General features: G+C 45.1%; 1 protein-coding gene across 6 annotated transcripts; it reads right to left on the bottom strand.

The window, feature by feature from the left end:
• Positions 1-31,395: 31,395 nt before the first annotated feature.
• BCL11A (BCL11 transcription factor A) lies at positions 31,396-129,895 on the bottom strand. Of its 6 annotated transcripts, XM_047782020.1 has the most exons (6): positions 129,676-129,895; positions 129,031-129,205; positions 121,724-122,053; positions 46,953-47,054; positions 39,673-41,695; positions 31,826-31,907 (listed from the first exon to the last, which is right to left on the bottom strand). In XM_047782020.1, exons 2-5 carry the CDS (start codon positions 129,083-129,085, stop codon positions 39,675-39,677), a joined length of 2,508 nt encoding a protein of 835 aa, XP_047637976.1. In that variant the 5' UTR covers positions 129,086-129,205; positions 129,676-129,895; the 3' UTR covers positions 31,826-31,907; positions 39,673-39,674. The 6 variants fall into 6 exon arrangements, with proteins under 6 accessions (XP_047637978.1, XP_047637981.1, XP_047637980.1 ...); XM_047782022.1 differs by lacking the exon at positions 129,676-129,895 and having other exon boundaries at positions 31,396-31,907; positions 39,953-41,695; positions 129,031-129,550; XM_047782025.1 differs by lacking the exon at positions 129,676-129,895 and having other exon boundaries at positions 31,396-31,907; positions 41,553-41,695; positions 129,031-129,511.
• Positions 129,896-144,179: the final 14,284 nt, after the last annotated feature.

Here is a 144,179-nt window from a genome sequence, read left to right as displayed (position 1 = left end):
CACATCCCCAAAATACAAGCCCTCCCATAAATCATTCAGGGCAGCGTGTTTCGTTTTCCTGTTCTGATGAAAGTGACCCATGTGTGGGGCTCAAGGCCAAAAGTGCTGCCACACTCGAGCACCTCCACACTTCCCCACAGCTTACTGTAAAGGGGCTGGCCACAACCACGGAACCGCTTCCCCGCCTGCCCTTTAGAAGCTGGCATTCCCCGGGCTTCTGTCCTTCCCCTCCTCCTGCGCCAACCCGACCGAGCTCTCAGGGCCTGTCTGTGAAAGTCTCCTTCTCCGCACCTTCCCAGGATCATCTCACAAACAGCTGGAGCTGGTGTTCCTTCTGCCCTAACTCTTTGGGCATTCTCTTCTACTCTGCCTGCCCTTGTTTGCTTCAAGCCAATGTGTTTCCTCTCTCCTGACCGTATTTGCTTTAATCAACTTTATGGAGGTGTGATTTTACATAAACAAAACATTCACCAATTTTCAATGTACAATTCAATGAGTTCCGACATATACAGTCATGCAACTGCCACCACCATCGTGTACAGCATTGACATTCTCTCTCACCCCTTTGCAATCAACCTCCTTTCCAGGTCCTCTGACTCTTGGCATCCTATGCTCTATATTCCACTGCAATTATTTTGTCCCTTCTAGAATTTCATTTAAATATAATCATTCTGAGTGTACTCTTTTGTCTGACTTCTTTCACATAGGAAATGTCTTTGAGGAGTTCCCGTCATGGCTCAGTGGAAATGAATCTAATATCCATGAGGACGCAGGTTTGATCCCTGGCCTCTGTTCAGTGGGTTAAGGAACTGGCATTGCTATGAGCTGTGGTATAGGCTGCAGATGTGGCTTGGATCTGGCGTTTGTGTGGCTGTGGCATAGGCTCGTGGTTGCAGCTCTGATTCGACATTTAGCTTGGGAACTTCCATGTGCCGTGGGTGTGGCCCTAAAAAGATCAAAAAAAAAAGGAAATGTCTTTGAGATTCATCCACATTGTTGCAGGCATCAGTGCTTCTGTTTTTATTACTGAGTAGTAATCCCCTGTGCAGCTACATCATAATTTGTTTGCCTACTCATTAGTTGATGGCTATTCCAGTTGTTTCTGGTTTTTCACCATTACAAATAATGCTGCTATGAATACCAGAGTATAAGACTTTTTATGGATGTATGCTCTCATTTCTCTTGTTAGCAGAAAAATTGCTGGGTCACAGGATTCTGTGTATTTTAACTTTATAAGAAGCTGCCAAAATCTTCCAAAGTGACTCTACCATCTTGCATTCCTATGAATGAGAATTCCAGTTGTTACACATCTCTGCCAAATCTTGCTATTTTCTATCTTTTTAATTTTAGTCATTTGAGTGTGTGTGCAGCGTACCTCCTTATAGTTTTAATTTGCATTCCCCTAATGACTAATGATGTTAAATATATTTCCATGTATTTATTTGTCATATGCAAATCTCCTTTGGTGAACTGTCTGTTCAAATCTTTTGCCCATTTTTTGGGGTTGTTCGTTTTCTCATTAAGCTGTAAGAGTTCTTTATTCCAGATACAAGTTCTTCATCAGATGTAAAGTACGCATTATTTTTTGCAAATATTTTCTTCCAGTCTCTGTCTTGTCTTTTCATTTTATTAACAGTGTCATTGGAAGAGCAAAAGTTTTCAATTTTCGTGATGCTCTATTTATCAGTATTTTATAGTTCCCCCCACCCCCATGTGTGTGTGTATCCTATGCAAAAATTATTTGTAAACCTATGGTTGCACAGATTTTCTCCCATGTTTTCTTTTATAATGTTAGCTCCTACATTTAGGTCCACCATCCATTTTGAGTTAGTTTTTGTCTGTGGTATGAGATGGAGATTATAAAGTTCTCTTTTTTTAATATGGATTCCAATTACTCCAGTTCATTTGATGAAAAGATTATCTTTTTCTCATAATTGTGTTTACATCTTTGTAAAAATTCAGCTAGATCTACTTCTATTCTATTCTATTATCCACATATGTATCTGTACATCAACACTGCAATGTCTCAATTATTCTAACTTTACGATGAGTCTTAAAAATCAGTTTGTACAAGTCCTCCAACTTGGTCTTTCTCTTTCAAAATTGTTTCTAGGTATTTGCATTTTTACATAAATTATAGAATCAGTTGTCAATTTCAACACAAAAGCCTGCTGGGATTTTAATTGCATATGCATTGGATCTATTAATCGACTTCTCTCCCCCAATATGTGTTAAACTCCTAGAGGACAAGGAACCTACCTTACACTTCCCCAAGATTCCTGACTAGTGATCATTTATCTGTCTCTTTGTGGAAATGTGGCCTTGATCAGGGGCAGGGAAGGCTGAGGGCAGAATGGAGAAGGCAGAAGTAAAGGAACACAGGCAAGGAATGGTGTAAAGTCAAATGCAGATGTTGGGACAATGAATGGATACTCCTGGGTGGTGTCAAGAGCACCTATAGTAATTCTTAGTGTGTCACTCTAGAAACGGCACTGGAAAGTGGTGAGGAGAAAGAAGGGAAAGTTTCTCTCATAACCTTGGTCACTGTGTTACATAGTCCAGGAAATTTCCAAGATGCTTAGAACCTGGAAATTCTAGACAGAGAAACTGGGGTTCCTGGAAGCTGGGATCTGGTGATCAATCACTAAGAAACAGAATAGAGGTGGACTACGTTTCTGTCTGACTTCCCCTCAGAAGAGCTGGAAAGGTCTTGGAGATTGTCTAGTTCATGTTTTATAAGTTGAACAAAACAAAAGCTAGAGAAATTGAGGTTGTGGAGTTAAAGAGTGAATTAGCCCACCTAGAAAACAATACAGGTCTTCTGTCCCCCAAGTCAGCGACCTTTCCACTAAATCCCAGCCTTTATTTTATTTATTTATTTTATTTATTTATTTATTTATTTTTTTGCAATATATATCCTCTCCTGTCTGGCAACTAATAGATCCATTTGCTTCCACAACTGGAGCTCTATGAAGCTCTAAGCTATTCTAGAAATTCAGAGGCTGTCCTACCATTCTCCCCTGATGCTTCTTCCCTTCCTGTCCACCCATGAGCAGAAGCCATTTTCAAGAAACTCTAGGATCTTCTCCTAAAGATCCCCACTGGAACAAAGCTCCTTTTCTCTGCCATTCACTTCAGATCAGCTTTGGCTTTCCCAGGTACTTTGGGGAAATGAGAAGGGCTCTGAACTACCTGCTCCAAACCTATCAATCACTTAATTTCTCCAAGTCATGGTTCTCTCCTCTGCCAAATGATAACACCCACCCTATCTGCTTGAAGGCATTACGAGGATACAATGAAAATACAGAAGTACCCTCAAAGGTCTGTAAGGTGCTATACAGTCAAGCTTTAGGGATGGCAATGACACACTCCAAAACATGCTTTTTCTGAAAACTCATGGCTAGAAGCAGGAATAACAAAGGAGGTTTAGGGCGTATCCAGCATGCACACTCTCTTCCCTCACTTGAACTCCCTCCCCACTGTAGGAAAGCCTGATCTGGTCCTTTTGGTCCCAATGTGTGTACAGGTTTGGGGGTAGGAGAGTGGACATCCCAACTCTATGCCGATCTCTCCATCTCCCTCTCTTCCTCTGGAAATAGGCTTTCCCAGGGGCTATGTGAGCTCCCCTTCGTCCTGGTCTTGGGAGCCGCATTCCACTTTCAAGTAATTGTGTTTTTCAAGTCCTCAACTTGCAGCACCCCTACTCCACCGCCCAAGTCAGGCCAGGACCCTAATCCATCTCTCAAGAGGCCTCCAACTATACCTCTAATTTGCCTCCTTAGCAGCCACCTCAGACAACCTAGGGCTAAATTCCCCATAAGCTTGTCAGACCTAAATTGAGGCTGTTCATTTGTTGAACAGTTTTGACACTTCTCCCCACCCCACCCCCCCAAAAATATTATTTAATGGAAAAGAGCCATAACGCCATTAGTGATCACCTCCTTGATGCCAAGCACTGACCATTCTAAAAAATCCCAGATAAAACTGCATCTGGTCCGCAAAGACATGTTCCTTTTGTTTGCCTTTCTCTCCCCAAAAAGGAGATCCCCATCTCTTCTGAGATTGAACACTGGTCTTATGGAATAGCTTTCTTCCCGGTGATGCAAGATTCAACTCCCATTCCTGGAAGGCCCCAAATTCAGTAGTCTGAAACTGACCCTAGGCTTTGCTTATCTCTCCTGCTTGGAGTAATTTAATTACTAAATTAAGGTAATATCATTGTTGTTCTAACCACAAATGGCATTAAAATGATCAATGTCACTAATGGATAGTGGGATTTCCCTCCAGCCACCTCCTCTCCCAAACCTCCTCACCACCCCCTCTGCACCAAGGAGAACCAAGCTGGCTCCTCTCCTAGGGAGAGTGCCACATTTCCATGCAAATTGAGTGTCCTGAGTGAATGGGGTGGGGGTGGTGCCCAGACCTTCTCCTCGGTTGAGTTGCTGGAGTATTTGCATAATAAAATGCGTTAACAGCTTGGAATTAATCATTGCTGCTACCCTGGATGGCCTAAAGAACTATTTTCCAGACCCTGTGAAAACTCTGGATGGCATTTGTAGGTAATGGAGCCTCTGTTTATTTTTCTAATTATCATTACATTTTTCTATCTGTCTCCAAAATGTGCCCCCAACCAAGAATATCATAAAATATTGTAGATTGCTTAGGATATTTTTAGAATATGAGACTCCTTAAGCACTCAATAAATTACCCCACTCATGCCTTTATGCATAAGGATTATGCTGGGACAGGAGAAGCAGAGGTTGGCACAAGTAGAGAGAGTGGACAGAGTACAGGCTTTGGAAACCAAAGGACCCTGGTTTGAGTCTTCCTTCATGGATGATTCAGGGAAAGTCACACATCATGGCTGAGCCTTGGTTTCCTCTGCTGCAAAAAGGGGATGTGGTAGGCTCCCTTCTAAAATGGCCCCAAGGCCCCAGCCTTCTGGTACCCACGCCCTTGTGTAATCCCCACTCCTTGAGTGTGGGCTGGACCAAGTGGCTTGCTTCTAACAAAAAGAATACAGCAAAAGTAATAGGATGTCAATTCTAAAATTAGATTACAAAAGACTGTGACCTTTCTCTTTCTCGGCTTGCTCAGATAGAGCTTGCTGCCATGCTGTCAGTTGCCCTGTAGATGCCCACATAGATAGCAAGTAACTTAAGACAGACTCCAGCCAACAGCCAGTGAGGAACCAAAGACCTTAGTCCAGCAACCCATGAGGAACTGAATCCTGCCAACAGCCACTGAGTGAGCTTGCCCAGTTGAACCTCAAAAAGACTGCAGGTCTGACCTTACCTTGACTGCAGCTGGTAACAGGCCCTCAGCCCAGCCAAGCTGCACATGGATCCCTGACCCACAGGAATCATGAGACAATACATGTGTTGATGTAAGTGCTAAGTTTGGGGGAAATCTATTCCATAGCAATAGATGACTAATACAGGAGATCAAACCACATAAGCTACTTCACAGGTATGCATCCTCCTGTGAAATAATAGGATTTTACATAGTGAGGTATCACACAGATAGATATTATCATTTATTTTTGACCCAATAAATAAGTCATTTCCCTAAATGCTTAACTTGCTTTATCAGAATAGCCAGAGGAAGTTCTGCTCTCCTCCAAATGTCCCCATCAATATATTTTCCAGGAGGTTTTATACCTGTGGCAATTTTCACTTCAGCGCTTGGGACTTGTTTGGTCTGGACTGCGGGCAGTACCACCTCACAGAAGATAGTGGGTAGACCACAAGGGAAGTGAGTTGAGATGAACAAGAAGCCTGTCCCCCCAAAACTGTTCTTACCTGAATTTGTCATGGAGACAAACTCCTACTACTAATAAATGATAGCAATAAGAATCATAATGATAACAGTTACTACCATTTACTGAGCAACCACTATGTGCACGGAACTTTGCAAACATCTTTTCATATCCTCACCACAACCCTGAAAAAAAAAAAATTCAGAGGGTTTAAATCATTTGCTCCACGCTAAGCAGTTAGAACATGTCAGAGTTGAGGTTAGAAGCAAACTCTTCTTATTTACATTTATTCCTTGTCTTTTATGTACGTGTTCCTAAATAAACTATTTTTTTAATAAAGTGAGATTTTGTTTTGTATCATTTTTCCTCCACTTAATTGATCATGAACATGTTCCTGTGTCCTTAATTTTGGGGAGGGAAACATTTTTAAAGGCAGCATAGTATTCCATCATCGAGCAGACTTACCCTGCACTTATTATTCAGCATTTAAGCTGCTTCCAGATGTTTTGCCAACAAAACTTATGCTGTGATAAGCATTCTTGTACATACATCTGTGATCACATCTCCAATCATTTCCTTAGGATAAGGGCCTAGAAGTGGGACTACAGGGTCAAATAGGCAAACGTTTTTAAGGCTCCTGACACATGTTGCCAAATTGTTTTCCCGAAAGGTTGTACCAATTCATATTCCCAAGGAGATAAACACTTACCTTTGAAAGCAAAGGGAGTTTTAAAATGTGAGATAAACTGGCACCTTGTTTAAAGGAACAACTCCTTAAGTTCGCTGGAAGGGCCCTCTGAAAACCCACTGGCTGAGGAAACACAGTTCTGCCTTCCTGACTGGCTGGTTAAATTCCCAACGTCCCAGATGTCATTTTATTCACAGTTATAGGAGGGGATTGGGTGGGGTAAGAGGGAAATGGAAGCATTTGCATGATAATAAATGTGAAACTTAATAATCATGCTTTTACAAAATGTGTATGTGGTCCTTTCTTGAGGCAGCTTTTCCAGAATTGGATGACCTTCTCCAAGGGGATAAGGATATTTTTCTCTGCCAGATCTTAAGTGAGGGCATTGAAATTATTTCTATACACATACACAAAAAGGAGGGAGCTGAGGTACAAATATTTAGTCACCCAAAGAAAGGAGAAAAGATACCACAGCTGCATTAATTATCTAGATAGTACTTAAGGCCAAAAGAAGATTCAGAATTGTTTTAATTGTTAAAATTCTCCACCCCAATTTGTTATGCACTGACATAGCCAAGGAATCACTGGCCTATTTTAACCTTTAGACATTTTGATTTTGCTTTTGTAAATTGGGAGAGAGAAAGGAAAAGACTATTCACAAAGACAGTGGAGGAAGGATGGCTATGAGAGAAAGAAACAGAGGAGAGAGGAAAAGTTATTTCAACTCTGTGGTTATTTGGGTTTTCAAACCATAGGCGAGATCTTAAGAAATGAAAGTCAGCTTCACATATAGGCCAGGTAAGGCAGAGCCTGGCTGGTGTGGTTTTAAGAGGCCAAGACGATTTTGATATTCTGCCATTATTTGAAACATCTTGCATTGGTCGGAGCTGGCCCACTGCTGTAGCAAACAGCCCTTGTATCAGTGGCCTGATACAATAAAATAGTATTTCTTGCAGATCAAATTACAATGAGGCACCACCTCACACCAGTCAGAATGGCCATTAGTAAGTCTACAAATAACAAATGCTGGAGAGGGTGTGGAGAAGAGGGAACTCTCCTACACTGTTGGTCGAAATGTAAATTGGTACAACCACTACAGAAAACAGTATGGAGCTACCTCAGAAAACTAAATAGACAACTACCCTGTGATCAAGTAACCCCACTCTCAGGAATATATCTGGACAAAACTTTCCTGAAAATGATACATGCACCTGTGTGTTCATTGCAACACTATTCACAATGGCCAAGACATGGAAACAACCTAAATGTCCATTGACAGATGAATGGATTAAGAAGATGTGGTATATACACAATGGAATACTACTCAGCTATAAAAAAGAAGAAAATAATGCAATTTGCAGCAACATGGATGGAACTAGAGACTCTCATACTAAGTGAAGTAAATCAGAAAGAGAAAGACAAATACCATATGATATCACTTATATCTGGAGTCTAATATATGGCACAGATGAAACTTTCCACAGAAAAGAAACTCATGGGCATGGAAAACAGACTTGTGGTGCCAAGGGGGGAGGGAATCAAGTGGGATGGCTGGGGAGTTTGGGGTTAGTAGATGCAAACTATTGCCTTTACAATGGATAAGCAATGAGATCCTGTTGTATAGCACAGGGATCTACATATAATCACTTGTGACAGAATATGATGGAGGATAATGTGAAAAAAAGAATGTATATAAATGTATAACTGGGTCACTTTGCTGTACTGCAGAAATTGACAGAACATTGTAAATCAACTATAATAAAATTTAAAAAAAAACAATAAAACAGTATTTCTCACTTATATCATAGTCTGATACAAGCTATCCGGAGGCTGGTGGGTGAAGGAGTCTACTCATGCTGTCATTTAGGGACCCAGGAAAACATGAATTAAACAAAGACCACACCATTCTCATCCATCCAATTGGCAATTTTGTTGAATTTTTACAACAACAAAAAATAAAAACTGTTTAGAAATTGTGTACTTCAAATTGATTTTAGAAAGTTTAAAATGGCTGCTCAGATTTCTGTGCCCCCAGAGCATATACTGAAGTAAGGCCCTACCCCACCGTTCATTGTAGTAGTCAAGACGTGGAAGCAACCTAAATGTCCATCAACAGAGGATTAAATAAAGAAGACATGGTACATATACACAATGGAATATTACTCAGCCATTAAAAAGCATGAAAAATGCCATTTGCAGCAACATGGATGCACTCAGAAATTATCATACGAAGTGAAGTACATCAGAGAAAGACAAATATCATATGAGATCACTAATATGTGGAATCTAATAAAAATGATAAAATAGCACTTACAAAATAGAAACAGACTCAAAGATTTCAAAACCAAATTTATGTTTACCAAAGGGGAAATTTGGTGCAAGACTAATTAGACCAGGGCCAAACAAGCCTCTGGGATAGGAAGTGTCTTAATTACACAGGCCTAGGGCATGGGGTTTGGAGGGAGAAGATATTTCATCACTTAAACTTCAATATTTATCTAACAGAGCCTGAAGAGACTTCTAGGGAATACAGTAATCACCATGAGAAAGTGGAACTTTCTAGAATGTTTCTATATGAATGATGCATTCACTGGCCCTGATGGAGCAACACCTTCACACTAAGTCAGTGGACACTACCCTTCTCAGGTTGACCACCTCGTCCTGGTTTGTTCAGGACTTTGCCATTTTTAAAACTGTCTCAGTCTCAGGCAAGCCAACCTAGCTAGGTCATCCTAGTTCTACACAGTTTTGTCAGTAGCATCAATCAGGAGCTGTTTTACCTAAAATAGCAAAGGTTTTGGGCTGAATCACTGAGGTCTTCGCCTACAGGAGTCCAAATAAGAGCAAGAGGAGTTCCCATCATGGCTCAGTGGTTAAAGAATCTAACTAGGAACCATTAGGTTGTGGGTTTGATCCCTGGTCTAGCTCATTGGGTTAGGGATCCAGCATTGCCGTGAGCTGTGGTGTAGGTCGCAGACTCTGCTCGGATCCTGCATTGCTGTGGCTCTGGTGTAGGCTGGTGGCTGCAGTTCCAATTAGACCCCTAGCCTGGAAACCTCCATATGCCTCGGGTGCAGCCATAGAAAAGACCAAAAAAAAAAAAAAAAAGACAGATAAGGGCAGGAGAGGTCTGCTGTCTGTGACTCTGGCACAAAGCACTACTAACTATCCCCTGAGGATGGGGAGACTGGATTTTCAAATTTGGTCCCTAGTCATAGGCTTGGGAGGGAGCTGGGAAATTATCTAGTGCAACTGTCTTAAATGGTAAATAAGGAAATGGAACGATCTTAAGAAACTCACTTAAGCCTACACAACAGAATTGTCCAGGGCCAAGGCAACTTTTGCAGTCTGGCGTTCTTTCCACCACACCACACAAGCCCATCACTAGAACACCCAAGCAACCAAGTTAATGGGCCCCATGAGACGAACCTGGACATCCCTCCCAAATCCTATGAGAAATGTTCCCAATAGCCACCACCAGTGACAAAGGAGAGGATGGTGGCGGCAGCCTTCCCCTGGGGAGAAGTGTGATGGCCAAGAGGCGACACCACACAACCTGGAGCCTCCTTATCCTTCTAGGGCTCCTCCCCAGCCTCCAACCTCACCTGACCAAGGTCAGAGCCCTATATCTCCCTGTGCTCTCCTCCCTACCTAGCTCCTCTGGGTTACACAGGGCTGGTAAAGGCGCAAGAGGGGGATGGGGTGGGCCTGCAGAATAATAAGTCAGTCACCACAACCACCTTCCTGGGAATCTCTTTAAAGTTTATTGGCAACTTTTGAGAAGCTGAATAAAATACCTTGCTCAGGTTGATGTCACAGAAACGCCATTTCTGTTTTCAAACATCAAGCTAGCAGCTAAGCAACTACCTCTTCAACCAATATAGCACCTTCTCACAAGTGTCTTGTTTTTAAAGGGAACAAAAAAGGTTTTGATCACACACAGAAAGGAGTCTGTGCAGCTGGTAACATATGCCCCTTGGGATCACAGGGCTTTTAAAATCATTACACTTATGGCTTTTCCCATTATTATTTCAGATTTATTAAGCCACCTGTAGAAAGGTAATTTGGGTTGGGTATCATATGAGGAAGCATGTGGAAATTGCCATCAAAGAGTAATTATTTTATATTCTCACTCCTTCCAGGTCTCTTTTTAAGAGACAGGCACTAGAAAGGCAGATGGGAGTAAGAGAGGGCAGGTTACCTCCACCCGCTCCAATACAGGGGGATTGAAAGGCCACTCAGGTAGATATGTTTTATCCCAGAAGACTGTGACTTGGCAAACTTAAATATGTATTCCTGTTTACCTGTGCACCTCACTGTCCCCCAAGACACACCTTGTTCTAACTCTCCTGTTTTCTGTCCCCACAAATCTTTGCTCTGCTCTGAGACCCAGCCCAAGATCCCCTGAAGACATCTTGCCAAGCCTCTCCAATCCGCTTCATTCTCCCTTCTCTGAATTCACATAGCTCTTTAAGAAGCACTTAATTACAAAACATGTTATACTGTGCTTTGTTTCATAAGTTGAGTATATAGAATGCCCTATGGGAAGACATCACGTTCATGGGAAAAGCTCGATATTTGTGGAATTAATGAGTAAATAGCATCTTAGCTTTGGAGTCAGAAAGACCTGACTTTATCTCTTACTAGCTAGATGACCTCTAACAAGCCACTTAAATTCGAATCTCAATTTCTTTATCTGGAAAATGGCAATACTACTACATGGCTCAGAGAAGCAAATGAAATACACAGAGGTGTTCAAGAACTGAGCATGCCTCTACCTTCGCCAAGTCTCAGCTGAGTCGGCATTCATTTATTAATTGTCTAAACCAGTTCCAGACTCTTCATTTTTTAAACAGTGTTCATGCTGAGGCATGTCTACCATATTTTGATTAGGATGAAGTGTGGCCAATCAATTGTGAAAAAAGGGGAGTTCCCGTCAGGTGTCAGCAGAAACAAATCCAACTAGTATCCATGAGAATGTGGGTTCAATCCCTGGCCTTGCTCAGTGGGTTAGGGATCTGGCATTGCCACGAGCTGTGGTGTAGGTCACAGAGGCGGCTCGGATCCAGCATGGCTGTAGTATAGCCCAGCAGCTGTAGCTCCGATTCAACCCCTAGCCTGGGAATTTCCATAGGTCTTGGGTGCAGCACTAAAAAAAGCAAAAAAAAAAAAATTGTGGAAAAGTGTCTGGAAACCAAGACTAAGTCCCATAGCAAAAGACACATGGAGGTCATAGCTTAGGTGGGTGCTTATGCGATGTACCTTCTTATATGAGAAGGGAAATTTTCAAAACATACTACAATTTGGAAAATGTTTGGGCCACCTGCCATAGCCCTACTGGAGCTCATTGTTGTTTCCCTCAAAATTCCTCACACTGTAAGCAGGCACTCCATGTATGTTTGTAAACTGAATTATAGCCATGGTTGCAAAGTGTTGGGAGTTTCATTCTTTGTCTTCTCAACTATGTTTCAGCAAAACAGAACTCCAAAAGATCACCAAAGCTGTAGCCAAAACAGCCCTGGGCCAAGAATTGTTGAATGGTGTCCTTTAAACCCTGGCTCATAAATACTCCCAGCCAGATGAACTCATGCCCCTCAACAGCCCCTGAACTGGTCTACTAACCCCAATACATGTTAAATTTATGATTTCTAAACAAGATAAAAGACCCGATTGGATTTATTTCTTTAAAAAAAAAAAAAAAGCATTCCATTCCTGACCAAGTTGAGATCCTGGGCTGGTTTATTTGCTACTAGCGCCTACTTGCCTGTCATTTAGTTAAAACCTCCTTCTATAACGTCCCTGGCATTTTTAAGAATCACCTTCCTTCCCTGACTGGCCTAAGCCTACTCCTCTCACCATGGATTGCTCATGGCCATGACTCAGCCATCCATGGATTCTTCCTATGACTGTGCCAGGTGACTTCCTACCTGGCCACCACTGAGCAACATTCTCCCAGGTTACCCTCCCAGGTTCTCCCTTCCAGGGAGAGTCACATAGAATCTTGAGTCAGAAATGACTTTTGACTTCATCTATTCATTTTACAGATGAGAAAACTAAGGCCCAGAGAAGAAAATGAACTGAAAAAGCAGAACCAGAGCCCAGGTGTCTGGGTTCTGAACCCAGTGCCTTGCCCCCAGGCACCTGGCCTGAAGATGCCCTCAACACCCCCTCCCCCAGCACACATTCTAGCCCTATCACTTGTGAGGTCCAGAGGGTTGCCTAGTGCTGCCATCCTGGCCTCTAAGCTGTCTGCAGATTGGCTCCCTGTGGCTGCCAGCCTCCCACCCATCACCCTGCAGCCTCCAGTCTCATCTTAGCTGACTTCCTGCACTTTGTCTTATCAAGATCAGACTCCGTGCTCTGGAATAAAGTGAGATGTACAAAATCTGACAAACTAATCCATCTGGGGAAAGGAGACCAACAACTCCTCCTAGATAATGAGAATATTAAAACAAAGGCCTTCTAAGGGAAATGTCTTTGCTGTCTTGACCACCACAGTAACCATAGTAATTTTAAAACAAGGCATTTGGGAGTTCCCGTCGTGGCGCAGTGGTTAACGAATCTGACTAGGAACCATGAGGTTGCGGGTTCAGTCCCTGCCCTTGCTCAGTGGGTTAACGATCCGGCGTTGCCGTGAGCTGCGGTGTAGGTTGCAGACGCGGCTTGGATCGCGCGTTGCTGTGGCTCTGGCGTAGGCCGGTGGCTATGGCTCCGACTGGACCCCTAGCCTGGGAACCTCCATATGCCGCAGGAGCGGCCCAAGAAATAGAAAAAAGACAAAAAAAAAAAGATAAAAAAACAAGGCATTTGAACTCCAGGGATGAAGGAGGAGCTGCCCTCTTAGGGATAAGGAGTGGGAGCTGGCCAGGCCCAGAGGTGGTCCAGAGGATGCAGGTGGATATATATAAATCCACCTGCTCTCTCAGCCTGAATGTGTCACATCAAAGCCCATTAACAACTTCCTGAAAACAAAAGTAGAATCTGGGTAATGAAATGAAGTCTACCTTTTTTCCTTTGCACTGAGTCTAGTGTCACTTGCTTCTAAGGGGACACGTACAGAGGTATTGCACCCACCACTTCAGACGAGAGCTCCTGTTGCAAAAAGACTGCACAGTACACCTCAGCTCCAGGGCCGTGTGCAGAAGCACTGCGCCCGACACTCAGTTCAAGATGGCGGCAGCATGCCGAGGGCTGTGTGCAGAGATGCTAGGCCAGGACTGAGAACTGCAGCCAGGGTAGCACCACTGCGAGAACTCCTCACCCCACTCCTGGCAGCTGAGATTCTTATAAGGTAGCCCCGCCCAGGCCCTTATGGTGAGAGCACATACTCTACAGCAGGAGCTTATACCTCTCCATTCTCCGATCAAAGAATAAAGCTTTCCTTGGCCTCTGAACCAAATTCAGTCTCATCCTATTGGCTAGAATGACTCTGGGCAGGAGGACCCTTGCTGGGACCCAACTCAAAAGACTTGGTAACAACTGAAATCACTGAGAACCATACATCAGTATCATGAACCCAATGCTCACACTCCTTGCTTTCGGGAAAGGGTCTCTCCTCAAATCCCATCACCTCACCAGGGCAGGGCTGGGACCAGCTCCAGCCTGAGCACATTAGCCCTTTCAAGAGTCAGGCCCTACCCCACACCTATCCCACTGCACCCAATACCCTCCCACCTAGCACGAGTCTAAACCCAGGAGTGGGCATGTCCAGAAAGGACAAAAGTTAAAAACCCCAAGGAAAGTCTGCAGGAAGGGTCCTAATCCCTGCTCACCCTCCTAATCAGTGCTATGGCCCCTGACAAACCACTGGACTTCTCTGTGCCTCACTTTACACATTGGAGAAATGAGCCAGTGGAAATACCTGGGTAGCATAGGGACACAGGGGGAAAAACTCTTCAACAAAAGTAAAAATATTTTTCAAAGGTATAATTATCTCATTATGTTATTAGTAATAATACAATCGCTTCCTTGCTCTCCTCCCAGACAAATACTCACATTTATCTGGAATCCTTTCAGAGAACGCCCAGATTTACCAGGTGGCTTGTATGAATTAGCCTCTTCTCCTGCATAAATTCTTTTGCAATTAAGCCCAGTCTCTCCCAATTGATGTTTTTGTAAATAAGATAAAAACAGAAGATTTGACCAGGACTTAGGACTCAAAGCAAAATCATTTGGCAAAAAACAAATCCCAATCATCTGCCTCCATACTGAATGCCACCTAAGAGCAGGTCACAGCAAGATGCCAAGGTGTGGGGTCCTTTGCCCTGGTCTCAGAATGTAACTTCCAGTGCCTTAAGTTCCTTTTTTCTTTTCTTTTTCTATTTTTATTTATTTATTTTTTGGTGCCTCTAAAAATGTGAGAAGGAATATTTTATGCATTTAAATATATTTTAAAGCATATATTAATTGGCTTTGTCTCATTTTTTTTTCTATCTTCCAGACGCAAAGCAGTGATTCAATATTTTTATATATTATGAAATGATCATTACCTGTTTGCTCTTGAGGCCAATTCTTGGCCTTTACGTTCTTAAAGCCCAGTGGTGACCAGACAAAACTCTTAACTGTTTTAGATCAGTACTCACACCTCTTTTGTCCACAGACTTGAACCTTCAGTCTCTGACAGGCAAGGAGTCCTACAGGCAAGGGCTGTGATTATACCATCTGTGGCTTCAAGGCAAAAAAAGAAAAAAAAAAGGAATTCTCAACAAACAAGGAATGACCATACAAATTAACAGGCTGGGCACGATTTAGAATGTCATCCCTGATCCAGCCTGAGCACATGTTTGAAAGTCAGATCTTCCACTTGTCCTATCGGGCAGTTGGGGCAACATGAAAATTATAGAACCATAAAAGAAAATTTCACAAACAGTATAGAGCCTGGCCCCAGTAGGGCACAATTTACCTATCTTTGCCCCATGACATGACAAGGCCCCACTTCTTGCACTTCCTTCATTCTCAGAAATTATTCAAAATGAGAATATAATCAGAGGGAGCGGCAACCAAGAAGTGTCTCCTCTCCAACAGAAATCTCCCACCAAAGCAAATGGTTCTGAGGGCGCAGTTCATCCAGAAAGCACTCATATCAACCACCAGCCTTAAAATGGACATAAATATCAGGGTCAGTTTCACAGCCGTTTATCCCACTCTCGGGATAAAACACATAAATAAACTGGCAATGGACACTTCCCTCACCCCAGGGAGGTGATCCCGCCCTGGGGCTCCAGTCACATGTCTTGTTGTAAAAGAAAGCCAGCCCTTCTCTGGCTGAAAGTGGCTGGGACAGTTCCCTGCCAGAGCCTCAGGCCCCAGAGAGAACCCTTCTGCCCCCACAGGCTGCAGACCCTGGTCAGAGCGCTGGCTCCAGGGTCTTTTCCTATCCCTGGGCCCTCTTCCATTTCTCAGCCACCCCCTCCCACCAGCTCTGCCCTTTACCCTGTGCTTTCTCTGCTTGCCTTGCCCCATTTTTATCTCCATTTATTTTGTTGTTTTTCTCAGTAGTTCTTGTTTTATATTTGGGTATTGCTTGCTTGCTTCTGTTAGTTTTCTTCCTGAGGGAAAGTATATATATGTATACATAAAACCGTATTTAATATTTATCATTTTAACCATGTATGTGTGTGCAATTCAGCAGCATTAAGTACACTAACAACTCTGTGTGCCCATCGCCACCATCTATCTCTAGAATTTGTTTATCTTCTCTGATCTAAACTCTGTGCCCGGACTTTGAAGAACTTATGGTTTCCAAATGAGACATGTTGGGGGGGTGGAGGGATGCACTGAGGGTTTGAGATGGAAATGCTGTAAAATTTGGTTGTGATGATTGTTGTACACCTATAAATGTAATACAAAATAAAATAGTTTGTCCTTAAAAATAAATAAATACATAAATATATTCTGTGGTTGTCTCTAAATCATACTAACTTCAAAACTGCTGAAAAGAAAGCTGATAACTTGATAGCCCAACCTCAAAAAAAATAAATAATTAATTAAAATAAAATAAACTCTGTGCCCGGGGTTCCTGTCATGGCTCAGCAGAAATGTATCTGACTAGCATCCATGAGGAGGCAAGTTCGATCCCTGGTCTTGCTCAGTGGGTTGAGGATCTGGCATTGCCATGAGCTATGGTGTAGGTTGCAGACACGGTTCAATCTGGCAGTGCTGTGGCTGTGTCATAGGCCAGCAGCTACAGCTCCAACTGGACTGCTAGCCTGGGAAGCTCCATATGCTGTAGGTGCAGCCCTAAAAAAATAAACTCTGTGCCCATTAAACAACTTCCCCTACTCCATCCTTTCCCCCAGCCCCTGGTAACTTCTATTCTGCCTCTGTCTCTATGATTTTACCTGTCATAGGTATCTCATATAAGGGGAATCATACAACATTTGTCCTTACGTAACTGTCTTTTTTCACTAAGCATAATGTTTTCAAGGTCCATCCACATCATAACATGTCTCAAAATTCCCTTTCTTTCAGAGTTCTCCGGTGGCGCAGTGGGTTAAGGATCTGGTGTTGTCACTGCAGTGGCTCAGGTCGCTGCTTGGGCAAGGGTTCGATCTCTGGCCTGGGAACTTCCACATGCCACAGGCACAGCCAAAAAAATTCTTCTCATTTCTTTCTATGGCTGAATGGTATTCCATTGTATGTATATACCACATATTGTTTATCAATTCATGTGTTGACAGAGACTTGGGTTTTTTCCACTTTTTAGTTACTGTGAGTAATGCTGCTGTGAACATGGGTGTACAGATACCTGTTTGAGTCCCTGCTTTCAATTCTTTTGGATATGTACATAGGAGTAGACTTGCGGGACCAAATGCTAGCTACCTAACAATGAGGAGATGCTTCCAAATTTGCCCCAGGAGTGGGCACTAAACCAACTTACCATCTAGGAGGGAGGAAGAAGCAAAGCAGAGAATTTGAACTTATCAGTAGAGCTGTGGGCTTACAATTCCCACTATATGCCATCCTCACACAGTACTGAAAGAACTACCCTGGGACCTGACTTGACTTCTACCTAGCTGTGTGATCTCAGGAGAGCCCCCTAAACTGCTCCAGTCCTCAGTTTTCCAGTCAGGTCCTGCTCTTGTCATACTACAGTGCTGCTGCAAGCATCACGTGAGAGAATGCTTACAAACAGTTTTGTAGGCCAATAACCACACAAATGCAGAAAATAGCAGTAACAAGAAAACGACCGGGAATCTAAACAGAATGAAAGCCCCCCGTGAATTACTCATGCCGCCTCCAAAAACCTGGGGCTGCTTCCCCAGCAACGCAGTGTTACCATTTAAGTATTTCTCTCAGGTGCTCAGAAATTGCTTTTTCTGAGCTCACATGGCAGAGTCAAGCACCTAAGTGTCTCCCTTCCAAAGGAAGCACCTGGAGAGATGGAGTCTCAAGGCCAAAACTGAGGCTAGAGCCTGGATCTGAACTGTTGGGAAAACACGAGCATTTTAATCCACACATGTGAATACATTAATGAACAATCCCATCCCTGCCCCTTCCTCAATCCCCTGCCCGTCTGAAAGCACTTAGACCAATCTGCTGGTAGAATCGGAACTTTGAGAGCCTCAAGAAAAATACCTTCTTTGCTTTTAAAAATTAAAAGAAAAAAAATAAGTAAGGTACTCACTCCAGAGATCTGGATGCATGTGGGCTGTCCTGGTGATAAGACAATAAGTAAAATCCATCCTGGGAGAGGAAATTATCCCACCGAATATCTTGTCAACGTTTCCAAAGGGCCACCCACATCTGGGCATCTCTTCAGAGAACTGTGTGCAGGCACTACGCTTGCTCCCAAGGAAAGCCACAAAATGCAAGACTGGAACAGGTGGAGAGGTAAGATATTTAAATGTAATGCTCCAATTAATAAAGCCCTATGAGACAAACTCCTGTCTATGAAATAAGCTGAGTTTAAAAACCAAACCAAACAAAAAAAAAAACCCTTCATTGAATAATGCAGAGTTGAGTTGTGGCCTTTGCAGCAGCATGACTGAAATGCTTCCCTAGATGCTCCCACTCCTCCTGCTCAGTGCAAAGCAAACTGGGCCCACCCTTAGTTAAGAGTGGAGTCTTCAAACTTCATGTACTGCACCCGGCCGTTTTCTCTGCTTTAGTGAATTGAGTCTGTCAAGCCAGCCAAACCAGGCCCATCTCTTCACCTGTCCAGACTTGAGGATTGATTGGCTGGTTATTTTTTAACTCATTCACACTCAAGCATTAACCTCAACCCAGCCTTTGCGGTGTAAGCATTTTCTCTCCTAATTATGTTACGAAAGGGTTCTCATCTTATTAAAGGAATTTCAGGTGTTGGCAGTTTAGTGGGAGCAGAGTTAGTCCAAGAAGCCCCTGAAATCACTGAAGGCTTACCCAGCCAGCCTTAGGGTCGGCAAGTGTAAACACCTCATGGTGGGTGACCTGCCCTCCACCGCTTTCCTCTCCTCCCTGTCCCCCCAACTTCTGCTCCCAAGGAGGATGCTGGCAGCCTATCTCTGAAGACAGGACTAGGCAGAAATAGACCACCCTCATGTTCAAAGCTTCTTCTAGGGCTTTGGCCAACTCTCTCAGAGCAAATGTATCCCCTCAACAGACTCTCTGTGCCCCCACGGGCTGGACGCCCCTTCCCTCCTCAGCCAACTTCAAAGTGACCTCCACAGTATCTAAGGTAGTATGTGTCATGCTTCTGCCTCGAAAACCACCAGTGTATCCCTATGCTTCCTAAGCTGTTTTCCCCTCTAATCACAAAGGTTTGACTCTTCCCACCCACATCAAAAAAAAAAAAAAAAAAAAACAGATGTTTGGAGGTCTCTTTCTTCAAAATACAAACTCTAAACAGTAGATGAGAAATAAGGGATTCAGACAATAGGTCACAGTGTAGGGGTGGCCATACTTCTGAAAAGTTAACACCAATTTGACCCAATAGCTCAGGGGAGGGGCTGCAGGTTGTGCAATCCTGAAGGGTTCCCAAGTGATGGCACTTTGATCCATGATAACACCTTGAGTTTTGAGGAGAGAGATCTCTTCCTGCAGACCCCCCAGGTGAGGAGGGGAGAGCTGAGGACCAGCCTTCTGCTGAGCCCTGCAGGAATGGGCCAGCTGGAGAGATGTGGGGTACAACCTCGGCATATCAGCCTGAGAAGGAAGCATAATTCACCTACTCAGGGGTGGAAGCGGTGGCAGGAAGTCCAAGTACACCCTGCAGGCTGTTTGTGCCACCCGGGGAAAGAGGAACTGACCTTTCTTCTCATGGGGAAGTGCATCTTCTCTGCTCCAAACCACAGGCTCACAACCCTACTAGCTCAAGTGAAGTTCCTGAGATGACCACTGGGTGTGGACCCACCTCTTGTGGCCCCACCCACAGGAGCTCCCTCCCCACTGGCCTGGCTAGCCCTCTAGACTGCCCCGATGCTGGACCAGGCTCCCCACCCCACGCAGGAGCACAGCTCCACTTGCCTTCCCATGCCAGTGTTGTGCCTCCAAGCCAGGAAAGAAAGCCGTATATGCTGACACTTAAATTAGATCCTTGCAATTCACTCTCAATCCTGGCTTTCCCTGTGCTGCTTTATCACTTTTTTTGTAATAGCTAAAGTTACTCGCCCTCCTTTTAAGTACATTGTGTAAAAGGCATAGGCCAACTTCTGATATATTCCCACAAGCAAAATTAAATACCAGTAACATGTGTTTTAGTGAATTGGGTCCCTCAATTTGCATCTTATAATAAGGATGTTATCATACTGGTTTATGGTTCAGCTCTTCAGTTTTTATCTCTCTGGGGCTAGATTCCCCCTCATGAGTTCAATATAAGTCTACGAACTAATGCAATTTTTAAAACGCTTTTCTTCTGTGTTAACATCAACACCCTCATGAGTGAAAAGATTTTACTCCCCAAAGTATACAGAATGTTTGCATTCACTGGAGGATGGGGCGGGATATTAGCCTTAGTGATATCTGCTCTTAAGTGGAAGGAGTCAAGTCAGTAATCCGGCCCGCCGCTGCGAAAAAAGCCTTCTTCACCTCTTTGCACTGAGACATAATCGCTGGTGTGTTCATTCCCTTACATTTAGATTAATTATAAAACATTGTCACCAGAATATTAAAGTAATGTTTAATACACAGAAGGGAATAAGGTATTCTGGAAAATGCATAATTTCTCTATGATGATTTTGCCAGTTGCATGCAATATGATCTTTTGATTGCCAGCTATAGAAATATTGTGACTAAGCTTTCACTAGCTTTTTATTTTTGCAACCATCCTGTCATAGCACTTTGAAAACTGTAAGCTTGGCCCATCAAAAAAAAAAAAAAAAGAAAGAAAGAAAAGAAAAAAACCTAAGGGTGCCCATGCTAGAGAGTTCTCTTAGCTTGGTTCCGAAAGTGGGTGGTGGAAGCAGAGAGTGTGCAGTGTACAGAGGCAGTTTCTGCTTCAGCAGTGCTAACACAGCTGGGGAGAGTGAGGGACTGACCCCCGACCCTCTGTTCAAGACGCACACGTGCACACATGCATGCACGCACACTCTCTGTGTCCCTTGAAGGTGTCAACATTCCAAAATGGAAATCTGAAGTCCTCTCACTTGCTTCAGATTTTCCAGGCTTTACTGCAGCCACACACCCAGGAGGAATGGTCTGAATCAACACAGAGTAGCAGCAAGTGAAACGTTCCTTGCCGGCAGTGGCTGAAATGGGACCAACACTCCTTGGGGGGACCACTCCTGGGGATTGGTTACCTCAGCCATCTCCCTCTAGGTCACTGGGCTCGGTCCTTGGTTAACAACCAAGTGTTGTTACCAGTGGAGGGCTCCTGTCCTTCGAGGTCTCACTTCTGGTCTCTGCAGGTGAAACTTTTCCACTTTGATAATAATTTCTTAAAATAATGATAGCAGGAAGAGCACTCCAGCCACACACCTTGCTATGAGCACTCACCACGCAAGCTGGTGTCCCATTCTTCTGTCACACCCCCAGGAACACTGGTAGAATACTTTGAGCCTTTTAAACCTGGAATGAATTTTTAAACATGTGTTCTATTTATCCATGCCACCTAACGGCAATACGCCCAACACCTGTCATCGTGTTTCCGTTCTCTTCAAGTCTTCCTAAGTCTTTCTGACCCCCACCCTCTGCTCTTCAAAAATATCCTAGATGTATATACGAAAATCTAAGCCCTATCACCCCAAAAGGCTCAGAGTCTGGAGGCTTAATTACCTCTCCATTTGCAACACAGAGGCCCCTCGGGTCAGAATTAAATGTGATTTCCAGTAGGAGAGGGGATAGGTTTACTCTGCTCCTGCCCATCCCACATCTGTTCTGTAGACACAGTGACTCCTTCGGCCAGGAAAGGATAAACCAAGCTCCTCTAGCCTAGCTTTGTCGCCTTGACCTTTAACTCCTGGAGGAGAAAGGTAGGAGCCCAGAGCGAATACAGTTTCTGAAGATAAGACTCTAGAAACCAGGGGGTGATGAAGCTCAAAGATGAAAACCCAATAACATCCTTGAAGTCATCATAGTTGTTACAGACAAGGCGTGTTTTCCTGACTAGGGGTGTGTGTGTGTGTGTACAGGCAGTGCACACAGGACATGAATATGCATAGGTTGCATAAACAGGTGTATACATAAGGAATTAGAGGTGAAAAGTACATATCTACATACTTGCTATACAGACAGTGTGACTCCGATCTGCAGGGAAAATGGAAAGGATGATTGTTTGCAAACATGGAGCAGTTATATGGACACTTGCATTTCCTAACCAAGTATAATGATTTTCGGTGATTATCATTTTGCTGAGGTGCACTTGAGCCCTGGTGCTGACATGAAAGAGGGAGTGCCTAGGTAGAGAAAAGGGCTTTGGACCCTGTTCTACAGGCTGCATCTCACAGAGGCCTTACTTTCCTCCCTGTCCCCCATCAGGTCTGTAGGGGACACTTGACTTTTTCAGTTATATTCAACTCTCTTTCAGTGGGAGGGGAGATACGGGCCATCCTGGTAATATCAAAATGTTTTCATACCTCAGGGGAATGTTTCCACATGTGTTGAATCCCTTGGGAAGCTCCCAGCCATTCGCTTATGACTGATACCCAGCATGTGTTTACATGCTGGACAATCCTCCTGAGGGGTGGGGCCAGTGCTGGGGTTTCTGGCTGCAAACAGGTCACACGGATATGGCGGAGACTCTGTGAGAGACTGAGTGGGAAAAGGGAGAATTTGAAACCCAGTGTCAAAAATTATTCTTTGTGTGCCTTAAATGTCCTGATCATGACACTGGACATTTCATAGACCAGACATGCTTCCAGGAGGAACAGAATGATAAACAGGGGACGTGAGGCATGGAAGAACACTAGATGACATGACGGCAAGACAAAAACACAAAGGTCTCTGTTTCTGAAATGTAAACTCCAAGAAAGTGAAGCTCCAGCCTGCTCAGCCTTACTTTATGCAAAGAACATTTCTCTTGTGTAAACATGCTTGCTTACTTTCAAATCATGCCTTCATTATGAAATTCATCTACTTTGGTGGCCAAATGACAATCAAATCATATTATTACAGGACATAGCGAGTATCAACCAGTATATTGCAAAGAAAAAAAGCAACATAATATGACTTTTCCAAGGAGCCAAGAGAATAAAACAGTGTGTAACTCCTCCCCCTTGAAATGGAAAGTCCTTGGAGTTCACTGACCTACAAAACACTTGTAGATGTCTGTTCTTCTTCCAGTTGAGTTTGTCATTGTGCTTGAGATGATGGTAAAGCCTTAAACGTTTCATGAGACATGTTTTCCCTTTGTATTATAAACATAGTCCCTCTCTAGGAACTAACTGACCTGTTTGTGCCCGAGGTCTTTATCGTTAAGCTCTTCATTGGGTGGGTTTCTTGCAAGGGTCAGCATGTTAGAAAGACCTTTCGTGGGCTTCCTCAGACAATCTGGAATGGCTCTAGACTAGGGCAAATGGGGACTTTAGATATACCATTGAACAATGGGGTAATTGTGTGCTCGAATGTGATGAGGATGACTACATAATTTGACTGTATTCTATATTCTATATTCTATATTCAAAGAAGAGCCCTTCCTCTACAAAACTGCCAGCATCTTCAAGGATCACTTTCTACTGGTCTCTTGGTCTCCTTTGAATTCCCCTTCAATCCATTCCATACCCTGCCTTACTCTTCCTAAAACTTTTCTATGGACACGATTTTGAAAAATTATTTATTGACTATAATACAAGCCCCTTAAGCCTGTCATTAAAAGCCCTCCATAAAATGGCTCCAAATTAATTTCCAACCTTACTTTCCATGGTTTTCATAGACAATCCCTCTCTTCCCACTTTACCAGTCCAGCCATTGCGTTCCAAACACCACAGTACCGCCTTACATGGATTTGCCCTCATCCTTTCTCATTACCATCTAAATCCCAGTCTGCCTTTGATGACCAACTAAAAGCCCAACATCATTTTGGGTCCCAGAGAAATTATCTTCCTTCAATTTCCTATGGTCCGTGTCTCTCACTTCTGAAGTCATCATATTGTGCCTTTCAATTGTTAATTATCTGCTTGCATGTTTATAGTTTGATCCCTCACATTAGGGCTAACCATGACTCTTTTGAAGACAGACTTATTTGTAGTTGGCCATGGTGCCTAGAACACCTCCTTGCACACTGTAGGTGAAGAAAACAAACTTAGCTTCTGCCTGAGAGAGATCATAGGACTGCACATAGGAGAGGTAAAGATTTCTTTATCATGTTCCATTTCAATGGAATTAGAAGCAGGTAATCAGTTACAGATCAGCTCAGAATGTGGAAATAATGGATATATCCCCTCTACAGGTCACTTATCTTTGATCACAGGACAAGAACTGCGTTTCCATTACTGCCCTTCTTCTAAATTTTCTGCCATTACTTGTTCCCAATAAGACTGGGCCAGATGAAGAAACATCTATGTGTACTCATCCTCACCCTTTGAAAACAACTTTTAAGTGTGCTTTCTACAGATAAGAATAACATTGCCATTCATTCAGGAGCTCTGAAGCCCCTTGCCTGAGGCTGCAGTCTACATTGGCAAAGTGAATTACACGTTAGCATTTTAAAAGGCCCACTGTTCTCACCACATCAGTTTGACTAAGACTAGTTATTTAGTAGAATTCTAATTAATTTAATTCTCCACTGGTGGCCATTTCTGATGGGCAATGACTGTGTCTTTTACCTCTTTGCCTCCCTTCCCCAGCACTTAGCTCTGTAGGTTGTATGTAGCAGGGACCTAATAAATATTTGTTGATTAAACAAAGGAATGAGGCTTCCTGCAGATGCACGAGTGAATTCCTCAGATACGCCTCACAAAACTGAACTGGTCCTCCCAGTGCAAAGGACAGACAGAAACGCAAGCATCTTGCTCAATAGCTAACAGAACCAGAACCCCTTAAGCAAAGCCACTTTGAAGTATGCCTCCTAACCAGTTTAATTAGCACCATTGTCATTTTTTTTCTTATGATACCCCCAACCTTGACATTACCTATACTGACAAAATCACAGAATGAGATATTTCCTGGAGGACAGTATGTAGAGGTTAAAAGGGAAGATTGTTGAGTTATAGCCTAGTGGCAATACCAATTGTATAACCTTGGGTAGGTGCCTTTAGTCTCACTAAGCTTCAGTAAAATGAGAATGGTGATGATATCCACAAGATGGTTATGAAGAAGATATAAGATGCATGGAGAACTTGTCGTGCCTAGGACATAGTAAATTCTTAAAAAACATTAGCTGTTATTATTATTTCTACTTTCACCTATATTTTGCTCTTTACCAAGCTGAGGCACTCTGCCGGCCGAGGATGACAAGAGTTAGGTGTTCAATCAGAAGTCACGTTTCAGGAGTTCCCATTGTAGCTCAGTGGTAATGAGTCTGACTAGTATCCATGAGGACTCAGGTTCAATCCCTGGCCTCCCTCAGTGGGTTAAGGATCCGGCGTCGCCATGAGCTATGGTGTAGGTTGCAGAGGTGGCTCGGATCTGGCATTGCTGTGGCTGTGGCAAAGGCCGGCAGCTACAGCTCCAATTCAACCCCTCCTGTGGGAACTTCCATGTGCCCCAGGTCTGGCCCTAAAAAGACAAAAAAAAAAGTCACATTTCGGCTATGACTTTGCCCTCAGTCTCCAGGCAGCAGCAGATGTGCGGTGGTTTACAACCGTTGGTGAGAAGCACAAGGCCCTGTGGGAGAGGTTGTCCTCCAGTGCTCTCCTCCAGCACGGTGAGGGGTAGAGCAGGACCCCCAACCTTATGGTGCACCAAAGTGATTTGAGCCCTGCAAATGCAACCGCTTCCAATATGTGAGCATTTTTAAAACATGATGACAACGTTAGATTCCAAACAAAAATCACTACATCTTTTCTTTTCCTGTGACATAAACTTAGAAAGAAAATGGGTCTACTAACCAAAAGCCAAGGAAAATCCATTCTTAAGATGGAACAGAATCCCCCCTTCCCCTTGGTCTGCAAGACTGAATATCAATACCCCTCCCCGATCCTACGTCACATCCAGAGCATTTGGATATCTCATACAGCTGTGACTGTAGTGTGCTTCTGGGTAATAAGAGGCAGGAAGCAGGGTGTGTCCATCTCTTTTTTTTTGGAGGGAGAAATGGGCCTTGAACGGCAGCAAGTACAGAGAGGGAGAGCGCCTAGGTGGGTGGGCAAGGCAAGCTGGTCAGAGGGAAAAGAAAAGCTGCTCTCAAAGAGCTGAAAATAAGAATTCCACAAAGAAGGCAGAGTGGCTACAAGCAAATCCACACAAAGGGTACTCTTTTAAAAGGAAATTTCTCTCTCACGTTCGTTCCTGAGTTCTGAGCGCTGGATGAGTTTCTGAAGAGCAGTATTTGCATTTTCACTTTTCCCCTTAGAGTGGAGAAGCCAGCAACAGGTAGTCAGCCACTCTGAAAGAGGATGGGAGGAACACTTGGCGAATCTTAGCATCATAGGGAGATAATTTCCACGCACCTCTCCATAGGCTTTGCTTTCTGTGCGTCTGAGAAGAGAGGATAGATGAGCAGGGAGGGCGAGAGGAGCAGAAGGGACAGCAGAAGTTGCCTGCCTTACTGTTTCAGGAAATTCAGGCAACTATCACGGGGGGGGGGGGGGGGGGGGCAAAGGGGAGGGGGAAATCAGGCGAATGACTTCCTATCAGACCATCCTCAACAGGGATATTTGATTTGCTGTTGCTCTGGGAGGCTTCATGCCGTCCTGCTCCTATTTCAAGGAAGGCTTTGCCCAAAACAGGCTTGAAGCAGCTGCTGCACACAGCAACTGCAGCCTGATCAGCCCTGAGTCATTCAAAGTCAACCCGTGTCCATTCAAAGAAATAAATATGAATCAAAGGATGGTGGCAAGCAAGGAAATGGCAGGAGAAGAGCTGAACGCAGCAGATCTAATAAAGGGCAAGGCAGAATTTGTACATCTCTAAACAGAGCCAGGAACCCCTGATCAAAGGGGGAAATGACTAAGATCTCATCTTGCCCAGAAAAAAAGACTGTGCAGTCTAAATAGCATCATAAGTGGAATAATCCTGACAACCCAGCGTTGTATACTACTTCAATCAATCCCTCCTTTAGTTCATTGCTATTTCACCATCTCTGAACTCAAAATTAAATACCCGCAGTAACAGGATTCAGGTCGTGCTATTGGCTGTTTGGATTCTCTAACAGGATGGGATGAGGCCTCGCAAGGCAAATTAAGTGGGCGTTTTCTCTTAAATCCTGCCTAGAGAAAGGAACAGATTGTGATATCTATTTAAGACATTTGAGATGAATTTGGTTTGGTGAGTAGCTCTTTTTTATGCCCTTTTAACTTTAAAAGCTGTCTCCCAGGAATTCTTGGTTCCTAAGTTCATTTCTATCATCAGAGGGGTGGATTAAAGGAGGAATCCTTTCAGGTAGTGACCTAAATGTCCCCTATTCTCAGGATGCCACTTAGGAAACCTTGAAATATGGGACACACTTGCATATTCCCGGCCCTGGGACTGGCACCAAAACAAACTTTTGATTTCATTCTTAAATCCCTCTGTAATGCACACTTTTTCAGCCATTCCTGCGTCTGAACTTAATAGGTCACAAGGGAGAAATTTGCAGCTTAAATTCCTTTGTATAGGAAGGCTGAAGACTTGGGTTCCAATTCTGGCTCAGCCACTAACTGTGTGGTTTCAAGCCTGGCTCTCACTTTTTGACAAGCTGTGTGATCTTGGGTTCTCCGCTTAATCTTTGGGACTCTGTTGCCCTGATCTGTAAAATAAATGATTGCTGTGGTTCCTTTCAAGCGTTAGTCTATCCTTGTCCCACCTAGATAGGAAAATTGAATTTATCATGTCTATAACAGTACTTTATAAACCTTAAGTATTTCCTGGGAACATTTTTTTTTTAAATATAAATGAAGGGAAAAGGTAATGTGATTTAACAATAGGTATCTTAATTTACACTGAGATAGAAAGGAAAAGAATGACTGCTTCTGGATCTTGGTGGAATTGAGTTGTTCTTTGGCTTAATGTAACCCTGAGAGAAGGCAAATTGAAAAGGGCTGTCTCTGCTGGGCAGTCTGAGAAAAGGAACATTACATTATTGTTTCTATGTTGGTTAAGAACTCAGGATGGATCCCTGAGTGAGGAAGTTGTGTTTGCAACACTCCCTGTTTCTAAATTTCCAACTGAATGCCATATTGACTTTACAACCAATATGTAAATGCCTCAAATCTCTTCCCTCACACCCCACCAAAAACGGAGCCAAAGCTATATGTAAGCAGCAAAACAAGAGCCTACAAAATACTTCAGTTCTGAACTTCTCTAACCACTGCTTTCTGGAGACACTGATGCATAAAATCACAGGAATAAACATTAACACCAAGAAAAAATTGTTACTATGAAGACTCATCTTCAACGTTAACCTCACTATCTAGCCCTCAAAAAAGGAAAATCATGTCCCACACACAAAACTCCAAAGGTATTTCTTACCACTTGAAAGGCTTGGCTCTAAAGTCTGGTCAAATATCCTTGACGACTCCAAGGAAAAGTGCTCAGGAAATATTCTGCCAAGGTTCAGGGCACACTGTTAGACCTCAGTAGGGGCCAAGTTTGCTCTCCTTATCTAAGATTTCCCTTTACCGCTGGGTTTGAGCACACCATTTATTTCCCCAGCACCACCAGTATTCAAAAGGCCAGGCGCTGGGTGCTGTAGGAGGTACTGAGTCTCTGCCATCATGGACCCAGACCACTAACAGAGCTTTTTGTTCAGTGTGACAATCTGGACAGACCACAAAATTAATGTTCCTAGACCAGGCTTGGGAGGGTAAGAACAATGTCCCGTATTTGGTCCCTACTCTCCCAAGTACCCGGGACTGTGTCCTTTAATCCATGCTTGGTGCATGCTGGGCAACCAATTAATCTCTCTGCAATTTGAAGTTTCACTCTCCGGAGAGGGCACCGTGAGGACCCCAGTCAGATTTGTCAGTCCCTTCTGCTGCTTCCTCCATTCACAGATAGCCATGACCTTGACACATCGCACAGGGAGATATTTTCCCAAATCATCAATCTTGCATGGGTTTTCAAAAGTTCTAGCCCTGGCATTAACACCATCATTTCATAATGAATTTCATAAATGAATTTTTATTTTCTTTCAACTAAAAAAGGTATGGGGAGGATATGGGGGAGCTTGGGGAGTTTTGTTGTGGTGGTTGTTGTTGTTTGGCCTCAGCCGTGGGATATAGAAGTTCCCAGGCCAGGAACTGAACCTGTACCACGGCAGCAGCCCAAGCCACTGCAGTGACAATGCCAGGTCCTTACCCTGCTGTTCCACAAGGGAATTCCTGTTGTTGTTGTTTTGTTTGTTTTAATGAGGGAATCTTTCTTCTCCAAAAAGGGGAGGGAAAAAAAGATCCTTTACCCATGCCCTTTCTCCTCCCCCCACTCCCTCCTCAAAATCCCACTTCAAGAGATATCCATTTATTTATAAATGGACTCCTGGAAGAAATAAAGGGTGGACATGGGAACACAGACCAGAAATGAAAGTGTAGTGAAGGTTGAAGTTGTTCTCAAACCCAGGATTGTTTGTTCTGTTTCAGTCAAACGAACTTTTTTTTTCCTTTTTTTTTTTTTTGGTCTTTTTAGGGCTACACTCTCAGTTAGGGGTTGAATTGAAGCTGAATGTGCCAGCCTACACCACAGCCACAGCCACAACGCCAGATCCAAGCCAAGTCTTTGAACTAGACTACAGCCTGCGGCAACACGGGATCCCACTGAACAAGGCCAGGGATCGAACCTGAGTCCTCATGGATGCTAGTGTGGTTTGTTACTGTAGAGCCACAGCAGGAACTCCCCAGGCATCCCTTTTGAAGCAGAGTCACTCTTTCTAGGTATTGGCAAGGCGCTTAGCACATTCAGGGAGGATGCTGTCAGAGAATCCCTAGTGATCTTAGGTTTTAGCAAGAGAGAGGCAGAGCATAGGGTAGGGAGTGTCCCTGCAAGAAATAACCCTTTCTGGAGTCCCGTCTCACCTAGATGAAAGGAACTCTCAAAAATTCATCCAGGCCATTTAGTGATCAGGGTTATTTGTCAGGGAAAAGCCACTGGATAAAGGAGATGGCAAGAAAGAATGCTTGCTCCAAGCTTCCTCCTACAGCATGCACAGCTGTTGGATAGCAAGAGACAACTCTGTGTGACCTTGATCTGTGTGTATGAGCCACACACATGTGTTCATGAACACTTAGGGCTTGTGTGCTAACACGGGGAAAGACAATACCTTCGACCAGTCACAGGGTTCAGTGGAATTAACTGGACAAGACACTAGAACGCCTGGCTTCTCTGCTCTCCTTCCCTTTGATGTGGCCTTAACCTTAACCCTTCATTCTCCTCATCTACCAAGTGGAAGTCATGAGATCTGTCCCAGTGAGGATCAGAGGAAATAATGCACATGAAACATCAAATAAAGTATAAGGCAGCTCACGACAGTGAGGAGTCATTATTTACAATGAATAAGCAGGAAAGACTCTAGATGCCAATTATTCCGCTGTCTTCTCACTAGCCAGGTAATCTAGCCAGAGGGTGAATGGGTAAGATTTTCCCCACTTAGGTTCACAGTCAATATTTAAATCTACAGTACACAGGTATCTGAGTTCTATTACTTATAAGCCTATTTTAATATGCTGTATTGTTTCTAATTCTCTTCTGGATCTCCAGGCAATAGAAAACACTAAACTGAGAAAAGTTCCTTGCAAATTAACGGGGCCCTGAAGGGATTTTTATCACTGTTTGTAGACCTAACTTATTGGTGTCACTAATTTCTAAGGAATGGGGGCCCTATTATAGTTACAATAGTGTGTTCTGAGGTGAGCCTCTCTCCTCCTATAATTTTTCTGCTTATGAAATCTGCCCTGAATTTCCTGATGTGAGTAGTATTTATGTTTGTTTGTTTGTCTGCATTAAGATATATTTGCTGAAGTTTTGGGTACCTAAAATTAGAATATTTAATAAGCAACTACTGACATTCATCACCTTCTTTGGGATTTACCACTAGCCCAGTGACGTTATCTTTCTTGAGCTAAATTAAAAGAAAACTTCCAATCCTGCATGGTAGCCACCAAAAGCATATATTTGAAAAACAGAATCCAGCGTGCCATATTATGCATTATTTAATGGTATGCAAATTATAAGTCAGACAGTTAGGAAAACCACACTTCAGCATTAATAAACAGCAACACTACTACTACATTAATTATGATATTGCTATGATTTATTCCCAAGTTTTGCATTTTGATTCTCCTTGAAAATTTATGCCATCTGATAAGCAGTAACCTATTTCCTTCTTCACCCTCCTACCCGTTCCTCAACTCTGTCTCTCCTTCCCGCCAGACGGGTGTCTGCAGGAAACCGGTACAGAAATACAGTCCTCAGCAGCTGCACTGTCTTATAAGCATCAATAATTAAAGAACAAGCAAACACCACCTAAAGCTCCAACATTTATTGTGTCAATGTTAAGCACACTTTTTAAAAGACAACATAGAATGTATAGAAACAAGGGGTCTGGGGGACTCATGCTCATTTCCACAATACGGGGAATTAGGTTGGCTGGTCTCGGAAGGGCCAGGACGGCACTCAGGACAGCGATGGTCCATGGGCCCTCTATATGGGACTGATTCACTGTTTCAATGTGGGTCTGTTTTTTTGTTTTTACTTTTTATTAAAAAATATAAATAAAATGGCACTGCGGGCCCGGGCAGGAAGGACTCTGCAGGACTCTGTCTTCGCACAACGGCTTCTTGGAGGCTACTGTCAGAAAACATCACAAACTAGCAGGATGACAGACCACGCAGGTGTCCGCTGGGCGGCACGCGTCCACCCCCGCCCCCAGGGGCTTCAAATTTTCTCAGAACTTAAGGGCTCTCGAGCTTCCATCCGAAAACTGCCACACATCTTGAGCTCTCTGGGTACTACGCCGAATGGGGGTGTGTGAAGAACCTAGAAAGAGGTTGGAGACAGAGGAGGGGGGAAAAAAAAAGTACAGGTGTGACTTGGCCCAGTGATTTTCTGTTCTCTAGCTAACTTTTTAAAATTGTAACTTAAATCAAGCACAGGTTGAGCCACCGGCATCTTAAGCGTGATTTCAAACTCAACCTCCCTCCTCCCCCAAATGTCTGACCTCTGAGTGCCCTTCCCACGCCTCCCTCCCTGCCTTCCCCCAAAGGACCCGGACCCCCTCCCCCCATCATAGGATAGTCCTAAGAAGCTTGGGGACACACCTGGAAGGAAACACTTTCCCTTATGACTGAGAAAACTGAGTAGGAAACAGTCCTTTGGTTGAGGAGAACAGGGGAGGGAGGAGGGAAGGGGGATATTTCCTTAAAATCATAATAAAATTATAAAGAAACAAAAAAATCAAAATTGATGTAAAAGCAGCACAACGAAAACATGAAATGTCATCAAGTTCAACGTCAAAGCAGCCAACGATTTACAAGAGGCGAACAAATCTCTGAAGAGGAAACCAGAACTCAAAATAGTTGCTCCCAAATGGCACCAAAAACTGCCTGTAGTTTCTTTCAAACATGCAGTTTTCTTTTCTTTTTTTCTTTTTTTTTTTTCTTTTTTTGTAAGGGGGCAAGGCAGTGGTGAAGGGAAGAAGGGAGTGGTTATTTTCCTCCGGGGTTCCTCCCTTGCTGTGCACATTGACTTGAAGCAGCAGAACTGGGAGTCCGGATGTGCCGAGGAAGAGGGCTACCACTGTGGCATTCCAGGCCTCGTTGCCATGGTGACCTGAAGAAGGGGCCTGGGGCCTCCTCTCCCCTGACTTGGCGCCGCAGGAGGCCCAGGGTCTGGAGCTCAGCTGCTGTCTCGCATCCCCCCCTGAGCAGTGGAGACCTGGGCTGAGGGGCCTGCCGTGTCCAGGTTGGCTCTGGGGAGTCTCATTCCTGGCCCAGCCCTATGTCACTGTGTCACTGTCGTTGAGGCCCTTTGAGCTGATACCCGCATCAAGTCCCTTTGTCAGACCTGCTACCAATATTTAAAGTCCTAAACAAAGTATAGCTAGCATGGGCATATACCACGTCCACTGTTACTTAAAAGCACAGCCCCCCTGTGGGTTTGCAGGGGTTGAGGCGGGGGGGGGGGGGGGGGGCCTGTTTCCTGCTTTAGAGGATAGACTTTGGGGAAATGACTTAATTTGCCTTTTCTGACATCTTGTCAAGACCTGATAAATGCTCCCTTGATCACTTTACAGAAAGGAAAAACAGTATTTGGATAAACCATTGAGTTGTGTTCAGCCAAGTTTAGGTTCTTGAGTACAATGAGCCACATGAACTGTATTGGTCTCCTTTCCCATTCGAAAGGGAGGAATTCACGGCATCCCATGACCATGGATGACACTGGGAAATAGAGAGAGAGAGAGAAATAGGCCTATCCCCCTAAAGGCTGATTCACTGGCCATGTGTTTTACTAATGAAACAGCGGGCTAATGGGATAACAAGATGACAGCAAGCAAAAGTGCAGACCCAACAACCCAACCCATGTCTACCATTTGTAGCTCTAACAGCCCTGGAATAAATGTACATAATCCCACTTCCATCTATGTGTTCTGATGGCCATGTCTCTAAAAATGGGTTCACGTATTCTTAATCGGGAAAGCTGCAAGGCCTTAGGAGACATCTAGGAAAATTCGCTAGGTGGCTAATGCCTTTTAAAAGTTAACAGTCTTTTAAGAAATATTTTTCCAAGCCGGCTTAAAGGAACACTGCCAATCCCATCCTCATACCAGCAAAATTCCCACTTTTTTTTTTTTTTTTTTGTAAATGGGAAGTCTGAAAAAAAGAGCATAGGCTGTGTACATTTTTGAACACACCAGGCTCAGGGACAATGAAGTAACAGAATCATAATGAAGAACACACGATTACAACACAGTCATATGAACTCATGTTTGAGTGTGTATGGAGCAGAGGAGGTTTTTAAAAAACAAAAACACTGTATCTCCTCCCTCACTCTCTGAGAGTAAAGTGTTTGATGCAGACAGGATGGGGCCTGAGGCTTCTCGACTCCTTTTCAGTTAAGCCTGAAATATCCCAGTCCCTTTTAACAAACGTTTTGTACCTGTGCGTAAACCATCTTGTTTCCTTATTTCTCCAAATGAAATGACATCTAACCCCCATCACCACTTCCTTTCAAGTTCTCACTTCCAGCATTACGAATATATACAGTATGTACTTATTGCATATACAAAAATAGCATTAAAGAAAAAGTTCTATCACAGAACGCCCTGGGAAAAACTCAACTACTTCACACTTCCTGCCTTTGCTGGTACAAATGAAGAACCAGGCGCACCTCACTTCTTAGCAAGCTTTAAAATGTGTTCGTCTCAGTCGTTTTGCAGTCCTAAACAGACAGAGGATAGTAAGTGGTTTCAGGCAAAGGTAGTGCACATACTGGAGAGTTTCTGGGTTAAAATCTGAGAGGGTATTTACCATATTCCTGTTCATTAAATTGTTCTCAAAAATGAAAATAAAAAGGAACATTTTAAGCACCAGGAGTTCAAGTATGCAGAGAACACTGCATTAAACACGTCAAGTAAACTTAACTTGAGAATTTTGAAATGTGTTGATATCCTTAGTATTTACTTATTTTAAAACTTTATCATGACTTCATCTTACTGTTTCGAGATATTTTTAGTTATTTTCTATTAAGGTTTTTACTTTTCATGAGATGTCATTTCTAAGTTATATTCTGGTTGCCTCGGTTTCCAGGCTTCTATTGTTCATGCAGCTTAAGAAATAATATTTTATAAGAGGGTTTCAATAAGTCAGGAGACTAAGAACCCTGACGAACCTGTCTCCCAATAAATTTATTTAACTTTGAGACCATGTAAATCAAACATAATCTGTGATTTATTACCAGATGTTTGCACCCCCTCCCCGTTTCCCATTTGATTTAAGAAATTTGAGAATACGAGCATACAGTATCCACCATTAATTCTGTCTGTCAGGATGCAAAACCTAATTACACTAAGAGCATCATATATGGAGAAATTAAAATGAATACTGTATATAAAACCTGCACAGCTGTACTCATAGCTCCTAATAAAAGAGTAATAGGAACACACAGCGGTTTCATGGACATTTAACACAGCGGAACAGGAGTCACCGTGTCTGAAACCAGCATGGCACTGAAGAATATTTCTACCTGTCTCAAACAGCATTCTGGTTCACTCTTGAAGTAACCTCATCTACAACACATAGATCTCCTCTCACTTCACTGCTGGTTACCAAGTTCTGCAAGTATCCCCTCACTCCATTCCAGACCCTGTACAAGGTTCTCCCCAGTCCTCCCTTAGCGGAATCCTGTCTGCCTCCATTCTGCTTCCCATCCAAATGGCCTTTTGAAAAATACACCTACTCTCTGTATGTCAAGAAGATTAAACTATTCTTGCCTCGACTAAAAGGCCACTTCACAAGGCACCAGGGCATAAGAACTGAGCAACAGAAATGCTACCACAAGACAACAGAACAGCTTTTGTTTGGGTTTTTTACAAAAATAGGAACAATGTCATATCCATTCATCTACAGTGGGAACAGGGAGACAGTATAACAGAGGGATATGTTTTAATAAAGCAAATAGATGCTGCAACATGCAGTATTTGTAAAACTGACAACACAGATTTCTAAGGAGAGGTTTTTTGGGGTTTTTTGTTTGTTTGTTTGTTTTTTGGATAGACCTAACTTGCTTTTCAAAGACGTTGCTTCAATCTGTGAGTTGGCCAAAAGATAACTGAAGGGTATTCCAGGAAGAACCTATAAAAACATACTATCCCATCTAGGGTCCCTAGGATCTCAGAATCACAAAGCAAACCACCATACATCTCAGGAAATCAGTGGCTGATTCCACAGATTTGGCCACAGCTGACTAAACTCCTGGTTACCGCTTTCTTTCTTCTCTCCTTCTCTCTCTTTCTCCCCCTCCCTCCCTCCTTTTTACCGGATGTTTTTGTTTCTGGATTTTTAGATTTGGGGAGTGGGGTTATTTTGGGTATGAGGAAAGACTCTCAGGGAGAAACAAAAGAGCTGATTAAAAAAAAAACAACAAACCAAAACACCTTTTTTACATTATGTTCTAAGAGTGGGCAGGGATGAGAGAATAGAAAAGAACTTGAAGACAACAAGAACAGCAAAAAAATCCAGAGGGAATAAAAGTTTAAGATGCTATTACCAGTAAATTTTTCATTTATATCTGAATGGATTACTGCTAAGAGATGGCGGGAAAGTTTTAACATCAGAATGAAAACACTTTCCATTTCTTGAAAATTATTCTAGAACTATAAAGTCTAAAAACTATTTCCATGGTTTGAGGTATGTCTATTTTAATATAGTAAGTACTTCATGTTCCTTTAGGGTATAATACACGCATCAAAATGCCCATAGAAATAATCCTGAAAAAGACTGACTGGCCTTCTCTTAAAACCTGTTACTTTTCTTGAGAGTAATTTACAGAGTGTGTCAAATGAGGACACAAGAAGCTTACATTGTGTACTTTAATTTTTTTTTATTTTTTTCAATAAAGGGACAAAATGGGTGTATGAACAGGTTAATGCAGACAACTGCCAAAAAAAACACAGACAGTGGTTTTTCCAATAGAACTTAACAAAGACCAGAAACAAATACAATAAAAAGCCAGGTTGTAATGACCTTTGGTCATCCAAATAAAAAAAAAATAAAAACAAAGAAAAATAAAAGATCAAATTAAGTGCCTCTGTTTTGAACAGGGCACATAAGCAATAATAAATAGTGACTCCCATAGTAAAAGATAAAATTTCAAGTTACGACAACAGCTTTCATTACAGGAATAGAAAAGGCCAATAACAAAATATTCTGCATTGCCATTTACAAAAAAGTATTGACTAAAGCGGGCTTTCTCTTTAATATGCTTTGCATATGAAATTCTTTCCAATCTAAATATAAAGCACCATTTAGTTTTTGGCAATGAAAAAAACTGCAAAACATTGGTTTTTTTTTCCTTTTTTTTTTCTTTCTTTCTTTTACTGCATATGAAGGTAAGATGCTGGAATGTAGGGTGATAGAAGGAAAGGGACAAAAAGCACACTACATAACAAACCAACGTTATTAGCTTGCAGTACTGCATACAGTATGGCAGCAGGAAAAAGGAACAAAAAAGGATATGTACAACCCCTAAGACAGCCATCCGTGTGACATTCTAGCAGGCTCCCCCAAACTGCCATTATATGGCTTCTCATCTGTACAATGTCACACTTTTTTGTTTCTCTCTTTTTTTTTTTTTGAAGCATACAAATAATTTGCACTATATTATCCTGCCAAATTAAAAAAATATACTGTGGCAGCCTGTCTTTTTTTTTCCACTACCAAAAAAGGTACATTGATACCTTTTAAGAGAACAAGCAACAGTTAAAAATACAAGCTTCAATATAAATACTATAGTGCCTAACACTAGATGAACATTTAATTCAAATACCATTCTAGAAATACAGAAAAAAGACCATAAATGTGTTTTAGCATAGGAATCAACATGAGTGTGCATTTTCCTATATTTAAGTACTATATAATCTTAAACCTTTCCCCAATGTATGTTTTTTGTACAACCTGAAGAGCGGTGTGTATCCAAGGCATAGAATTTCCACTACCATTTTTAAATGGATAACAAGTCTTGTAACACCACCAAGACAATGGAACCCTAAAATGCAGTTCCCCCCTAAACATAATGAAGTGTTTTTTTAAAAAATTTTTTTCTTAACATTTATATTTAAAAAAGTTTTGTACAAAAAAATCCTTGCACTGTAGAAGCGAAAGCAATCATTCATTTCTATGTTAAGTGTATTCTGTTTTCCATTCACAGCGCTTGCAATGTTGAGTCCGAGTAAGTAAGCTCATTAGTCAAGTAAATGGCTGGCAAAGTTTTTTTTTTTTAAGTTTTTTTTTTTTTTAAATGCTCATCAATGAGATTGTGTTCAAATTATTTTTTTCAGCATTCTTGCAACTTTTCCCTTAAGTATAGACCTGTAAACTGGGAAAATTGTACAGTGCACTTAATTGTCCTATCTGAGCAGGTTTATTTTATACTCAACCTCTGTATCTCTGATTAGAGAAAAGATACAGATATTACAGGCAGAGTCAAGTGCTATTTGAACACCAACTGGGGCAGATGCTAGCTTAATAAAAAAGAAAAAATTAAAAAAATAAAATAAAAACAATGAATCCTCTTCCATGTTAACACAAATAGCACACAGTGTATGGAAAAGAAATGAAGTACAACTTTTAGGGAGCACAGACATATATCCTACTACTCTTAAAATTCTTTCTCTTCTTTTTTAAGAATGTCACATTTAAATGCAAGTCTTAAGAATTCATAGTTAATCATCATTGTATCATTATTAGCTTATACACCTGTTCTAGTTTAAAATGGCAAATAAGTACCACATTGTGCTAATAAATCGCCTATTTTTTCCCTCTGTTACCCTCTGTCAAACCTTATTGTCAGTCTCTTCTTTTTAATATGCTAGACGAGGTCTTAGAGTTTATCATTTGATTGTCCATTTGACAACCAAGTCGATCTGGATCTATTTTTTCTGGTGCCAGAATCTTTCTCAAAAGACATTATTTAAAACAAGTTATCTTCATAAAATGAATCCCTTACTAATGTATTTAATCGTGTTCCAGGGCTTTTGCACGTTCCACATTCAATTTAATCATCATTTAAAAAAAATAAAACTTTGGGCAAAACAGCCCATTTCTTTTAAGCTCTCACCAGGAGCAAAATAGCTTTTATACTGGTATAATCAGTTTTGCTTACAAGATTAAACGAAAGGAAAAATGATGATTAACTAGGACATTATGGGTCATATTTTTAGGTAGCCATTGTTGTGAGAAAAACAATATAGAATTATACGCTAGGTCCTAAGGTTTATTACCTCACCCAATGCTGAATTAAGCTACAAGTTTACAACAAGTAGAAAGAACCATCAACGTGGTTTTAAATAGATCCAAGGCACTCATATTTTAAAACCAAATGATAGAATAAACTTGTTTTGTTCTTCTGTTAATTTGTCAATTCAAGGCCTTTTCTTCCTCTCCAATTGATACATTTAACCCTTTAGAGACAGACATTTAGCTTGGAGAGATTTTTCTTTCAGTGCCATCTATTCTGTCTATAGAGGGTTAATACAAAGACTGTTTTTCCTCCTCACGTTATAAAGAAAACTGTACATGATATGTATTACAGAATGTATGCAGCATGGTCTTTTTCTCTCTCTCTCTCTTTTTCTCTCAGAACGGAACTGGAAACAGCAACATGTTTTCTCAGCAACGAATCGGGGACAATTTAAAATAGCCATAACATACCATACATGCTGTCTAAATTTAAAAAAAAAAAAACAACAAAAAAAAACATACACAACATGTAAATTATTGCACAAGAGAAAGGCTCAAAGTTTGCGTAAAATGCAATAGTATTGCCCCATACAGATCATGCATTCAAACGGTGAGAACATAAAGGAAAAAAAGAAAAAAAAAAAACCAAAAAAACAAAACAGGTGTGCTGGTGACAAGCACTCTCATATTCTTAGCTTCGTTATTTGTTTGTTTGTTTGTTGTTTGTTTAAATCACATGGGACTAGAAAAAAATCCTACAGGGTGTGGGGCTGGAGGGCACTAGGGAAAGGGGCGGGTGGTGGAAAAAAAGAGGTGTCAGGTGGGGGTGAGGGAGGGTATTAATATACCTCTATTCAGTTTTTATATCATTATTCAACACTCGATCACTGTGCCATTTTTTCATGTGTTTCTCCAGGGTACTGTACACGCTAAAAGGCATCTTACAAATTTCACATTTGTAAACGTCCTTCCCCACCTGGCCATGCGTTTTCATGTGCCTGGTGAGCTTGCTACTCTGGGCACAGGCATAGTTGCACAGCTCGCATTTATAAGGCCTTTCGCCCGTGTGGCTTCTCCTGTGGACAGTGAGATTGCTACAGTTCTTGAAGACTTTCCCACAGTACTCACAAGTGTCGCTGCGTCTGCCCTCTTTTGAGCTGGGCCTGCCCGGGCCCGGACCACTAATATGGGGCGTGCTCCCTCCACTTCCCGTGCCGCTGCGCCCCGAGATCCCTCCGTCCAGCTCCCCGGGCGGCGTGGAGAAGCGCAAGCTCCCATTCTCCGAGGAGTGCTCCGACGAGGAGGCGAAAGGCGATTGTCTGGAGTCTCCGAAGCTAAGGAAGGGATCTTTGAGCTGCCTGGAGGCCGCGTAGCCGGCGAGCCACTGAGAGTACACGTTCTCCGTGTTGGGCATCGCGGCCGGGGGTAGATCGAACTCCTTCTCGAGCTTGATGCGCTTAGAGAAGGGGCTCAGCGAGCTGGGGCTGCCCAGCAGCAGCTTTTTGGACAGGCCCCCCGAGGCAGACTCGCCTGGGGAGCAGCCGCGGCCGTTAACAGTGCCATCGTCTATGCGGTCCGACTCGCCGGCCACCGAGTCTTCGTCGCAAGTGTCCCTGTGGCCCTCGGCCTCGGCCAGGTGGCCGCGCTTATGCTTCTCGCCCAGGACCTGGTGGAAGGCCTCGCTGAAGTGCTGCATGGAGCTGAGCACCATGCCCTGCATGACGTCTGGCAGGGCGCGGCCCTCGTCGCCCACGCCCACCACCGCGCCCCGCGAGCTGTTCTCATGGTGGCGCGCCGCCTCCAGGCTCAGCCCGAAGCCGTAGTCCACCCTCTCGCTCTCTGTCAGCTCCTCCTCCTCCTCTTCCTCCTCTTCTTCTTCTTCCTCGTCGTCTTCCTCTTCCTCCTCGTCCCCGTTCTCCGGGATCAGGTTGGGGTCGTTCTCGCTCTTGAACTTGGCCACCACGGACTTGAGCGCGCTGCTGGCGCTGCCCACCAAGTCGCTGGTGCCGGGTTCCGGGGAGCTGGCGGTGGAGAGGCCGTCGTCAGACTTGACCGTCATCGGGGACGACTTGTGCATATGCGTCTTCATGTGGCGCTTCAGCTTGCTGGCCTGCGTGCACGCATGATCGCACAGGTTGCACTTGTAGGGCTTCTCGCCCGTGTGGCTGCGCCGGTGCACCACCAGGTTGCTCTGAAATTTGAACGTCTTGCCGCAGAACTCGCATGACTTGGACTTGACCGGGGGCTGGGAGGGAGGAGGGGCGGATTGCAGAGGAGGGAGGGGGGGCGTCGCCAGGAAGGGCGGCTTGCTACCTGGCTGGAATGGTTGCAGTAACCTTTGCATAGGGCTGGGCCGGCCTGGGGACAGCGGTGGGCTAGACGTGTTCCCTGCCAGCTCTCTAAGTCTCCTAGAGAAATCCATGGCAGGAGGCTCCATAGCCATTGGATTCAACCGCAGCACCCTGTCAAAGGCACTCGGGTGATGGGTGGCCAGGGCCATCTCTTCTGCCCCCAGGCGCTCTATGCGGTGGGGGTCCAAGTGATGTCTCGGTGGTGGACTAAACAGGGGGGGAGTGGGTGGAAAGCGCCCTTCTGCCAGGCCGGAAGCCTCTCTCGATACTGATCCTGGTATTCTTAGCAGGTTAAAGGGGTTATTGTCTGCAATATGAATCCCATGGAGAGGTGGCTGGGAAGGACATTCTGCACCTAGTCCTGAAGGGATACCAACCCGCGGGGTCAGGGGACTTCCGTGTTCGCTTTCTAAGTAGATTCTTAATCCATGAGTGTTCTGTGCGTGTTGCAAGAGAAACCATGCACTGGTGAATGGCTGTTTGCAAGTTGTACATGTGTAGCTGCTGGGCTCATCTTTACCTGCAAAATAATACAACACCAACATCAATGTTTAATCACTGAGGAGGGCATCAACAATTGCTTATTTATGTTCCACCTCCAGCCTTCCCTGTCCCCAGCCCTCAACCCCAAGGCCTAAGTGCTCACTGACCTTATGCCCTGCGCTTAGATGGTGCTGGCACATCTGGTGGTTGATGCCCAGGAAATGTTTGTCAAATCAGTCTTCCTGCCATTTGACTCAGTTCTAAGAATTTTAAATCTCATCTTTAAAGCAGAAAAACCTAGACCATTTCAAGCTTGAGGCTGAGGATCCCAAGATTCTAAGGGTGTTCAGCAAACACCTGAACTTTCCAGTCTTTCACCAGCTGTGGTTTGGGACAGGCCACATTTCATTTCTATGCCTCTGTTTCCTCATCTGTTACATGAGGGACTTGGACAAGGTGGCCTAAGGGAAACTTTCCTGCTTCCTAAATCCCCCCGGGTGGCAGGTGAACTTTCTAAATAGGCAATCATTTCATGGAGATATCAGAAAAGAGAAGGTCAACTCATTACAATTCTCCGTGGCCCCAGAGATGCTTTTAATCTTAGCCTGAAATGCACTAATTGTTGATACTGTTAAAAAATGAGAAGGTACTCATGAAATGATCACATGGAAGAGAGACCAACAACATTCTCACATTCCAGCCTATGTGAGGGTCAAAGGGTCCCGACTTTGGTTCTGCAACACCCCACAAGGACTCCCATTTTTATCTCAAGGGGTGCTGCAAAAAAGTCTCAAAAGAGAAATTTAATTTGGATTTAACCTACAGGCCGTATCAAATCTTTAGTTGTCATCCCCCCAGTCCAACAAGTTAGGTGGAGCGTCCGGTGCCAACTTAAGCAGACACGGCATCCTAGTTTAAGAACAGTTAACGCAGCCAGCACATGACGGGCAGCAGGCTGAGAAATGCTACACTAGCCTCCTCCTCATTATTTTGAGAGGCTAACAACGTGAACCAAATTATACAACATCCTGCGCCCTCGGCTGAGCCTCAGCTCCAGTTGAGAAAGAAACAGAAAGATACAGTTCAGCTAGTCAACTCATTGGCCAGTAGCCAAGCCGTCTGGAGAGGGGCCCTGCTTAAGTCACATTATTTCTCTCTCGCTGAAAAGAACCCGAGAGTGGGAAATGCCGCTGTGGCAAAGAGGGGCCAGCTTGACTTCCCAATCATTCCTTTCTGGAGATAGCTAAATTAAAAACACATAGACACCAGGGGAGTAACTAACAGTTTACCAGACAACTCAGTATTAAAAGGGGGCACAGACGCTGGTGGCCAAAGGACTAGGATGAGAAAAATGGAAAACGTCCCAGGAATTCCAAAAAAGACACTGGATAAAACACCAATGGGAACTACACATTAGCCCCCTCCCCGCCCCCGCCTTTTAAAAGAGGAGTTCCTTAAGGCTACAGATAGTATTTGTCTGAAACTTTTGAAAAGGAAAAAAAAAATTTACCGTGGAGTTAAAGAGTGGGAACTAGGAATTCATCAGTGATGATCCCTCCTTTTAGCAAGTCAGAAAGAAAAGCTGGCAGCCTCTTCTCAGGAGCCCCAAATACTCGTGTTCCAAAACAAGCTAGCCTCACTTAAACACTTGTCTGAATAATGGACTCCTCGACCTGACCTTGTAATTTACTTTACAATGCATTTATAATCTCACTCAATATATCCCACTCCTGGGTAAATCTCTTTTAACAAGATGAGATGATAAGATACCAAAATTAGGTTTCAAACATTTGCCTAATGTGGAAGGGGGGGAAAAAAAGGCAGAAAGATTTTGAAAGAAAATGCTGACATTAGTATCACATTATCTGCCTATTTTTGTTTGCCTCTTCTCTTCAAAGGGAAATAAAAAGCATCGTTGAGAGTATTTTCATAAATTTTTTGTTGGTGGTGAACAATGACTTGGGTCCTAAATGGGGACGAAAAAACTATCTGGTTCCAACTACCATGACCCTCTGTGGCTTTCTCCTTTGTGTTATTATCATACATTTAGCCTGACAATCTGAATCGGGTAAGTAAAAAGGCGATTTGTCAGCTGAAGCTACTCCTTAACACTTTCATCACTACAAATGCCTCTAAATCATATTTTACCTTATAAGATTCTATTGCATCCCAGGACTGGACCCATAATTAGCGATGTTCATTTTGCATACGCCTGGAATGTGACCGTTGACAAATGCTGAAATGCACAGCACTACATCAAGGATCTCACCTGTATCCTTTCAAAAAGGCTTAAATGAGAAAAGTCCATTTCATTTTGCCACCCTGAACTTCCTAAAATTTTGTTTGCAGAGCCAGTTATGTGATCATGCTATAATATGTTAACACTGTGCTATTACCCTCCCCTCTCTCTCATACATCAGGTCAGAGAAAATGGCATTTTATCTTATAATGAGCATACAACATACAGTTTTCACTACCACATTTTAGTATTCCCATCAACTAGATATTCTAGATCATGAGGGCAGCCAGTGTAATCACAATGTCAATGAGAAGGGCTGTTACGATTGAGACTAAAGATTACATGGAAAGAGCTGCTTTGAAACTGGTAATTATTACCAGTCCACTAATAGCAAATGATGCATTACAGTTTCACCATATAATCTGTATTTCACTCAGCTCATGCCAGTGCACCATATTACATTACAGTGCTCGCAGATTCTAAATTCCTAAACTGCAGTCATCAATAAACGTGTTACTTGCCATAATTTGTGAAATTACTTTGTTCATAACATCTTTGATGGTTTAGAAAGACCAGAATTGATTTCCTGCGTGGCAAAATTAGGGCTACATTGATTTATTGATGTGTAAAATATAATAATATTCTTCATTTACTCTGATGAAAATCAACTTCTCAATTTGAGAGCCTCATTGGGCATTCACGGGGATTGTTTTGATTTAGAGCAATAAACGGAGACCTGGCCCCGAGTATAGAACTCCAGGCATGGAAACAGTTAAATCTAGTGATCAGCTCACCTATAGCTTTTACTTGATTTCATTTTATTGTATGGGAAGGAATGACCCCATTTCTAGTATGTCACCAATGCTCAAGAGTCATGTGGCCTAAGCCTCAGGATTTAGAAGAGCAAGGTCTCATGAGTGACCCCTGGCTCCTGTTTACTAGCTGGTGGCTCTGGGACAGTCATTTAATTTTTCTGAGACTTAAGTTTCCCATCTGTAAATGAGCATAAAAACAGTGCCTCAAAGAATCATGAGGCTCAAATGACAAACGTATACAAAAGCTCTCTGTAAACTATCAAGTCCAATACGTTTGTGAGTTTTCATTACTACCTGGCTTGATTAGTTACCTAGCAAGATGACTAACCACACCTCACACGTTCACAAGGGCTTTCAGGGGAAAAACTGGCATACAGAAAATCCAGGCCTTCCCAGGCCAAGAGGAGGCCCTGGCTAGAGGAAGGTTGGGGGCGGGAGGCGGGGGGGGGGGGGGGGGGGGGGGTATTTTAAGGCCACCAGCAAGGGAAGCTATGAGGTAAGTGCTATATGCCCTGAAAGCCAGGGGCAGCTTGTTAAAGGAGCTGCGTGGGGTGCGGGTCAGCTTTGCTCAAGAACTTTCTGGAACCCTACAACCCGTTTCCACATACCTTGTTCTGGTCACTCCTAAACTGGTCCTGCCAGCCTGGGTACCAGCAAACTAGGCTCCCTCCTAGTGCCGGAAGCACGGTGGGTGGGGAGGGGGGCTCCTTATCAGGTTCCTAGTTCCCCACTCTCTCAGATCAAACTCCCTGCGTTCAGGAGGATCAAGCTGGAGAGCTGAACTAAACTGTTTCCCAGGCAGCAGCCTTTGGCCACCCAGCTCCACCCTCTCTTCCCTCCAAGGGTGGCTCTGTTCCCACAGCAAAGCATGGGCCCCAGGCACCCCCAGCGAACAAGGAGAGCTCTCCCCACCCAGTCAGCATGTAGGGACTCGAAATCATGAGTCCAATCCCCTAAACTGTATGCAATAGGTGACCTAAGCCAGGCTGCAGCCCAGCTCGGTCACTGGGGGGGCAGGTTAGGGGAAGAGGATGTGCTTTTAACCCTTGCACCGCCCAGCCCTCAGGACCCGAGGGCTTGTGTAATTCGCACAATAACTCATTGTTACCTAGGATTACCTAGGAGTTAATCAAAATAAACAACTAGCTTTGAGTTTGGTCTCAGGGTGCAGGCTCTGCCCTGCAGATACATTCATGAGACTGGGTCAAGTGTACCTCCCAGTCCCTTTTAAGGCCCCAGCTCCAACATCCTGCTCTTTTTGTTATTCCCTTTCCATGACAGGTTCCCCTTTTTTTTTCTTTCCACAACAGGTTATTATTATTTTTTTTAATTTCAAAATGAAACTATTTTCCTTAAATGCAAATAAGATGTCACACTTCTTTTCCTCTTGAACCCGCTTTTTTGTGTTTGGGGTGGAATCAACCCCCCGCCCCCACCCCCACCCTCCACCCCATCTGATTTTTTAGCTATGCATGACTCATACCATTTATTCCTACAGAGAAAAGCAAGCTGTATTACCTTATAAAACAACATCTTTCAAAAACATTTTTATAAACATACAAATCTAAATTTCATAACAAGATCCCCACTATAAAAGTTGGCTTGAACAAGTAACTGGAAGGTGGCAGTGGTGGTGGGGGTGGTATCACTGAATTTTAGCAACAATGCTGTGCATTTTTCTCTAAATCTAGGAGAAAAACAAGTAGAAATTATATATGTATGTACATATATAATATACCATGCATATATAAAAATATACCATGTTTAAATACACATACAAATGCATATATAACATGCATGAGGATAACTCTAGAGTAGCTCTAAAATGGACTCCTTTTGGTTCTGGCCTCTGCAGAAGATGTATGCCATGGGATCAATTCAAAGTCCTAAAAGAGGCCATGGGAATGAATGTCCAGCAATAAAATGGGCCCTGAACACACAGAGGTATGCAGTCAGCAGCTACTGTGGAGCCACACAAGACCCTGGGAGGAGACCCACAGGGATGAGCAGCTATGAGCCCCACACCTTCAGTCAGGAGAGAAAGAAAAAGGCGGGGGGAGCCACTGGGGGCTGAGTGGACTGGAGAAGCGGGTGCCAAGTGAGTAATGGAACAATACATAGGCAGGTGCCAATGTATTTTGGAAGCAACTCCTTTCCATACTTAAAAAGTAAGGGTAATTTCTAGAAACTCTCATCTCTACACACATGGACATTTGTAGAAGAAATAATGCTCAACTTACAAATACCCTGCGGGGCATATTCTGCACTCATCCCGGGCGTGGGGATTAGAGCTCCATGTGCAGAACGAGGGGAGGAGAGGCCCCTCCAGTGCAGAAGTTTATCTGTGAAAGAAACCCACAATCAAGCACTAAAGCTATAAACAATGAGCATCATAAACCACAGGATATCACATTTCAATTCCATTAAAATAGATTAACATCATTACAACAGCCTTGCAGATAGTTCACAGGCCCAAGGCCTGCATCAAAAGAACAGTGGTGAGTTATTTCCCACAGTTCTGTTTTGTTTTTATTTTTAGGCTCTATCCGAGGCATGTGGAAGCTCCCAGACCAGGGATTGAACCCACACCACAGCTACAGGAGTGACAATGCTGGACCTTCACTCACGAAGCCACCAGAGAACTCTTTTAACTTTGGTCTGTTTTTTTGTTTGTTTGTTTTTAAATGGCTGCTCCCACAACATATGGAAGTTCCCAGGCCAGGGACTGAAACGAAGCCTCAGCTGTGACCTATGCCACAGCTGCAGCAATGCAGGATCCTTTAACTCCCTGCACCAAGCTGGGGATTGAACCCACACCTCCACAGCAAGTCGAGCCACTGCAGTTGGATTCTTAACCCGCTGCACCACTACAGAAACTCCTTAATTTTGGTCTTTTTTTGACAAAAGAGAAGATTTTTGTTTTAGGTATGGGGTGGGTTCTTTGGTTCATTTGTTTGTCTTGTCTGATTATTGTCTGATAATAAGAGATGTGTAAATAGCAAGGGGAAAACTTGGTAACATGATTGGCAGGTTGGCAAAATGGGGGGATTTATCTGCAAGGCTGGTTTAACATGCATACATTTACTCTAGAGACAAGCTCAAGCAGAAACAATAAGCTCACAGGAAATGAGTGATTTATGAATCATTTCTTCCAGAACCGTGTCCCACTGCCCCCCATGCTGTATTTATGACAGCACCTTCAATGACAAGGAAACTTTGGGCATCTCAAGGTTGGACCACGCTCTAGAATTTACTCGTGGAGTACCCACTATAGACATGGCTTCTTACAACACGAAGCAGTGGACAATAAAGATTAGATTTCTGGGGTCAAAGTAACTTTGGCCAAGTCTTCATCTTCAGGGTAAGGAATCCTATCATTCAAAGACAAGGAGATAACCAGCATTCCAAAAATAGCAGCACCCGAAAAAAGTGGCCCTCCTCCTCTATTCTACAGCACTGGGTTGCACTCTGGTGAGGAAAAATGACTTCTCCCACTAATAAACATAAATCTAGCAGTAAATCAAGCATTTCTAACATTGAGATTTTTGTGAAAAAGGAAATATTTGGTTTGTGCAACCTGGGGATTATATGGTTTATGTGGTGAGTGCCTAGCTCTTCCAAGTCCACCTTGAGCTAACCAAGCATGCAGAGGTCAACCTGGAGACAGAGTGGAGGATAGATGGAGTGCGGACACTCCACGTATCCTAGAGGCTTGGAGTTTGTAATGACTGGGGGAGGCAGGAGAGAAGAAAAACAGACTTTGATGGTGAGTAAACAGAGTGTGTTTTCCATTAGCTTAATATTAAGAGCACTTAGAAGAGCTGTTGTTATGCTCTAGGATAGCAGGTCTCAAGTGTAAAATACATCCTGTTCCCCTTCTATAGATCACACTGCCAAGAACAGCCAGGGCAGCCGGCACAAAGTTTCCTTTCATGAGGAGCCTGGTGGGTAACAATGGCGTTGCTCGTGGAAGCTCTCACACGGAGGCATAAATCTGTTGTTCTGGGCCTGCCCAGGAGGCCGCCTCGACCGAGACCATCTACAGAGGCATGTCCTCCTCCCTGACCCCAAACACAACAAATACCACAAAATGACCCAGCAAAAGTGGCAAGGCTGGACTTAAAAAACATTTGACTGCTTACATTCTATGAATTGAGAGGAGAGGGTAAAATTAACTACAGATTTAGTCATAGCGCTTTTCAACGAGAAATCTGAGAATCCATTTTCGCACTTGTTCTCGCCTCAGCTATTTAAGAAGTGTGTCGCCAAGACTGAAATCCTTTTCTTAGGAGACCTCCACAACTGGGTACTGTGACCTCAGCATCAAAGCCCAAGGTACTCTGCCTCTCCCACGGGGAGAGTCTCATTTCAAATTCCCTGCCACTTACTCCAGGAAGAGAACCTGAGGTGCCTGGAGTAGGCCTCCAGCAAGAAACGGGAGAACAGTTAACCTAGCCCAGGCCTGACCATTTGCATGTATCTCCCACTGGCAAACCCCTCAACTAAACCAATGGCCTGGAGCAAGCTAAGCTTCTGGGGGCAGCAGCCTGGCCCAGCACAGCCCTAGGCCACCAGGCAAAGCAAAGGCTCTTGAAGAAGAGTGAGTATCTGAGTATCCGGTCATGATTTGATTTCGGTTTTGGTTTTTGAGTCATAAAAAACCTTAGAGATCATCAAGTCTAATGTCTTCGTTTCACAGATGAGGAAACTGAGGCCTTGAGAAATTAAGTGACTGGCCCACGATTACATTGACAGTTAGCCACTGACTCCCCAAGCAGAGCTCTTTCCTGGGCTATCCATCTCTCTCCTCTGCCACTCCTGTCCTGGTCTTCAGCGCTCAAGACATACCAGCGAGGAGGGGTCTTTCTCTTGACCCACTCGGGAGGAACCTCTCTTGGGGGAGGGGCCCGCCCGGAGGTGTTGAGTGGACCTTTCAAAAGGTCCAAATGACCTGACTTGGTTTCAGAATTGGAAAACAACACCTGATCTGTTTCCTGCGCCTCTTGGCTCACCCCCACTGTTTTCATCCTCTACCTCTGCTTCCCCTGCAGAATCAGCCAGCGGAAGAGAAACAAACCACTCCTATCAGCCTAACAAGCTACTGACACTGTCTTCGGGAGGGAGACTCAGACGTGCATTTCTCTTCCTCCAGGAAGAGTGTCAAAGCAAAGGCAATGGGGACCCCAGCTGATTCTGCTGCCTCTCCCCCTGAAAACATCTCCAAACATGTTCTTATTGGTAAATAGACTCAGCATTCCCACAGGAACTGGAAATGCTAAATTGTTAATAGTGTCCCTAGAGTTTAACTTCTTGCTATGATGCTTTCAATTATTTCATCACGGTTTAGGCAGAGTTGAGTCTCACAATTAATGCTTCTAAGCATCACCCTCAACCAGCAGCTCTGCCTTCCCAGGCTGCCTCTGACTGAGGGCCTCTTTCCTCCCACTCGCATTTTCATTCTCCCCAGGGAGAGGTGGGCTCCTGCAGCTGGCAGGGAAGTGGGCAGTCTAGCTCTGCTCTCGATTTCCCTGGGGGAACTCTTGGGGCAATGACTCCCAACGTGCAGACCCGGGCCCAGCATCAGAACCACCTGGGAGCTTGGAAATGCAAAGTTTCAGGCCCCTCGACTTAGAGAATCAAAAACTGGGTTGGTGGGGAGGGGCGTGGAAGGCAAGAATCTGTGTTTAGCAAGCCCTCCAGGTGATTCGTATGCACAGGCCAGTTTCCTAAGTGCCATCTCAGGTTAAGGGGAGGCACAGACACTAGAAGCTCTGAGGTCCTCCCGGCAGAGATCCACCAGCTAGGAGGCTGTCTAGCTGGGACTTACTGCCTTTAGGACCAATGCAAGCTTGGGAAATTCCTAAGGATCCCTCCATGTGGAATCCAAGGTTTCACCCTCCCTCACTGACCAGGACAGGGATCAGGCCCAGGCTCTCTGTCAGAGAGGGAACACTCTTTGCACAACATCCAAACCAGCAGATGTCAGGCAGATGGTGTCCTCACAGACTCCATCAAAGTGGAAATGTTTGTGAGTGCAGCTGTGGCCCTCGGCACAGATGCAGCAAGGACTGGACTCCTATTTCCCTTTCTGGACTCTCAAAATGTGTTGCCCTCTTCTGAATCAATCTTTTCAAATACCCTGAACTCCTCTGGTGAAAGACTGAAGTTTTAACCTGTTCTGATTCATAAAGTTCTCTCCAGACCCAGCATTTCCACTTAGGAAATGCCTTGTGCATTATTAGGTTGCAATGTTTCTTTGTGATTGAGTAACAAATAATGAATCTTATTTTTCGAGGTCTCATTAACAATCTACAGCAAATTGGGAATGGCTTTGATTGAATGTTATGTACTGGTCATTTCATATTTCTGTAGACAGTGGGACCAACTTTTGACACAGGGCACCGTAAGCCAGGTAGGATGTTCTTGGAAGTGAAGATCAGGAAATCAAGTTTTAGGTTTCCTCAAGAACATCTCAAAGATCCCTTTATTACTGACCTGCTATTGGTTTCTGAAACAAATCACCACGGGTATCATACGGCCACTTTACTGTCTGTCTACTGTCCACTAGACCACTGATCTACAAATACGCCAAAACAGCTGAGCACAAAGCATCATTTCCAAAAGATTGAATGGCCGCTCTGGGTGCTAACTTGTATCAAGAATTAAAAACTCAGGCCAGGAGTTCCCTTCATGGCGCAGCGGTTAACTCTTGGGGTTCCCGTCGTGGCTTCAGTGGTTAACGAATCCGACTAGGAACCATGAGGTTGCGTGTTCGATCCCTGGCCTCACTCAGTGGGTTAAGGATCCAGGGTTGCTGTGAACTGTGGTGTAGGTCGTACACGCTGCTCGGATCCCACATTGCTGTGGCTCTAGTGCAGGCTGGTGGCTACAGCTCTGATTTGACCCCTAGCCTGGGAACCTCCATATGCCTCGGGAGCGGCCCTAGAAAAGACAAAAAAAAAAAAAAAAACTCAGGCATCTCTAGAGGACTACCTACGTGTACAGATGTTTGCTGTTCACTAAAATGTATATGTGCATTTACGTATTTCTTTTCTTTACTAGATAACTTGCCAGTTTTCCCAGCAAGATGGGGCACAAAAGAGGTAGAGCCATCCCCAAAAGGAAGGGTTACCCTGTGAAGCATGAGCTCCCACTCACTTGGAGTCTTCAAGAAAAGAATGGATGACAACCCACTGTGATGGGGAGAGATCCCTAGATTGGTGACAGGCCACAATAAAGGATTCTTACAATCCCTTCCAGAATCCCTACAACATTCTCAAGTCCCCACTCCCCGCCCCCACCCCAGCCAGTAGCCAACTTATAGACTGCATGTCAAAAGTGTGTAAAGTTTCCTGAATGAACCAATTCCAGTGCTATCCATATTACTGGATCCAAGTCACACACACACAGAAATAAAAACAAAACAAAACAAAACAAAAAAACAGTGCAGCTAGTCTAGGATAGAGGCTTGTTTACCTAACTGGAAGGCAAATCCACTGCACATCCTTCTAGCTCCTGCCCTCCGTTTAGGACAGATACTAGCCCCCGTCTCTCAGATTCTGGGACTTATATTATAGAGCCAACATTAGCAATGCCAGTGTCTTGAGTTGTGCCCATGTGAATTGAAAATGTGCCAGCTTTCTCACTGCTCACAGACTTCTTAATTAATTTTCTGATATTGTCAAAACTGCATTCCCTTTTGTTCTAGAAATGTGCATTTACATGAACTTTTTCCAATCACTATGCTTTTTGCAAAGATTTTACTGAATCGTGATGCTCTGTACAAACGAAAGCAAGAATTCTACAGACATCACACTACAGAATTTCTTTGCTGAAACTTGTTCATGATCCTTCTACTCCTAGGTACTTTACCAGTGACTTTAATCTCTCACTCATTTAAGAACTCTTTTTTTTTTTTCCCTTTTGACCAATTCCATCATCTCAGAGCCATGATTATCTAAACAACATGGTACTAATTTCACTTTTTAAGAGTTCTCACCCTAGGCATCTACTCTTTGAGTAGGGAGGAGATATGACATCTTTCATGCCCCTTTATCTATAAAAATGCAAAAAATGCAAGCCACCAATCTGTCAGGCCTAAACAAAATTTTCTGCAATCTGTGTCTTTAACATAAGCAAAGCATATAATTCAAAAAAAAAAAAAAAAAGGGAGCTTGCTTTTCTGAAGAATAAGTAAGCCAAAGACATTGTGTTCCATCTTTGTGTTGAAATGCAGATTTCTCACTAAAAGGCAAATCCTTCATTTCTAAAGGTTGAATAGGATGGTACTTAAAAAAAGAATTCCAGCTGGTTAAATTTAGGGTGTTGAAAAAAGTTCACTCCAATAATATTCTTTGGCTCTGGGCCCAAAGTATTTTCACTTGATCGTGAATTAGATAAATTTTTATTACATTTTAAGCTCTTGCCTTAGAATGGTGGAACTTCCCTAGGAGACTGGAAGGGCAGCTGCATAAAAAGACAAATTGTCCTAGGACAGTTTTTTTTTTCTTTTTTACCTTTATTTAACTGTATAGCTCACTATGAAAAATGTGTGTACCCAAGATAAATTCCATTCATTCATTCTTTCACATATTCATTCAGGATCTATTTACCTGGTGCCTATAATGCCCAAAGCCACGGCTACCTCTGTGGGCAACACAAAGAAAATTCAGACACAGACATCCCTACAAGAGCCTTCATCTCATAGATAAGATAGACCTGGAAAGAATCGCTCTGCTCCAAAGTAGAATGTCATCAGAGAGGTACAGATAAACTGCAATGGAAATTCAAAGGAGACAAATCACTGCCATTTGGAAGGGAGGAGAGTGGACTTTAAGGAAGAGGTAACTTAGGAACTGGACTTGGAGAGCCAAGACTCAGGACTTTCTAGACAAAAGGAGAAGCAGGTATGGCTGCCCAGAGAGAAGCAAAGCTGCAAGTGTCCACAGAGCAAATGGGGCCCAACAGGTAGTTAAATATTTAAATCTAAATATTATGTACCAACCCATTCCAATGACAAGAGACAGAGCTGGTCATCTAAATAAACCGAGGACTTTTGTGAAGTATCCTGCTTTCCCAATGCCATATTTTCAAGCATTGCATTTTCTTACAAGAGTGGATGCTGACAAAACTATGCCAGTTCATCTGCCCTGTTTTGCTCTCCCCACCCCCCCAACCTTGACTGTTCACCCCACCCCTCAGCCCCCAGGAATGGTGGGTGGTCTGCCAAGGCGGAATTCACTGTGTTTTATTCCTTTGAGTCAGACAAACAAGTGTTGATAGCCATGTTCTTCCTTGCAATACTGCCTCCCCAGCTTAAATAATCTATTTCAGATGTATCATTGCCAGTTTCAGAAGGGCTTGTACTTGCTGACACATTTTCAACAAATGACTGTGCAAGAAACATGGAGATTTTCCTATCCTGCTACGTCTCTTCAATCATCAACTTGACCTTCCCTCCAAATTTCCCCTCTTTCTTCTCTTCAAAGCCATGAGGTGCAGGGGGTGGGGTAACCTTCCTCCCACTCTTGGGTCCTTGCTGGGGATTCTGTCTGTATGTGGTGGTGAGTGAGGGGGATGTAAGTGCGTGTACAAGGCCCACCTCTACGTGAGGTACTTTTCAGGTTATTGGGGGGAATTTGGAAACTACTTTTAAAGAGGCCTTGCCCCATCCACCCCCTTCCCCGGTCCCCCTGAACCTCTCTCCAAGTTCCGTTCTTCCTTTAGGGACTCATCCCTCTGGAGAGACTGTGAGAACAAAGTCAGGAATTTCCAGTTCTTCATTCCCAGCTCTGCCATTCACCAGCTATGCATGACCTTGAGTAAATCCCTTTCCCCCTTCTAGCCCTAAATTTTTCTGTCTTTAAAAAGAGAAGACCGGATTAGATGAATGACTTTTTTTTTCCCCAGGCCAGTCTAAGTCTCCTTGACACCAGATCAAGGGCAGGAGTCTTGGGTACAGTTAAGAGACTTACTATGGGCCATCCTAGAAGCCGGCCAGGATGGGCCTAGGCCCCTTAGGACCTTGCAGGGATGAGGTGAAGCCCACAGGCCAGTGTGGGCTGGTTTCTTCGACTTAGAGAGAGTAGGCCTGGGGGTGGATTTCAACCTCCTGGAACACAGTCTTGCAAAGCTCACCTGTCTCAACTTCAAGGAGGAAACCTAGGTGGGTCCTGAGCCAAAGAGACTGAAGGTCAGAGAGAACCAGGAAGAAACTTCCTACAAACTCAGGCTAAATGTCAAGGGGAAAGGTCTCGGCTGCCAGAGCCAGAAGGCCAGTGGCAAAGCTCAACCTCTTGCCAGAGCCTGGCATCCGGGCACATGAGGGCCCACACGGGATTCTAAGAAAAGCCAGAGTCCTCTCCCCACCACCCCAAACCAGGGAGGCAAAGCCCCAGCGCCCTCTGGTCCCCGGCTCAGCCAACCTGAAGGGTTCCTGGAAAGCCATGTGTAACCTGAATTTCTGTAAACTGAATCACATTTGCTAACGGACGTAATTTCAGGGATGTTTCATCACCCTTCCAGGCTCATCGAAAATTGGCAGGGCTTCTAACACTTTTACCTATTAAGTGCTTCTTCCCCCACCCCCTCCCCAATCTCTCTGTCAAGTAGTTAATGATCTGTAAACAAACACTTTAAATTCAGTGGGGGAGCTCACTATTTAAAGGAACCCTGTGGCGAAACCTTTTGAAAAGTTAACAATCTTTCTGTAATGTGAAAAATCACCCTCTAATTTATCAGTTTCCATTGATGAGATTTGGTGTGTCCTGGGCTCTCTTAAAGTGGGGCTCAACCCACAGTACCTCTGGAGTTAGAGGGGTGAGGAATGAAAGAAGCTGAAGTCCTGAACGCATTGCTTTGGTCCAAATTGTCCAGCCTCACGCAAATGTATTCGCAGACCCCACTCATGCCTCCCAACCCCACAGAGAAAAGAAGAGGATGGAAAAAAATCATAGCCCCCACACCTGGAAAGCCTTGAAAACCACACTTGTGTTCCCCTGATTTAAGGAAAGTGGAAAGAGCATTTTCAACTGAAGGGAGGAAGGCATCGTGGCTGCATCAGACCCAATGAGACTGACCATTTGCTCAACAAACGTTTAATTCTGATAACCAGCCAGGGCCCGAGAGGGACTTCTCTATCAAAGCAAGCAGACCACACAACTCCCAAATTACTCTGAAGAGGCCACTCCAGGCCTTTTTTATCTATGCCAACTCACGACAAATGTTAATTTATGCCTCCATATCACCATTTTCATCAGTCTCAAGAAAATACAAGAATAAGCTTAAGAAATCCAAGCTTGGTACTTATAAGAAGACCCCTGATATTTTCAGGTGTTCCTGGGCCTTGTGGAGGAGGAAACTGGAGGGGAGGGGGGCAGTGATGCTCCTGGAGGAGAGAGACGTGGTTAGTAGATGTAAGTAGCCCAGAGAGCTGGAGAGTATTCTGGTTTTATCATCCAGTGCTGATATGCACAACCCTTCAAAGGAAAAGGGCCCAGAAGCCTGGCCCTTCTTCTTCTTCTTTCTTTTTTTTTTTGCTTTTTTTTTTTTTTTTTGCTTTTTAGGGCCACACCTGCAACACATGGAAGTTCCCAGGCTAGGGGTCTCATTGGAGCTATAGCTGCCAGCCTACACCACAGCCACAGCAATGCCAGATCTTCAACCCACTGAGTGAGGGCAGGGATGGAACCCATATCCTCATGGATACTAGTCAGGTTCGCAGCCCACTGAGCCACATCGGAAACTCCAAGACTGGCCCTTCTTAAGAAAGTATGCCATGGCCTCTGTATAGGGCTTTATCGTCTCAAAGCCTTCTCACATTGTGACTCCACAGCAATCCGGTGCTATGAGGGAAGGGGTTAGCCTCACCTCCCCAGGTGACGGAAGATCTCAGGGGCATCCCACTGCAGGTAGTGAGGGCAGGGCTGGAACCCAGACCCCTGCCCCCCTTCTTGGGGGCCAAGCTTCACCCCTCATCACCACTCACCTCAGGAGCTCTCCAGGTGGGCTGAGGCAGTTTCTGGGCATGAATCTGACAGCCGCTTACAGGTAATCCCTCGCCTTCCTGGGACTATAAAATGGGGTGTGAGCACCTGGGGAAGTGGGGAAGCCACGCTCCAAGGGCCTAATGCTCTACGACAAACTTGGCCAAAAGGTTCTTAGAACCAGAACTGGCTATTGTCCAGAATTAAAACCTATTACGTCCCATGGTTAATACAGAACTGCTCGGAAATTATGAGAACTAATTTAAGGCTTCAGAGCTCTACAAACTGAAAGAAAAAAAAAAAAATGGTCTAGCAGGTCAGGCTCTGACATTTCTTCAGGAGCAAAACTAGGCTGCCCTCTCGCCTGAGGTGAGGTTGAATCAAGGAGGGTTCTGGGGCACCGAGTCCTTCTTTCAGAAACAGGCCTCTGCCACCCACAGGCTCCTCTGTCTGCTCAGTCCCCCAGCCCCTTCCTCCTCCGAGCTCTGGCCCCGGCCCTAACCCTGTGGACACAGCCGCACAGAACAAAGGAGAGGCACACATAGCCTCTTCACCAGAGGCCTATTTTCTTGGCTTCAGAGGTTTTTTTTTCCTGGCTTTTTACCCAATTTTGAAGCCTTCATTTATGCCCCTGACCAACCTGGAAAGAATTTCCTGAATAAAATAAAAGAGATGCCCACATGGATAATATGCAGTCATTCAACGGGACGCCCCACTACGGCCACGGGGAGGGTGCTGCTGGCTGTTCTCGGGTTTATGAATTCTGTGGATTCAATGGAGGCAACACCTGAAATTATCAGACACCTGCAGGCTCCTCAGACCAAGAGCCACCATCCCTTCCAACCACTGGACAGAACCACTTGGGAACTCGGTGTGTGGAGACTGGCCTCTCTGGGCACTGGGGCCACATAAAAAGGGGACCCAGTCCCCAGAATGATTTCCTGTTTGGAATCTCTCAGAGATCCCCTGGGAAGCGAGGTCTCAGCTATACTCCATTTCCACGCATTCCCAGCAGTGAGACCGACCCAGAGCCATTCATATCAAGGTCTTTCAGGTCCACTAGGAACGGAGGCACTCCCCTCTCCCTAACAAGCCCCTCAGGCTGAAATCCTTTTGCTCCCAGAGCCTCAACATTCAGCTGCTGGGTAGAAAGCCCCCCTCTGTCACCGGCCCACAGATCTCCGCCACCATCACGCGCCAACCCTGTCAGGCGGTGGGGAGTGTGGACAGCACGGCTGACGCGCTTTCAAAGAGGCCGACCAGGCAAGAACCATCCTGTACTCCTGCCCCGGCTCTAACGCAATAAAATGTCTTTTATCAGTGTAATTCAAGGCAAAGAGTCAAGGGTCTGTCACCATTTTAAAGAGGCTTATTACATGGCCACAAAAATTTGCCTCAGGCTCAAACCTGGCATGTAAGGTATCAGCGTGGGACAGGTTCTTTTGATTTGATTTTATTTTCTTACAAAATCTGAAAATGAAACGCTTCTGTCCCTCCCTTCCACCAACCGTTTTTTGATTTATGGGGAGGAGGAAAGAAATCTGAAGTTGACAGGTTGGGACAACTCCACTCAGCTTTCTCACTCAAAAGCTGCTTTTGTTAAACCATACTTTGCATTTATGGCCTGCGGCTCTTGGCTGACAGGGCAGCTCCTCCAGTGTGGAGCAGACTGCGGACTTCCCCCAGAGGAGGCCCCACTGAGATCAAGGCCCCCCCCCAGCACCCAGAGGGGGGCAGCACGGCTCCGGGGGCTGGGGTCACTGAGGCCCCTGGCTATACAAAGGCAGGGACGGTGAAGGATATATAAATACACACACACACACACACACATATATATACATACGTATATATGTGTATGTGTGTGTGTGTGTGTGTGTGTTACATGGTTCTGTCCCCAAGCCTTACGTGATCCATGTGATCACCATTTACCCACCACCACTGGTCCCAAGCAAAGTCCAAGTCTTCTGAGAATCAACAGTGTGTTCCGTCCACCTCTCATCACCTGGCATCATTCTAGGCAAAGAAGAGCCCCTCAACCCAACACTCCTAAATCAAGTGCTGTCCAGTGGACTTGTCTTCCTGGAGGGAGATTCTAAATGACCTGGCTGGAAGGAGCTGCCAAGGACCTGGCAGTGACCAGGGGAACCTTCCCTTCCCGGAGTCGCTGAGGTCTCTCTGTCAATGATTCACTCACCAAGGAGCCTCCAGGTCAGCCTTGACCCAGGCAATGATTATAGCCCCTTGAAAGTGGCTGCTGGCCCATAGGTTCACTGTACAATTTTGACAACCTGCGACTGTATGTTTACTCAATGGTCGTTATGGACAATCAGGTTAATAATTCACCTCCCAAACACTGTGTAATTACTGTTAGAAGAGTTACAATGGATGTCAAATTTCCTTCTGATGACTTGGTCCCAATTACCTAGTCTGTGTCCCTTTCCTCTCCCTCTCAATTTTTGTTTTAAGTAATCTCCCACACTTTCCCCTATTCTCATCCCCCACCTATACCCCCATCTTTCTGCCCCAAGCAAAAGAACAGTGTGAACTCCTTCAGCTCAAATAATCATACCTAGAACACACAGTTTTTGCTTCACTAAAAGGGCTTAAGAATAAGGCTAGGATGCTAGGCCTGGAAAGTGCATGGAAGGCTGGCTGACCCCATCTGTCTCCTTGCCTCTAAAGCAGGAGAAAGTCTGCAGCAGCTCAGACCTCATCCCCAAAGCTGCACCAGGCTCAGCCCGTGAGGCCCAGAGAAGAGAGTGCATAAACTTGAAGTGCTCAGGGGTGCCGAGGCTTCCCAGCCAAACAACTGGCATGTCCCTCCCCAGCCAGAGCCCCAGGCCCACGCTCAGCCTCCGCCTCTGCTTGGGACATGCTGGAGGACATGAGGAAACACGTAAGCCCTGAAAACAAAAATGAGGCCGGGATCCCAGGAAAAGCCAAACGGTTCAGAACCCACCTCTCTCTGTTCCGAGGTCTTCACACACTACACCTCACCCACCCCCCACAAGCATACAACCTGCTTTCAAGACTCAAAGCAATTTCTGCCCTACCTCCCCACCCCCAATAGGGCAGTGTGGTCAGCTGACCTTAGTCACGGCAAGCTTCAGGGCCTGGGAGGCAAGACCAGGGTCCTTGATCACAGCAGGTGACAGAGAAGAGGGACAAAGGTGACGGGGTGATTGCAGCAGAGACAATGTCTCTTTTCATTTCAGTGAGCTGTGAGTTAGTCATTTTTTGATGCTCCACCCCCTACATCCTTCTCTCTCCCACATGCGCCAGCACATACAACCCAAGGCTCTTGTGTTTGAAAAGCCCTCCCCCACCACCAGCACACAGAGGGGGTTAATTTTCTATTAGATTCCCCTCCTTCCCCCCCCCCCACCCAATTCTGTTATGGTGGGAGAGGCTTTTGACCACCACGGTGTTCTGGAATCACAGGAGCTCAGCATGTTCTCTGGGAAGTGAACTGGGAAAGTTCTCAAACTCATGAAACCCACCTAGATACAGAAAATATCTCCAGAGCTTCTAGTCGGTTCTAATTTCAGTGTCAAAAGAATGGGGATGGACTAATGTTTCCTGGCTGAGGGCTTGGTGTTCAGATCTAAGACCTACGACTCCGTTCATCCATCAGGGGCACACCTGACACCCAGAGAGGGGGACAGACCTGTTAAGGGTGGGGTGGGGGGCTTCCTATAAGTTTAGAATTTTGGGATCCTTCTACGTAGAGGGTTTAGTTTGGTTGGAGGGTTTCTTTTCTTTTTTTTTTTTTTTTACTTGTTCAGGTTGTGGTATCTTTTCTCCCATTTAAAAAAAAGAAATTGGAGCTGTATTTGTTTCCTGTTGGTGGTGCGGACAGAAGGAGGGTGTGTGGTGGAGGAGGTGTGTGGGGAGAAGGCTGATGGATGGAGCAGGGCCGAGAATATCCGGAATTGGAAAAAAGTGAGAAATGGAGCTTTTTCTTGGCTTCCAAACAGTTGTAATTTCTACTGCCACTGCTTAGATCCTGGGCACCAGGCAGAGAGAGTGGGAAAAGGGGCATGTGACAACTTCACCACAAATCAGGATTTGGCATTTAAATCCACAGGAAGCAAGAAGAATAGAGGGACTTCTTATTTATAGATTTGCAGATGAGTTGAATGAGATAACCAAAATGCACTTCTCATGTATCTGAAGGAGCAATTCCATTTTCAGACTTGGAAAGTTTCCCATACTTGAGTATCACCCGACCCCAGCAGCACGCTGCATCCCAAGGTTAAGATCAGCTTCCTGCAAACCGGGCAGAAGGCTGCCGCTTCAGTGGTAGCTCGAGAATTCTACTTTGAAGGACAGGTTGGTACCACACTACATTTAACTGGATTCAGTTCATCTGATTATACAGTTCCTTGCTTTCTGGAATATGTAATCATCTCTTTCTGATGACATTTTAAATATCCAACTAGACAAATAATTGCAGCAATAATTGATAGCAGAGTCAAGCTGGAGGATCGCTGATTGGCAGAGTCCCCACCGAAACAAATCTTCTTTCTTTCAAACATTACAGGAAGGATGCTTAAATCTAACTTTTGCTGATAAATGCTCAGAATTTGATTTACCGATAAAGGCACGGCAAGAAAACCTGCACTTCAGCCTGTGATTACTTTGTGAGCTATTTGAGAAGAATCAGCAGTGTGATTTATATTATTTTATTTCCCATGAATAACTGCAAAGATAGCGTTGGTAGTTTGGGGAGAACGAACGGGAATGAGAGAAGTGCCGCTCTCAATGCCTCACTTCCTGAACGATGTCAGCCAACCCTCAAGGTTTACAGTCCTTTCCCCCTCTGATGTGCGCTCCGTGCAGAGAAACGCTTTGGACAGGGGCAACACCCAAAAGGAAGGCAAATGATTGGCTCCACTCAGCCCTTTGAAAGCTGGTTTAAAGCAATACCCCAAACCACGACTTAAATTCCCCTGCCCTGTGCAGAGAACCCCAGACGGGATCAGGAGACCTGAGCTCAGACAGACCCCAAGGGATTCCAGGCAAGTGCCTGGGCACAGATGACATCCCTTTGAGCCTCTGGTCTGTTTTTTCATCCAAGGTAGAGCCCTACATCAACTGTTGTCTATATCACGTTTTGTTTGTAATATGGAAGTTGTTACGGTTTGCGTCGCTGCTTTCAACAATTCAGACCCTGTGGAATGCTGCAATGGTCAGAAATAACTCACGGAGGAGGCTTGTCTCCGGGAAACATCAAGTGAACAAGCTGGCCTATTAGCAGACATAGATTACAGTAAGGAAAATCTAAAACAGAAGATGTATCTGAATGTTCCAGCCAACGACAAAAGGCAAGAATTCAGGGATGGGGTCTGAGCACTTGCCCACAGCACTAGCATGAGAATCTCTTTTCATTTTTTCCCCTGTCTCCAACCCCCCATTTTCTTTTCTTCTGGTTGTTCTTTATTCCCTTCCCTCTTTCTTCTTTTTGGGGTGGGGGGGTACTTTTATTTTTCCCTTGAAACTGAACCATTATAAGCGAGTTCACCTCAGAGCTTCTGTTAAAAATCAGGAGCTTGTTAGATGTAATGATTATCTGCACCGTGACACTTAGCGCATGAGAGGGGGCTTGTCGAACAGCTTTACTCTAATTTGGATCTCCTCCGTTAATTAGAAAGCCCTCAGAGTTTCTGCAAATGCAGGTCACTATCGACAGCGTGTGCTTTTGAATGCTTCCTTCGCCTGTGACAGTTGTGGGGCTCTCCTTCCAGGAGCTGGCAGGGTTGTCCAAACTCTGACAGTGTCAGAAAATTCAGTCACCATGGCCGCTTCGCAGGCAAGTTACAGGCAAGGTGACGGTCGCGCAGCCAGTTTCCCGCAGCCAAGCCTGATGAAATCTGCATTCGCATCCAGCTAAAAATAGCCTGAATGTCACTCCTCTTCCCCTGGCTCCCTCTTTCCTTCTCTCTTCTCCTTTTTCTTCTGCTTTCCACCTCCGTGTCTCTTCTTTCCATCCACTTTCTACATCTTGCTTCTCCCACCTTCCCTCCCTTTACTCTTCCAACAGAGTTCTCTGCCGTTCAAAGGTTGCACTCCCCAGAAAGAGAAGCAGGTTTTATAGATAAACCAGGTTGCTTTTTATTGAAACAACAGTGATTGTGGAACAGAAACTACCCCCTGCCCCATCTTAAAAAAAAAAAAAAAGATTTCCTATTTTGTGTGTATGTGGTGGTCAGCAGCCACACCTGGGGAGGTGGAGGTTAAGTCTAAACTTCCAGCATGGCTCACATGTTTTCTCCTAAGGGAGAAAACATATTGCTTGCACACCCCCACCACCACAAAGAGAGCCTTGGAAGAACAGCTATCCGGGCTGCCATAGTTCCCAAATGGACTGGTCTTGAGGCCAAGCCCAATTTCCTAAGCAGACCCAATCCTCCCTTGAGATCCCTGCCACAAATGCAGGAGGCTGAAGGCAATGGAAGCCTGGCCTTGCAGTCGCTGGCTTATGAAATGCAATGGGAGGGAATGGGGTGGGATATCATGAGCCAGACTGATGAATGCACACAAACTCAGAAGGAGTTGAAGTCACAGCAAACAAGCATGATGGGGCAAGGGAACCCCAGCAAGAATCTCAAGGCCAGCATCCTCAACAGCCACAGTAGGCCACTAACAGTGGGGGCCAGGCCTCCACCAACAGCCTGCTGCTGAAAGCTTGGCCACTGGCCTCCAGACACCAGTCCCAGGAAAGCCCTCAGTATCTTTAAGCTAACTGGAAAAAAACAAAAAACAAAAAACAAAACAAAACAAAAACAAAAAAACCAAGAATCGTCAATCAAGTCATTTGAAAAGAAAAACTCTCCATCCAATGTCACAAGGCTGTCGAACATTAGGTTCTTAGGAAGCTGTCCCAGCAACCTAGATATGAGAAGCCATGCTTGCTATTCTGAGGTGAGAAGTGAAGTTGTCTTTCACTCAGGGCAGTCAAACAAGGTCTGCCAGCTGCCCCTTGAGAACAAAGGGCTGAGCTCAGCCCAGAGAAGGCAAGTGTTTCCCTAAGGTAACACAGCAATTCCAGGTGTCCCCACGCAAACCCCTTCACTCAATAGGTGGCTTGGTCTTCTCTCGGAAATATATACTGCTACATTGGATCCACATTTTCAAGCAGGGGGCTAGGCAATGAAACTGCACATTCTAAGGTTTCTTTCCCTACTTTCTTTCTCCCCGACCCTACTCCCCTGTCACATACAAAAGATCCATTTCTATATCTACCTCAAGTTTCTAACTCCACTGTCCTGTCTGCAGGTCAAGAGTAGAGGACTGTGGCAAGCTGCTCTCTATTCTGAAATGGATATGACCGAAAGGCTGCTGCAGGTCAAGGCATCCTGGGGAGGTGGGTCCTGGGGCTTTTGGGGTCACTGCTCTTTGGATGGACCATGGTTCATCTGCAGAGAATGCCTTGTGGACTCGTTCTCTCTCCCATACATCAAATGGAGGCACCAACCACAGACCTACCAACCCACCATGCCCCTCCTTCCATTGGGCCCCTTGTGCCTTCTTCCCACACAATAAGAGAGAACACAGTGGCCAAATGCTGAGAGTCTACTTTATGAACATTCATATGATTAAGTACTAAAGCAAATGGGAAATTCAGAAAAGCTATGCTTAGGACTACACACACAAAACTCGCATGCACGTTCTCATGCACATACACACACTTTGCACAGAAATTGGGCAGCATAATGGGTCAGCTGGTAGATTATTATCAGACACATGGAAACCCCAACTCAACATCAGGACTGGGTCTGGAATTTCTTTCAGGAAGAACTTCACAGCATTGGATGGTTGACCAAGGAATCAGGGTAGGGCAGAGAAGCAGCCTGTAGTCCCCAAATGACCACAACCCTTCACAGGGCGGCATTTCTGCTCAATGCCCTGTGAACGCCACTCATGGGCAGCCTGAGATGGTCACTTGCCTCTCAAACCTGGCCACTGCTCTCACCCCACTCTCCCCTTTCAGGTTTTCACACTTTTCCCTGCTAACAGAAACAGAATCAGAACAAACTAATATTCAATTTTAAGATTACTGTTCTATCAGAATCAAAAAGACTCAGGAAATTCAAAGCTAAGGCAAACACCCCTCACATAACTCTGCCTTAACTATGGGGCATTTCAAAGTCCGAAGAAGAGGGCATCTGCCCACCTTGAATCCGTTACTTTCCACAGGCCTCTGCCACAGGCAGGAGGGAGAAAGCCAGACCACACCTCTAAGGATGTAAAGGTCTAACCTTTTACTCATGTAATGATCTACTTAATACATTATTTTGTATTTAATCAGAGAAAGAGTAAGATAATTTGTTATCCCATAAAACCCCCTAACCTATATTTTGCAAGTCAATTAGGCAGCCCTTCTGCGTTAATGTCAGCACATCCCATGCTGCACCTCCAGCCAGGCTTTCGGGTGTCTGTGTCGGGGGAGGGGGGTAGCGGGCAGTGACTTTTTCTGTCATCTGTATGGAAATTGGGAAATCATCTTCTCAAATGGAGATTATCTTCCCTTGGGATCTTTCTGGAAGGCTATAAATAATAGAATATACTAATCAACATTATATATTAAAAAATGAATACAGAATCAGATTAAGGAAAACCCAAATTATTCCCCCGTTATAAAATCCAAAGTTTTTAAAAAAAGAAGAAGAAGAGGCATGAAAAAGATGTCTTAGCCCATCCCCTTCAGTTTAGCCCTATTCTCTGGCAGCCAAACCTGCCTTAATAAAGGCGCTCAAAGTAACCATTTCTCACTCCTTTATTTATGAGCAATGGAATGCAAAAAGCAAGGGGCTTAATTTCAATGCAGCCATTTCCCCATCAACTATTCTACACAAGCTGCAGGGAAAAGTGAAGACTGGAAATTTACGAACCCTTTACAAGAAACCTGGATAAGAATGTGGTCTAAAATGTACGAGAGGAACATGGACACATGGCATCAACGTAAGACAAGAATGTTCCTGACTCCAGCTGTCCAATGAGGTCTACCTTGAAAGTCTTGTGACTCAGTTTTCTCATCTCTAGAATGGAGTCCCCTAACCAAATCTCGGGAAACATTATAAAGAAAATGGAGTTAAACTCTTACATAGAGCCCTCTCTTTGCTATCACTTTTCACCTGGTTTTTACAGCACCATAATAATACTTATAACACATTCTCATGATGCAGAAACATTGATATTATCCTGGAAGAGTCTGTCTCATCGGCTGCTGAAAGAGAATCTTTCTTTCTTTCCTTCTAGGAACACAAGAAGTGAACCTGGCTGTTTCATCAAAGTCTGCAAAAGACACCTGAGTCATCATTCTAACTGAACAATTTCTCCACGAATGCAACCTGCAAGGTGGGAGGGGAGAAGCCTGTCTCTGGTGTGTTGGGAAACGCCACTGACTTCTCCCTGATTCTTCTCCTCTGTCCTTGGCAATCCAGTTACAATTTGACAGCATTTAAAGCTGACAGTACTTGAGGTAATAGGACAATGCCATAACAGGATTACAGCAAATGTGAAAGAAAGGACACACGTAGGTACTGTCATTTAGGTAATGTCATCTATGATCAGTTTTTGTTTCGTTTTTTGCTGACACTAAAGTCAGTATCACTTATACGATTCAGTGTAAACCCTGTTACAGTTGGAAATAGTTGGCTACCCCCATGAAAGGAATCACTCACACCACAGGAGGATTCAGTGAAACCTAACTTTGGTTGATGCAAAAATAGTAACAAAAAAATTCAAACATTCAAAACTAGCCTGAAATCACTAATACTCAGAATTAATTTACCTTCAAAATAAGAAAAAAAAAAAACCTGCATTGATCGTAAACAACAGGGGACCACAAGGTTTCTGAAAAATGTCATGGACCCCAATGAAACTGATGCTTGAGAGAGTTTGGGGAAGATAAAGTAGAAACACCTAACTACACTCACTTTGGGGAGCTGGTCAACAGTAGCCCACTCACCGACCAATAGGATCCTTAGCAGTCACTTATACCATTTCTCATGCCATTTCCTTTTTGTCTTCTGACCCACAGCACATCCAGATCCAGGTAATATCAGCTTTTGGAAGTTGGTTCTGCTCTACTTTCTAATTAATTTCTGCCACTGTGAGTTTTTCCCTCTAAGCCACTAAGTCTCCTAAAAGCCATTATTCCTTTGCAAGGAACACACAGCTGCCCTGCCTGCTACTAAAATGACCTGCCCGTTGCCCAGGACAAGAAGCCATGCTCTACGCCAAGTGACCACAAACCAAAAAAAAAAAAAAAAAAAAGACTTATTTGACCAACATTTGTCTCAAAAGAAATTCTGGCTAGAGGAAGAAGTACTACAAAGGAGGCTGAAGAGATGTTCTGACCATTCCAAGTCTTAACAGAGGCTAGTTCTCCTCTAGAACATTCTGGGTTCACCAGGGTCTCTGCTTTTCCGTTTTTTGTTGGGTTTTTTTTTTCACTTTTTAGGGCTGCACCTGCAGCATACGGAAGTTCCCAGGCCAGGGATCAAATCAGAGCTGCAGCTGCCGGCCACAGCCACAACCACAGCCACAGCCACGCCAGATCTGAGCCACATCTGCAGTGACGCTGGATCCTTAACCCACTGAGGGAGGCCAGGGATTGAATCCATATCCTCATGGACACCATGTCAGGTCTCTAACCTGCTGAGCCACAACAGGAACTCGTCTGCTTTCCTTTTGACTTTCTGTGTGCCCCTGGATAATCTCCAGAGCCCCAAGGCCTCCTTTTTTCCCCCAAAGGACTATCTATTACACTTCTTATCTTCCCTCCCCTTTCACCATCTAGAAGAGTTTATTCAAATTCTGGCTACCTTTAAAAATCACCAATGTAGCAGGGTGCTATTAAAGAGAGCTCATAAGGATACGAATTTTGGCACCTGCCTTGTTTCATCACACACCCTCTGCATGACAAACGCCATCATGGAAAACTAGCCATGCCCTGAACAATTGCCCACATGGGTGGTCTAGAGGGTCTTGATTCCAAACTTCACTCCTGTCCACACCCCATTCACAATATGGGTGACATAAAAACTTTCCAAGACTCTACATTAGTAACAGACAGATCTGCTCATCTCCCACAATGTTTGGTTCCACTCTGCTTGTGAAAACCCTACAGTCAACCACCCCATCCTCCAGAACATACCTGTGAAAGGAGAGAAAAGTCAGCAGGAAGGACACTGCAGAGAGGATCAACAATCTGCTCCATCCCTCCCGGGGACAGAGTCCTCAATTAACATTGTCCTAGAAGGCTGCCTCCATCCTTTGCTGGGAACACCAACAGCCTCACAGGGTCTGTAGGATATGGCCCGAGGTCTTAAGCCTTGGTTGCAGACAAGAGCTCCAGAATCCTTCCCTAAATTTCTCTTCCAGGCTTAGCTCCCTCTATGCACCAAGGAAAATAACTCTGCTCAAGTAAAAATCCCCTCCACTCTCATTTCCTTTCACACATGTCTTCTCCTTCCCTGACTTCGTGGATCCAGTTCATACTTCAAGGCCCAGCTAAAGGTCTACCAGTCACCTTGGCATAAAGAATCAATCTCTCCCTCCCCCAGACCTAAGGAACACTCATTCCCTGCACCACCCTGGCCGCATAACCAGTCCTCCCATCACTGGTTACCTTTCTAAGCCCCTACTTAATTCTACATCTTCCCAATGTGCTTCTGAAGTGCTGGGACTCTGTCTTATACTTAATTTTTATTTCCAAGTATCCAGCATAGCAGGTGAAATATACATATATCTTGGGGACTCACTAAGTAGTGGTTAAATGACTAATCTGCCTTCCCCAAAGAAAACCTGTTTTTCCGAGTATCATTTCTGTTCGTAATGGCAATTTTAGCCATCTCTGTAGCCACAAACAGTTCCCTTCTGATATCTGTTTGAACATCCAGATAAAAACAGGCAAGTGCCAGTAACCTGTTATGCTACACAAAGATTAGCATTAATATCCACCCTCTTTAAACAGCCACCCCACACCCTAGAGAGGAGCAGAAGTGACGTATATATGCCAGCCAGAGAGTGTGCCAGGTCAATTGAGTGGCTGTCAGTTACCAAAAAATAACAACTTCTCTATGGGAACCCCATCTTTGAGGTTGTACAACCCTCTAGCTCTGTTTCAACCTCGGTCAGCTGCAAAGAAGTTAGGCTCCACAGAGGCACATGCTGAATGCAAAAGGCTAAGCTCTAAAAACATAGCTGTAATATTCCTTTGAATCCAGCACCACCAAAAGGACTTCCCTTTGATGCCAGAGAGCAGGAAACATGGAGTTTCTTGGCCACCTTACCTACTGGGTGTGGTAAAGGGAAGGCCCTGCAAAAATGATGGCAACAGCTAATGTAACTATTATTTGAAATGCTGATTGCGATTCTCCAGGCTGGGCTTACCCCTCATATCAAAGCACCCAGGGCAGCCTCCCTCCATCCTGACAGCCAAGACCTGGAGTCAGGCCATGTGACCAGGTGCAGCCCAACACTGCACACACACACACACACAGAGGTTTTCCACGTAAGGACTCACATCTACATGGCTTAGCACAGAGCTGGGCTCAGAAAAGGTACCCCCCGCCCCCAAATCTGCCACATGAATGAGGGTCGTCCAGATACCACGTGTATGCTGACTATGGGCAACTGCATGAGAAACAATGTGGAGAAGATGGGTGTTAAAAACACATAAAACCCCTCACTTTACAGGAATTCACCAGACCGTCACCCAGTTGGGACCTCCACCGGAGGAGAAGATATATCAACGGGGAAGACTGACTCGGGCATGTTCTCCCTTTTATCTTTCAGAGCCCTCTGGAATGCTATGAAATAAATCCTCTCCCCTTCCTGTTCTCGCCTCACACGCTCACAAATGCTCACGAATTCTCACACAAGTACAGGGGCCCTGCTCGTGGAGGAAAACATTTCAGTCTGCTTCCGCCTCTCACCCAGGCATTACCAGCATCTAGGAAACCCTCCACATCCAGAAGCATCCCGAGTTCCCTGAAATGTACTCCAGTGCCCCCCTCAGAGACCGCTGGAGTCTTGAGAAGACGCAGTTAAAGGTTAGACATAGACAACCTTTCAAGATGGTCCAACTCAGGGGGGTGGTTTTTATTTCTCAGCTTTATTGAGGCATAATTTACATACAATAAAAGTCACTCATTTTAAGTGTACAGTTTGACGAATTTTGCTAATCGTAAACAGTTGTATAACCTCCACCAAAATCAAACATAGGGCATTTCCATCACTCTAAGAAGTTTTCTCATGCCCCTTTGGAGTCAATCCCCTCCCCTAATCCTCTGACCCCTTTTAGTCACTGATCTACTTCCCATCACTATAGGTTGGGTTTTTCTAGAATCTTATGTCAATGGGATCATTAGCATTAACCCTTTTCTTAACTTCATTCACTGAGCAGAATGATTTTGAGATGCATCCATGTTGTTGGGTGTACTGCTATTTCATTCTTATACAACTAGTCCATCGTACGGCTGTGCTACGATCTGTTTATCCATTCACCTATTGACATTTAGGCAGTTACCATTTTTTGACTATTACAAACAATGCTACAATGAACATTTGTGTATATGTGTTTGCTATGAATGCAGGTCTTCATTTCTCCTAGGTAAATATCTAAGACAACTCAAAGTTTTCAGAACTTTGATGTTGAGAGTCCAGGGAACCCCATTTTGTCACCTTACTCCCTGCCCCATTTCCACCCCATTTCCCTGGGAGTTCAACTCCAAAGCCTATATCCCAGCCATCTATTTGGCTCAATGACTAAATGTCACTCTATTCCAAAGAGACATTTCTCCACTACTCTAACAGAGTGATGAGAGGTGACCCCAAAATGTCTTTATAATGGGCATTCATTTGGACTGAAACCCCTTCTGAATCAGAAGTAACTGTGGAGGGTGTTGCGAGCCCTAGGACCTTCCCCCTAGCTCAAAGGAGGGTGGCTGACCTCCCCCATTAGCTGTGTCACTGAACAGCAGCCAAGGGTCCTGCAGATAACCTCTACCCTGCCAGAAGGCCTTGGGAAGTAAGACAACACCAAGGCCTCCCTCAGAAGGGCCTCCAGTGCTGCCCAGTGGTATGGACAGCAGAGAACCAGAGGCAGACATGCAGATCCCCTGCTGCCCCTCCCCCACCCTCCCTGGCTCTGACAGGGCAGGGCTGGGGGCAAATGGGCCACCAGGAAGCAGAAAGATCTGTGAAGAAGCTGGAGCCTTGAGACTGGAGTTGCAGTAGCCCCGGGGCGGAGGGAAAGGCAGGATGAGGGAAGACACAGGGAGTGGAGGGAAAGCAGACGAAAGAGGGGGCAGCCACCTTAAACAGAAAGACAACAGCTCAGCAGGGGAAGAAGCTAAGGCAAAGGGAACAGAGACTTCGACTGGCAAGAAACTGAGGAAGAGAAATGACGCCCATGAGTGAGGCACACCTACTAAAGACTGAGGCAGATCCGAATGCCTGGGGCAGCAGATCTCTTAGCTAAACAGACTGAGAAAGCATGAGGTGGGGGAGAGTATGGTGCCGACAGGGGTCCAGGAATGCGGCAAGACCTGGCTTCTCATCTATGCGTTGCCACCACCTGGCCAGGTGACCATGCCAGGTCTCGTCACCTCTGTGGACCTCAGTTGCCCCATGGTAACCAAGGAAGTTAGAATAAATTCTAATTCCCTACTGTCTTATAAATTTTGTGCCATCTTGGCAGAGATGGGGGTATGAGAAGAGGAGAGTGGAAATGGCCCAGAGCTGGCTGAGACAAAATATCCAAGGAAAGGAAGAGTGTTCATTCCAACTCCCTAATCTCCAGTTGGCAAAGCCAGAGCGGGGGAGATACAGACTGGCTCTGTGATGACAAATACTCCTGGCTCACTCCTAGTGTTTCACCACCAGACCTTATTTCTTCAGCTGGAATTAAGAAATTGACTCATCTGTAAAATGGGAATAATCACAGTATCTGCTTCACAGGGTTGTTAGGAAAGTAAAATGAGTTAATATTTGTAAAGTACTTAGAACCGGGTAAGTGCGTACGTTTTATTGTGAAATAAAACACATGCCTCCTGGTATGTATTAGTTGTACATCAGCAGAAATGAGGTCATCAGCCCCTTTCCCAAGAGTAGGTTGAGATCAGCAGAAAAGGAAAGAGGGAGGGGAACAGATGAAAGAATGTGAGGCCGGGGGAGCGAAGTCAACAGGAATGCAGAGTCCAGGCTACTGTGCTAAGAGGCGCCTGTATATGACCGATGGATGGACAGAAGGACAGATGAAAAAGCATGGATAGTGATGAGAGGGGAGCCCTCACTTCCTGTACAATTTTGGGAGGGATGATCTGGTCTACTTGCTATGGCAACAAATCATTTATTCATTCCCACTGAGTAATAAAATCTAATTCTCCACCGACAAGAGAGCTTTCTGTAACAGGCCACCTGAGCAAAAGGCCACAGACCCCGAGATCTGCCGCTCCTCTTCAACCCCGCCCTCACCCCCACCCCAATCAGAGGCCAAACCCTTCCATGGGGCCTTTGATAAAAGCAACTGTTGGCCTGCTCCAGACCAACTTTGACAGTTGTGTTGATCCTGGTGGGTCACGGCTAAGAGAAGATGCCAGAGCTCCTTTCTGGCCAGTTTGGGATTCTGCACTGGCATCAGCTACCTGCTCGTCCTTCTGCCTACCTGCGGCACAGACCCAGCCTTGCATGCCACTCTGGATAACTCCCAAGTCCTGCCTTGTTTCCTTTCTTACCCCACAGGGATGGTATGCAGGGTCCATCAGTCAATCAGGGAACCCCCTAGAAATGAGCCCAGTTTGGCCAGTGTAGACAGTCAGGTTGTATTCCAGGTTGGAATGCAGAAATTTTTATGGTCCCTGTGGTTTGAGAGCTTGAGGCTTCCTGAAAGGTAGATATGCATAAAAGACAGCTGGCAAACCTCAATTCCCTTCTTGCTCAGAAACAATTCAGCACTCCTCCCCAAAGCCCCGCCACCACGGGAGCCTGGGGCAGAAACGGCACACGTCAGGCAAACTGCAACTCTGGGTTCTTAATGGCTCTGCTGTTTTTCTGTGAGTCTCCATATTTCAAGGGTATTTTCTTTCTTCTTAGAGTATTTTTTCAAATACCAAGAACACAATCTACAAATCTGGGGAAAATGGCCAGAAAAGGGAGACACAAATGAAAGAGATGGGGCCCAGGGCCACTTTCATATGGGCAAGCTCAATTCATGATGAAGGCTTTTAGGATAACAAGGGGTGGGGGGTGGCTGAAAGATATCTATGGAGGAAATGGATTAGGGGATCATGGACTTGCTCAGGAAGACCCAGAATGCTAGGGAGGTACATCAGGAAGCTGGAAAAACACATTAGAATCTATACAATGGAAGTCCAATAAGCCCATTTACAGGAGTTCCTGTCATGGCTCAGCAGTAGTGAACCCGACTAGCATCCATGAGGATGTGGGTTCAACCCCTGGCCTCGTTCAGTGGGTTAAGGATCCAGCATTGCCATGAGCTGTGGTATATATAGGTCACAGACGCGGCTCAGACCTCAAGTTGCTGTGGCTGTGGCTATGCCGTAGGCTGTTGGCTGCAGCTCTGATTTGACCCCTAGCCTGGAAACTTCCACATGCTGCAGGTGTGGCCCTAAAAAGCAAAAAAAAAAAAAAAACAAAAAAAAAACAAACCACTTATAAATGGGAGTTTCCGTCGTGGCTCAGCAGAAACAAATCTGACTAGCATCCATGAAGAGGTATGTTCAATCCCTGGCCTCGCTCAGTGGGTTAAGGATCCAGCATTGCCATGAGCTGTGGTGTAGGTCATAGATGTGACTGGGATCTGATACTGCTGTGGCTGTGGTGTAGGTCAGCGGCTATACCTCTAATTCAACCCCCAACCTGGGGACCTCCATACGCCTTGGGTGCAGCCCTAAAACGCAAAAAAAAAAAAAATTTATGAAACACCTTGCCCAGCAAGGTGAGCCATGCTGCCCCAGAGAGGGGAGAGGATGGGACCATCCCAAAGGTGTTACTAAAGGGGTGAGAGGCTAGTCTTCCGAGGCAGGTGTCCAGGCCAGAACCAGGAGCTTTTGAAACTATTTCCCCACAGAGATACAGCTGGGGCTGACCACCTGATAATAGGCTGCTGTTGTCCTCTGGTCAACACAGCCAAAGTGAGACCAGAGCAGCAGCCGCAAGGAGTGTGGGAAGAGATAAGAATGATATCCATCTTCCACTTTGCCACAAATATTACACATAGATTCGAGCCAGTTACCCCTCTCAGAAGTCTGATGAGTCTATCTCTCCCTCTTGGACAAACCTCTCGCCTTAAAGACGTCCCTCTCCCGCATCCATCAAGGGATGGGGCATTTTTCTGAGAGGCAAACTCTGTTCACACAGAATTAAATTCAAGGACAGCCAACCCTCTGCATTCCATCATCAGCCCTCTCTGCGTTCCCAAGAGGAGTCTCAGACTAACTCCTTTCTCAAAATTCCCTCACTGTGCACCACAGCAGTATTTCTGAAAAAGTGCACATAAACTGAGTTTTTGTAAAGCACAGTCCATATTCCCATCAATAAATCATGAGATGAGTGAACACAACTTAGCACTTAATTTCTGTCTTCACTACACTGTCTTCCCAATTATTTCATAAGAAATCTTGCTCCCAAAGAGACTAGCAGTTCTCAGAGGAAGGAGGCAAGCACCCCACTTCCCCCTCACGGATAGACACATAAAGTGCTTAGTAGACACCTGTTGGCCAACAGATTCTAATTCTCTTTCACTAGCATCCTCTAGCCTAGAGCTGTGAGTCTGCTTTCTTGCAAGCTTCCTTTTCTCTATCCAAGTCCTTCGGTGGAATAGTTAATGACCTGCAAACACTGAGCGAGGCAAACATCCCATCAAAAAGGAATACAACTTGGAGTTCCCTTCATGGAGCAGCGGAAAGGAATCCGAATAGGAACCATGAGGTTGTGGGTTCAATCCCTGGCCTCGCTCATTGGGTTAAGGAACCGGCGTTGCCGTGAGCTATGGTGGAGGTAGCAGATGTGGCTCGGATCTGTCGTTGCTGTGGCTCTGGCATAGGCCAGCAGCAATAGCACCAATTCAATCCCTAGCTTAGAAACCTCCGTATGCCACATGTGTGGCCCTAAAATGACAAAAGACATTAAAAAAAAAAAAAAAAAAGGAATACCACTGAGGATCCTCTGTAAAGTGAAAAAAAAAAATCTTTTGTAAAATGAGGCATCACCTTTTTATAGCTCTGTTTAAGAAATTCAGATTTTTCACAGTATGGACCACAAGTATACACGGATATATAAGCGATGTTCAAGTCAAACCCTAGAAGCTGGCCCTCAATTTAGTAAGCCAGGGAAATATCAGAGAGCTCTGAAGTCTGACTCCAACCTCAGCTCTTGAACTGAATTGGAATGTGCCAGGTGGACAAATTCATGGCCTCTAAAATCAGGAAATCAGCTGGAAACTCCATCAGTGCTTAGAGTTACCACCTACCTCATTGCCATATCCTATAATGGTGATGATAATGGCCATGATGATGATAATAATAACAATAGCTGCCACTGAATAGCACTTTGCAGCTTACAGAGCAATTTAACTAAGCATCCTTCCTTTGAAGGCCTTCCAGACCACTGTTCTACTCCCTGCTTCTTTGTGCTACCACCTTATCTTCAGCACGCACTTCCCCCAGGGCCTCTTTCGTCCCTTTTTCTCTCTTTGCCAATGACAGGACAATGGTCTAGTGCAGAAATGCCCAAAAGGGTCCTGTGCACAGGCCTAAATGAAACCACTTCATCAGTCAAGGGTCACCACAAGGACCCACAAAGTCCTGGGCATTGCCGAGATCACGGGGACCCCAAGGCGGCCATGGAGAGCCAGGAACTGGTCCTCTGGGGAAGGACATTGCTTTGTGCAAGGCCGGGGTGAATCCAAAGTCCCTGCAAGTGGGAGCAGGGGTGGAGACTGGGTCAGACTCTGAGCAAGAAGGGCCTCTGGATAGATGGGTGTGTGGTTCTTCAAGGGGACACCACAGCCCTGGGCATAGAAGTGGTGAGTGGAGATAATGCCCGTGGTGATAACCAGCAGGGTCCTGGCAGAAGAGGCCCTGGACACTGCAGGCTGGGCACAGCCTCAGAGACCTCACATGGGACATGTGGCAGCGTGCTCCGAGAACTCCTCCCCACCGGTGACCCCTATCAGTGCCGACCAAGCACAGAAGATGCACACCCAGGCTGGGCTGGCCGCGGGGGTCCCCACAGGGTTGCAGGGCGTGCACTGAGGAGGTGGGGAGGTGACCGCCTGCAAGCACTGTATCATGCCAGTACCAGGAAGGTACCACGAAGCACGGGCTGCCCCATACCCACTTTCTTTCCTAGAAGTGGCCTGGGACATTCATAACATAGCCACCTCTGGCACTTGGGTTTATTGCACAAACTTTAATGACAAAGAGGTTCGATGTGCTAGAGAGAAGTGAGCAGAGGTGAGCCGATCCTCCCATCTACTCACCAACATGTACAATCAGGAAAGAGAGCAAAACAGGCTGATGAAGGCAAAGGAAGCCAGAAGCCAGCAGGGTCTAAGGTCCAAGGTCCATCCAGATTCACCCAATACTTGCCAGGTGGCCCGAGGAGCCTGGAGACCTTGTTGCTAAGGGAAGCTTCTTGGACATACGCACCTTATGCATCTCTCTGAATCACCCATAAACCTTGATCAACCTCAGATGATTGTCCAACTCACAGAGAAATGACATTTCTCTGATGGAACAGGAAACAAGTGGGGTGAGGGGAGGCGAGACAGGGGCAGCAGCTCCTCCCCATTTTCGCTTCCTCTGACTCTCTCTGCACACGGGCACCGAAAAGGAAGAACGCTACAGTGGCAACCCAGCTGGGAGATGACCCCATGGCATGTCCCCTGGAACTCAGGTTCTTAGGGCTGCCGTGACCTTTTCCCATCTTTGGACCGAAGCCAACAAGCTTGTAGGACAATGTCTGGCCACAGAGCCCAAGGAGGCCAGGGAGAGCTCTGGCCAGCCACACGTGCTGAGCAAGGTCAGCAGCCAGTGCCCTCCAGCAGACCACCAGGGGTCCCGCTCTACCTCTGCCACACTCTCAGCCCACAGTGCTGGGGCTCATGGCCCAAGACAACCCCACCTTTTGCCCTCCAGAGCACTACCTCCGGGAAAAGACACACATTCTGTAACACGTCTGAGCAAGTGAGAGTCGAGCGGAACATCTCTTCCCTGTGGACAGAAAGGTAATTAGACCCATTTTACAGGTAAGGAGCCTGAGGCTCAGTGGAGTTGGTCAACTTGTTTCAGGCCACCCAGTCAACAAAGGAACTCAGATGCACCTGGCTTTACAGGCTTTCAAAGGGCTGCCTTCTTAAGACAATGTTCGCCAACTGCCCTGCACCTACCCTCCAGCCCCAGGATCATGAGACCCCCCTGCCCCGGACCAAAGTGTGTGGACGTCGTGAAGAAAACTGTTCAGCCTTGAAGGGAGCAGCTGCCATGAAACAGCTGAGGGTCAGGGGGCAACACCTGGTCCACAGTGTGTGTGGGGAAGGGGGCAGGGGCCAAGGCTGCCAGTACTCCACCATCTCAGCCTTCCTCCACCACTTCCCTGCCCATAACCATCAAGACTCCAAGACCCTGTGTTCACTGCCCCCCACGCAGCCTCAGCAGCTGGCTAGCCTCCAGCGGATCAGAGACTCTGAGGGAGCAGGCACCAACCTGACTCCTCCCCGCCCGCAGGCTTTGGGGCCAGCCCCTCTGCAGGGGCACCCATCCCACCGCCAGCGGCGGGGCGCCTCACTCTCCAGCTGGCTTTTGTCTCTCGTCTGGTCTGCCACAGCTCCCCTCGCTCCTCTCGCTCCTCTGCCCAGGCCTGCCTAAGGCTGCTTGCCAGAGCGATTGCATGTCAGGGCTCTGCCCAGGGCACTGAGGGTTGGGACTCCCACAGTCCTGCACCTCCGGCCGAGCTGGAAAACCCAGAGGCCCCGAAAGGTCTGGGGGTAGCACCTGGGCAGCAGCGGGGCTGTGTTTAGAGAAGTGGTCCTGAGAGTGAAACTCCCCAAGGCCAGCCCAGGTGGAGAGGAGACAGCAGACAGGTGAGGTTCCCCGGGACCAGTCCCCTCAGGCTGAGCCACCTCTGACTTCTCTGCCTATGAGCCACACCCCTGCAGGCTGACAGACATGTCTGCAGAGGACCAGGTGGGGAGCGGCCGTGGCCTGGCCAGAGCAATAATCCTGGCAGGAATGTACATCAGCAGGAATGCACATCGGAACAGGCAGCCTACCCAGGAGCCAGGCAGACAGTGTCTCTGGTAGGAAGAGGGTGAGGCCCTGTGAAAGATGGGCGAGAGTAGAAAGCACTAGGTATAAACTACGGGCACGCCACCCCTCCAACCCCCTAGGGACCAAGCCCAGAGCCAGACTAATGCTGCTACCCCCAGAGACAGCACCTGCCAGTGGGCCAGGTATAAGGCTGACGGGCCTGGAACCACAAACCCAGAGCTCAGAGTGGGGCACCTGAATTCAGGCACAGCAGGGTGGGCACTCGAGCTCCCTCATTAGATTCTGGAATCTTCATCTACCATGACCTTACGGCCATATAACTCAGCACAGCTCCTTAACCACTCTGAGCTTCAGTTTCTTCATCAGTAAAATGCACATACCAATATTGCACTGCCAGCCTCCTGGGGTTGCTGTGGAAACTGATTAAAATAGTGTCTGTGAAATACTCAGCCCAGAGCAGGAACACAGGACCATCTAGAACCCAGTAACTTTGCCCCATGGGCTCACAAGCACTTCGGGGTCTTCAACTGTAACATGGGAAAGGCTTCACCTGCTTGTCCCAACCATGGTCGACTAAATCAATAGAGGTCTCTGACCACTACATGAGCCTCTCCCAAACAAGACACCCTTGGGTGCATCTTCCAAAACAAGACCCATTTCTGGCAAGGTGTCATTGAATATCCAATTTTGCACTTATTTACATCATCATTCCAGAAATGCTATCTTCAGTCTACTGGATAAGTAACAGCAGCCAATTTCATTCATTCATTGCCTCGTTCCTTGGCCTCAAGGAGTTCATAGTCTAGTAGCTCTAATCCTTAATGATCTGTAAACTGACACGTAACTGTCCAGGAAGCCATGGGTCCTTCACGGAAAAGAAGGACACTTTTGTAATAGCATTAGTCACTTCCAAACGGTTTACAGGTTCTCTTTCAGGTGTTCGCCTGAGTGGCAGAGAAAAAGGTCTTTCCGAAGTACTATACTACTTCCTTGTTAACAGCAATGTGCTTCATTTCATGTGAAAATTTAAGAAGGGGCATCAGGAAGATGCATTCTGAGAAGTTACACCAGTCTCTCTACATTCCAGCATGGCCTCTTCTTCTAGTTATTTTACAAGTGAATGATGGGAACAGAGTAATATTACGTTTCTTTCTCCACGACTTGTGTTGCACTGGGTAAAATCACAGGCTAACAAGGTTTCAAAGAGGAAAGGTCAGATCGAAAATAAGCCTCACTCCATGGAGAAGCTTTACTACCAGAAGTCCTAGAAACCTGACAGCTTTGCACGTTGCAACAATGCAACTCAAGACTATCAGAAACATATAAATATTTGTACAGATAGTTATCAAAGCAACAATCAGCTATTAGGTCCCTCCAAGTGAGCTGATGTGCTTACAATGTATGGTCCTGATTTGTAAAACTCGGCAAAACAAAGCCACACACAGCAGATTTGCTAAGTTCCAAAGTCAGAGAGTAGGTAAATAGTGCAAACGTGTTGGCTTCCCTCCCAGGCTCACTCCTATGGGCTGTGAGCAAACGGAAAAATAAACCATCGGAAAAAGTCTCGGCCTAATAAAATTACACAGGCAGAATGACTTCTTCTTGAAACTCAGAAGGGTAGTGCAGGGGGTCCTTGCTATAGCACATATTTGTGTTCTGTTGTGATCACAACTCCAGGCTCTCAGGTATTGCTACACAATTGTCCCCAGTTGGCTTCGTCCCTTCATCCTGCTCCTACATCAAAAAGTATTATTCACACCCAATCCCATGCTTCCTTATAGTAAAATATGCATTTAGATAATCAAAGAAAACAACTTAGCTCTGATCATGGTAATACAGAAGAGCAGAAAAGGCGCTCAACTGGTAATCAAAAGACATAAATTCTAGTCCTGTCACTAAGAAGCCATGCAACCAGGAGGCACTTCATTTCTAGGAGACTCAAGTTTCTTATGGGTAAAATGAAAACAGGAGAAGGGGTGAGTGAGATGGAGAGAAACCCGGCCCATCCGGGGCTCTCAGAAGAAACAGCAAGGCTTGTGGCTTACTCTCTTCCAAACTTCTACCTGTCCTTAGGGCCCAGGGCCCCTCTAAGGTGGATGGCTACTTGCTTGGAGCAAAACCAATGTGTCTGTCATCTTAATACTCATGGAATGTGTTTAAATAAGGATCAAAGCCAGTCAGCGAGGTATCTGTGGGGATGGGAGCAGACCCAGATCCACTCACTGCATTTGCCTTAGGGCTGGGAGCCGGGGAGGAAGCCACCTCCCACAAACCGGGTCACCCACAGTCCCAGGAGGGAGGGGCCACATCACCCCTAATCGTGCCACCCCCACTCTGAAGCCCCAGCTGTCTCCAAGCAGACAGGAGGATAGATGGAGGTCCAACCCAGAGACCCAAGATAGAAAAGGGGGGCAGCTCCAAAGGAACATCATTTCTTACTAAAACCCCTCACCAATGCCACCCATTGCTGACTGGGCAGGTGTTCCAGGACCCAGACTTCTCCCTGTGAGACAGCCAGCTCTTGCTTCCTTTGTGCAACATCACAATTTTCTCTCTACCTTCTCCCAACCTTTGCCAGGGACAGGGGCAAGCCTCCTGCCTACCAGCCAAACTCCCTGCACGCTACCCAAGGCCAGGAAGCAATCTGTAGCGCTCAGGTCTGATCACTGTCCTAGCTCTAACACCAGTGGCTGTCTCACGGCTCACAACTGGTGGCTTCCACAGCTCACAGTTCCTGCCCAGCACTGCAAAGCCCTCATCAAATACCCAGATGGCTGTGCCAGGAAAATGTGACATTTTGTGAGGGCTAATTTAACCCACACTGAAGACTGGGGAGACAAGCTATAGACACAGTGCCCATTGAAAGGGATGGTATTCTGGCTCTTTTGTCAGAAGGTAACTCTTTTTATAAACTTTTAAAACTTAAACAATAATTTGCATTCATCTAAACCTTATAAAAATTGATTGCCTTATTGATTTCTTAAAGAGAAGGAAAGGAGAGAAGGAATGAAAGATGAAAGACACTGAGAGCCTAGGCTCAACCAAACGAAAAAGGAAGGAAGGAAAAAAGGAAAGGAAAAGAAAGAAAAGGAAAGAAGGAAGGAAGGAAGGAAAGAAACGAAAGACACCAAGTGTCAAGGCCTAACCAGACCAAAACCCTGAGTTTTCCCACTGCCTGCTGAGAGCATCTGCAGTTTTGAGTGGCACATTCTGAGAATTCCGAAAATATCATGCAGCCCATGCAGCCCATCCCGCCCCTGCACCACTAGGGCCCTGGTCTCCGTTTGGACTCACACTTGCCTGGCAGGACTCCCCCCAACAAAACAGAGGGGCTGCTGAGCCTTTGCACAAAGGGAACAGGGACCCAGGGCTCGCACAGCACAGCCACCTGCTAATATAATATGCAAGCAGGGGAGATGAAGAAGCCGCCTGGTCTTCCTGAGGCCTGTCGGGTCCACCCTTCCCTTTCTAAGCCGCCTCGGGGCTTCGCCCAGCCCAGCCACCCACTGCAAAGGCGCGGGCAGCCACCCCTCTGAAAGCCAGCATGTCACATGCTTGCACCTTCCACCCCGCCAGCCCTGTCTCCTGGAGAGGAAGGTCGACTACAACAAAGACGTCACCTCCGACTACCTGTGTTTTATACTGACATGAAGGTTTTCCTTGAAATGGAAGCTCGGCATCTTGGAACCCAGGAGAAGCAGAGTCCGAAGCAAAAGGCAAACCGAAAGGTGAGGGTGCTCCATGTCTGTCTCCCCCAAACCCTCCTCTCAGAGCAGTCGCTCAGCATTGCAGCAGGTCAACGATAAGCTCAAGAAACAGGTGCTGCTGCTCCCCGGGAAAGGCACCTGAGGTATTTACTGAGCAGCTCCTCCAAGGTAACACTGCCCCTGGTGCTTTGGGTCTATGGCAATAAATGCTTGAAATCATATGGAAAAGCTGAATGTCAGGCACATTTCGATCCCTGCAAGCCCTCAAAGGACAGACTGATTCTTGTCACCTGCCTCCCCCACCCACACACAGATTCTCTGTCCCAAAGCCTCCCAACCCCGCTGTCGGCCCTGTGGATGGGAGGAGGGCCAGGCCTGAGGAGGCCTGGGTCCAAATCCTAAGTTTACCCTGGGAGCTGCGTGAGACCAGATGTGCCCTTTAACCTTTTTGGGCTTCAGATACCACCTCCATGTCTCTTCACAAGGTTACTCACGAGGGGAGACCCGTCCAAGGGCTTACTCCAGAACCATAAACACACACCGTGATTTTATTTCCAGCGCCATTATTAAGAGCATAATGGCTGTTTGAGAGGATGAGCCCCATTTCTCATAAACCAAAGCACCTAGAGGCTTGGCAAGAAGAGAAGGAGCCGATGCTGAGAGGCTGCATCAAGGTCGTCCTCTGCAGCCCCATTCTTCCAGATTCTTCCAAAAGCCCGCTGCAGCCGCAACAGCCCCATAAGAACACACCACTTTGTCAGGACTTGTAGGTGAAATGTGTTGGAGCAGCTGTCAGCTTGGGGGAAATCACTCATCAGGTAGTCAACTGAGTGGGGCTGCCTTCAGCTGGACAAACACTGCATCCACAGCGGCCACGAGAGCCTTCCTGTCCTTCCCTTGGGGGACAGATGCACCCTCCTTTCCCTTCTTGTCCCCACCAGCAGGCCTCCTTTCCTCAAAGGCGAACCTCCTACCCTCCCTTCCAGCCCCCTCAGCCCTCCTTCAAGGGACAGAAACCTTGGGGCCACCAAGGCAAAAGCGTTATGCCATCAGAACCCCTCCCCACCCGCCCACCCCCACCTCCTGGAGGTGGAGGACACAAGGTAATCCTCCATCTGGGTCTTTAACTTCAGACCAAGTCATTTGTGGCGGACTCCCAAGGGGAAGAGATACCACCAGGACCAACTCTACCTGAGGGGAACAGTTTCCCCCAAACAACAATGGGCAGAAGAACAACGGGCACCCAGCAAACACCTGGAGTCGTAGCGGACCTACCAGATTCACCTGCCAGCCGCGTGCAGGAGGCGTGGGGACATGTGGTGAATAACTGGCAAAGAGGGTAGCAGGGCAGCACACCAGGCATCACAGAAGACAATAAATGACTTGCAGGCAAAGGATCTGTTTATGCACACCTAAAATCCTTTTGATTGGCCCTCATTTGACCACCCCCCCAACAAACTGCAGGGAGGTAGGGAAGAACCCCTGGGCCCCTAGCAGACAAATGCCAGCCCTCCCATTTTGCAAGGGCAGATGACCAGGACTGGGCTCTCATCCCCCATTTAAGTCCCTCTGCAGCCGAGGAAGTCACCTTCACGGGCAAGAGCTGGGGGGGGGCAAACTTGCCATATCATCTGCCCCAGGGCTCCAGCAACAGCTTCTTCAAAGCGCAGGACAGCCTGGCCTAGAGAGAGACCCAGTCTGCCAAGCCTCAGCCCTCTGAGGTGACAAGGACCTCTCAAGGGTGTGTCTCAACTTCTCAGGCTGGCTGGCTGCCTCCTGGGAAGCCCTGGCTGAAAAGACGCATGCAGGTGCCTCTGTGCATCTCTGCTCGGAGGACTGATGATGGAGGCAGCTCAAGAAGGAAATGGCCACGCCCAGGAGCCTCCTAAATTGCAAAAAGGCAGCATCCACCACTGCACAGAGGACAGAGCTCCCTCACATTTCCTTCTGAACGCCTGAAACATCTCCATTTTCCTGTCAGCCACCTCGAATAATGTCTATAATGCTGGGATTTATACATGGGTACTCATAATGTTATTTCATTATAGCGTCTGCAAAACTACCTTTCCACCGAAACATTCAATTAATGTAATTAAATTGTTACCTGATGGCATTATCTAATTTAACTTGGGATCCAAACTATTGAAAAGCATGTGCCTTTTAACACCCTGACTGGTAAGGCATGTGATGAACGGAGCTATAAACATGTTGGCATAACTGAGCTGTTTAAAAATAAATTAGCAAACTATAAAAATAAACAGTTACATACATATGTACTCAATTATGAACTAACTCTAATTTTTTTGTTCTGAAATACTGTCTTTGACCTTAGTCATAAACAAGCACTATTAAAAAAACATAATATCTCAACAGACAGGAGGCCAAGGATTAAGTGCTCTTCCAGTGCGCAGAATGCAAGCCAAGGCCAAGGAAGGAAGGAAGGAAGAGGGAGGGAGGGAAGGAGCGGGGAGAGGAAGCAGGGACGGAAAAGGATAGGATAGGGAAGGGAGGAGAGGAAGGAAGAGAGAGAGGGAGAGAAAGAGAGAGAGAGAGAGAAAGGAAGGAAAAGGAGAGAGAGAAAGAAAAAAACAAAAAGCCTTGCCCTTCTTGAAATGCTGGAAAAATGTGTACAAAACATACAAAGACCGCTATGCTCATGCCGATTTGAAGCTGCTTCTGTCTGAGCCAGAAAAGTTAAAACCTGGTGAAGTGCTTTTGCATTTTCAGATGTTTTGGAGTCTCTCAAGAAAAGAGGGCAGGCAAGGGGGAAACACTATTTCCAAATGCAGCTGTTTCAACAGCTCACTGTCTGCATAATAGTCTCTGATACACAGGGCCGCCTCCCCACCTGAACTACGCTCGCTCGCTGTCCTAAGTCTGCTACTGCCTCTAAGTCGTGAGCTTTTCTAAGACATATGGCAGAAATGTGGAAATTGTCTTCCAAATAGCACAAGACAGAAGAGGGGGGTGGAGGGGGAAGGAAGAAGCAAAATCAAGCTGTTGAAACTGTATACAGGACACGTTTTCACACTAATCCAGTGCTCCTGTAACAAAGGACAGCATACTATGGGATAATTACTATGGATTATTATTATAGTTTCTAAAGCAAAAGAACAAAAAAAAAAATTTCACAAAAGACATATTACACACACAGATTTCTAAAGCTTTAAAATCATATGGTCTTTGGTGTGGGTTCCTATGGGCTTCTGGGTAATGCCCTAAAGAGCAGGACAGATGCAAACACACATAAAAAATCACAATAAACCTGAAATTCTCTCATGTCATGGTGCTCACTGCCCTTTATCTCACCAAAAAAAAAAGTAGCTGAGCCACAGCTAAGTAGTTATGCATCACTAGAGTGTCAACCTAACATGCTGACTGCCCCTTCCCCCAAGAACAACTGCAAAAAATTATATAAATAAAAAATAGGCGGAAACACATACTCGGCCCCACTTGTTTGAGACTGTGGCGGAAACGGACTGGTGTGAAAGAGGAGCGCAAGAAAAGCTTGTTGGGAACACAGAACTGCGTCCAGACCACTCTCCCTGCGGTGGTGCAAGGGACCACACGCAGCCCAGTGACTGAGTGAGACACTTACCAAAATAAAGCAAAGCGGTTGTCAGCTGCTGGGAGACAAACATCTCCAAGACACACTTCTAAAGGAGTGGGGCGACAAGGCATGGGACAGCCAGGGTAGAACTGTGTTGGATCCTTCCCTTTCTGAAGGGGACTTTGCTTTGCTCCAGGGATGGGAAGGATATGATTGATGGGCGAAGGATGGAGACAGGTCGGGAACTTCTATTTGGGCACACTGCTCACACGGGGGTGCGGCTTTAGAAGGAAGACTTCAGGAACCCATCTCGACTCGGTTCAGTGAGAGGCTGGGGCTCACGTCTCTGGGACCGTGGCAGGGGCTGGGGGCCTTTGGATGTCCCTGAGAATCTCTTTGACAGTAGGGCCAAACCTCCAGGCTAGCAGCCTAGACTATTCCATGAGCTCTTCCTTGGGTCACCTCAGATTCCAGAATAATTTGTGCTACCTGTCACAAAGCCAGCACCATAAAGGAGATGGAAAACTAAAGCCTGACATGAGGGATGTTGAATAGCTCTGAACGGCTGCCATTTACGATCTTTATTGAGACTTGAGGGTAAAGGAGCTCCTCTTATGATAAGGAACCTGTTGCTGGCAAAAGATGCTCACCTGTGGGCCCTAACACCTTGAAGAATGCCTCACAACAAAGGCGGATCAAATAGAAATGCTGACTCCTATTTCTGACTGCTAAAATCATCAGCTTCTGGCCTAAAGATTCAAGCTGAGGCCAGGGCAAGAAAGCAATTTGTTTGATTCAGGCCCTAGCAAATTACTCCCAAATAATTTACTTGGTCTCAGCTTTGGCCAGCACGGGTGTTAGGAAGATTCCAAGAATTATTTTACTTTTCCATTAGAGGGCTCTCCACTCTCCTTTCAAGGAAAAACACTCTATCTGCCAGCCAACTTCTTTCCAGGAATGGGGAAAGGGAGGAGGAGGACCTGGGAAAGGGAGGACACCGAATTTCCGTAAGGAATCCCAAACCCCAGGCTGCCCAGCAGATCAGAGCACAGCTGAGCCACAGAGCTATCTTCGGGAGAGGACTTTCTGGAGGTCCACGACAGGAGGGCAGCAGATTCCTGAGATGCCTCAGGCACCTAGAGAGGCTGACATTCAGGGCCACAGTCAGCTGATATACCCATCTCCGAATCCCCTGGTTCTCCAGCAGCCCCTCGTGGCTGACCTGAACTCTGAGAAAACAAGCTCACAGAAAGAAATGCAAGAGGCAGAGCACATAGTTCTGAGTCAAAAGTTGTCCCTGGTAGCTACAGAAAAATACAGAAGGAAACTGAGTAAAAAGTTCAGAAAAACACCCTCCCCCAAAAAACTGCAGTTGGAGTTGGACCTGAGTCATCTCGGCTCACGCCCGCCGTCTGTTAGAGCCCTCCCCACGAGCACTGCTCCACGAGGACTACTCACCTTCCCTCCCAATCCTTTCTGAACAGAGGGGGTCTAACACACCCACCAAGGCCCAAGTGGAGGAGGAGGGAGAAGAGCCAGAGGAAGGGGAGAAGGCGGGAGGAGAAAGAGAAGCTGGAGGAGGAAGGAGAGGGGGAAGAGAAGGTGGCGCCCAAAGCACTCCATCCTCCAGCACCTGCATGCCATCCCCATCCCAGAAACCAGCAACGCCATCCTTCCAGCCACCAAACCAAACATCTTAGGGTCCACCTTAAGTCCTTTCTTCCATGTGCAATCTGTCAGCAAATCCTGTTGGGTTTACCTTCAAAACAGGTACAGAATCCAGCCCCATCTCACATCCCCGCCACCCTGGTCCTGGCTGCCATCATCTTGCCTGGATTTTGGCAGTTGCCTCCTGACAGTTTCTGCCTCACCTCCCCACACTCAAGTCCCAGAAAGCAGCTAAAGTGCCCTCTGCAGACTAAGTCACAGGAGGCCATGCCTACCAGGGGGCCAAAGTCCTTACAAGGGCCTCCAGGCAGGCGCTGGTCTCCCCTGGGGTTCCAGCTCCACCCCCTCTGGTCCTCCTTCCACTTTGACCCCCCAGGGCCCCTCCTCCTCCCCAGCCAGGGGGACCATACACAGGTCTTCACATTTGCTGTAGGCTCAGCTCAGAACCCTCTTCTCCCAGAAACCCACATGGCTACTGCCTCACTTCCTGGGGCAGTCCCTAAATACCCTAATAAAAGTATCCCGCCACACATCCCCTATTTTCTCTCCAAAGCACATTCCCTATCTTCTGATGTGTCCTAGAACTCACCTGTTTATTCATTTATGATGTCTCCCCAGCGAGAATGGGGGCCATAAGAGCAGGGACATTTGAAGGCTCTGATGATCGCTGTATGTGCAACACCAAGAACGGTTCCTGGCACATGGCAAGTGTTCAAAAAAAAAAAAAAAACTGTTGAAAAATGAATGAGTGAACCTCCAGAATTCCAAACTGCCAGGAGGCCACTCAACCCTGGATCTATAAAACCATCAGGCAGCCCCAACCTGGGCATACTTGTGCTTCGGAGTTTGAGTTTGAGCCAAATTCTATCCCTCCACAGGCTCTGAGGCCCAGGGGGGAACAGTACTTTGCACTATAATATAAATGGAGGGGTTGAGCTGGTTCTGGGAAAGGAAAAAGGGGGTGGGGCTCTTGAGAGGGGTCAGTCAGGACCAAATTAGAGTCTTTCCCCTAAGGCTTCTGAGGAGCCCCTAGAAGGAGAAAAGTCTAAGAGCTAGGGAGGTACCAACCTTAAGAGCTGCTCTCTGTCCCCACCCCCGTCCCCCCCACCCCCATGCTTAGTGGTCCCTGCTCACACTCCTTGCAGCCAGCCCCCAGTCCAGGCACAGTGAGACTCAGGCATCACACCAACGCTGTACAGGGGCTCTGGGCCAGGCACAAAGCCCAGAGAAGCCAGCTTTCTGCATGGGGTGACTCTTCCTCCATCTGTGCTTTCAGGCTCTCCCTCCCCCGATGGGGAGGGGGATGGAGGGGCCACGGGGAAGGGATAAATCCCTCACACCTGAGAGCCTGGACTCAGCCAGAAAAGCTAAAGTACCTTTTCCTACCCTGGCGCACAGTTTGACAGGTGAATAAATGCTCCCCAGTAGGCAATAACAAGGAGAAGTCTGAATTTAAAGAACTTGCCAATTTGAAAAGTAATGCCATTCTCTGTGACTCCACTCTATTCTGTTACCAATAAAACACTTAAAGATGCTATTCATGCAGACATAAAGTGCTAATGGCCACTTGTTAACATGTTTCATAATGCTAATATTTCCCTCTGATTTCCGACAGTTCTTTTTTCTTTCTTTCTTCTTTTTGGGGGCTATTTTAAGTTAACAGAGCGCTAATCTGATTTGAAACTGAAGGCTTAAAGAGCTACATTCTATATAACTGCACTATTAATGACAACCATTGCTTTACATGTTGCACCATTTCATGAAAACAATCATCACTCAGTCAAGGGATTTTCCAAGCCATAGAAAAGCTGTAATAAGTTGAAAATGCAGTAGGCACAGAAGCTTGTAATGTACGACATTGGGGAGGGGGGTGCTGTTAATTCCTTTCTAAGCTTTGTGCAAGAAGAAGAGGGATGCTAAAACATGTGGGAATTTATTATTTTCTTTTCAAACAAACAAATAAATAAGAATCCGAGCTGCTTCATCTGCTACACTCAAGTCATCAAGTTGTCCTTACAGTAACCAAGTGTTCGAAGGCAGAAGAAGTCGCTCAGTACTTAGTACTCAGTGGGCCAAAGATGCAATAACTCTTCCCAAGAAATACAAGTATTTCAGTGACTCCAAAAGGAGTATGTGCAGCCATCTGGGCCTGTGACTTTATCCAAACAACTTGGAAGGATAAGAACACTGGCGTGGGGAGTTGCAAAGAAAGCTCTGTCCGCAGCTTCCCTGGAGAACTGTCAGAAGAGGAAGTCTGTTTACCTAGAGATGCTTTAAAGGGGGTGATTCAGAAGGTGCCTCGATCCCACATCTAGCTCTGCTGAGTTGCTAAAGGTGGCCACCTAATGCACTAGAAAAAACATCAGTTTGGGACTCAGAAAAACCTATCTGGGTTGTGGCTGAGCTCTTTGAGGTGGCTGAGTGGCCTTGGCAGGTCACTTCCTCTCCCTTGGCCTGGGTACTTTAGGTCTTTCTGCAGCATGTCTGGTGCTCAGGTGTAAGGGATTTGCTATGCACGCCCTGCCCCCCACCACCTGTCTCCTAAATGACAACGTTTACAGGATGGCATTGCCTGGTCTCATCCACCTCTGCATCCCCAGCACTTGGCACAGTGCTGGGCATTAGAATAAATGCTCGACGAACATGCTGAATTTTACAAATGAGGTCAGATGGCACCTACTTCTCCTCTCAGCTCTAATTTCTTGATCCCGCGGAAGCCCCCAATAACTTCACATTGCTTATCTCGTGTAAGCCGCCTCCGTGATGTAGACCCAAGGCACCCCCAGGTGACTTAAAGTTGATTCAGAGCCTGGAGAGGTTCAGTCTGGTGAAGTCCGTTTATTTTCTTTCAGGTTCCCAGCTATGAGTCACCTTTAACGAGGGGTAGGAGAACAGGCAGGTTTTCCCACCATGTACATCCACAATGAAGGCGCACACTTGACCACGTGCCCACCCACATGGCAACCACTCAGATGACACGAGGAGACAGGAGTTTCACCCATGAGCAGTCTCAGAGATGAGTCTCACCCCCAAACGTACACCTGCAGCAAGAGCTGCCAAGTCACATTTGACCGCCACCTCTGGTTACTCCTGAGAGGCAGAGAAAAGACAGCCCACAGAACCGTACCTTTGCAGGAGAGTTTTGAGGACTCGTCCAAGCCCCCATCAAAATGCATACAGAGTCTCTGAAGGCTGGTGAGTGGCTTTCTCATCCAGCACTAGATTTGAAAGACCCTCACCTGTGAGGAGGGGGATCAGAGTAAGGGAGTCACATGGGCTTGAGGCACACCTCATCCTGCCCCAATATCCCATCCATGCAATGGATGTGGGACAAGGAGGGGAACGGGAATTTAGTCCTAGGAGGGGCACTCGATGCAGTTCCTGCCCCCGAGCACCCACTCCTCGGGGGTGTTCACAGTGGTGAGGGTGATGCTGCTTCCACGCCTTCCTCGCAGCTTCTCTGCAGCAGAGGCCACTGCCCACTGCCCAGAATTCAAGCACCCCTGAAAGCACCTTCAGCAGGTGTGGCTGTTGGGTCAGCCTCTGGCAAGAACTCCTGCTTCTTCTCTTTTTTTGTTTTTCTTTTTTGGCATATGGAGTTCCCTGGCCAGGGATCATATCCCAGCCACAGATGCAACCCGCTGGATCCTTAACCCAGTGTGCCAGGCCAGGGATCAAACCTTCATCCCAGCGCTCCAGAGATGCCACCTATCCCATTGTGCCATGCACAGCAGGCACTCCTTTTTCTTTTTTTTTCCCCCATCTGCTTCTCTCAGGTTGGAACATATCTTCAAGTCCTGTGGGGATCTTCCCTGTCCTGCCCTCTCCCCTCCGGATCCCCCACCTTCCAAGGCTCACTGCCCACGCCCACCCACAGCAGAATCAACTCATCTATGGTTAGGAGGAGAAAAAAGTCTCCCACAACAACTAATATCCCCATCACGCCAGCATCAGGAAATGAGAAGCAAGACCCAGCTCTAGAATGGAGCACAGCTGGATCAACAGCTATGCAGGAGTCCCGTGCTACCAAGAGCTTGGAGCACCTGAGCCAGCAGCGCTCCCATGGCTCTCCAAGAGGGAGGTTTTCATGCTGGGCCACCTCCGGGGGTGCAGGGGAAGGACACGAGAAAGGCCACAGCTGAACTAGAAGGCTTCGGGTCACCGTGGCCACTGATGGGACAGGAGTCCTGAGCCTGACCCTATTGAGCAACCCACTTTTGGACAGTCCTAGGACTTGGAGAACAAGCCACCTCAACACAGAATTCAATTGAGATTCTTTTCTTACGGGAGAAACCAGAGTTGTGCAAATACACCTAGTGGGTCTGGATGACTCTCTTCACAACACGCCGAACAGAGTAACACAGAGAGGATTTCCCTCAAATATCAAAGGACTTGCATACACATAAACCAAAAAATGAGCATCTCCCTTTAAAGCTACCCGAGCATCAGCCAGAGCAGCGAGGAGAGCGGTATCAGTCCCTCTGAACAGGCTCAACTTCCTTCTGGTAAGCCCAGGGCTGTTTACAGGAAGTGTTCCCAGCTCCCCACACCCGCAGGGGACCTCCTAGCTGCCCTGCCCAGCATTTGCCCAGCTCAAAGGCACCTCCTCACACCCACTTCCAAGTGGGAAGGGGCAGGAGCCACAAGCAGAGAGCTCACGGCATGGCCAAGAGAAAAGGTGGCCTTGGAGTGAAGGCCCTAAGATGCCACCCTCTATTCCAACCTCAAGCTTTCACATCTTTTCCACAGAGAGAAAGGGGGCAAATTGACTCTCCCGCCTGGGCACCTTTTCATTTCAGGAAGCCGAGGCAGAGAATTCAAAGACTTGCTCTCCCATTTCCAATCCATCAGCCAGAAAAAAGTATAAATTCAAGACCATAATGAACTAACATTATGTGAGGCATGAAAACACACAAAAATAAAACGTAGTCCCTGCTCTCAAAAAAGTTATAGTTAAACTTTTTTAAGAAACTCCAAACCCATGAGGCAACGTGGATACACCGGATGCTTTCTCTCTAATCCCAGAGCAACACTTCCCCCAAAGAGAGCAAGTGGGGCCAGAGCCAGGATCCCACTCAGACATTCTTAGTTACCTGCAGAAAGTCCAGCCCCAGGGAAGGCAACACAGAAACAAGCCTTCGCTGCACGTACATGGGGCCAGGTTACCACTTTCTTCCTTGAAACACAGCCCAGCGCTTCCAGGCAAAGAGAAGGTGGTAGTGCAGAGAGGGGCAGGTGGGAGCAGGATCTGACATTGACACAGGGGTTGCCAACCAACTTTTGATCACCCAACTTCCCAGCTGCCCATTTCTGCTCCTGACCTGAGACTGAAGGCAGAAGTTCCCAGGCCACTTAAGCCCACGATGAGGTCAGACTGCGGGGATTACCAAGCCACCTCTGGACTGGGCAGAATGGGAAGTGAGCAAGTCAGTCTGAGAAAGGCCCAATCAGGGGATGGTGTCTGGGCTCTGCTGGGCCCACACCCTGTAGGAGTCCTTGGAGACTGAAGGTAGGTAGCCTCTCTTCTCACCACTTCATTTCCATCTTGACTGAACTGGGATACGGAACAGGAAGACAGGGATTGAAAATTGTGGCTATAAGCCTGTAATCGCTCATGCCAAGTTTGTGTGCTCTGAAATGCTTTCCCATGTCTGTAATGCTCCTCAGATCATCCTACACACTCACAGTCACCTCCGCTCACCCCAGCACACAGAAAGGATGTGCTTGTTACGTGCACTCAGGCTTTGTTTTACTATTAAACACAATGACCAAGTCCTTTTATTACAACAGAGGTTGTGCTGGAAACTCAGAAAAGACTTGGCTCTGCTGGCTCGCAGGGAATCTGGGCTCTGCTCCTCCAAAACCTATGTTCTCCAGATGTCAGCGGAAAGTTATGAACAGCTCTCTCCCCAGCAGTAAGTGAGGCAAGGAAGGCCATTCACTGTATTTCTCAGCCTCTATGAAGTTGTCACCGGGAGAGGAGCCAAGAGGGAGGAGGCACCTTCAGAGACAGGACCGTAACTCCATTACCTGGTGAAGCAAAGAGGTGGCTGGGAAACTTGGGACAGGAGGGGAGGACTCAGTTTAGTGTGGACAAGGACAGAGATGGGGGTCTGAGAAGAGAGAGGTGTGGCATCAGTACGGTTGGGACTGAAAGTTTAACTGCACTTAAAGATGCCTGGCGAAGATCTGGAATTCCTAGTGGACATCAAGCCGAGAGTGAGTCATCAACGAAGCATGGGTTTTTTTAAAAAACAAGCAAGATACCCGAGTAGAGATGCAGGAGTGAGGAATGTGGAAAACACTAAGGCATCTTGTCATCTTACTCTGCAGTAATTAGGCTAATGTTTGAGTAAGAGATCTGGGAAACAAGGAAGTCCTAAAGAGAGGTACGAAAGTAATAAATGGGTTTAAAGATAAGAGATCTATGAGTTCAAAAGTTTAGCAATTAGAGATCATTCAGGAAGGAGCAGTGAGTGCCAGGGAATAGAGCAAATAATTCTAAAATATAAGGGTGTTCCATCCAAAGCTGGTGATGAGATACTCTATCTTCTCTGGAATGAAGAGGAAATGGGTTTAAACTGAAGCATAAGGGATTTAAGGTAGACTAGAGGAAGGATTTCCGGCTATTGACAGATGTCTTTAAAAATAGAACCCTGGTAGAAGAAGAGGTTGAGCCCGCCAAGTCTCAAGACCCATCTGCACTGAGAGGGGCGCCATCACCCCAACTCCATCTACCCCATATGTCCGATGAGCTGGATAAAAACGCCAAGTTGTTCCCCAAGCACCTGGTGCAAACTTGAGAACCGCCACAGTGCGGGAGCCCTATCAGGAAGCATGGCAGAGGACACGCACCCAGAACAGGCCAGAGGACAAGCAAAGGAACGAGGCAAAGCAACATGACCATCCTCTGTAACGGCCCAGGTGGTTGAGTTTTACCAAGGAATCCCTAGGTCAGCACTGCCCAGAGAGGACCGGGATCTCTCCCAGAGAAGCACCAGTTCTGAAAAGCATTGCAACCAGCACACATAAAAGCATTGGGAGTAGCACAGGTCTCTGAGAAGAAGCCCAGGAGAGTCATCCTGGGTCCTGCTGGGGCAGGAAAGCCTGCACGGCTTGGGACTGAGAGCCAGGGATGAAAGCATGAAACCCCGGGGTTGGTTGGTTCTGTCACTGCCGGATGAGTAAACTCAGGCACCTCGCTCCGCTCTCAGACTCAACCTACCTCATCCATAAAATGAGATAAGAAACCACAGGACTTCATGATTCTCCATCTACATGGAAGATGCCCAGTAGGTATTTATTTTCCCTTGCACAAAGGAAAATGTCCATGTGCACAGAGCTGCACTGTCTGCTCTGATTCTGCAGATACTCTGGTCAATGAGGAAAGAGTCAATTTTAGGGAAAGAGAGAAATTAAAAAAAAAAAAAGAAAGAAAGAAAGAAAAAGAAAAACTTTAAAAATAATTCCTGAGATTGAACTATCTTCATTTTAAAAATTAGGCCCAGGTTTTCTCCACCCAGACTCCCTCCAACTAGGCTGGTCCTGACCTCATCTTGTCCAGTTTCCTGCACTAGCATCTGCTCGCCCACCACAGAAGGCAGTGGAGGTGAAGGTAGCCCTGGATCAGACTTTCAGTTCTGCGTGGCTGTGCTGAAGCCGATTGTGAAGTGAGTCCAAAGAATTCTGTTACCACTTAGTACTCATAAAACTGATTTACTTTGTAAGTATCAGACTCAAGATTATGCCTGTCAAATGACATTCCAACTCACCTGAGTTTCAACACGCTTCCTGGAGTGGAGAGTAAGAAGTGGGGTCCAACATGGGAGGGCATCGTGCATGAGAATGTCAGGCTCTCATGACACATGGATCTGGGGGACAAGGTGAGAGGCAGCGCACACCATCTGGGCATCACCAAACGCCAGGGTCAGGGAGAGACAACACTCAGAGATTGTTGGGGAAACATCAAGAGCCTGCCTATCACGTCGGAGTTCCCTTCAAAGTCCATCCAGACCCAGATGGAAGAGGGGGCTCCCACAGGGCACCCTGAGGACCCAGCAATTATTACTCAGGCTCCAGTCAAGCTGGACAGACCCCATCAACGTGCTTCTTGGCAAAAATCAAGACACAGTTGTTCACGGCGGCAATTCACGGGGCTGCTTTGTTGCTGACCTTCTGTCATTCGAGTTAAGACTGTAAGGCCACAGCACCCACCAAATCTGTTCCCCCAAAATCCACAGCAAAAGGAGACCTCTGGCAGACATCCCTCCAGAGAAAATGAAGAGAAGTGGGATTTCCAACCCTGACACTCTGCTAAGTAATGTTAAGTTTCTTGTCTCCCAAGTACATCAAGGACCCTTTCAAATATAGGCTACCCAAAAAAAGGAGGTATGAAGGTGGAGCAAGAAAGGGAACCTGAGGACCATGCAGGTTCAGTACCTGGGTATCAACATCTTTAAGGCATCCTGTGAGCTCTTTGATCCTATAACCTTCACAATGAGAGAAATAAAACACAAAACACTACACCTGTCAGGTGCTGTGCCCTGAACTATCTCCAAGCAGCTCAAAGTCAGTACATCGGACTTTTAACGACGTGAAAGTTAAAGATTAAAAACATGTTGGAACGTTTACTTCACGCGGTGCCAAAAATGTGTCTATAACCTGTTAGGAGGGTGGGTGTGGAGTATCGTCCGAGAAAGATGACAGCACTCTTGACTTCCCCCCCTTACTTTCTTCCCTTTCTGCCGTCCTGCCTTCTTTCTCAGGGAAATTCCTCCCGAAATCTGACCTGCTCTGCAGCAGCTGTAAGTGAACTGATCCAGAGAGTGAGGTTGGAACCACTGGAATCCTGGGCGGATGTCTGAGGCCAACTCTGTCCTGACACGTGAGGTCAAAGCCACTGGTTCAGACATTCATGTGGGCATGGGAACGTGCTTATTCAGACAAGGGCTCCAGGTCACATCCTGAATTCTCCTGAATTACTCTAATGACAATAAAAACCCACTGGAAACTAAAAGACACTGCCATTTAGGGCACTGCCATTTGCCAACTTACAACTTAAGCATTCATGCCTCTGTTTGGTTAACTCTCTCTTGCCATAGAGTATAAAAGTGTGCATCTACTTACTCTCCCCTCTCTCTGGCAAAAAAAAAAAAAAAAAAAACTCATGTTGCTGGTAAACAAATATCGTATCTCCTTCAAATAATTCAGCTTACATTTTCACTTGTGACTGTATGCTTCTACGCACAAATGTGTATCTGATACAGTGTTACGGCTTCTTTTTTCCAAAAAAAATTTGAAAACTTCAGAACGTCAACAATAACATACTATACCTTGAGTAGCATGTCCTATGGGGAAAAGCCAAAAACAAAATAAAAAAAAAAACCTCGCGAAATTATTTATGCAGGAATATTAAAATTTTCCTCAAAAGTTCCCAGGCAAATGGGTGCCTTTTTAATTTGCACCCTTACAATAAACTCTTCTGCAGGTTTTGTTTATTTTGAGGAAACATTTCACTTTTTTTTTCAAGACATGAGGTGTGAATGATGCAAAACAGTATTTGGATATGTAAACTGAATTATTTGCATAATGTATTACTAATCAGTGAGTATAAATTCTGGAGTCTGAAGAACTGAAATCATGCCCCAGAATTTTTAAAATCTAGATTATAAAAGTAAAGAGCATTGCCCTTCTGCGGGATAATATACATATTTGCATTGCGTTTGTTAAGGAGAAATCCTCACAGAGTTTTCGGCAGCATTTTAGAAAGTGATGTTGACATGCACTGCTTCGCTCTGACTCAACAACACAAGGCATAAAGGTCCTCCGTTCACCAGCACAACCGCACCAGGCGCTAGCACCAAGGAGAAGATATTTGCATCTAAAAGAGCAAACAACTCTTCCCCCACCCCCAAGTGGGTCTGCCTGCTGGATCTATAAGAATCCCGGATATAAAGCAGGACAGGGAGCAAGCAGCCAGATACTCTGCCTACACCATCTATCAGATCAACTTGGTCGCCACGTTCCAACGAGCCAGAAATCATCCACACCCTTCTTCTCTTGATTTTCATGGGTGTTTTCATGCGAGCTTAGCCCCTTCTTTGCAGAAAAACACTGACATGGATGTGCAAACAGCAGAAAGGTTATTCTGGCTTCCTACACTCCCTCTGCCAATCAAGCACAACCAAACCAAGGTGGAGAAACCATTTGTCTGAACACATGTTTGAAGAAGGAATGAAATGGGGAGAAGAGGAAAAGGAGTGGTAACTCAGTGGTCAGCCCCAGTCAAGGGCATCTTCCCCACTCCCACAGAGTGGCCTGTCAGGTCCCTAATCACCCAACAGTCACCTTTGAGCTTGCACATACAAACACAGGCAGGCACACACAAATGCACACACCCACCGGTCCTGGCGGGTGCCAGGTTATATTTCTACAACAGCTGCTCCTATTGTCTACTGCCAGTGAAGCCAAACCAGCCTAAAATTTAATTTAATCTGTTGTAAACCCAAGTGTCAGGCACTTAGATGGCAGCTAAAAGCGCCACTCTCAAGATAACTGAGTGACACTTGCTAATAATAGCCTCTGCAGGAAGCAAGCGGGAGCAGACATTTTGTGAAACCAGAGGGACCAGGGTCTGGGAACAGCTCGGAGAGGCTGGTCTCAGCTTCCAGGCAGCAGATACGGCAGGAGCAGGCTCACCCTGGCTCCAACATGACAGGCTGCACCAAGACCACCGGGGACCTTGCTTTCAAGCTACGAGGCAACAGTCCTGGCTGCTGCTACACAGGAGACTGCAATGCCCTTTAGGACCATGCAATCACCGCACCAATGCCTTTCACCTGCCGTGGGCTGTGCCCCAGTCCTCCCTTGACTGTGCTTGTGGGCCCTTATTCCTCAGAGTGTGGTCAGCTTCCTCTAACGGCCAAGGTTCGAATGGCCACAAGAAGCCTGATCTTCCTCCATACTCCCGGGGAAGTGAGTACTGTCCACCAGCTTCTTCCCAACACCCCACCCCCCTTGACAAAGAGGCATAAGGGCTGATACTCAGCCGAACTCCACCTCCAGCTCCTCTTCATGCACAGGGGAAAACAAGCCATGGGCTCTCTTTTCTTCCAGGAGGATGAAGCACCAGGCACAGCGCAGAATCTAAGAGGATCCCCTAAAAAGTCAGCCTTCCAGATACAAGACTTGGGTTCACAGGAACTTTCTCCCTCACAGGACACCTGCCTCTGAGCCAAACTCTTGGCCGAGAAACAAACCCCGGCCCAACAAGGCCATTTTGCCCTTTACCAGGCAGGTGGCACCTTTCTTTTCCAGAAAATCTCACCTATACACCAAAGTAAAGAGACTGGCATCGCTCAGCTCCCATGTACACACCATCCAACTTCAACCAGTAGCAACTCGTGGCCAGCCTTGTTCTATCGCCAGCCCTTCCCGCTGCTTATTTACATTGATTCTAGACATCCTATCACTTCATCAGTAAATGCTTCGATATGTATTTTTAAAAGATAAAGATTCTTTTCTTTGAAACTGCAAACCTAAGATTACACCAAAAAATAAATAAAGTGAAAGTAATTCCTCAGCATTAAATAGAGAAGTTACTCTAGACTCCAAAATACTTCTTTCCATCTAAGTTATGCTTCGGAGAATCCCTTCCACCAAGGTTCAAGACTGAAGCTGCCAAGGAAAAGCACTGGGAGAATCACACTCACTAAAAAGGGTCCCGGACTTTGTTTAAAGCTGTCTTGCACTTCAGCCCAAACTCCTGCCCCTTGCAGTCCCTTTCCCTATTGGGAGCCCAATGCACCCTCCAAAAGTGCTCTAAGGGTCCTCACCCCTGTGCCAGTCCCTGAATCTTCCTCACTCTCCACCACGTGGCCCATCACTGCATTAGGCAGGTGCACTCCAAGTGCTCAGAACCGGTATTTTTTTTTTTTAAGTGTTCTCCTGATGGTTCTGCACAGATTTCATTCACAGAGCATGTCTTGGATACACAGCTGACTAGATATGTCAGTTATGTTCCAAATGGGTTTTCACAGGTCAAGGTTCTGCAGGCAAGAGCAAATACTATTTTTAGACAGGATAAGGTCACAGTGCTTTTAGAGACAGTGAGGTCTACAATAAAACCTATTGATCAGCCTCTGGAACTACTGCTCCAGAGAGACACAGAGATTGAAACAAAAATTGCCTGGCTGTTTTCTCTGTAGACTCGGTGGGTAAAAGCTTGTTGGACTTAATATCTTCCTGGATATAAAATAAGTAAGAAGTAACGGTGTATAGATTACTGAAGTCCATTTAACCAGATGCAGAGGCAGGTCACGGGAAATATACTCAGGACAGAACTCTGAAGAAGGGACTTCCAGGCAACAAGTGTTCAGCCACTGCAAGAGAGAAAGTCCAGCCTTCTTAACTGAGTGACGACAAAAGGTAGAGGCAGCCATAGAGATGTCAGCTTCAGGCTGCTGTCCCTAAATCTGCAATGATATCCCTCAATCCTGGGCTATGGAAGGAACAGACCCTCAGAGACAAATAGCATGAAGATGGATTTGCCCAAGTCAGAATTTGATGAAAAGAGGTATTTGCACGAACAATTTTTAAAAAACTTTTATACTAACATAATGAAACTTTGGTAAATCTAAAGATCTTCCTACTTTCTCAATCTCTCTCCATATACATATATAGTGTGTATGTGTGTGTGTATATATTATATACTATACACATACACACACTGTATATATGTAAAGTATATATATGTATATTCATGTATGTATATATAAACATGTATATGTGTATATATAGCTATGTCTAACAATGATAACCTTGTTGTATTGGGGATTTTATTTTTTTTTTCAAAAGAAAACAAGCCTTTTATTTATTTTATTTTGTATTTTTGGCCTCACTCATGGCATGTGGGAGTTCCCAGGCTAAGGATCAAACCTATGCCACAGCAGTGACAACACTGGATTCTTAACTGCTAGGCCACCAGGGAACTCCTCACAAGTCTTTTATAGGTGTACCACACAAGACTCCACTAAGAAAAATCATTCATTCCCAGTGAAACTTGAGAAATAAATTTAGAAATCACACACAAACACACACACACACAGAAGCCCAAGCAAATGAATTGTCCAGGCACAGAAAGCCACTGGAAAGTTATTTCACTAGGCCAAAGGTTCAGGAATTTACCAAGGTTTTGGCGACAAACTCTAAAAAACTTAAGTCAAATAGGACCTTTAAGGAAAAACATTAACCTAATGGACTCTCACATCTCAGTTTTCAGCCAGAGATCTAAAACTTCGAAGTCAATCATGCCCCCATAAATACTTCTCCATTTATCAGCAATGCTTGTGACTGTTTTGGAGACTCAGGACCACAGAAACTAGTGTGAAAACTGGAAGGTATCTTCATTTATCATCCGCTCCCATCTCACAGCCCAGCTCGCAAACAAAATATGCCACGGTAAACATAATCCATATATCACATTGTGACACGGCTGACCCCATTAGTGAGCCAAGACTGTCCTAGCAGCCGCATCCTATCACACATTAACAATACAACAGCTGATACATTTGCACAATACAATTGGAGGGGGGAGAAAGAGACTATCGTGCTATGAAATGCTAAACTTCACATCTGAATACATATTTTGTCGCCTATCTCTTTGGCATGAATGTTATCATGCTTTCTCTTCAGCTAATAACCGAAGGGGAAAACAGTGAGTGCCTCTAGTTGGCTGCCATTCATTCAGCCTGTCCGTTATCTTCCTCTGGCTTCAGTTAGAACTAAACTTTTTCCTTTTCCCTGTTGGGTTTTTTTTTCTTCTTCCAACTTTTTTTTTTTGTTTTTTGCCAGACACAGAAGAGCATGCAAAATCTGAAATAGTTGATTATCAGTGCCCTAATAAAAATCCCTAAAACATTATAAATTAAAGAGGCAGCAATTTAAATAAATTGCTTTTTTATTGAAGCTATAGACCTCGAAAGTGCCTGTGTCCTACAAGGAGCACATATATTTCACGACTGGTTCATTGCCCCCTTATTCTTAGCACTTGGGATAATAAAGAAAGTTTCAGATAATCATTCTCCAAGGGCTAATTTTGAATGTTGTTTTTCAGCATGCTTCTGAAAACATCATTTTATATCTAATTTAATGCCACATATATCAATGGTATTTGCTGGACAGAGTGGAAAAAAGAAACATCCAGGCTAAAAGTCAATGGTAAACACCAAGCCTAGAAAAAGGATTGCAAAGATCACGTGTCACAGAAATGGCCATATGCTTTTACCTACATGAAGAATAAAAAAAGAACATTTTTTCCCTCAATTTATGCTGTCTTCAACACTAACAGAGGGAGAGTTCTTCTAAACATGTTGCATCAGATGCCTTTAACAAGCAAGAATTTGTAACTCCAAGAACTCAGCATATGTAGGCTATGTCCATACAGAGAAACCAGCTTTGGGGGGAGGAAGAAGGAAAATATCACTGAATTCAGTCAGTTAATTGAATTTAAAATACCTGGGTTGTTTGAATTCAACTGATTTCTTTGTCAAATGTATTTCTATTTTGACATAGCTACAGTTGCCCAAAAAAGAAAACTTGGAGAAAATACACATTACACTCTTTAGAGTTTATTAAAAAAAAAAAAAAAAACCAGCTTGCTACAATTAAAAAATGGAGAAATCTTATAGGGCAGGAAACTTCTGTGAATTATCACTTTTCCATTCTATCATGCCTCCACTGTGCTTTCATCAATTGGCCCTTAAGCTTTCTGCCAAGGGATCACGAGCTCAAGCCTTCCATCTCTAACATAGCTTCCATCCTTGAGGCAAATGAAGAAAATATTCTGGCCCCTTTGCAGGAAAGCCCCATCCAGCAACTAGATTCCAAAAAGAGCAATAAAGACAGAGGGTTGGGTACCTGCCTGTGGTGTTCAGAGTATGCTAGTATATGACAGAGCTCAGAGACCCACCCAGTTCAAACTACCCATTTTACAGATGAGGAAACTAAAGTGCCATGAGGTCAAGGGAACCCCAGGTCTCACAACTCAGGGTCAGATCCCAGGCATACTGGCTCCTAGACCACTGTCTTCCCACTATCATTAAAGGTCAAAGTTTGGTTCTAGAAAAGTCCCCAAAGACCCCATTCCTCACCATCCTCAAACTAGTCTTGGTAATTTTTCCATTGCTTTCATGGAAGAAAAAAATGCCTAGGTATAAGGCCCTTACAATTGCTTGTTTTATCTTTCTCCTTTTTTTTTAAACTTTATTGTTTGGTAATCAAAAACAGTTCATCATTAGGCTCTCAGTGGCACTGCCTTCCTGGTACAGGCAGATACGGTAGTTTCCTAGGAGCAAATAGGTAGGGCTGGAAATCTGGAGTGTCGGGTTTGGGGTTCTTTTTTTTTTTTAAAGACTATAGTTTTTCTCTAACAATGATTTCACATTCTAGGTGCAAAACAGGTATGGTTTCTCTCACCCTTAACTTGTGCAAAATCTAAATCGGACCTATACTTAGAATCTGGTGAAAATCCCTTATTTTAGGAAGATATGTTCTAGCAGAAAGCTCTGGGTTGGCTATATTGTGCTTTCTCTTCCCTCAAAGATTTTTTAAATCGTTGTCATGTTTAAAAAGGATTTCAACTTTGGATTGTGACGATGCCAAAATCTCTATACATCTAATCAATCAATCAATAAGACAAACAAAGCAGCATATGTTTATCCTTTACCATGTGGGGAGTGTACATTAATTACCACAGATTGTCTCCTATGCATCTCCCCCTGTTGCAGACAGCAATGCTCAAAAGGGTCCGCAAAATAAAAATGTATGGGGTAATTAAATGGATATTTATAATTAGAACTTAATAATTTGCATCAGGGATAAATGAGCTCTGATTTTAATCTGCAGCGCATTTAGATTAGCCCAAAGATAGTGTAATTTGATGGTTTATAGGCCTCCTCTCAGATTAGGAAATAATACCAAGCCTTCCAAGACAGCATGTCTGTGTCAGGAGTGTGTTAAGGAAGAAGATGCAATGAAAATGTTTGACAACGTGAAAGCAGCCATAAATTACATGACAACTGTGTAAAAGTCATGATGAAACAAATAAAGGGCTGACCTATAATGCGTCTGATTCATTGTGACACACACAACTCCCTGCACTAATCTCTGCCCAGCCGACGCATTCTTAAGCGGGGAACTACTTAGCACTGGGAACGCTGTAAATTATCACTAGTCAACAGCATTGATTTTTAGTCGACATTTCAATCAGGTTGAAGTAGAAATACTACCCAGCTCATCCAACAGCCTCTTAACCAGTCCGCTGCCCTTCTGCGGTCTCCTCAGTTATGGCTTTGTTAAATTTCCATTGCTCTCACCATTCAATATTTATTATAGTGTTGCCACATCCAGGCACTTGGCCTGAAGGGTCACCAGCCTGCCTCTTGGGACATTAAATTCATGCTTACCTTAACGAAGGCAGAACCAAAAAAAAATAAAAAGAAACAGAAGGCCACCAATGGAGAGCTAGAAAACGGAGAGAAAATGGGGGGTGCAGGGAGCAGAAGCTGTAAAGGATTGGTATTCTCTTTTTTTTTTTAATCATTTCTCCTCTTCTAGTCTAGGGGTCCCAGCAAATAAAACTCAGGGCTTCTCTTCTGGGGTGATCAGGGAATACCTCTGCAATTATGAATGCAGGGCATGTAGAGACGGCAAAGCCAGGGCCAAGACGTAGGGGGGAAGGAAGCAAGGAAGAAGGGATCCTGTCCCAGGGCAGACCAAGAATTGCAATGGAAGGTTTAGAATTCTCTACCCACGTGTATTCTCAGCAGCCACCTTCTGCCCCACTCCCAACTCAGAAGACCACCTGCATCCATGCCAACGACAACCTCCTGGTAGCGGGTCTATCTAAACAAGCCCCCTTGGTTTGAAGAGAAGGGTTACCACGTGAGCAGAGCTCCCAGCTGACAGTGTTGGAGCCAACTCCAGCTCCCTGACAGGGCCTCTGCGCACAGTAGGCGCCTCCTGACTACCCAATGACTCTGAAATTATATAAATGGTGGTCTATGGTGGCCCAACCCATCTGAAAGGATGAGTAATAAAAGGAAAACCCTGACATTTGGTTTTGGAATACATTATGTAATCCCTCTGCTACGAACCTCAGGTCTTGCTTCAGCAAATATTAATGGTGTCAGAACAGCGGCGGAGTGACTGGGGGAGGCCACCATGCGCTGAAAACTCGCCTCAGGGAAAGCCACATGTGGATCATATGGAGTTGTTGACTGTAGTTTCCATTCAAGAAGTCCCTCAAGTCTCCTCGCATGCTTTCCGGACTCGCCTTACCACAGCGCTTGTTCGGCCAGAAATGAAAACCTCCTTGAAGCAGATTATTACCCCCAGGAGTTCTTACACTCTCTCTCTCTCTCACACACACACATACTCACTCACACTCACACTCAATCTCATGCGCGCTCTCCCTCACAGTGTAATTCTGATTCTCTGGACCCTTGAAAGGCGTGGTCCGTGAAGAGAATGCCAAAGAGACAACAGAACCGCTGAAAGCTAGACACCACCAGCCCTTCCTTAAAAAGCCCTAGCTGGGTGTCCTGGTCAGCCTACTGCTGTCACTCACACCTAGTAAAACCTCCTCCCTCATCTTCTCAGGACCCTCACCCCACTTCTGGCTCACTCTGGAGAAGTGACTACTTGCAAAGCAGAATTCCTTACATTGCAGCCCTTTCCAACAGCTCCAAGGCTCCTCCAACACACCCAGGACAGCCGCCCAGGGACTGGATGGGAACATTCCTCTCCTTCCCAGAAGATTGAAAAACTTGACCACAGAACCATCCAGCCCCAGAGCTTCCCAGCCAATCGGTGCCCAGCCCCATTGCCGAGAGATGCAAACCTTGAGACAGTCATGACTGGAAGCCAAAGGATAGAGTCCTTAATAACTGTGAATCCTTAGGGAGGGAAGTTACTTAACCCTTGCTGAGCCTTGGTTTCCTCCTCTACCAACGGGGCTTATAGGACTTATCTCCTGGGGCTGCTGGGGGTGGAATTCGAATGTGGTAGGCAATGGCAACTCTCTGCGTGCATCCTATATGGCAACTAATTTATGCTCTCATTTACTCCTGCATCGATCCTAGAAGGGAGGTTCTTTGGGTTGCCTCCACTTCACAGTGGTTAAAATGGTTCACCCAAACCCTCCTGACCAGCCAGTGGTAAAAGAGGACTCTGAATCCACAGTGACTATGTCACACACCCAGCCAGGCACATTCTCCTGATGAGGCGGCACATGTCTGCAGAGGGGGAGGCCGAGCAGAGGGAGCTGCCAATGGAGAGACACCCCGCCCCACCCAACTCCCCACTGCACCAGATCTGCAGGGCTACTGAGCTCTCTCCAGCCGAGAACCCCTTACGACAGGAGCCCACCCTGAGACAGAAAGAGGATGGGAGGGCTTTAGAACCCTCCCTGCCCTGTTCTCTCACCCCAACCTGCTCACCCTACACAGGGAGAAATACGTCGAGATTCCAGTTCTTAAAGGAGAAAAAAGTTCTTAGCCACACGTCATAATCATAATGAGTAACTGGCTCTTCTCAAATGTTTACTTTAGAAAACAGGCAAGCATTCTCACATGATGCTCACGATGTCCTGTGAGGGGGTTCCTCTAACTCCCCCCACATTACAGATGAGGAAACTGGAGTTTGGAGAGATGAAATCTGCCCTAGCTCACACAACGAGAAATGGCAGGACTTCTTTGCCATTTTATTCCACAGAGCCCGATGGGGGGGGGAAGGAGATACACATATTTTCCAGTTTATTTCCCCTTTCAGGACCTCTTCTTTTTCTTGCCATGCAGGTTCCAAAAACAACACTGGTGAGAGAGAAGACAGAATCTAAGGGCTCGGCTGAGTGTTGAGGGTTATCTGTGGGATGAGCCAAGAGGCCTCCATGTTTTCCCAGTTATTATTTGCTACTACATGAGGATGGGGAAAAATTCACCTCCCTTGTGAAGCTTCAGCCTGGGGAAGTAAACATGATTTTATCATATTTTATGTGGATGTTCATATGGTTGCCTTTTCAAATCCATGATGGGAAAAAATATTTTGTATTGTGTGAACTACATTTTGGACCAGCCTCCAGACCACTTGGAAGCCCCAATATCCCCCTAGGTGGAATTCTCCGAGCCCCGTGTTAGCCTCAGCAGCCCCTCTGGTGGGAGCCAGAACATGCCTCCTGCCAGTGACTAACAGGGAAATTCAATTACCTCGCCACTTGTGGCAGGAGGGCAAAGACTGCACATTAAAAGAGCCAAAAATGTCAGGAAGTTATTGGGCTGATGACTCTTGCTTGCCAACACTCATAAGTGAATGCATAATGTCACAATAAACTAAAAAACACAGAAACAGACCAAAGAAGATAAGATAATCGAGAACAAAACAAGCCCAGACACATGGGTTTGCCATCAACCCTGCAAGGTTGATGGGCTTCCAACCAGGGCATTTTTTCCCCCACCCCTGGCCTTTCCTGGGCTCTGCTTGCGTTTGATCCTGCTCAGCCACCAACAGACTAATTCACCCATCCTTTCCAACAAGGAGTTTAACTTCAACCATTTAAAAAAAAAAATTTTTTTTCCTTTTCTCGGTCTCCACCGATCTCCTACCTGCGCACGCAGGCCCACTCATCACCGTGCCCCGCCCTGGCTTCGCACACAGATACTCCTGCGCACGCGCTCACACAAGCCGACTCCTGAAACACACCAAACCCTTCAGATCCCGGGCCTTCGGGTTACTGGCGTTATCACAACTCTTTTTTTTTTTTTTTTCCCCAATGGCAAGCCAGGAAAGATGATAGAACCGGTGTACGTAGCCAAAAGACTGGCCTCAACTGGTTCCGAGGGGAAAAAAATTGAGCTGTGTATTTTTTTTTCCTTGCCTTTAGCCAAAGACCTGGGAGCATTTGATGTATAGTCAGCAGGTATTTAAAGACAGAAAGAAAGAAAAAGAAAGAGAAAGAAAAGAAAAAAAAAAAAAAAACCCGCCACTGAAAAGGCTTGGCTGCACTGGGGCCCTGACACGCTCGCATCTAAAGCTTGGCCCTCGGCCAAGTTCATCTGTTAATGGACAGCCACAACCAGGGCCTGCACCTCCCCCACCTCCCTGACTCTTCTCTGTTCTCCTACCTCTTTCGAGCTCCTAAAAACTAGACATCGATTATGTCTGCGCTTTTCCCTTTCTATTCAAGATAAACAAAGTGCTTCAAGTTCAGGGCACACCCTGGGACCCTTGACAAAACAATCTATCATTCTGTCTGCTAAACCAGTCTGGCTACACCACGGCCGGGAGAGCAACGCTCCCAATGTACAATTTTCCCTTTGTGCTCCTTCCCTCTTGCCAGTAACCTCTTTTCTTTACCACCTTCTCCCGAGCAGATGGACTTGACCACTTCGCTTAAGCCCCTCCCGGTAACCTCAGAAATTAAAGAAAAGAACCGAGCTCCTGGCTGCCCCTCCTCCTGCCCAGGTTTCTCCCCTCCCCCTTGGGCCCCATGTCCCTCGGATACACACACGCCTCCCGTTAGACCCACACAGTTCTTTCGACCCTCTCACCGCGGACGCTCACCCAGAAAATAAATTAAGTGCAGGGACTGCCCCCTCTTTTGCTCCCTGCAAGAACATTTTAAGTGAATTTTGTTTTAAATCATATCCATTAATTTATCCTGACTTGCAATTAAATGCAAGTATGCTTTTTACAACCAGTACGGAATGTATTAATTATAACTACAAATGGTCAAAAGAGAGCACAGTCCCTCCTAAAAATATTAATAAAATACATAATAAATAATATTAATGAAACAAAAATAGATTCATAAGCATTGGCCAGGGCTTTTATTATTTCATGCAAGGGGAAATCCAGCCAGTGAAACTTGCTCCACATAACTTTGGCAGGACCCCGGCCAACCACCACCACTGAACACTAAATACAAGTCTGGGAGGGTCGGGTGCAGCAGTGCCCCGGCATTGGGGGTTCTGTGCAGATGCCACCTGGAGAAGCTGACTGACAGCCACAGTACACAAAGCAGGGCCCACAGCATCTCACATGGCTCTCCCATCTGGTGGGGAAAAGTTACCCACAGGCTGCTTCTCCTTCCTGAGGCAGCCAGGGCTGTTATTTCAGGGCCCACTCCTCCCCGGGAAGGACAAATGAGACCCTCTAGACCCAGAGGGAAATGAGTCCTGTTAAATTAAGGGCTCAGGATCCGGGCGCGCCATCAGCACGCTTTACTGCACCAGCTCTGGAAACTGCCTTTCTGCCACACCACCAGGCCCCTGCTAACCTGTCTCCACATCCCACAGCAGCCCCTCACTTCACCCCCAGCACTCCCTGCCCCCTCTCCTCCCCCCAAATCCAACACACCCACCGCACAATCGAATCTAATTAAGATCAGGAAAAAATTTGCATTTTCTTTTCACTGCACCCCCAGTAATCACAGAAGTTCTTCAAATTTTGAGAATTTTGTTCCTCTGCTAATTATTTCCCTCATTTTGCATTTCAAGGCACAAAGACAGTCTATCTCACTGGTGGTCTATTAATAGTTTGAAGTTTTGAGCGTCAGAAGGTAGGGTGAGTTTGGTTTTTGTTTTTTTTTTGTTTTTAATTTTTTCCTTTTAAAACTATTCTGTCATTTCCAGTTTTGTAAAAAGGGTTTTTGTTGTTGTTGTTCGTGGTGGTGATGTTCATGTTTCTTCCAAAAGACAGCTTAGCGGTGCCATTCTGTATATTATGATTTGGTCTCCCCCTTACTATAGCTACTCTCTGCCTGGTTTACTGATTTACAGAACCTTGGTATGTGAATGGTAAAAAAAAAAGAAGAAGAAGAAGAAGAAAAGAAAGAAAATTCCTTGGCATAAGTGTATGTTTGCTGATCAAATTTCAGATCATGTGTTGTTCATTATTATGACTTTACTTGAAAAACAGTTTGCCACAACGAGATGGATTCGCTTTATATGCTTTCTACCCCTGCACTCCCTTCAAGTACTTTGAAAAACAGCACACTTTTTTTAAGGTGCATTTAAAGCATGAACTGGTTTGGATTAAAACAATGTTTCAACGTCCGCAAATTCCCTCAAAATACATTTTTAAAAGACTTATGCAAAGCCACACAGGATTTTGAGGGAGCTAATGAGATTGTCCCACCAACAAAATTTAATGGTGATTTAAGAAATTCTAATACTTTTCATTTACTTCCTGTAGAATTATTTGTGTACTTGACATTTATGCCGTCTCTCCATTATATAACAATCTACTCTGGGTACATTAGATGATGCCAATCTATTAGAATGAAATTTGTACTCCATATAAGCAGAAGTTTCCAGTCGGTTTTGACTTACCATTATGTTTCGATGTAAAGTGTTATTATAGCTGAGTATAAAGCACAGCTACTCCACGCTCAGGGTTTTTAACTTTAATACTGTAATCTTTCTTGCTGCTTCTAGGGCTGTGTCAGTGTTTACATTCCTGGAAGTTAAATAAACCGACATGGCAAAACTCCTGGATAGACTGAATAATAAGGCTTGTGATGACTAAATTGTTTACTTTTTACCTTGTTAGGATCCCTTTCTTGTAAAGTTTGGGGGAGAGGCAGAGAGAGGAGGAATGAAGGGGGGGGTGGTGATCTGAGATAGAAAGAGAGAGATTTACACACTGGCTTCCATATGTCACAAAGACCTTCCTATCCACAACCAACAGGAATGAAGCAGCCAGCCCAAGTTAGTTTTTGCCTTTTCGATTTGTTTTGTTTTCTTAAATACCAGGTCAGCTGAATAGCCCCTTGTCTACAACCCTCACTCCCAATAAAAAATATGAACATTTTTTTTTGCCCATTTTCAAATAGCAAATTATCCATTAGATTTCATCATATCTTAGTAAAGCAATTACATCAAGAAAATGATAGTGCGTGTGGAATCAATTATGCATGCAGTTGGCCAGAGACCAAAGGCTGTGAAGTCGGAGAGGGCAGAATCGCTCGACACACACAAATAAAAAGCCCCTGGATCTCACAGATGGACCCCATCAGTTCATCTTACTGCCTAAAAAGTTCATGCACTTAATAATTTATTTGTGTTCTGGATACTGTTTCCCAGCTGAATATTAACAACTTTGAACTGAAGCATGCTTTTAGCATGGTATGGATGGAAGTCACGGTAGGGCAGTGCTAGGGTCCCTCGGAGGTTAAAATTGCAGTTATGTTTCTTACACACTGTTCATTTTCCATCACAATTTATTTTCTTTCATTAAACATTCCTTTTAATCAGAATATCAGTTTCAGTGTTCTGATTCTGCTTGTTAACCAGCGATAAACTCATACACCAAAGACGAACATCAATAATAGAGCACAGGCTATTCAACAGCAAAGGCAAACACCAAAATCACAGGCTCTCTCAAAAATCGGAAACCCGTTCGTTAGCACCTTGTTTTCACAACCAAAGACGCTTGTGTACCTTGAGGGAGGCACCCGGGAGCCCAGAGACCATGATTTACTTAAGTGACAGGGGAGGAACCAGAGAGAGCAGAAGCCAAACGAGGCCCCAGGAAAACTTACTGGAGCTAAAAGATAAAGAAGTCAGCCAAACCCAGGCCCAGGACATGGAGGTGCTCGCCATCTATTCAAAGCAGAGACCCAAAGCATTGTTAGAAAGGTCTGCAGTGCACAGCCGTCTCTCTTCCAAAGGAGCCTGATGTCTCAATACACTGGAAGAAGTCAAGTCTCTCTGCCATTAAACTGCTAACAGTGAACCTGCCCAAGAACTTTCATGGGGACACAGGGACAGGCCATACCTATTTCTGGATTTATCTGGATGTACCTCAATCATACACTTAAATTTTACAGTCCTCTCCCCAAATGAGGGCGACTTCTAGCCAACACTTCCACAAACTGTACTCAACATTAAAAGAAAACGGATAAAACATATGTAATTACTCAAGGTTAGATTTCTAATTCCTCAATTCACTAAAGGAAACTTGGCAAGAAGATGCATCATTTTGCTCCTTTCTACTGGGGCATCTGAGGAGGAGAGCCACTGAGGCAGCTAATACACAAAACATGATCAAAAGTGATTAACAACAGCTTCATATGCAAATTGCATTAATGAAGGAGTGCAAAGTCATCATGTAAATTAAATATGTCAAATCTCTTGGTGAACTTTCAATCTTGAGAAGAAAAAACACGGCTTTAATTTTTTTACATCATCAATTTTGCAAGATTGAAAATCTAAGAATCTTGGTGCTATAAACAATTTTCACCTTTTTTTTCTCCTTCAGCAGGCTGACAGGCCAGCCTGATGTGCACCGAATGTACATGTTAATAGGCCAATCAAAAATGCAAAACAATTCGCAATTACTGGAAGGACCTAATGGTCATTAGAATTTACAACTAGGTAATGAACTGAAGTCTGCCCACACCATGCATATTCATAAAGCAATTTAGCCTTTGAAGATTAAAGAAGTGCTTAAAATTCAAATGAGCTTTAGCAAATTATCAGTAAGATTCATCCAAAAAGCAAAGGGTTTTTCTTCCTATGATTTCCTCATTTTTTTAATGCAAAATTGTTGTATCTTCCAGACTGAGCTTAAACTAAACATTGAGCTTCTAGTGAAGCCAAGGGGCTAAGAGACAAACAGAGGCTGCAAACATCGTTACGGACTTTGTTCATAAAACTAAGCCCTTAAGAGCCAAACCTATCTCTAAACATGGTAATTTATCAAAAACAGTCCAGAGTTGCTCATAGGCAATACTGCACAGGCCTCCAACAAAACAGATTAACAGAGTCCCACCACCCTCCCAAAAAGCCTTTTTCCCCTCAAGTTGAGTCTCCTGTGTAAACATCCACTAGGGTATAAAAACAGCTTTTTTCATCGGCTTGCAGTGGCATTCATTTTAGAAGTTTCTGCTTCCAAAGGGAAAAGAGCAGGAAAGGAAAGGATATGAGGCAGAAGAGTGAGATCTGGTTGACTTCTGAGGAGGGAAAGTCTTGTTGCGGGGGTATTTATCTTCCTGGGGTGCCCTCTTCCTGCAATGGCAGCATTTCATCCAAGAGGGCCAGGTCAGGCAGATATCAGCTGGCATTCAGAAAGGGATGTTGTCCACCCTCCATCCCACCCCCAACCCCAGTTACGAGAGTGTTGTGGGAATTTGGATTTCCATGCTTCCCAATGACCAGTCAGGAGCAGCATCTAACTCACACCTGACCAACCTCTTGACATTTAAGAAATTCTAACGACAGAATTCCCAGTGAGCCCCTCCCCACCACTGCCATTCCCAAACAGTCCATCCAGGGGAAAGCAAGGAAGTCTATGTAAATCCTTCCTCAGCCCGTGTACAAGTCAGACTAATAAGAACAGGCTTGAAAGGACCATGTGTCCATGCTTACTGCTCCAGAGCTGGACCCAAAGGCCTGTCTGCTTTGGTGACTATGTTTGAACCTCTACTGAAAATATCCCACCACCCTCTTCCTGCCGCAGGCAGCCTCAGATGTTTTCCTAGAGTTGATCCTGCCCAAAAGGTAGGTACCTCAAGGAAGTGGGGAAGAGGAAGGGAGAGAAGGGAGAAAACCTCAGGTACTGTCCCCGATTCCTGGAATTTCTTAATCATGGGCCCTGCTCAGAAATGCATCACCTTTAAACATTTATTAGAAAGAATAGGATGCGGAGCTGCGCGGAACCCCATCCGCCACCATCTGTATGAGCCACAGGTCCGCAGTCCTGACCAATTCCGTTTGACACTAATGTTACTCTACATGAGTAGAGTTCAATGAGGGTTGATATGGGATGTGACAGAGTAAATCAGAATTAGATTAAAAACAAAAGTTTAGAAACCGATGCTACACTGCAAAGCAAATGGGACTTGAAGGCCAAATTTCCCCTAACTGCCTTCAAGTCATTTTCCCTATTAGAGCGTTTGCCTGCCACCCCCCTGCTGGCAATGCCGGAATCACGTCAGAAAGTAGAGTGGAATGCACACAGAAAGGCTTGAGATAGTCCTCTTTAGATACAATACCTATATATTTAATATATAGCAATTAACTTCTGGTCAGGAGTCTGCAGGCAGCAAGCTGCCCCAAGCAGATAGTGGGGGAGGGGGGCCGGAGCTGGGACAAGCACAAAAGACAGGTCCAACAACAATGCCTGCTGTCAGCAGCTGAATTATTTTTATACAGGAATTTTTATCTCTATTGTACAAACAAGTACGTGTCTGTGCAGACTTGTTAAGCAATCCACTTGTATGTAGAATAAGATTTTTTTTTCTTTCTTGCTACCAGTCACACAGCTCCAAGATCAGAAGAAATACATAGTCTTTGAAGCTGCTCAAATGTTTTAGTTAAAAGGACAGCAGTTGTTTTCAAAGATCCAAGAGTATCTTTATCAGAATTAAATTTTTCCTTATTGATTTTTTCCCCTTAACATAACAAAAACATAACATGAGAAGGTTACGATTATTAAAATTTTTCTCAGCCTTTAAATCATTCTTCAGTAGCCAGTGTTCACTTTTTAATGTAAAAGAATATTTTTTCTTAATCTTAGAAGAAGATGAAGTAGGAGAGAGAAACTCATGAGATTTAAAATTTAACATTGGTTATTGTATTGTTTTAACTATGAACTCAAAGACTTGGGGGGGTGTCTAAAATGAGCAGTGAATGACTCATTGTGAGCCACCCCAAATATAAATAAATCATGAAATCATGGTATCCCCTGAGTCGGTAAAAGGAAATGCTTCAGGGTTTTTTTTGACCCAAAGAGAAACTTCATATTTAAAACCTAAAAAAATCAGACGTGGCAGGTAGTACCTTGTGCTCCAACGAAGGTAAGACTCCAAGCTACACCTTTCCCTAAAAAGTGACAGATGTGATTTTTTTCCTGCAGTTTCCTGATTATATATCAAGGAAATGAGTAACTGATGAATATAAGTGTAAATGCCCCGTTGCTTAGCAGGAGGCTTCCTTATTTATTTATTTTTTTTAAGTTCAAAAAAGAAACCAGAAAGCGGACAGGGAAGGGGGGGGCACCACAGCACCTGTGTTCTTTTGAACGCACCTTTGCAGGTTGCACAATAATTCCATTCTTCATTTTAATGGGAGTTTTTAATCAGTAGTGGACTCACTGCTATCTAAAACTAAGATCAAATTGTAGGTGTAATTGTTCATCGCCAATGCGAACAACAGCGAAGATACAAACAGAAACTCATTGTGAATGACCACAGGTCCCCAGGTATCCCTTCATCAACATGCCTGCTCCAGGTCCCCACTGGGAATTCCCTGGCGGAGCCGATGCACTTCTGAATAACAGCCTGCCAACCCTATCTGGAAAAGGGGTGTGCTCGGCATCTTCTCACCTCTTTTATAGGAAGTTTAAACCTGATCATCTCACCTTTAATGTGGGTATAATTTGTTGTTCGGCATGCCAACACCTTGGAATTTTATCTCTCTAAAGAGATCAAAAAGAAAAAAGGAGCGCAGAGAGGGAACGAGCTAGCCCTTGTGCGGGGTGCGAGCTGAGAGCAGTAACCTGTGCAGGTAAACCTTCCAGCAGCATTGCATCAGATCCGCTCCCATCGGTCTCCAGGGTGAACCAAGAGATGAAACACTCTGGTGCCCTGTCTGCAAACTTCTCGTTTGCCAGTTCTTGGCAGCTTATTTTTCCAAGCGTTTTGTTTCAGGAAACATGTGTATTTTTCCTTTGTATGTTTTGTGGATTTACCACAACTGGTTCTGACAGCTGTTGATTCTGCTAAATGAACACATTAGAAAAAAATCCTCTTTTAAAACCTCTAGTAACAGTGGACTCAAAAATTATGGTAAAATATTTTAATGGAGTTCCAGTTGAGAGTTGGTTAAAAAAAAAAAAGTACCAAAGAAGGTACAGAAGTCCTTCAAGTCAGTGCTTAGATTAAACTGTGCGAGAGCCTGTGCGTGTGTTTAATGGGGAAAGAGGGGTGTTGCAAATCACCACAAATATTTACACTGTACTCCCTTTGTTCAAGTCACATACTTTTAACAGGAAAAGCTGGAACTGTGGCTATTTAAAATTTTAAATATTCAAGCGCCTGTAATTAACCATATGAAACAAATTATGTTGCATTTCTCCATACCAGCACATGCAAAAAAATTCGGGTGGGGGACTGAGAGGTGGCAGAGTTGGGGAGACAAGTCCAAGAGGAGGAAAGGATGATGTTTTCATTTTGCTATAGATCAAAGAAGAACGAGAATGGAAACTGTGGCATACCCAGCATTTTCACATCGCTGTCTTTCACACTGGGCTATCTAAGTTTACACAATTCCCCAGACTAGCTACATATTAAGCTTGCTGTGTACAGCTTTATTATGGTGCGCTAGTGGAAGAGCATTAATATTCCGGCTCCGCATCTGACAGGGCATTTACATGCGCCCATCTGAGCGGCACCTGAGAGATCTTCCAAGGTGCAGTAGCGGTGTGCCTATTGTAAAGGCAAATGAAGCTCACCTATTCCCTGCTGGGGTCAGAAGTGACCTCACCACCCCCCATGCCTCAAATCCTTCCCTTGCCAACCTAACTCAATGCCATCGCAGAATGACGAATGAGCTCAGAAATAGACCCCAAGTTACTAACCCTGCTAAGAACAGCAAAAGCCTTTGCTGAAATGTTTTAAAAATGCATAGGGAGTGCAGCTGGCCAGTAAAAAGCAGAGAGACAAATTCCAGTGAACCCAACATGGAATCCGTTATATTCTAAAACTGATGAGAAAGAAATACAGTCTGATGTTTACTGGCTTCAAATTGAGTTTGGCATCAAACATACTGGCTTTAATAATGCTGGCATTTTTTTATTATTATTATTTTAAAGCTGCATTTGGTCTCTAGGAGCACATGTGGAGAGCTAAAGCATTCTTATTCGTCAGGTTACATTTCCTAGAAATTAAGTTTGTGACAGAAAATGACTCTAGTAGCAATAATACGGTCCGTGCTCAAATTAATTAGGTCATTGTTGTAAAAACTACATGGCAAATGACAAAGGTAAATTTACTGATACTGGCCAGAGCTCTATCCCCTGGAAGTAAAGAGGAGAGCAGTTTAAGGATGCTTATTTACCTGGGTAGGAGGAAAGAACAGAGGGAGGGATACAATGGCCATTTTTCTATTGGTACTACAAATAAAAGTACTTGTCACTATCCATGAAATTAGATAGTCTGAACATATTTCATGAACTTTATTAATGTCCTCCAAATTGACACGTAAAATAAAAACCTGCTTGATTTGAGATAGTGTTTAAAAAAATGGGCACTGAGTTTAAATCTTTCTTTTTAATCCTTGTAATAACAACACTGCTGACATAACCATGACCCAAATGAAATCTGAACAAGCAGAAAGGTACTAAAGATCCTTGGTGATTAAATCTCTGGCTAAAAAAGTGGCAAGGTGCCAGGCTGGGTCAGGTTTGATGCTAAGTACCTTTTATTCCACAAAGCTGGTACTACTGTATGTAAAAACAGACTTGGGCTTGGGGTAAATTTTGTCAAATGACTTCTTTGTGCAATAAAGGGTGTGAAGAGACCATCCAGAGTAGATTAAATTAACATCAAGTGACGCAATCTCAGCACATCACCCTAGCCTTGCTACTTCGGTTAAATTTCCTTTTTTCCCCCCAAAAGAAAGCCAAAACTTTCTTCTTGTTTCACTGACTAGTGTGCAAGGCCACCATTCACCTATTCTCCTTTATGAAACACTTTCACTAAGAAGTCACAACATTCTGAAAAAGGCTTCCCTAGGATTTGCACATTTGTTATATACTCCAATTTAGTCCCCCCATATGAGCCACACTACATCTAGGCTACAGTGTGAGAAAAATGATTTTCCAGGACTCTAAAACGTGCCATTAATATGCATCCAACTCGCCCCTTCCCTGAGCTTAAGGGTCACTGTCCTAACATTGCCTGCGCATGTCTATACCCAGTTGTATTTCCAGCCCATGGGCAGCTCCACAATTAAATGCCACATTCACCAGGAGAAAGGTGTGCAAAACAGATTTCAGATCCTTTAAAGTAAAAGGCACAACTTGCAACACAACAAGGAATGGAGTAATTTAAGAAATTATAGCACTGTTTTTTTAAGCTTTCACAGAATAAACACAGAGAATGGGAGGGAAACTTTCCCCCTCTGCTCCTGTTCTTGAAGTGAATACATATTTGTGTTTCCAATAAAAGGCCATTTTTACATTAACTGTCTGTAACAGCAGGAGACAGAAAAACTAACACAATCTCCACATCACAGACAAGATGATCTTCATATCACGTGGTCCTATTCTCAAAACTATTATTTATAAAAGACAACTAGGAAAATGCACAATGCACCTTTTCTGTGACACCGAAAAGGTAACGTCCAAAGAACTTTGGGATCTTTGAGATCGTCTACATTTTAGATTTTTTTTTTTCTTTCTGGCTTGCCGAAGTAAATTTAGCAGCCATACGGGCCACTGTGTTTAATTAAGCTTTCAAAAGTCCTCTGACAATGCCAACAATTGTAAGACACTTCTGCGGCTCAATCATGCAATCGCTGTGACAGTTCTATTTACAATTTGTCTTAGAAAGAGTTTCTCTGACATTGTACTTTGACAAAACATCCAAGCTGCCAGTTCACAACCTTTCTCTGTCTTATTTACAAATACATCTTGTATATACGACTCCTAGTCTCATGAACAGGAGCCTTTGGGTAATGCCTCACAAACACAGACTCCCAATGAAAATCCTAGGTATTTATTAGGAAACAATATTCTTTATTTTCCGGATGTGAAGGTAAATAAAATGTTCACCGGTTTACTGGGGGAGGGGAGCGTTTGTTGTTGGGTTTTAGCTGCCACACTAAAAATTCACTTCAGAAGTCAGCGGTGTTTATTCAGAATGACACAAATAAAAAGAAATGAAAAATAAGAGGTTATAATAGGATACCATATTTTATAGTCTTATTTATAATTATACTGTAAAGTATACCAGGACATCTCCAGTTCAGTCTGAGATAGGAAAGACTTCATTCAAATGGGTACAAAAAGAAAAGGCACGTTGAGTTTCTAAATTCTGAAAAATGTAAGTATGTTATACCTGATTAACCTTTAAGTAACATGTTTATGTATTTCTGGATTGAATTAGTATTTCTCCCTCTATTACAGTTTCTGTCTTAGGTATTATCATCTAGGTATGAGGTGTATTGTCTAGACAAATAAATTTTAAATACTTTGCTGTCAATGTCTATGTTCATGATTTTAAGGAGAAAAAAAGTTGTAGATCAAGAGTAATAGCCTTTACTGTACTTCACAGACTCGTCGCATTCTCTCCCATTCTCTCAAAAAGCTAACTTTATGACAGCCCAACCCTAATTTAAAGATTTCTATGTGCAATAAGCCAAAACCTCAAAGCTGACTCTGTGGGATGATATTTTTTGGCCTTTCCTATAAGTGAACGGCAGTTCCACAGACACTAACCTTTGATGAATATTTCCCTCCCTCATAAAAATATGACCAGAAAACAAAACAAAATCCCAATTAAAAGCCCTGACTGCCAATCAAAAGACTGCAGATATCTGATGGTGGATATCTGACACACAATTGACGAACTGGGCCCTGTAAAACATAACCTGCTTGTTTTCAGTTAAATTAATATTACTTCGATAGTCTCAATGGATCACAATCACATAATATTTTGAATATTTGAATAAATTGGAAAAAAAAAGCCACCTGATCAACATATATCTGTGTAGTCAACCAGGTAAAAATCATCCTTTCTGAAAACTACTAAGCTTTAAGAGGCCTACGAACAGCCAAAACATATACCATCTTACTGAAGATTTAAAGAGCTCCACTCATTCTCCTGTGTGAAAGCCCTGAATTCTAAGCTTTATTTATCTCAGGAAGATCTGTCACTGTTTTATTCCAGCTTCCTGCCTGTAAAACGGCACAGAGCACACAGTAAGCTCACATCCAACTTATATCACTTTAATAAAGCCTTTCCTCCACAGCACATTTAAATAACTACCTTTTCTATGGCTGCCAAACATATTCTTCCAGAGGTTCATCAATATATCTCTTTACTAATCCAGAGCAGTGCTTCTCCTTTCTTTCTCAATACAATTCAAATATCTACTGAATGATTACTCTTATTGTCTGCTTCCTCGCCATAAAAAGAAAAGCAGACTTGGAATTGTGAAGATGTGCTCGAGAGAAATGGGCTGGGAGTACACAGCCGTTCAGAACTTCGCTTCGGAGGCACCTGAGAGCCAGGGCATCTTAATTTATGTGCAATGGTAGAATGTTAATTTCACCATAGGAAACTCTTAATTCATTACCGTGAATTATGAGAAGTCGTGATTCTAGTTACTGACATCTCACTTTGAGATGTGACCATGCTATTTATGTTCAGCCAATTCCAGGGTGGGAATAGGTGATTAAACACAATGAAAGGAATCAAGACTTTGTAATTACTCGTGCATGAAAGGTTTACCTCACCTGGGTCGCAGCACCTGTGCACCCATTGACTGTCTCAGATAGCTTACGTAGCTTTTCATCTCAGTAAAATTACTTAGCATTAGCCCTATAAAACATATTTTAAATGTACTTTTTAGGGGGGCTTCTTTGGGCTCTGCTACTGTACTAGTCCATTAGAAAAAAAAAAAAAAAAGGAGTCTTTATGACAAGCAGAGAGTTAAGGAAAATATCTCTTCTTTCTCTACATAGATTTACAACTGTGACAGTAAAAAGCCTTCACTATAGGGCCTTCCCCTCAGCTGTTAGATTTCTCGTCTAAGGACAGAGGCACAGAATTTTCAAGCTGGTTAATCTGAAACTGAATAACCTATTTGGGACCTCAGTAAGAAGTGTGGTTTTAATTCCTGCTTGACAGACACTGTGTTTTGTCTTTTAAACAAGCAGCTCAATATGTAAATACGATGTTACATCACGCAAGTGTTACTCCATATTTGGTGATTTAGAAAGGCTTTGGATCTCCGAAGACGACAAATCCCCTTCCGCTTGCTCTTGCTTCATTAATCATGCCTTATACTTCTGTTCATTTTCCTTCTAGTCACAAGACAGCACATAGAGATGGTCATTGCCATGGGTGGGGCGGGGGGGGCGTGCAGAGGGGCTGCAGGGAGTGGGCGTGGGGTGGATAAAATCCTAACCTGCATGTCATATAAGCTACATGTGGTGGAGTCAAGAAAAATATTTTGTTAATGCAGCTTCCCTGGTAGCAGATTTCTCATTTCCCTAGAGGAAAAGTATCTGAGTATCATGGCAGGAAGAAGGAAGGAAGGAAGGAAGGAAGGAAGGAAGGAAGGAAGGAAGGAAGGAAGGAAGGAAGGAAGGAAGGAAATGCCATGTTTGATTTTAATGATCAAATTCCAGAGGGGGAGAGAAAAAATGTGACATTTAATCCCCTCTGGACCACTGACCCACTATGGTTCAACTAGGTCGAAGGGACAAGTTCCAGGGAATCAACTGATTACAATTACATGCACTACCCTTCCTAAAACTGGACAAACCTTCCGCCTTTCTAGGAGTAGGGGCAGAGAAAATAGGGGGAAGTGATCCACTGACAGGCATGCAGGTTTTGTCACCACAGGATCTCCACCCACTTTGTCTTACATGTTAAATCACTGTTGTTTCATCAAAAAAAAATGTTTGAAGGGTCACTATATAGTGTTGCTGTTTATCACTTAGAGTAGGGATTTAGGTCCCTCTGTTAGCCATTAAATCCTTTTCCCTTGAGCTGCTGAGAACCCACACCCCTAGCTACCTCTCTGCTAAAATTAACCAAAGGAAGGCGAGCTGTTGAATGTGTGTATGTATTTTTCCAAGAGAATTTTTACATTGTGGTATAGCAGAAACAGTGGAAGTCTGGACTGGACATTTGTAAGGGTGACATGTGGTTGTGTAAACCACAAACAAAATCAAGATACATCTGTCAAAACCACATCAGAGACAAGAGAGAGCACAGAGAAGCATTTATCATTTAGCTGAGGAGGCAGGCTGCAGGGAGCAGCCGTTCCTGTCAAACCAACCTTTTGAAATTTCCAACATGCCCTTAAACTTTTCGAGTAAGCATGTCTGTGCGCTTCAGCAACTGCCCTCTCTACTCTGGCCTGGCCAGTCGAAAATGGCATCTTAAAGTCAAGGTCACGGTGTCATCCCACCACGGGGCTGTGTTTAATTACAGCCCCATTCGGGCTGACAGCCAATATGGATCCAAGGCTAGCCCTGAAGCTCAGTTAACTCTTTCCAACCCCTCCAAAACGTCCCGCCAGCCCACCCAACTTCACGGAAGATTTGAGAACAAATTGCACCCCTAGGGAGGCCTGACCAGGTCTTCTGACTCAAACAGGTCACTGGCTGAACTACAAATGCCTAGACAGCCACTTTGCCTCTGACTTGCCACCGCAACTGGAAATGGACCTTGGAAACTGGTCGAGGTATAGTGAGGTTCAACACTTAAAAATGAGAAGGGAAGAGGAAAAGGAAAGAAATTCATAGTCAGCAGATCCAGAGAGAGGATATCAGGTGTGTATAACCTATTCCACCTACATCTGACTTAGTGAAGTGGAAAATATCTATTTTTGTGTGTTCTGGACATCAGCAAGAGGAATGATTATTTTAACATTACAGGGCTGTCACGGACAGTCACATGGAGAAATACAGAAAGCACTTCACCACTCCTTAGTGCTTGACTATAGCGCCTCTGAAAATGAAAAGAAAACATGCAAACAGCTTTTCTCCTTGCTTCTCATTTACCTGCTATGTGTTCCTGTTTGGGGCAAATTCCTCTAGATGACGTTGATAAACAATCGTCATCCTCTGGCGTGACCTGGATGCCAACCTCCACGGGATTGGATGCTTTTTTCATCTCGATTGGTGAAGGGGAAGGTGGCTTATCCACAGCTTTTTCTAAGCAGAGGCTGCCATTGCATTGTTTCCGTTTGTGCTCGATAAAAATAAGAATGTCCCCCAATGGGAAGTTCATCTGGCACTGCCCACACGTGAGGAGGTCATGGTCCCCTTCTGGAGCTCCCAAAGGGCCGTGGTCTGGTTCATCATCTGTAAGAATGGCTTCAAGAGGTTCGGCTGTGGTTGAAGAAACAAAAGCATAATTATTAGAGTGCCAGAAAGGAGAGAAAAGGGGGAAGTACATTCTTCACCCCATCCCATCCTAGTACATTATGAAAGGATTTCTAGGCTCCTCCATTTAATGCCCAGAAAAATGTGCACACCTAAAATGTACGTGGATGTGGAAATTGTCAACAAGAAAGCAAATTTATCAATGAGGCAAACCATCATATATTTATGAAAACTGTCTGACCTTCATACTTCCAGCAAACACAGACAGACAGACACACACACACACACACACACACACACACACACACACACACACACACACCCAAGGTTCCGGCCTGTGAGCTTAGAAAGAATGTAACTGTTAAATAAATAGTTAATGCAGAAACATAAAAAAAGCTTAAATAATAACGACCCCCCAAAAGACTGGTAAAAACATGGATCAAAACAAAATTTGTTTCTTTTTTCCTATAGACTAAGTTGTCTATTGTGCCTGGGAATAAAAGGAGAGGTGAATAAATACACACACACGCATTCTTTGTGTGTGAACGTATATACTCTAAGTATACAGACATGGCTTCATAAATTAGAAAGCTACTACATCACACAGAAAATGTGCTACATTTACACTGCCGTAATAAGAAAACGACTGCATTCACCTGTGAAAAGGATCTAAATAATAATCATAACGCAGCATAATTCATACTGCCAAAAACCTTTCTGATCTCACTCCCAGCAGTGCCACAAAATCAAAGAAATACCAAATTCACTGGCAATTCTTCTCAGACACATTAGCTAAATGGGATACTTTTGAGTACTTAAGAAAATAAGCCAATTAGTCATTTTTTCATTCTGAAGAAAGGAATGCCTAAAATATTCTAAACATGTTTGCACTTGGTGGCCCCTATCACATAAAAATCAGAATGGTCAAGCAAATGCCACATTTCAGAACAAGGCTGAGAAGTCCTTTCTTTAGACTTGAAATACTTTGCCTAATGTTGTCAAAGTTGACTAATTTTCTGAATGAGCTCCAAAACGCTTCATTATGGGACTATTTCTGCACACATAACCACCAGCGGATGGTATAACAAGGTAGATATGTCTTTCATTCCTGTTTCCTTTTTTTTTTTTTTAAACTTTGCACCAAAATACTCCAGCATCAATTTGAACAGCTTTTATCATTTTTTAACCTTCCAAAAGGGAAAAAGCGACTTGGTAAGTCACTGCTCCTGAAACCTTATGCTTAACTCTATTACACACACATACACAAAAATCACAAAATACAAAACACATCGAGGATGCTGCCAGCTAATAAAACTGAAGCAGAAAATGTACAAGTCTTAAACAGTTAATCAGTCTGACCTTCTTTAGCAAGCTGCCAATTTCACATTTAATGAACTTAAAGCCACAGAGAATCAAAAAATAGATTTTAATTTGAGTGTAGAATATTGGAACAGATTTTGATAAAGTGCAAAAATCCAGTGAACTAAGGTTAAATTTATTTCAACCCTACCCAGGCTGAATATTGAGGGGGAAGATCTAGAGTAACTCCCAGATGTGCTAGGTGAAATAATATTGAGAGAGCACTGCCTAGCTGCACCTGTGCTCAAGTAGGACATGTCATAATTTCTAGCCTCTGGTACTCCTCCTAATTTAACATAAGGTCACCACAGGAATATGAAGGTTATATTCCTACTAATAAAGACAGCAAGGTAAGCACTTATATTTCTTCGCCCAACATACTGACCAAAAGATAAATACATGCACACTTTTCAAATAAAAGGAGACAAACAGAAGTGCTTTTGCATTATGCTGCTATGTCATTTTTCTCCTATTTGCTTTCATTTTGACCAAGTGAGAAACTGAATAGGGAAGTCGTTCTCCAAAATCCCTCCTACGTGAATTAAGCATTTTAAATGAACATTTAACAAATGTGGCTTTTTTGTTGTGGTTCGCATTAACTACAAGTTCTGAGGTTTACTGACTGAAGAAAGACTGAGGAAAAATACTTCATCGTATTAAAGTTAGCAGTACATAGAGTCTTCGCAAAAAAAAAAAATTTTTTTAACTCCACCGTTAAGATTTGTTTTATTCCCAAGGATTGACACATTTCTGAAAATGAAAATATTATTTATGAGCAAAAGGAGATATTCTCCTAGGTATCAAATAGTTAAAGGTAATGCGGTACAAAACAGACTTGGTTAAAGTCTTCTAAATGTAGTGACTGAACTGATTTACAATCAAAACCAGGAAATGAAGTGGTAATTCAGAGGTTGCTGATTACACCTCCACATTTCACCTAATTAATTTTATAGGAGGCAAAGTTCTTGAAAATAACAAGATGATCAAATGTACAGATATAAAACCTATAACCTCAACATTTTCTATGCTCTTAACGTAAATTATTGCTAATTAACAAGAATTATATCCTAATGTATGAAATACATTTAACATCGGGCTTCCTACCAAACATTTGGCTAGTGCTGTTCAGAGAAATACCAAAATGTGTCCTTACCATTGCTGTTAAATTATTAAAAATCAGACAAAGTGGGGCACAAAGAAAATATGAAAATACAATTCTCTTGGTGTAGTCTGATTTGCATTGACATCTTTTCTCAGTGGCAATCAACATTTCCTTTCTGGGCATCTGATAATTTCTCGGTATTTTAATGCAAATTCCCCTTTCCCGAAAAACATTCCTAACCTCAGCCATTTTACCCCCTCCCTCAATTCAATTCCATCCTCCTTCGCCCCCACAATACCACTGTTTCTAGGCTCAGGCCTAAGCTCTGGCTACAAAGCAGGGAGTCCAAGATTGAAGTGGAAGGGAGTGGGCAAATAATCATAATAATTAGCCGCGAATTCTCTACAAGGGGAAAAAGAAATAGAAAATAAAATGCCTCTGCGTTCAAACAGCAAAACTGACTGAAACGTCTCAATGCCCCGGTGGCTGACTGAGATCTCTTTCCTCTGCATGCAGTTGCAAAGGAATAAAATAAATTTAAAAAAAAAAAGGCCTTAGAAGAAATGCAGGGAAGAAGCAAGGGAACCGTGGTCTGCTGGAGGAGGGGGAGGGGGGAAAAGAGCTCTGCCTTCAAGTTTGCTTTCCAAGTCCTTCCCTTTGATTGTCTTAACAGGGTAAGGAAGCAAACCGCGGTTGAAATGCAGAGAAAAAAAGCAAAGAAACAAAAGCGAAGGCTGGGGCGACAGGCCGAGGGCAGGGGGCCCGGCGGAGGTGGGCTGTGCAGAAAGTGAAGTTGGGCGCCGGGACTGTGAAGCACAAAGCGAGCAGCGTGCTGGCCCCAGGCTTTGGCCGTGCTTGCAGCGAACACGTGCAGCGGCGGCCGCAAGGCCGTGGGGCCGGGAACCCGGGGCCGGGAGGCGGTGGGCAGCCAGGGGCCCCGACTGTCGCCTCTACATCCGTCCAGCTCGGCCGCGGGGTGACGACAGTTCGCTGGGCCCGCCAGTTGGAGAAATGGGAAGTGAGGCTCGGAAAACTCGGCTGGTTAACCTGGTGCTGTCTCGGTATCACCGCCCACACCTCAAGCGCGGGTCCCGAAATTCATTCTGTGTCCACAGGCTCACACTTTTTACTTTGGGGAGGGGGGGCTCTCTGCGAATGCGTTTCTCCCGCAATTCCCTGCACCGGTGTGCGCAGCGCGGCGGCGGCTGCGGTTATTCATTATTAATGACGCTGCTTGCCCGCATCATTATGATGATAACTATTACTATTGTTGTGATTTCGGGCTCCGAGGCGAGAGCTGCAGGAGGCGGGAGAGCTGGGGGGTCGGGCTGCAGAGCGGCCCTGCAAGCTCGCTGTGGCCGCCTCGGTCTGTGCTTTGAGCGGGGGTAGCAGAAATGAACCTGGAGACTTAAGTGCAAACTCGCTGGATCCCGCCCTTTGGCCTTAGCCAGAAGCCGGAGAGCACGCACTCATTCCCCTTCCTCCTTACCAAAAATGCCCGCCCGAAAGAGAACGAAAACTGCACCCTCTCCGCTCCAGACGCACGGGGGTGTCGGCCGCGCGCCCGGGCGCTTCTCTGCAGCCCTGGCCAGAAGCATTTTTAAAGTCAAAATGAAGAACAAAGACATAAGGGGTGATGGCGGGGGGGAGAAAGGGAATTCTGCCTAACCGTCCGTCTCCCCCACCCCCACCCTAGCAAAGCTCTTCCCTCCCGGCCGAGAAACGCTGAGCGGGGGTGGGGGAGGCTCTGGTACAGGTTCAAGTTCGCTGAGCTTTCTTGATCTTGTTCTGCCTCCTAGCGACCGAATGGCTCATTCAGCCCAAGGAGCGGAGGACAGGGGGGAAGAAGGGGGTCCTGAGGATCGGAATGGCTCCCGCCTCCTCTACGCACCCAGAAAATTAGAAAGGAGCGACCCCTGCACCCTCTTCAAACTGGTCCGTTAACCAAAGCCTGCCCTGAGACACGAGGAGAGAGGGGCCAACCCAACCCGCCTGGAGTAGCCCAGAATGGACCCAGGATGAAAGGGGGAAGGGAGGGGGGCAGCCCAGACTGCACGCCTCAGTCCGTCCTTTGAACCCCTAATGCATCCTTCCGAAGAAGGGCCCGGCTTTCCCGAGTGCTGCGAACACTGCCCTTCCTTCCCGCCGGTACCTGGCCGGGCTGTAACTTCACACCGCCGCGCGCCGCGTCTGCTCCGCATCCGGCGCGGCTGGGCGAGTGGGGGGCGGGGGAGAGCGGCGAGGGAGGGATGCGCGGGGGTGGGGAGAGGGAGGGCCCGCAACGTGCCCGGGCGGGGGAGCTTTCGAAGTATGTGACAAGTTCCAGGGCCCAGTGAAAAACTCAATTCCCTATGCGCACCCCCCCCCCACAGACACACACCCCTTTTAAAAAAATACAGAGCTAGGTATAGGGTGGTCCTTTAAAATTGCAGCAAAAATTAAATTAAGGGTCAAGAATGAGGAGGGGAAGGGAAGTGGGCCCTCACGCCTTTCTTTCTCTTGCAGCCAAACTTTCCTAAGTATCCACCGCCTGCCTTTCCAGGCGCATTCTGTTAAGCCAGGAGGCTGCTACCCACTCACCCACCCCAACCCCTCTTATACAGACTCACAAGGAAACAGCACCACCCCCGCCACCGCGTTCAAGCCTAGGTCCGAGGTAGAGAGCAAGAACCTAAGGGTGGGGTGCGTAGAGTCCTGGGGTCGAACACTCCCCAAATGCCCATTCCAACATACTACTCCTTTACCCCCACCCCCACCCCCACTTGGCTTCGACGCTCTCAGGACCCGGGGGCTGGTGCCCAGTGCGGGTGGGAGGGGGGCCGGGAAAGCACGTGGTGACCTCCTCGCCGCCCAGAGATGGAGGCAAGAGACGTTGGGGGTAGGAAGCGGACAGAACTCGCTTTTTCGGTTGCTTTGCTAAATAAAAATGCTTTGCAAAGCCGAGTTTCTCCCCAGACGATTTCGCAGCAGGGTTGGCTGGGAGGAGGTCTAGGCATTGTGCTGGGGCTCCAGGGTGGACCCTGAACCCGGCAGGCTCGGAGTTGCAGCACAGCCTTCCGCTGTGCAGGCGGACAGGCGGGCGAGCAAGCGGGCGGGCGGCGGGCGCCGGGTGGGCGATCCCGGGCGGGGCGGGGGCGCGGCGAGGCCCGGCAAGGCCCGGGCGAGGCCCGGCCACAGCCGCCGCCCGCTCCCGGGCTGCCGCGCAGTGCTCGGTCCTCTCTGTCTGTTTGTTGGCAGGAGGCTCCCGCACACGCGGTGCTTGTAAACATTCAGACACGAGATTTTTCCCAATCAAAATCCACTTCCACTTTTTTTGAAAATCTTCCAAAAAATAGTAAGAGGAGGGAGTTCCTCGCTCCCTCTCCGTGCCGCCGGCGCTCTAAGTTTTCAACTAAAGGGGTTTTGAGGAGGGAGGGGTGGTAATTGTGTTTTTCCCCTCAATTAGAGAATGTGATATTTTTGCGCGGGGGGGGGGGGGCGAATCAAAGAGGAGAGCGTTGCAGAAAACGGCCGGCGGAGCGTTTTGCGTCAGTTGGAGGGCAAGAAATTTCACATTCTCTTGACCTGTTTTATTTATTTTGTTTTGTTTTGTTTTGTTTTGTTTTGTTTTGTTTTATACGTCTTCTCGCCGCCACTGAGGTTCAGCCGGGAGGAGCGGGCAGCAGCAACCCGGGAGGCGGCGATCGGGGTGCCCTCCCTCCCTCTCCCGCTCGCCCCCGGCCCTTGCTCCTGCCCTTCGGCGGCAGCGGCGGCGGCGCGGGAGGGCAAGCGCAAGGAGCCGGCACAAAAGGCAGCGGGACAAACACCCACCTCCGACCGGAACAAAAGGCAGCAGCGCCGGCCGCTTCTCCGGTCCTTCCCTGTCGCCCTCTCCCTACAGCCTCAGCCCCATTCCAGACTCGGCCGACTCCGGAGCGCCGGGGGCCCCCCTCCCACAATCCCACTTTCTCACTATTGTAGAGATGACTACTTTCCTCCGGTGCACGCTTTACCGTGAGAGCCCCAGTGTCCGAGGGCCAGTCTCACCTCTTTCCTCCCTAGGAATTGTTTTTTTAAGACTTGGGTCCCCACCCCCCGTTTTCCTTTCTACGGTGAGTGGAAGCAACCCCCCTTTTCCCCTCCAGTTCCCTCCCTTAGGTTTACAAGAGAGTTGTTAGCATCCACAGCATTGTTCATTATTTTGCAAAATTGGAGGGGAAATCATTGCATTCCTTTTCGAAAAGCGAAATAAAGCAGCGGAAAGCAGGAAAGAGGAGGAGTCTTTTTTAATTTTTGTAAAATTAAATAAAATTGAAAGGTTCGTGCCACCCCAAAAGTATACATACGGCTATGTTTCGGGATGGGATGAGGTTGGTTTTCTGCCCCCCCCAATCTCTTTTATCCCGACTCTCGGAGGTTTTTCTCGTGAAAAAAAAAAATTTAAATGCATGCACACACCCCTTTCTCCCCCTCTCTCTTGCTTCTCGTCCTGCGTGCTCTCGTGATTATTAATAATTATTATTACTATTATTGGGTTACTTACGCGAGAATTCCCGTTTGCTTAAGTGCTGGGGTTTGCCTTGCTTGCGGCGAGACATGGTGGGCTGCGGGGCGGGCGGCGGCGGCGGCGGCGGCGGCGGGCGGACGACGGCTCGGTTCACATCGGGAGAGCCGGGTTAGAAAGAAGGAGACTCCAGAGAAAATATCTTCATCAGTGCCTTTTGACATCCAAAATAAATTAGAAATAATACAAAGATGGCGCAGGGAAGATGAATTGTGGGAGAGCCGTCATGGCTTTTTTTTTTTTTAAGCAAAAAAAAAAAAGAGAGAGAGAGAGAGCAGAGATAGAGGGAGAGAGAGAGAGAGAGATGAAAAAAATGGCAAAAGCCCCCCTGAGCTGCAAGTTCAAGTGCGGACGTGACGTCCCTGCGAACTTGAACGTCAGGAGTCTGGATGGACAGAGACACACAAAACATGGGCAGGGCGAGCAGGAGAGAAGGGGAGGAGGGAAGGGGAAGCTCACACCAATGGACACACATCAGGGGCTGGACATGAAAAAGAGACCAGGACAAGCCAATGGCCAGTGCGGGGCGGGGGAGGTGCGGGGCGGGGGGCTCCGCAGACGCCAGACGCGGCCCCCGGGGGAGGGGCGGGCGGAGGGGAGGGGGTGCTGGGGCCGCGGGCTCACCAGTGGCCGCAGCGAGCGCCGAGGCGGCGGCGTGGCCGGGAGAGAAGAAAGGGGCGGCGGGGCGGGGGGGGAGCAAGACGTACGCCCTGCTCCCCCCCGCACGCGGAACCTAAAATGAAAGATTATTTAAAATTAAAAAAATAAAAAAGCCAGAGTGTACGGGGAAGCTGCTGGGGCCGGGGGAGCGCGGGCGGAGGGAAGCCAGGTAGAGTTGTTCCCGGACACCCTCCTGCGTGCGCACACCCACTTCCCCTCTCCGCCGCAGCCGCAGCTGCGCTCGTGCCCCGCGTGGGGACGCCGGGGACCGAAGTAAAAGCTCTGAGCCCGCGGCTGCACTCTAGAAACTTTGCCGGAGAAGAGGATAGCAAAGAAAAACCACCCGAAGTTGAGAGCAGAGCCTCCAAGTTACAGCTCCGCTGCGGACGAGGGGAGGCGGGAGGGAGCGTGCGGCGAAGCAGAGTCCAGCTCAAGTTTGGAGGGTTGCGGGTCCGGAAGGACAGCGCCAGGGGCTCTGAGAGCCCAGGCGGCCTGGAGAATCGGGGGAGGGCGGGGAAGGCGGTGCAGGCCGGGCCGGAGGGCCGGGAGGGCATCCCTCAGGCTAAGCCGGGGGTTGGGGTGGGGGGGGTGGCTGCGGGGGAGACTCTGAACGCCTCGACAGGCTATCGGGTCTGAATGCAACTGGGAGCTGCGAGTCGAGGTTCTGAACGGATCGCTGAAAGAGAGACTGAGGAATAAAGAGCTGGAAGCCAAACTCCGGGCATGTTCCAGCCCCCGGAGTGGAGCGACCGGACCCAGGGCGAGGGAGGCGCCGAGGCGTCCACCTCACGGAACGGCCGCGGGCCAGAGGACAAAGCACGGGCAGTCTCGGGAGTGCCATTCCCTGGGAACGTGCTCCTAGCGCCGCAGGAGGTCCAGGAGCCGGGTCCCAGGGAAGGACACACCTCCTCCCACTCCTGAGGTACTGCAAAAGCACCGAGGAATGGCAAGAAAATGTTTCTTGGGGGCAAAGCGCAACTAACTAGTCCTGAGCTGTTACCCGGGGAAAGAAAATGGGGAATGGAGTGAGAGCGACTGGCTCGCAGGAGCAGCAGGGAGGCCACAGTGGTGGTGTGACCGCCCCTGGTCAGCGCCGCGCTGCCCAGGCGCCCGGGGCCGAGCCGCACAAACCGGAGCCCGCAATCCCCCTCCGGCCTTCCTGCAGACGTTCCTGGGAAATTAGGGAAGACCTGTTGGAAATAAACCCCTGTCTCTTTAATGCACACATAGGCGCGCGTGCGCGCGCGCGCTGCTGCTGTCAAAAAGCGGGCTTCACTCTGGCGTGGGATACTTTCAGTTTTACGTAAAATGTACAGCAACAGCACCCCCTGCGATTGGAAAGTTTATTCAGAAACGTGCCTGCAAAGTCCCCCAGCGTCTCCCGCCTCCCAACCTCCCTGCCTGCGCCACCCTGTAGCCTCAGCCGCAGCCGCCGCGGAGACCGCGCTGCGATTCCAAATCCGGAAGGGCATGGGGGGAGAGGGAAAAGGACTCAGGTTCAAGGGAGGCGCGGAGGGTACAAGGTGGAGGCGGGTTGCCACGGCCCGCGAGACTTCGAGCTGCAGGTGGACGTGTGTGAGTGCGTGTCTGCAGAGCGAAGAGCTTTCCTTCCCTCTCCTCCAAGCGGTCCAAAACCCCTCGTGTCTTCTCTTCCCCCTCCTTAGTCTAAGGGACCTCTTTTTCGTAAATTCACCAACGCGGCGGGGGGGCTTTATTGTTTTAACCGAGGGTCTTCGGCTTGCAAGCGCGCATCCCTCTCCCAGCCGCGCCGGCCAGCGGCTGTTTATTCATGTGTTGTCTTAGTAAAGTTTTAAACCCATTAGAAAATAACTGGCTTGCCTAGCTCGGCGAAGCTTCGGGCCCCTCTAAGGAAGAAAAGGAGGTTTTGATGCTCAGCGTCAAGAAAGATGTGGGCTGGACTGGGTTTGTGTAAATGTGGCTTATTGTTATTGTTTTCCTCCAATTTAAGGAGGAAAAACTCAAATCCTGTTTAAGAAGCAGGAAGATTTCATTTGCAATAAAGCTCTGTAGCATTTGCGTTACACCATTTCCCCTTTTTCACGAGTTCTTCAGAGCAGGTCAGCATCTCTTTTCCACTACTGTCTTTTTTTTTTTTTTTTTTTTGTCATATTCAACTAGCCTTAGAGCGACCAAAAGAATGCCATTGCGGGGAGGGGGGGGACGCAAAGTGGAGAATGGTTGGAGAGAAGGTGAGGAGAGGGAAGAAAGAAGTACAACTGGGAGGCCTTTGAAAAATAATTAAATGAAAGCACCTTCAAATAACAATAGTGAGTCAGAGTCTTTCGAAACCGGGCTTTTCAAATTTAGATATTTTTCCCATCCGTCTATAAAAGTCCATATACAGAGTAGGTATACAAAGGGTCAAATGTGTGTTGTAGAAATATATATGTATGATTTATATATATAATGGTGTATATAAAGCTTTTCAGGGTTAGATGTAGTGTAAAAAGTAATGACTTTATTACCTCTGAAAGGTTCTGTGGTTCACATTTAACAGTCTTCTGAATTACAATTCATTACACAATTGTGTGCTCTCTAAAACCGGCACCCTATCAGGGCAGCTATCTGTGGTTATTTCCAATAAATAACTGGCAACATTTCATTGATTTTCTTTTTTAAAAAAATCATAGGAAATTAAGCACTTAGTTAGAAGTAGGTCTGCTATGTTATTGCACTTGTTTCAGATTCCAGGGTGTTCCTTCCGAAACCACATCTTAAAACATACATTTAAAACCTGGTTGTGCAGCTGCTTTCCCTGGGTGCCCGTGGAGAGGTAAGCAGCAACATTTCCACCATTAACATATATTTAATTTCACCATCATAAAATGCCCAGAGTGAAATAGGAACTGCCCTCCACTCCCGCCCCTCCCCCAGCCTGATTTCACTCAGTTCAGAAAACCAGGGCTGTGTATTGGCATTTGATCCTTCCTCGTCGCGGACCCCCCACTCGCGGTCCCTCCTGCCCTCCCCTAAGAGTGACCTCCCCTCCCTCATTGCTGTTAGATGCTCGCTAAAGCGCCCAAAAGTGGGGGAGGGGGAAGGTTTGTATATGTGTTTAAAGAAATAAAAATGTGTTGTTTTTTTAAGAGCTTTGAAAATATTACATAAGTATTGATTGATGATGCAGGTGGGTTTGTAGAGAGGTGAAAGGTCACTTTAAACGCGCACACTTAGATACATAATACGTGTATTTACCTTTCCAAAAGTAGCTTTTAGAAAGTAATAAATTATGACAAGGTTAAAATTATTTTCTAGCCATTCAGTTAACTTCTTTTGGAGCAGTAGAACCTTGGCTGATTCCATTGAGGGGCTAATTACGCTCCGTGGGCTCGTTCCCAAACCTTTGGTGACGACATTGCGTGTAAACTCCAGGCCAACAGACGACCCCTCCCCTCCCCTCCTCCCCTTTTCTATCTTGCCCGCGGAGGAGACTCCCCAGGACTTCCTGCAGTATATATTCTGCCTCTGATCTCCGTACTTAATAGCCAAGTCCTGGTTTATGCTTTATAATGTGTTGACAAGTTTTCTAACAGACTTTCTGAAATAATGCACATATATTCACGTCGGTTAGAAACCCACCGTATTTTTAGAGTCGAGTAGATCTATACCCTAATGCAGTGAGAGAGTGTAAATCATAGAGGATTTCATAGTCCTTTCAGTAGTTTTCGGTATGAAGTATGAGCCGCGTGGCCTCCAGACGTAACCTTTTAGAAAAAAAGACAGTGCTTTTATTTTATGGTGTAAAGTGCTTTTAGCTCCAGGGCTCTGAACGTGAATGTGGTCAACAAACAGCTCCAAGAGAGAGACTTAATACAGTCCCAGCCCTCGTGCGGAGGATCGCCAGGCGCGGGGGACTCGGGCAGAGCTGGAGAATGAAGGGTTAAAAGGTCGGTCTCGATGGAAACTACAAAATTAAAATAAAATATTCACTGTCTGCCTTCAGCGGCAAACACCTTTATGGACTTAAACAAATTAATGATTGAATGAATGGTTAATACAATGACTTCCACCTTGCTTTTTCCTAAAGGCAATTCAGAAAATAGAGAATGGGCAGTCATATTGATAAAAATAAAACTTAGGTTTGGATTCATCACTTGGCATAAGTTTCGGGGTCTTAAGGATGGGAGTCTTAGGATATTAAGACAAAGGAGGGGTTAATTTTAAAAAGAAAGAGGGTTGTGCTTGGGGTGTGGGCACCCAAATTGAAAGGTGAGCATGAGGGCCACAGCCCCCTCCTCCCCAGCCTCCCCCAGCCCCTACCCCCTTATAACTTTTCTTCTTCTGCTGTTCCCAGTATGATCCAGAGGCTGGGACCTAAGGAGGCCCCTGGAGGGCAGTGTCTGCACCTGCTAAGGCACAGACTTCCCCCAGGGAGGTTCCCAGGGAAACAGTCTGGCATTTCTCCAGAGGTTCTCGGGGTGTTTAGCTGGCCCGCAGGCTACTTACTTCATATACCTGGATGGACCTGCCCCCCACTCCCACAAAAAAAGAAAAAGAAAAAAGGAAGGAAGGAGAAAGGGAGGGAAAGTATGAACTAAAAAGCTGAATTTGTTCTTGAAAAGTCTAGACTGGGCTCCTGTGTGCTGAGTCAATGTAAGGGGGGGGGGGGGCAGTAGTCTCACTACTGAAGTAAGAGGCCCCTTTGAAGACTGCAAGGAGTTCTGGTTGGAACACTGAAATACTAGATTTAGCTCCCTAACAATGACATCAAAGATGCATAGGTGTTAGGTCATGAAGCCAGTCCCAGGGACCGCATTGGAAACATCCAAGTGCCATACTGGGCACACAGTACTTTCTCAATAAATGGTTTTGGGGTGAATAAGTGAATAATACCTATTGCCAGATAAATGAAACCAACATAATCATCCAAATTTTATTAGTTTCCCCCAGAGCCAATAAAGCTTTGATCAGGCAACTCCGTTGTAAGACTACCTTTTAACTTAAAAGTAAGTCCCACCCAGGATAGTGAGCTCAAAAAGATACCACAAAGAACCGAACAGCTGGACAATTAGGAATACAATGCAAGATATTTTCCTCACCTCCAGCAGACTACATTATCAATTAACTTCCAGATAAACCAGTGTCAAGAACACAGTATCAAAAGATTCATTTTTTTTTAAATATTGCTTTTTGGGTATATTCAAATCTGGTTTCCCAAATGAGAGCACATCTAAAGGAAAGAATATACAATCAGAACAACTAAACATTTAAAATATCTCAAACTTTATTTTCTGTATCCCCCCAATGAATCTTTTGCTTTAGCAAAGGAATAATTTTGTCAATACGTGTTTTTCACACCCAGTCTTAAAAACAAGCTTCACTTATTTGCTTGTTTTTAAGCAAATAAGTGGGGGGGGGGGGGCTATAAATAAAAGGAAAAGCAACACCACACACACACACACACACACACACACACACACACATCTGGTCTGACATTTTGTACAGCAAGTTTCAGCCCAATGTGATTTAAAACAATGTGAGTTAAAAACCTCTTAAAATTTGGGTTTATAATGGAAACGCTGACAGACTCTTAATTATAGCAGCCTTGCCAGACACTGCTATAATGAAATAGTTGTGCTTTCATTACTATAGAGGCACTATAGTTAAGGGTCTGTCAGTGTTTCTATTATAAACCTCAAGTTTAAGAGGTTTATAACTTGGGCTATTTAAATGGCACAGGGTGGAATTCAAGTTATCAGTCCAGATGTGAAGTTGTTTTATAAAAGAATAACTCAGTGGAGGAAGAGCTGTTGGGGATACTCTGTCTCTCTCTGTCTCTCTCTCCCCACCTCTTTCTCTCCATCCCACCCTCCCTTTCTTCTTCTCTTCCTTACACAACATCACAGAAATTATTTTTACTGCTTTCAGATGGTCTTATTGCCAACTTGTAGCTATGACTTCACTGTCTAAAGGAAATTTTATAGGCAGTTAGTCCTTTATTTGGACAAGTACTTTTTGCCATTGTTATAAGTTTTTACTATTTTCTTATCCTGGAATACATACACACAACACACACACAAACTAAAAACAAACAAACAAATCAATACTATGTTGAAGAATGCAACCTCATACACATACTCAGAGGTACACAGTCTGTGTCACATTCTGATGAAAAAGTATAAGTTTACCAAAGAGAAATAAAGTACCTGAGATCTCCTTTATCTTGTCTATCAACTTTATGATAAAAATAAGAGGTATTACTATTTTATTTCAACAATTTGTAGCTTTCTTGAAATTTGGTTTGTTCAGAAAGCAAAAGCTAGCAAGTGCAGTCAGCACTGGACTATCCAAGGACCCTACACAGATACCATATATGTCTCTCCTTGACTTTGTTGGCAGATGGGTGGAGAATTTATCTTGGATGATCTAATGACCCAGAATTGTGAAATATGTTCTATTAACCTGGTATACCATCACCACGATATGTAATGTTTGTTAGTATGATGTGGCTGATGTTGATTCTAACATAAGGAAAATAAGGATGGTGGTGGTGATGATGTCGGCAGTGATCATGGTGATGGCAGTAGCGGTGATGGAGGTGACGATGATGGTGGTGGAGATGGTACTGATGGTGGAGGCTGAAGATAGGGGTGGGGGTGGTTTCCCTAGTTAACACACCCATCAGAGGGCAGTAGAAATCGGATGAAAGATGAAGCTGAAAACCTCAAACCCTTGCTTCTCCAACTCTTATCCCTTTGAGAAAGGCTTTCCATAAAGATGAGGTGGTAGATGGGCTAAAATGAAGCTCTCAAGTACATGCTGCTCTGGGGTCCTCCTACACACCCCAAGATGTGGCCCTAAGGTCACTGACTTCATACAGAAAAAGACCCACCAGGAACTATGCAACAACCATATCTGCCTTTAGAAACCTTTTCACTTCCAGAAGGAGAGCAGTTCCTTTCCTCTGTTCTGACTCAAATCAGACCACCAAATTAGGTCAGCAAGGACCATACGGCCTTGATCATTCTCACTTCACAGTAGTTTTAGTTGTTTTCCTCTCAAATTAGCTAGGTGACAAAAGAGAAGCAGTCATCAAAACATGTCACCAGGCACAAGTTCCTTTTATGACAGTGTCTCATAAACCCCACAAACACCTAGTCCCATGACCACTCTAGATGTGTGCCAGTCAACCCAGAGACCACTGACGAGCTGGGCCTATTCTGGTCCTTTTTCCAGAAATTGACACCTTTTTTTTCCCCCCTGATAATCATCAGTATTTTTTTTCCCTGCCAAGTTCAGCAAAGGAAACTTTTCTGATAGAAAATGTCTATTTCCATTTCATCTTTTTTGGCAGCTTGGTAGAAGATAAACAAATCTCTCTAGACCCTCATTCCTGGTTGTATACAATTTGCCTGTTTTCTTTCTCTTAAAAAAAAATTCCTGCACAAGGTCAATTATCTAAGCCTCCAGATTCCTATAAAATGAAGAATCTGGTTCTAAGAATTGTTATTCTTTCTTTATGGAGCACTGTACTGAGCAGACACGAGGCGTGGTTCCTGCTCTTGGATGTCTTTCATTTTTAAGGCACTAAGATACACATACACAGGCACAAGCATGTCACATAAAGTTCACAAGTCACACATGCCAAAACCATACTGATGTATACTATTATCCTTGCTTTGGGTGGCCCTGGCTTCACATTGCTGATCTGAACAGTTCTAAGCCTTTAGCAAGGGCCAGTTTGAGGAGACACACAGCTCTGGTCACTTCTGACAGCAGTTGGAGAAAGAACTTAGTTTCCCAGAAATGAAAATGGTAAATAATGAGTTTTGGTCGTGGCTATAGCTGTGACAATCTATTGTTTTCAGTTTCTTGTGACATTAAATAGCTTAACTACTCCTGAGAAATGAGCTTTCTATACCATATTTGTTTTGCAGGCAGTTTTAGAGATTATTTCTAACACCCACTTGTGAATGTATCATGTTTTAAATGACATTGTTTCACTTCTTTAATGCATAGTAGGCATCTAATACATTTGTCAACTCAGGAATGAATTCCACAAATGCATTTGCTATTGCCGCTGTAGGGAAAAAGACACAGGTATTTGTGTCTAGTCACTAATAAGTTAAGTATGCATATGATGGAAATTATATTATTTCATTTTTAATTAATTGTCTTTTTAGGGCCACACCTGCAGCATATGGAAGTTCCCAGGCTAGGGGGGGCCTATACTACAGCCACAGAAACACCATATCCTAGCTGCATCCACGACCTATACCAGATCCTTTAACCCACTGAGCAAGGCCAGGATATCAAACCCTCATCTTTCTGGATGCTATTTGGGTTTTCAACCTGCTGAGTCACAACAGGAACTCCTATTTCACTTTCTTTTCTTTTCTTTTCTTTTTCTTTTTTTTTTTTTTTTTTTTGTCTTTTGACTTTTTAAGGCCGCACCCACAACATGTGGAGGTTCCCAGGCTAGGGATCAAATCAGAGCTGTAGCTGCCAGCCTATGCCACAGCCACAGCCACTTTGGACCTACACCACAGCTCACAGCAACAAAACCCTGGATCCATTTAACCCACTGAGCGAGGCCAGGGATCAAACCCACATCGTCATGGATGCTAGTCGGGTTCGTTAACTGCTGAGCCATGATGGGAACTTCCTATTTCACTTTTGAATAGCTAAGAAGTATGGACCCTTTGCATGTGCCATGGGCCTTGCTATTTAACCTAGGCATTATAAACTGCAAGCCTATTTGCAGCAGGTGGAAACAAATGCATGTCTTTTTACGTATATTTCATCACAAAAGCCATTGCCTGACAAGTCCTGGGATGTCAATGGTTATAGGGCAGAGCTTCTGTCCTTTTCATCTTTTTTCCACTTCAGCACAGAGTAGGACATTAGGAAATACTCGGTACATAAATACAGACTTATGAAGTAGACCACTTAGGGTCCCAGGAACCTCAAAATCCTATCCACCATAGATAAGATGTCCCTTTTATTGTCCTCGATTCTCAGATTTTGAAATGCAATAAAATATTCAAACAGCCAAAATCTAAGTACATTGCAACACAGAGTAACACTGAGAGATTAATTCTGGAGCCTGATTCTCCAGATACTACCTTCTTTAAATATCAAGGCCTGTTCTAGCTGATTCTCATTCAAAAAAGGCAAGGCTTCACAGAGCCTTATAATGGCAACAGCTCGTCTACCATCCCCAAACAGTGATTTTTTTGTGGCCCTGTTCAGGGAACGAGGGAAATATTAATATGTGCTCTTCAAATATGATGTAAAGAGAATCTCAACCCCTTCTTCTCAAAAGATCGAATCTTGAACTCCAAGCTTAATTAGGAGGAAACACAAGATTGGTGGATTTTCAAAACAAATTCGATTTCTGAAAGTAAACATGAGGGGGTGAGGAAGCAAATATGTGAATTGTTTGAATATTAGGCACATAAAGGGGGTTTTGCTCAAGTTTGTAGATCTTTTTTTGCATCTGTGGATTTAAAGATTGTAGAAAATTTTTAAATATGCTCATTTTAAAACATATGTTTTACAGGAAGTAAACTCTCCTTAATGAGAACTTGTAACTCATTTTTTTCTTTTATTTTAGCATAAATAAATCAAACTGAGAAGCAGTCTCATACCAAAAGGAACTTTTTTTCTTTTAATTGATAAGATGTTAGCTTTAGTAACATCTTTAGAATTCCAGGCTGGATTGTTGTATTTCCACTGATCTTCACTTGTAAAGGTTTCAGTCTCTTAATTTAACAAAGAGAAAATATGAAATGCTTAGCCCAAGCCTATGTTTTCAGATATTTTACCCTCAGTAAGATTGATATGGTATCTGGTTTATAGAAACGTTCCACATTAATACATTTCTGAGCAATGCTAAAAAGTTGTGATTCATTACTTCCAACTTTTAAATATTCTAGAAGGAAGAAGCTTTTCATTCTTGGGAGTGGAAGGGGGCAGAAAAGCCCCTGATTTTAGGTGGTATCTTTTCTTCATTTTTTAGGGCCAAGAGATTGACCAGCCGCAAGAAAATAATATAAATCCTCAGGTATACATTGTTTTCAACACGATAACAAAGGCCTAAACGTTGTGAATAAACTTGCGCTGAAATAATAAGATGATGGCAGTAATTATTTTAATGAGAATTTCCCTAGCCAGAATAACAAACAGATACATCCCCTAATGTTACACTGAAAGGTAGTGCATAAGTACACATATTGCTGTGGTGACTAATGTGTGATAAGAGAATCCTTCTGCTCACAGTTTGGGCATTTATGTCACCACATATTATTGATAGCACATATTACTTTTACTACCCAGTGTCTTTATTATGTAAAATCTAATTGCAGGAAAAATTATTTTCATCCCCTTGATTTTGATAGGCATTTCCACAGAAAGGATGGGATACGGAGAAAGCTGTGCATTGTTGAATTCCACCGTCCCTCAGGATGTTTGCTCATAACAGTTCTATGAGCACTGTACACGCCTTTTCGGAGGGAAGGAAATTAAGGATAATAGATCTGTGAAAAAATAAGGATGAGGTTCTGATGAAGATACAAGGAAACCGGACCACTCGGAAGCTTGAGCCCTCGGATTTCTGCATTCAGGCGTTGCCAACCGCAGAGTGTATGAACTCTTTCCCTGAACTAAAACCCCTGATGAAATATCACATTAACTGCACCTTGGTCCTGAAGTGGAGATAAGATTAGATTTTTCTGGGTGTAATTTCAAGTATGATGCTACTTTGGTGGAATGCATTTCAAGAGAGCAAGTGGGGTAACAAAAATCTGGCATCCAGAACCAAGCAAGCCTAAGTGTCGGGCCCCTGTACAGTTTCCACAAAGAAGGTCAAAAGGGGCTGAGAGGAAAGGTGTATCAAAGGTATCCTTGAAACTCAGAGCCAATAAAAATGAAACTATTCTCTTCTGAGACCTAATTAACTTTTATATCCAAAGCTACACTGCACATTTGTTCATTGCTTATGACTAGGACTAAAAAAATATATGTGCCATGGAACTAGGCTTTTAAGTGATCTATTGGGTGGCTTTTCCAAGTCTGCAAGGAATATTTTGTTCTTCAGACGCATTCACTCAATGAATAAGTAAGTCTATGCTAATTTTTTTCTCTCAAAATGTTAAGTATTTTCTTACATCTATTTTCAAGGAATCAGAGACTTTCTCCTGTAACTTCCAAAATATTCCCTTCAAATCCTAAAACAAAACCAAAACAAAAATGTTCCAGAAACAAATTTCATGCTACCGGCTTTGCAAGGATTAGTCTTCTATTAGAGTCACTGTTCCTATATGATCCTTTTTCATGTTTTAAAGGAGGATACATATTTTTCTGTTACCTTTCCTGACTGTAAAGCAATCACAGGAACCTGCAGGAGGCACCATAAATATGCAAATTTCTGAGAGATAACTGTTTTCAGTGGTTATGCCTTCAAGTAGTCGGGGAAACAGGAGATCCAGAGCTTCCTACTTCCAAGTAATTCGTATGTTGGTAGTGCCCCCTGCTGCAATCACAGGTTGTCCAAGAAAGGGAGGATAAAATTTGGAAGGATTTAGGTCTGGTTAATGTGCAAAAATACCCTCTGCTCCAGCAAGAGCCACACCCAGTTCAGAGTTCCTCTCGTCCATCACAAATTCATGTTAAACACTTTCCTCTGCCTAAAATTGACAAGACCTGCTTTCAGCTCCAAACCTTTAAATATGCAGGTTACATAGAGATAGACTGCTTTTCTCAAAAAAAAAAAAAAAAAAAAAGCACAGGATCCAAAACAGTACTTTTAAAGAATGGAATATTTTAAGAATTTTTTAGAGGTTACCTAACAATCATAAATTCTGAGTCAGAAGAATATCATGCTACCCACTAGGACATTAGAGTGGGAAGGGAAAAGTTAAAGTGTTAACAGCGTGTAGAGCATTCCTCAGTTTTAAATGGCTTTATTTCTTACAGGAAGATTTTGTGGGCCATTAGCTCATGGTGTGGACTGGACATTTTGATATTCAAAAATAAAATGAAATAAGATAAATAAATGAGATAACCAAGTTAGGAGCCTTGGACAACTGATTGTTGCAGCTCTAACAATTATAGATTTCCATATTAAGACTTGGGGAGGGGGGTTGACAGAACAGAATAGCACGATACAATTCAGACCTGTGCCGGTCTATCGAATACATAATATGCATTTTTAAACTGCCTGAATATATATTCACATGACAGAATCTAATGGGTTTAAGGGGAGCCCTTGTTCTTGATCAAATCATAGAAACTGTTGTAAACTTGTCTATCACATCAGATCACATACACTTCTATTAAAATTGTTTTTGTCTTCTTGTTTAGCTACTACTAGAGAATGAATAGATAAAGGAAATTAAACCTTTTTTTAAAAAGCTCAGTTAGGTATCAGAAACTCTAGACAGGGCCACCAAAGCAAGGCCTATGCCATAGCCACGCTTCACTTTTTCTGTTGGACCCTCCCCAGTCTTTCTCAGTGGCCCAAGCCCCCCACCTCCACCCCCCACCCCCATGTGAGTTTTGCCTTTTTTTAATATCAGTTTCAGAAAGGTAAGCTCTCTCCCAGTGTAAACATCTCAGTGGCTACATATTAGAGTTTGAATTTCAACTTAGCTGCACACCTCATTTCCATATTCAGATCTTCGCAGCTAGAGCAAAGTAGAGGACTGAGGAAATTACCTACATAATTTCAGCAAAGAGCCTGCCTTTATCCGCATTATCCAGGAACCTTGTATCCCTGTCTGTAGAGCCCAGACCTGAGAGCCTGCAAGGAGAGAGAGGGAAGGGAACGGCTGGCTACTAGTTTCCAGGCAGAACTAATTAGAAATGGATCTTGACATTAAAGGTATCTCTCTTTTCCTCACTCAAAACTTAAACAAGCTCCCATTACTCCATATGATGATGAGAATTTTTAAACTCCCCTACTCTGGGTTTTATTGCCACAGAAGGTGAACTGTTAGAAAAAGAAAACCAGTGCACAAAACAGCAGTTGGGAATTGAAGCTCCATTTTTCCAGAACCCCTGCCATATATGTTCTGTCACTCACCTTCTAGACACTCAGTACAACCATTCAATCTATTGAATCAAGAGACTGTTTGATCTTATCTGCATCTGTGAGCTGACTGTCAACCTGCTTAGGCTGCATATTAAATCATCTATAGTAGCTGTATCAAGCTGAGATGATCTGTTAATTCTAAATTTATTAACCCTTGGAGTGCAGTCATCATGTTTAATCTAGTGTAGCCCGCATTTATTTTACAAGACTAAATCCTTCTTTAAGATATGGCCGTGCTGTAGGTTAAAAACAGCTAATGTGGGTTTCATTATGATAATTGGGGGAAGACGGTCTGAAAAATGCTAGTGTGACTACCCTAACAGGCAATATATGTATGTCTGGTCTCAGGCACTCTCCTAGGCTGGCGTTTGCCTGTGGGATGAAATTTACTCCAGAAACAGTTCTGTGTCTAAAAAGAATGCAAGAGGAAAAAGAGGAAGGGAGAGAGGAGGGAAAAGAGCAAGGCCTCTGACAGATTCCCAATGGTCCAAAGCCAGAAAGACTGATTCCCAAGGCACTGTCAACCCCCAGTGTAATGCCTGAGGGATGAATTTCCGGAGGCACGTACCTGGTGAAAGATGCTAACAAAATTCCTTAAGTGAGTCAAACTTCTTGATCAATAAAGATCACCTATTTCTGGATTGAGTAGGTTTTTTTCACCCCCCTCCCCACCAAAGAATTCCAAGCAACTCAAAATATAAGGTAGACCTGCTAAAAAGAGAAAAACAGGTTCATTTAATATGTTAATCTGGCCTTCAGACAAAAATAAAAAAAGATATCCATCTCGTCTACTTGCCCATTACTGATGTTATCAACATATTCATAGCTTTTCTTTCAGACACAAACTGCTAGGCATGCTCCCTTTTTTGGTAACCACGTGCCTGATATCTCTCTAATGTAGCCTAATAACAATTTTAGCATTCAGATGAAGCGATTTCATTCTGTGACTGCCTTTTCTATTAGATTTGATTTTGAGAAGCCCCAGTGGGTGCCTTCGAGGCAGAGATCTATCTGTGAGGCTGCTACCGACTCAATAGCAGCCTGGGCTAACCTTGACCTTTCCCGAGACCCCGCTCCATCTGGTGCCAGCCTGCTTTCCACCCCCCCACCCCCCCTTTCTTGCTTCATAGTCAACATTGATCAAGGCAGAACGGAGCGCCTCGTCTCCTGGAAGGGCTGGGCAGGCTCAGGAGGACAGCACATTTCAGTATATGGAAATGATCAAGCTTCTTATGCAATCATAAATCTACATAGGAGTCTTGTGATTTGATATTTCATTCACCTCCAAAGATTTTTTTTCTCCCTCCCAACAGGGATTTATAAGCTCTGTAAGAGCTCCCGGACAACGGCTTTCCCCAACACCTGGAAATTATCAAGCTTGCTGCTTGCTGAATGATGCTAACAGCTCTAATGC

The sequence above is a fragment of the Phacochoerus africanus genome, chromosome 5, assembly GCF_016906955.1.
Source record: "Phacochoerus africanus isolate WHEZ1 chromosome 5, ROS_Pafr_v1, whole genome shotgun sequence".
Classification (NCBI taxonomy): Eukaryota; Metazoa; Chordata; class Mammalia; order Artiodactyla; family Suidae; genus Phacochoerus; species Phacochoerus africanus.
Note: the sequence above shows the minus strand (reverse complement) of the source record. Positions and strands in the feature narration are given on the sequence as shown.

Excerpts from the sequence above, each read along its gene's own strand:
- BCL11A (XM_047782020.1), bottom strand. The coding sequence starts at position 129,085 with ATGTCTCGCCGCAAGCAAGGCAAACCCCAGCACTTAAGCAAACGGGAA. Across the intron at positions 122,054-129,030 it reads AAGCAAACGGGAATTCTCGC|CCGAACCTCTTGAAGCCATT; the intron begins GTAAGTAACCCA and ends CTTCAACCACAG. Across the intron at positions 41,696-46,952 it reads ATATGCCCCGCAGGGTATTT|GTAAAGATGAGCCCAGCAGC; the intron begins GTAAGTTGAGCA and ends ATTATTTTGCAG.